Consider the following 141,215-nt stretch of genomic DNA (forward strand, 5'->3'; position numbering starts at 1 on the left):
GTTTTGCCATAAATTGTGCTAAAATATAATCATAGAGATTAACAGAGTAACCTGTTTTATTGTAGCTTATTTAAAAACACTTGTATTTCACCTAATTTAACCCACTGAAGGCCATTTCTTCTACCTTTAGTGCCATCAGAAATAGGCACAAATATAAACTTGGGAAACTGGCACTTGAATATACAGTACTCCCTAGTTCAGGGATCCCCAACCTTTTGAACCTGTGAGCAACATTCAGAGTTAAAAGGAGTTGGGAAGCAACACTAGCATAAAAAATGTTTTGGGGTGCCAAATAAATTCTGTGATTGGCTAGCATGTGAATTGTCATCCTACATTGAGGCTCTGTTTGGTAGTGCACCTAGTTTTTATACAACCAAAATGTGCCCCTAAGCCTGGAATTCAAAAATAAACTCCTGCTTTGAGGCAACTGGGAGCAACATCCAAGGAGTTGGAGAACAACATGTTGCTCACAAGCTACTGGTTTGGGATCACTGCCCTAGTTATACCCTCCCGCGCCATAGTGCCACCTTTAATTACTACCAGGTAAACTCTCGTAACAAATGTGCAAAACTACAATGTCAATTTCATCCCATGTGAGGGAGGGAGTATATATATATATATATATATATATATATATATATATATATATATATATATATATATATATATATATATATATATATTTTATATATATACAATGTGCTGTTGTACTTATTATATTTTTTAACAGGACATTGCCCTGAAAATTAGTGCAATTAAAATATCTACTTTCTGTGTTTTAGGGGGTTATTTATCAAGGTCCGAATTTATCTCAATATCGGCTGCTACAAACTCCGATCTAAGCCGCTCGGGTTTTTAATGCTTATTTATTATTAAATTTTCCCGAAAATTACCTTTGCGGGAAAACTCAGATTTTCACTATTTTTTTGTGAATTTTCACCCGAAAGCTCCGAAAACATTGTGAAATTGCCAGAAACCCCCGACACAACCAAAAATCAATGGGACTGTTCCCATTGACTTTTATGCAACCTCGACAGGTTTGAGATGCCGTGTTTTTATATTCGGGCTTTTTAGCCCTCGGGGTTTAATAAATTCCGAAAAAATTGAGATTTTTAAAAAAAATTCTAACACAAAAAATCAAAACTTTTTCAGATTTTGGGGATTTCTAGGTATTCGGAGTTTAGTAAATAACCCCCTAAGACTTACAATCTAACAAATCAAAGACTGGTGCCGGTGCATGCATACCATATTTGGTAACAGAATGAGACATACATTGCTTAAATAGTTTAAAAAAACATCTAGAAGCTGAGTATGGATTGATGGCAGAAAATTATATTTCTAATGGATATTAGTGGTAGTATATGTAGTGGTATGCACAGTAACATTGGTAATAGTTCCATTGAGATTGCAGAACTGTGAATACTATGTTCCTGTGTGCTATGTGGGTTTAAATGATTGAAAATTACAACTTTGCACAGATATAGTGAATACATCGAAGCTGCTGCTCGTGCTATCTTGACTTGACCTGTAAACAGAAGCAAAGAAAATAGTGTGGCTTTTTTTTCAGTACATCACAGTGTTACAGGAAATAGCATACAAAAAATGTCACATATAAAGCGTAGGTTTGGAATTTAGAGAGTCCTTTTAAAAGCAATAGGTCCTCTTCAATTCCGATGCAAAGCAAGCTGACTACTAGAAATCATTGGTACATATCGGAGTGTGTTGTTGTATTTGCAAACACATAAGGGGTTTACCCCATTTTGCTTAAGTTCCTGTGTGCCGATTCCTCCTTTCGTTTTGTTGTATTTGCAGCATCATTCAGCTTATGTAATGAAGATACTATTGTTAGGTAGTATTTCTGCTGGGAATTTCATAGCCATGTAAGGCCAAATGAAAAATGAAAAGAATTACAATTAAAAAAAAACATTTAAAAAGGCAGAATCGCTCTCATACTGTGCTTTGTAAGCCCACTTCTTCCGTGTTTTTGTAAAAGGGCTGTAAGCAAGGGGATGCACCATTTACAGTAGTGCTAAGTGGACTCCGGCTCTCTTCCTCCTGAGTTGTAGTTTTGTCCTTTGGTGTATGAATGCGATGAGCATCCAGCATTTCCAGCAGTAAATCATATAATGGGACAACATTCTTGCACTTCATGCTGTATAAGTGTTCCATGCCCTTATTGCTGCAAATACAAAATACAATAAAAACAGCATTATGTACAGAGGCAATGAGAAGAAGGAAACTTATTGCTAAAATGGTTATTGAAACATCCATTGGGAGGTTAACCCTAAAAAATTCTTTTAGATTTGGACAGGTTTTCTATGATTTGCTTATTTTTGTTTCTAACAATATTTGTTACTGCTGTTTGGTTTGGTAACCCAAAGCAGAAAAAAAACTGTAAATTTGTTTGGTTATGTTTTTTAAATTGTTCAGGACATTTCTTCTTTCAGACATATTCAGGCCCGGATTTGTGGAAAGGCCACCAAGGCACTGGGGATGCACAGGAGATATGATAGTTTTTTAAATTTCTGTGTGCCAACACTCATTGCTCCTGTTCCAATGACAAAAATTTGCCCGAATAAAGGGGAGGGGGCGACGAACAGCAGTGGGCCTAGGGGTGCCCGCTATGTAAATCCAGTCCTGGACATATCCCACTCACCTTTTATTTTGTCATTCAAGCTGCTGCTGGGATGCTTAAATGAATTCTTCCTGTTATGCATCACAACTTTCAAACAATTGGACATGTGTAGTCACATTTGCTATTGATTTAAGTGTGTAATCACACTTGTTTAGACTGTTCTGCGATTATTTTATGGGGGTCTTGATCATAATCAGTAATGGTTTCTTGGCAGGTAATTCAGTTGGGTTGATAATTGTATTTCCACGCAAAACAACCTTCATTATTACAAAAGAAGTAAAGACATTTTGTTCCTGTGTTTATGACCTTATCATATTTGCCATCTTGTGTATTCTGGAATACTTTTAGAACCAAAGTGTTTTAATGTAGACTATTTCATTTACACAGAAGATTTATAACATTAGGTAAAGCCAAGTAAAAGCGGATGATGCCTACAGGTCCTTGCCAAATACAACCCATTATTGACTCAATATAACCCTGATACTCTGTGAGCTGAATCTGAAGATTTGTTTAAAGGAACAGTAAAACCAAAGTGTTTTAAAGTAATGAAATTATAATGTACTATTGACCTGCATTGGTAAAAATGATCTGTTTCAGAAACACTACTATAGTTATAAACAAGCTGCTGGGTAGCAATGGCAGAAATAGTGGATAACAGATAACATTATGTTCTACAGAGCTTATCTGCTATTTGCTGTGTAATTGAGCCTTTTCTCCTTTGAATAGCTGCCCCCATTGCTACACAGCAGCTTATTTATATAAAAAATAGTAGTGTTTCTGAAGCAAACACAGCAGTTTTACTTTTATTACTTTAAAACAATTTGATTGCTTGATGCTACTGGTCCTTTAAGAATGTGTACTGTCCACAACTTTTAGGTTCAGGGCACACACTCATATTCTGGGAGATTAGTCGCCCAGCGACAAATCTCCTCTTCTTCGGGGCGACTATTTTCCCCGAACTGCCTCCTGTTGGTTTGAATGTAAATCGCTGGTGGTATGGCACTTGGAGCACTTCGTTTTCCGAAGTCACCCTTAGTTGCCTCACGAGGAAACTTCAGAAAACTAAGCAATTCGAGTGCCATCCCACCGGCGATTTACATTTTAGCTGGCGGAGGCAGTTCGGGGAGATTAGTCGCCCTGAAGAAGAGGAGATTTGTCGCTGGCCAACTAATCTCCCCGGATCTGAGTGTGTGCCCTGACCCTTAAAGACAGGTTCCTCTAGGTGTGTCCTGCTACATAGCATTCAACATATTGCATCAGGATGGGAAACAGCAGAAAGTTGGGTTTGGTGTTGAAAACTACATAACCCACAATGCATTGTACTGTGATGTTTCTTTCCTTATTGAAATCATGCAGGGAATTGTGGGGTTTGGAGGATGCAGGCTAAGGACAGCTGGCTGCTGATACAAACTAACAATAGTCAGCCAACTCAGCAAAGTAGCCAGACAGATCAGCAAGAGAGCAGGGGGCTAGGCTTAGGGAACTGTTTTATATTTTTTAATTGATGTATATTGCAAAGTTGCTTGAAATTATGTTTACTTTTCAAAAAGCTTAAGTGGAGTTGCCCTTTAATGAAACTCAGGGATTCTGCTCAGCAGGGACAAAGATAATAAATGTATCAACTAAATCTATCAATTTAGAACAGTTACATAGTCAGTGACCCCACTTCCCAAACTGCTTTAGAGAAAATTAAAGGAGAAACAAACTAATTTAAGACTGTGAAAAATGAATTTCAATATTCAGTCAGAAAATAGAAAAAATAAAGTAATTGAAAAAAAGTATTTACTGTTGGTGAACTATGTGAAAATAACCGAACTGAAAAAAAAGTATTTTAAGATAAATAACCCCTTTAAGAATAGCAGTCTATCTTCCCAAACACGTTTATATACATACAAATATTTTTTACTTTAATACCCAAACCAGTTTTTACCTGGTACAGTTTTGTGACAAAATTCACGTTTTTGCCAGCCGTGAAAATTGTAGCAAATACATGCTCAAACGTTGCCATGTTTTGTGTTTCACTGTGCACTAAACTGCAGTGAAAATGTGTAAAAAAAATTCCATGCATTTTGTTTTGCTTGGGAAAAAATTGTTTTTGTTGCACTTGAAAATTGTTGCTACCTCATTTCGAAACTTTGAAAAACCCCCCCACCTTCCTGCATCTCTCTTCACAGACATATCTTCTTGACACACACTGCTGCTTCTCCCTGCCACAGCCATTTGTACCCTTCTACCAACGACGGACTTTCTTTTTACTTCTTGTCACAGGCAGATTATCTTACCTGCTACTATTTTCCTGACTATTTCCCTTCCTGGTTGGGCCCTCTTGCCTTTTGTTAATAAACTTATAGCTTTCCCATAATAGATTAACCCTCATGCTATCCTGTCTCTGGAAAGTCTTCTCTCAGGCATGAGTTCTTTTGCCTCAATCCCTACTTTGTAATACCTCAAAGCTAAGCACAACTGTTGGAAGGGAAAACATCACTGCTGTCAGGAGCTTGTTGTCTCCTACTGTATGTAAAATGTACATAAAATCAGCCGAGACAGTAAATGGGAACCAGTTGGGGGACAGGATCCCTTACAAAATGAGCCTTGCAGACATGAGCTTTGTGACCATATGCCAGTAATTATTACTTATAATATATCTAACACTAGCCTTATAGTGATGGGCGAATTTGCGCCATTTCGCGAAACGGCGCCGGCGTCTCGTTTTTGACGCCAGCGCCCGTTTTTGACGCCGGCATCCGTTTTTTTCGGAAAAATTTTTTTGACGTCGGCGAATTTTTTCCGCGAATTTTCGCGGGCGTTTCGCGAATTTATTTGCCTGACGCGAATCGCGCAAATTCGCCGCGAATTCGCGCCTGGCGAATAAATTCGCCCATCACTATAGCCTTATATTATATTGCTTTGTTCAGTTAGCTTAACCCTCTATAAATAAATATAATTAAGGATAACCTATGCTATAGTTACTTTAGAGAACAAATATTGTTTACATTTAAATACTGCTAAATTGATAAATGATAAGTAACCATTAATACATAACTGACACCATATTGATAGACCAAGAGTATTACTATAGCTTTGGTTCTCCCTTTCCTGCTATAACAGCCTCTATTTTTCTAGAAAGGGTTTCTCCTAGATGTTGGAACATTGTTGGTGGGATTTGCATCCATTCAGTCAAAATAATATTAGAGGATTGGGCACTGAAGTTGTGGATAAGGTCTGTATTGCAGTCAGTGTTCCAATGAATCCCACATGGATTGAGGTCATGGCTTTGTGTAGGCCAGTAATGTTTTTCATCGAAATCTCAACAAATCAATTCTGTACAGTAAGAACTTTGGTTTGTGCAAGAGTGGCATTGTTGGGTAGAAACAAATTTGCCACAAACTAAGAACACAATACTGTTGTAGTGGCACTTAAGTTAGCAATGATGACTGCGGCTTAATTTGGCAATAATTAGAAGGGATATCCACATGCCTTTGGCCATATATTGTACTTCCTAAAATTAAGTAGATTTACTGTACTAAATTGACTTTCTTCTGTTAGAATTGATTCACAGTTCTGATGACAAAATATTCCAGATCATGCTTCTTACCTCATATGCCTTATGTGTGAAAGAATGAGAAGAAGCTGAGCCAGTCGTCTTTGCTGCTGCTGTAGAGAAAGCCCACTTTTAGCCATAAAGTGGACTAACGTGTCTATTATTTTATCCAAAATAATATGAATTAGGTCTGTATCTTCAAGAGATTCTAATGTGCTAGACAGAAAAGTATAAACACCTAGGATAAAACAAAATAAGAATGCAAATAATATTAAATAATAGTTTTTTTCCTCCTCAAACAATCTGTCTAGTGTTAATGACACAAGAAATTTACCCATTAAGAAAATTTGGTCATCTCTCAATTAATTGTTCTTGTCCTTGTATACATTTGCAAATAATTGAATTGTTCTGTAAGAAGAATTAATTATTGTAAAAAATTCCAGAGGGCAATTGATGTCTCCAATATTTCTACCTTACCCCAGTTTGCAACAGAGATTAAACGAGAAATACATTCAGGTAGATGCCAAGTTAAGGGCTTATATCACATAGTAAAATAGGCTGAAAAAAAAGTCAGGTGGAATCAAATCAAGTGGTAGAATCAAGTCTAGTGTCATCATTTCATTGTGTGTTGATTAATTCATTTCAGTTTTTAAAGTTTTTGAGCTTAATAGATACCACACATTCAAGTTTTTGAAAATATAATCCAAATTTGAGAGTTTTTGTGCAAAAATTTGTATTTGAACCTTGATAAATCACCCCCTTAGGGTGGGTGAGTGACCAGAAACCTAGATATGTGTATCTATTCTTAAAGCTATGGTAACACCAAAAAAGTTTGTGTTTTAAAGAAATTAATATAATATAGTGTTGCCCTGCACTGGTAAAACTGATGTGTTTGCTTTAAAAGTACTACTGTAGTTTATATAAATAAGCTGCTGTTTATCCATGAAGGCAGCCATTCAATCTGTCTGTCATGGAGAATAGGCACAGGTACATAGCTAAATACAATGGGTTTGTTTGTGATTGAGAACTGAACCCATTGCATTGTACAGAGTTTATCAGTTATCTGCTATATAACCTGTGCAATTTAGTTCCGGGTGTTCCCCTTTCACCATGTTACCCACATGGTGGAAATCCCCTGCCTGTGCAGCTACAGGGTCTTCTAGAGTCTTGGGAGGGGCTGAAGCCCTTTTCCCTGTGCAGCATGCATGGCAGATACCAGAGGTTGTCACAATGTGTGGCTGCTACACCACATTTGGATATATTTGAGAGCCATGTGCTCACAGCCACTCCTGCTTTCACTTTCACTGAGAGAGGGTGGACAGAGACTACTGCAAAGATGTAGGGGCAGGAGCCCCTGGACAGCTGGGTTGCAGCAGCCCCAAGCCTGGGAGCTAGACCAGGAGGGTCTGAAGCTCCTAAATGCAAAACCTGGAATTTGTGTGCTTACGCAATGGACATTGCTGGGAGCTATATTTCAGCTATGGAAGATAAAGCAAGTTGTGTGCTCGGCTATGAGAGCTTGGAGCCTTTGAGGATGTCATCAGACGGATGCCTGTTTCAGCTCTGTGTGAGCCTGCCAGCTCTGTGTGAGCCCCCGGGTGAGTCTGACATGTGGGAGGGTAGAGAAAAGGAATGATCCAGCATGTCTCCTGTTGTGATATAGGCTTTGTGTGTGCCTGCCATGTGGGAGCAAATACCTTGTCCAGCGGGAAAGGTGTTTGGGCAGCTAGCGCTACCTAGGAACAATTGTGCTGTTTGGGGAAAAGGGCCTGAGACTCTTTGTCCGCTAAAGGAGTAGTGCAGGACTTTGCCTGGCAGGGAGTTGCCAGGATGGGACTGTCACAGTTTCCCCAGGGTAGTGGGTCATGCTATGTGAATGCATATGATTAAACTGAATGTTTACTTTGCCTTTACATTTTTGTTATAAAGTTGATTTTGTTATACAGCACTGTGTGTGTATTACTGTTTTCCTAATGGGGCTACCTGCAGGTGTTTTCTTGGATTCCATTAGGTGGAGGCACTGCCAAGAGAGGAACTTCCCAGTACCCTTTCACCTTGCAAAGGGGACTCAGGACCTGAATTGGTAAGAAATAAGAATGTACAACCTTAGCACCAGGGTGGTGGCCAAGAGGGTGTTACATATGTTTCCCTTATATATGTACATATGGTGTTCAGTGTATTCATGATTTGAATCTAAATAAAAGTAGTTTTAAATAAAAGTATGAGGCTTTCAATATTTAATCTATAATTTTTCCACATGTGAACTGTAAATGTAATGCTAAGGGCATTTTATTATGTAATACAACATACAGTACCTGCTCTTTAGCTTTAACACTCTTGAAACTTGAATCTACCCCAAATGATAGGAAACTCAAAATAAGGTAAAATATCAATGATATGTAGTGTCAGTGGATTTTGTTTTCTATCTGCATTAACATTACAAGCAAATATTTTCAAATACTGCTTCACATACAAGAAATTGCTGGAAAACTGTTTAGAACATTGAATTACAGCCAAGCAGAAAAAGCTTAATGGGTAAACTGTTAATTACTGTTTCCAAAATATAAAGAGCTCTTTGTATAACTGAAAAGTTGGCAGAGTTTGCCACCATGTTATGCAACAATTATTTTGCCACTAAATCAAGTCAGATAGCCTTGATCTTGGTAGCTTATAAACAACTCCTAGGTGATGTATTTTATTTTACTATTACAGTGATCACTGGCACAGTATGCAACACATTTGTAACTTCTCCTATTAATAGCTATAAGAGTATTGCAAATAAGTACTAATCCAGCAAGTCACCAGCAAGTCAACAACTGATGAAATCAAACTTTATCCTTGGATTTAAAATTCAGGCCTAAGCAATTATCCAGCATCTTAAGTTTTTGCTTTCATGATGACCGTGGGCACTTTACACTTAGATATATAACATTTTTGTGCTCTACACATTAATTCCATTACATTAAAAATATGGGTATTGTATGATTTTTGACTTTTTTATGACCACAAGCTTTTCATGTGTTAAATGTGAGTTTGTAACATTCTGACATATGAAACTAACAATGTGCTGTGAAATATTTCAAAGACGGCATTGTATCAAAATATGTCTCACAATATCTATTTCAGGAAAATACGTTTTTTGGCTCTGCAGCAGCTTGGTTTTGAAAAACATATGTACATGCTTTATGAAAGTTTATATATTTGTATTTCTAAGGTATTTGTGTCCAAGAAAATGTGTCCATATATACTATAACTATTCATTTTGCCAGGTTGCCAAATGAGCATTTCTTTGGCCCATAACATTTTGCCAAATTGCCTGGTCTGGGTGCTTGCAGGGCCAGATTTCTACTAATGGTACCTGGAGCCCGGTGTCCTCTGTCACCCTGTCACTATGTGGTTAGGAATATACCAAATAAAATAATATTAATGGATGAGATAAAATGATTTAGATGTTGGAGATGTGAAATAGAAACATCAGGACCCTGTAACTCTGTGGCATGTTGTGGACATGCTCTTAATTACTGTAAGTATTCATTGATTAAAATAGGTGCTAAGCAAGAGTTTGTGTATTACAAATAGAAGACAAACGGTTGAGGACCCAAAATGAAACAGTAGGGAAAAAAAGCATTTAATGCTAAAGTTAAAAAGTAGTTTTTTCTTACAAGATACTTGTAAAAATTGAACTTGCAGATTAAACGTTTACTGCACTAAAAGGAAAAAGGGATAGAGGAGAAGCAGGCTCATTGTTTGACCTGGAAAAGTGGATGCTCTTTCTTTCCAAGAAAACTTGCAAAAAATAGATTTTCTCTGCTTGTTTTCACTCCTTAATGCATTGTCACAGTCAGCGTTTAAAATTATTCAGAATTTACATAATGAATCTACATGGTGAATTGTAAAAATAATTATACAACACTATCTATAAATTATCCGCATATACATATACAGTATATATATATATATATATATATATATATATATATATATATATATATATATATATATATATATACACACACACACATACATATATATGTCAAATAGCAGAGATCAAAGACATTGGCGTTTACAGAAGAATTACTGTAGCACCAAAGAAAATACTTACAGTAGATGGAAATACTCAACATTATATTTTAAAGAGAGGGGCCCAAGGAGTTAGTTGAATTATTAGAAGGTGGTCTTTAATGGTTATAAAAATATAGTATGATGCATTAGTTCATATTTGTTTAATTATATTTACTGTAGAATTTTTATTATTGTTGCAGAGTCACCATTATAACCCAATAATGTTACAGTACTGACACAACATGTCTTTGTGTGTCACTTTTGCAAATACACTAGCTGATGGAGTTCTTCTACTGCCCACCAATCAGGATGAGCACGAGTAGGTCTAAATGCTAAAAGTAAGCTACATCTAGGGTTTGGTTGATCATGCATTTATCCTTTGGCAAACAGATACATTTAAAGTCTACAAGAAAGAGAAGACCAGTAGCTGAAGGGTACCGCAGATTGTCACCAGGGGGTCACAGCAAAGTTTCTGGGCCACTGGTCTTTTTGTTTGGTCTAAGGACTAGGATGGAGGATGGCTGATTCCAGTTAACTCCTGACTACCTGGTTTTCCTGCCAGCCACTTCCTTGGACCCTTGTCAGGGGTGAGGTAGAGGGCGCTGTGGAGGCAGAGGAGGAAGGTGAGTCATTTAAGCAAGAACTGGCTGTGCCCAAGGAACATAGAAAGGAAAAGCAGGGATGGAGCGGGTGTAGACAGGAACAGACCGCATAGGACAGGACGGTGCAGGCATAGATCGTTAGCAGACTGGAAGGAAAAGACAGGACAGAATAGGATGGTGCAGGGGTAGATCAGGAGAGGACAGTGCAGGTGTAGATCGGGACAGGACAGTGCAGGTGTAGATTGGGAACAGGAGGACTGGATAGCTAGAGGACTGGATAGCAGGGGGACTAGCTACCAGGGCAGGGAAAGATAAGGATCAGGCTAGGCAGACAAGATTCAGACAGGAGATGGAAAGATAGGGCAAGGTGCAAGGTAAGGTCAAGGCAAGGCCAGGATTGGAGCAAGGAGCAGAGCAAGATTCAGAATAGCAAGGGGGCTATGCCAAACTATGTCAAACTAGGGGCTATGCCACAGTGCTAGTGTAGGTCAATGCTCAGGCAAGGAGGGTGAGGAGAACTGGCTTTATATAGGGCAGGGTCAGCCCTGATTGGCTGACCCCAAACCACCAATCAGGCTAATGCTGTGCTAGGGCTGCAAAGGCCAGGTAATAAATAGTGAGCAACCCTGCAGGCTGCTCACCTGGCCCAATGGTTAAAGCACAGAGCCAGAAACCCAAAGGTCCCTGGCTCAGTAGAGCCTGACAACCCTATAACAAACACTAAGACCAGTAGCCCCTGAGACTCAGCTGTGACCCCCTGGTGGCCATTTACTGTACACTTCTGCCACGGGTCCTGACAATACAAACTGGCCATAACCATTGGTATCAGCAGGCTTTAAAGGTTTAATAGTAAAAAGGAAGTACTAGTAAAGTAATACTGAAACTCCTACTATAAAGTATAACCATAATATTAAAAAATAAATATAATTAAATGCAACTGAATTAATGAAAGTGAGATAACATGAATTACATGTGACACTTGTTTATAAAATGCATGTACATTTATGAGGCAACCTAGATACTAAGCATTTCAATATAACAAAATTGGACACAGATTGCCTTAATATAATAAACATGCACTTGGCTCACCAGAATTTAGAAGAATGATAGATTTAAGACATATAAATTCTTCCCCGTGTAACCTCATCATGCGAAATCGTGTAGCTGTAGTGACCAGCATGTCGAAAATCTCCACTAACCCTTCCACACAGCGTCCCTGATTTCTGCATAACAAATAGAAAAAGTGCAGGCCTTTATAAGACTGCTAGCAGTGCAAGTTATAGTTTCTGAGGTTTGTCATTTAATATGTTTTTGTATTATAAATAGCAGTACTAAACAGCTTTTTCCCCAGCATCTGTATTTAATATTTTATTTTATGCCATAGCGATACAGAGACCCTTTCAGTGCTATTTTTTAATACATGCTGATTTCTGCACCTTAATACCAGCTGAAAATGGGGTGTTGCAGACCTGTCAACTCTTGTGTAACTCACCTACAATCAAAATTGAAATAAAGAATAAATTCAACAGAGCTCACCACACTCATGAGAATTCAGAGCTTTGAGGATGTACCAGATTGTTATGGCATGAAACACATAAGCCAATTGCACATCCATTGCCTGACTACTGTATCTCACCAATGTATGCCTGAATAGAGCTAGGATTTATAAGAAGACTGGTCACTGTGAGTTCTTGGTCTGCGCAACGTACGGAGAATAGTGTGTGGTTCGCCTACAATCACATGACTTGGGTGGTACAATGAGTAAGGTTGGGTGCATCCCCAATTTGAAGCGGGAGAACAAACAAGTATATACAGTAGGTGGGAGTCAAGCAAAACACTCAAAAAGGCACAGATCACTTTATTTTAAAATAAATCTTGACTTTTTTTCAGTGGTTACATTTACATTTGCACCAAGTAGTACATTTTTTTTTTTATATGACATTTATCCAGGAAATGTGTTGCATTTGCAAATAAATAAATAGATAAATAAATAAATAAATAAATAAATAAAAACAAACACAAGCCCTGCCAGATTCGAGATGCTTGGAGAAATACACTGATGGTTTTTCTGAAAGGGATTATGTCCTGATGTTTATAGTATAGTTTTTATTACTAAAATACACTGTGTAATTTGCATGTAAGTCATTCTTCAATTTAAAATTTTATGCTTGAACCAATTAATGTATTTTTTTTAAGTTTAATTTTGGTGTGTAGGCAGCCAGCTCCAGTAATTTTGCCTAGATTGTTAAAGGTTCTACAGTCAGTTTTATCTAATGAGTTAACTCTGCCAAACTTCCTGAAACAAAAGGAATTCCTTACCTCCTTTCTCCTTAACTCTGTGTTTTGGCAATATAATTAGGGATTTTACGTTGTTTTATTAATTAGTTTGATGCTCACCCTATTCCTTGTTCAAATAAACATACATATGGGATCCCTTTAAATCAGGCGTCCCCAACCTTTTTTTACCTGTGAGCCACATTCAAATGTGGGGAGTTGGGGAGCAACACAATCATGAAAAAGTCCCTTGGGGTCCCAAATAAGGGCTGTGATTGACGATTTGGTAGCCCCTATGAGGAATGGCAGCCTACAAGAGGCTCTACTTGGCACTATACTTAGTTTTTATGCAATTAAAACTTGCTTTCAAGCTTGGAATTCAAAAATAAGCACCTGCTTTAAGGACCCTGAGAGCAACATCCAAGGGGTTGGAGAGCAACATGTTGTTCACAAGCTACTGGTTAGACCTTAACATAAGTGTGAGGCCAATAGTAAATATATCTGTGGGTGCTTTATCCACCCACAAAACCTATCCTAAGAAGGGAAAAGTTATGATATACAGTAGCAGGCATGCTAAACAGCAATAATGCATTAACCACATGAGATTTCTATAAATTCATAGAAATTGCTGGGAAAGCTGTCTTTGCAAATTGCACTTGGCTCGGTTTGGCCTCTCCAAACAAACTTTCTTTAAGCAATAAACTTGACCATCATGGAAAATTGGCTTTACCCACAAAGCTTATAATAAGACTGTAAAAAACACAACACTCCTCTTTATTTTACTCCTTTAGAATATAGTGTTGAAAGGTGAGAAAAGTTATTTTCCCACTCTGTTAATTGTCCATTTAGAAGGAAGGTTCAGGCAGGGGGTATGTATTTTCCTTTGAGTTCATTGTTATAGTTCACCTGCTGTGACCAACCTTTCTGCTTAAAAAAAATATAAAATGTATTTTGAAATAATAGACATCAGTTATTCTAGCAGCACTGAATGTTTTTACAACACCTAAACTAGGTTGTCTTTCCTGTATAATTTGAAAGTATTTCCCAACAAGCATGTTACAAAAGCATTATAAATCTTCAGGGGAAACATTAGCTGCATTTAGGATGTCCTCACTGATGAAAAATACAGTTAATATACATGAAGTTAAAGGAGTACGTAAATTAATATGCACCAGAAAGATAGGTCCTCAATTACCAACAGAACTGTAATTTTACTCCAGTGCAGTAACCCACAGCCAATAATATGCACTTCTATTTTTTAGACGCACCAGATCAGTTACTGTGGCAATTCCACCGCTTCTTTTGCATTTTGTGAACATGTCCAGCTTGTTGTGGTAGCTTGTTAGGGCTATGCAGTGACACAGTAGTTTGCACTCCTGCTGTGTAGTGATAGGATTCAATTCCCAACTAGATCAACAGCTTCATGGAGTTTTTTTTCATAGTTCAAAAAACATACTGGTTGGTTCCTGAATAAATTGACTTTTCACGTGAAGTTTCATTGTAAGTTCCAGTGGGGAAAGGACTGCTGCAGGATAAAAATATTCTGTATGCACAGTATGTATTATGAAAACTATTAATTTTCTTTACTGTTTTTTATTTTATTGTTCTTTTGGTGTCAGAGGCACAAGGTTAAATTAGAGGCTTGGATTGCTCTACTGAAAGTTAATATTATCTAAGGTATAGTAATAAAAAAGTCTGGAACAGAGATGAATAATATGTGGTCCCCAAGCTACCGCTTAAGGCCCTCATACACATGTCGATAAAAGCTGCTGACAGACAGAGTCGCCAGTTTATTGGCCCGTGTGTGGGGCTATCCGACGGACTTCCCTGATCGATATCTGGCCGACAGATCTCGATCGGGGAGGTTAAAATATCCCGTCAGATCCTGGCCGCATCATGTGTTTATGCAGTCCCACGATCCGACTGCCCCTTTCGGATGCATTATGATCTGATCGTTGGGCCCTAGGGCCCATGATCAGATCAGCCTGATATCGCCCACTTCAATGTGGGCATATCAGGGAGAGATCCACTCATTTGGCAACATAGCCAAACAAGCAGATCTCTAGGTCTATAAGGCCATCTTTAGTGTTCAATTCAAGGTGTGACATTCTTTGGCCTGGACAAGACAATATCCTCTGACTGTTGGTTCAGTAAAACATTTATACCCTGTGTTTATCATGTATATAATCATATGGGAGGGGTATCAAACAAAACAAGCTGGGAAAAGGGAGACTTAACCACAGTCTCAGAACCAATGCGTATAAGAAAATCACAAAGGATGTCAGAAAGGAAGAAATACTCTATTTTGGAAACTAAAAGAACCATCATAAGGAAATGAATGTTTTTCTTAGTGAATGACAAAACACTCTTTTCTTTAGAAATTAAAAATTTGCTACTGTTCCATTCATGTCTACATTTAGCCTCCACGGACTTCAAGCGGACTTCAGGCTAGGTATTGGGTGATTGGGGAAATGAGGGCAGAGAATAAGAAGATTTAGGGGCACATTTACTTAGCTCGAGTGAAGGATTCAAATGAAAAAAACTTCAAATTCAAAGTATTTTTTGGGTACTTCGACTATCGAATAGGCTACTACGACCTTAGACTTTGATTTGAAAGTCGAAGTACTGTCTCTTTAAAAAATACTTTGACTACAAACTTCGGCAGTTTAAACCTACCGAGGTACAATGTTAGCCTATGGGGACCTTCCCGATCGGACGATCTAAGGATTTGTGCTAAATCCTTCGAATTCGATATTCGAATTGAAAGATTTAAATTCGAGGGTCGAATTTGAGGGCTTATTAACCCTCGATATTCAACCGTTGATAAATGTGCCCCTTAATCTTCCAAACTAGAATTAAAAAGGGGAAGTCAAAATATGAAAATATTATTTGTGATTTTTGGAGTTTGAAAGTATTATAGGTTTGGGATCCATTTTCTGGTAACCTGTACTGCCGGAAAGCAAATTATAGGAAGGATATCTCGCTTAGGGTCACATTTACTAAAGGGTGAATTGTGTTTTTTTGGTAAAAAATTGCCACAATGACAATTTGCAGCACATTCGCAAGTAAGACAATTTTGCTAGTGAAAAGTCTCAGCGCTAGAGAACTTTTGCACTTTTTCACTCAATCCGGTAATTTATCAAAGTGCAAATGTTACCCTTTTCACCAAAATGTAATTCACCAGGTTCAGGCTGGCAAACTCCCATTGTAAAAATAGAGCAGCCACTTTTAAATTGCAATCAACATCGCCCTTTCCATAGTACTTTTCCCCATGTCAAAAATTCTCTATTGAATTCCCCACTACTTTTGTATGGGAAAATATACTGGAGAATTTTCGCAGAACATTTTTACCAGGAGAAAATTCACCAAATTTCTCTTGGAAAAAAAAGAACTTACGATTTTTAGTAAATAAGGAGATGTGTTGTGACAATACACCTGGGGAAGTGAGAGAACTCTAGTGAAGTTAGGTGAAGAGAAAAGTCTCACTTTAGTAAATGTGCCCCTTAGACTCCATTTTAATCAAATAATTAAAAAATATTTAGAAATGACTTCCTTTTGCTCTTTAATAATAAAACAGTGATAACATATATTGGGTTTAATTAATCTTTAAATGATTTTTCAGTAGCCTTTCAGTATGAAAACCAAAATTGCCTTATCTGGCAAACTCCACGTCCTGAGCATTCTGAATAATAAATCCTATACCTATAGTTGAAGGAAACATTTGGAAATTGGCACCTTTGAAAAATATAAAACTGGTGCAAAGGTGACTGACTTCATAAAAAAATTCCCTATTATTTATTTTTTATTTACCATTTTCTAATATTTAACACACAAACAAATATCCATGTTCTCATGTTATTATAATAATCCCTCCCCCACCAAAAGCTAAGGTTGTGGTAGAAAGGGTTAGAACACGTGTTTCTATTTTTTCTTTGGAAACTAACACAGTTTTAGCATTCTTCTTTTCCAGAATGTTTTCCCAGTAATCATAGCTGCTTATATCAGTAAACAAAGTACTTTAAGGAGCAAGAGGTGCAGAGTTCTCCTTTAATAAAAGCACTTAAATGTATCAAGAAGAATACAGAAGTAAAAAACTAAAAGCCTAAATGAGATAGCTTTCAAAGGTGAAAAAAGAGACGCCTTGAGGTGGCTTATCAGAGAGGACATAGTGTATTAAAAGTAAAAAAAAATTAAATCTGAGACACTCAAACCAAAATGTATTGGTGAAAAAAATTCTTGTGTGAAGGAGAGACAAAGAACTCTCTGGTCTTCTGAGGCAGAAGGTTCAAAACAGAAACAGAGAAAGCTTCTGGGTCTTTCTATCTTGAAAATGTGCATTTCTCCTTTAATCGCCTTCTAACCCACAGGCCTTATTTAATAATCACTATTGCATGATCTATAGCTCATAATTTCACACATTTTCTTGACAGTTGGCATTTTGCAAGAATCAAATAATATATGTATTTCTCCTGTACCTGCATTTAATTTAATTTTGTCCAAAGATTAACTATTGATTATTATAACTCTTAAAGGAGAAGGAAAGTGTTAATAGGAGCACCGGCCCTAGGGTGTCAGGTAAGTAAATATAATCACTTGGGGGTAACTTACTTTTTCAAAATGACATTCCTCCTCCTTTAACTATAGCTAATATTGTGATCTATATCTTCATGCACAAGGAAGAATGAGTAGGGTTAAAGGGATACTGTCATGGAAAAACATGCAGTTAATAGTGCTGCTCGAGCAGAATTCTGCACTGAAATCCATTTCTCAAAAGAGCAAACAGATTTTTTTATATTCAATTTTAAAATCTGACATGGGGCTAGACATTTTGTCAGTTTCCCAGCTGCCCCCAGTCATGTGACTTGTGCCTGTACTTTAGGATGGAATTACTTTCTGGCAGGCTGTTATTTCTCCTACTTAATGTAACTGAATCAGTCCCATTGAAGCTGTTCTTAGATCTTCAAGGCAGCTGTTATCTTGTGTTAGGGAGCTGCTATCTCGTTACCTTCCCATTGTTCTGTTGTTAGGCTGCTGGGGGGGTGATATCACTCCAACTTGTAGTACAGCAGTAAAGAGTGATTGAACTTTTTCAGAGCACAAGTCACATGACTGGAGGCAGCTGGGAAATTTAGAATATCTACAATGTCTAGCCCCATGTCAGATTTCAAAATTGAATATAACAAAATCTGTTTGCTCTTTGAAAAATGGATTTGAGTGCAGAATTTTGGTGAAGCTGCACTATTAACTGATGCATTTTGACAGTATCCCTTTAAGGGCATTCAGTCAGAATTATAAATGTACTCAGCACTTCAATGCACACATATCTACCTGACAGTGACTTTGCAGCACCTGAATTCATAGGCAATATACAGTACTGTAAGTCACACTGTGACATCCCTTTATAAATCCTCAACAGGGCTTCTTGCCATAGGTACACCAAAGTCATCTTCACTACCTTGTGATGTCCACTATGGTCCTAATACCACAAGTGTAATAACCTCCCTCTTATTTTTTCATGAGACTCAAGCTTCCCTTTATTCACTGTTTTTTCTAACCATTACTGCTACCTTATTTCAGGTAGTGGAACCTACTCGGAAAGAGCCTCTTTTAGATCTAATAATTACTAATAATACTGAATTCTTCTCTAGCATTTGCATGGGTGTGCATTTAGGGAATAGTGAACCAAAGAGTCTTCTTTTTTTTTGGAAAAAAAACTCGAAAGGTTTGAGATTTATTATACCCTGAGGATGGGAAAAGTTTGAATACAAAAATCCAGCATATCAGACCTACTGAGGTGGTATATAAATCAATAGGAGATGACCCTATCTTTGGCAGTTTCTGTGGTCTGTGCTGGAATTAGCCCAAAAATCCAACTATTTTGGACTTTTCTGGAAAAATTGGGGGAAAAAAAGGTTTATCCCCACTAAATTTTGAATTTTTTTTTTATTAATAAATCAGGTCCAATCGTGGATTCGTGGCCGAACTTAAATTCGGACTTTGATAAATAAGGCCCTGAATGTTTGTAAGTACATACCCAAAAGGGGAGCTTGATCCATGTGTGCCCATCAGGTGGATCCAACTGACTTTCTACCTGAACACCTTTTAACCCTATTGTGACTGGGTTGCTCTCACTAGATTTACAACACAAAACAATATAGCCTTATGTGCGATTTCTTCTCTCTTCTCTTTTAGATATTAAACAAATATAGCTCTTTGCCAAATCTCTAATTAATTTTTAAGGATTCATTGAGGCCTGCATGGTGCCAAGAGACAAGAGGCAAATTACTTATGTGATGCCACTAAATAAAAAGCATTCCAGTTCTCAGCCTGAAAACTATAGGTCTGGTAATTTGATGGCAGTGTTAGAAAAGCTTTTGGAATGTGTAATAAAGGATTATATAATGTATTACATTGAAAACCACAATACTGCGGGTTTGTGCCAGAATGGTTTTATGCATAATAGATGTTGTCAGACTCATTTAATTGTCTTCTATGAGTAGATGAGAATGAACTTTAACTTAATATTATTATATTTGCACTTGGATAGAAAACTGGCTGAAGGGTAGATTACAAAGAGTAGTGGTAAATGGAACATTTTCTAATTGGACCAGTGTTGTTAGTGGAATAACTCAGGGGTTTGTCCTTGGCCCTTTCCTTTTTACTTGTTTATTAATGACCTTAAGGTGGGCATTGAATTGTTATCTCAATCTTTGCTGATGATAATAAAAACCTATCCATGGAGGATGCTGCCATTTTCCAGAAAGATTTGAAAGACTAGGCAGTAGGCTGGCAAATGAGGTTCAATGTTGATAAATTCAAAGTTATACACTTTGGTAGAAATAAGATAAACATAAAAACATCACATACATATCACACTACCTAACCAATTTGAAATAAAAAATGGAAATAAAAATACAGACCTGTCCAGTAACAGATTCGGTGCAAATGAAAGTTTTTCTGGATGTTCTACAGATCTCCAAATTAAACCAACCATTAGGATCTCCAGCCAAGCACATTCCAGAAGGTGTACCTGGTCATGGAGTGTTAAGTCCACAAACCCTAGAGACAAAGGACAGTGTTAAACAGTGACTCGTTTGCACGCTTATAGACAGACTTTTCATGGTGAGAAAATACTGTGATCAGCAATGTAAATTACATGATAACAGTAATGTAAATTAAATTCCATAATGGATATTATGGAAATGTATTTCAGTAATAATAGAGGCTTCATTTTTGTTAAGAGGCAGGTCATTCAATATTTAAAAAGTTTCCTTCATTTTGAGCAAGAGCAAGCAAATAACAGTTATAACTCGAGCAGAATGGGTATGGGAAAAATAACTTTCATTTATAATATTGTCAATCTATAACTGTACTTATTTGTGTATAATGCACCCAGACTTTGCCTGTGCTTAATACTTGACTGTCACAATACTTTTGAAAATTCAACATCACATGGCAAATTGGGGCAAATTCACTAAAGCGCAAAGCGCCCAACACTAGCGCAAATTCGCCAGCGTGACATACTTTCGCTACTTTGCCGATTTACTAACGGGCGCTGGTGTAAATTCGCTAGCAAAGTGGACCTACTCTATCGCTACTTCTCACCCTTATGCCAGGCGAAGTTGCGATATGGCGAAGGGACATAACTACGCTAATTTACAAACTTGCGCATTTTACTGAACGTTACCTCTTGCGCCAGACTTGCCTTCGCCACCTCAAACCAGGTGAAGTGCAATAGAGTAGATAGGGATTCAAAAAAAGTTTACATTTTTTCTAAGTCCCAAAAAACTATGGCGTTCCTTTTTAAAGGGTGATAGGTTGAAAAAGATTGTAAATTTTTTTGGGGGTACCCTCCTTCCCCTCTGCATTTCCTAACATATGGCACCTAAACTATACAGTGGGCACATGTATAGGGCAAAATAACAACTCTATTTTATTTTATGAAGCTTTCCCAGGCTTGTGTAGTGTAATGTATTTGCTGCTACATTTACGTCCATTGTACTTTAACTTGGCGACGTATGCAAATTAGGCATCTTTAGCGTAACTTCACTTTGCTTGATGAATTAACGCTACTGCAACTTCGCTACCGTTCGCCTCCCTGAGCGCAACTTCGCATTTTAGTGAATTTGCATAGTGCTGGCAAAACTATGCCTGGCGAAGTGCGGCGAAGCTGTCGCTGGCGCAAATTCGGATCTTAGTGAATTTGCCCCATTGTTTTTTCTTACAGAAAACCAAATAAGGCAGGATCAATCTTAGAATGACTTTAAAGGGAGTGACTGAAACACAAAATAGTATATAATACAGTAGCTGAATAACATTTACATTACTATTATTATCTGTGTACACGGCATGCACACTATGTTTTTGGAGTGTAGGATGAAACTAGAGTACCTGGATGAAACATAAGCACGGGAAGAACATGCAACGCCTTACACATAGGGCCCTGACAGAAATTTAACCCAGGACCACAGAGTATATCCCATGAAACTTTAAGCAGTGATCCAAAAGTTTAAAGAATTTCAAAATCAATTATTTCCCAATATAAGGCATGTATTTTTTCATGCCTCACCATGGCAGAAGTCCCCAACTCATTGGAGAAGCCTACATTTAAATCAAAGCTAAAATTGAAAAAACAACATAGTTATGTAGTTTTTCCATCAGATTTTCTAACAGACTTAGGTTTTCCTGCTCATTTCAGCTACATTAAGATGTAATACCTTTTTAAACTACCTTTATTACAGAGGTGCGTTAGGAATACTTTTGCTTCAAAACTGGAAAATGAGGTTCAATGCAGTGATGGGCGAATTTGTCCCGTTTCATTTTGCCTCAAAATTTGCAAAACGCGACTTTTGACGCACATTAAAGTCAATGGGCATCTGTTTAATTGTCACCGGCACGAGGACGCAGCAATTTCGCAAATTAATTCACCAGCGACAAAACTCGCAAATTTGCGCCTGCTGAATAAATTCGCCCATCACTAGTTCAATGTTGTTAAATGCAAGGTTATGCGCTAATTGGCAACGTGTTGGGAGTTTCCTTAATTGAGAAGGATCTAGGGGTTTTTGTAGATAACAAGTTGTCTAATTCCGGGCAGTTTCATTCTGTGGCCACTAAAGCAAATAAAGTTCTGTCTTGCATAAAAAAGGGCATTAACTCAAGGGATGAAAACATAATTATGCCAGAGGCCACCCCTTCAGACTAGAAGAAAAGAACTTTCATTTGAAGCAAGGTAGGGGGTTCTTGGGGGGCTTGGATGATTTCTTAGACAGACATAATATCAAAGGCTATTGTGATAATAAACTCTATAGTTAGTATAGATATGGGTATATATCATTTATGTGGGGAGGGGCATGTGTATGGATGCTGGGTTTTTATTTGGAGGGGTTGAACTTGATGGACTTTGTCTTTTTTCAACCCAATCTAACTACAGTATGTAACTATGGAAAATAAGACAAATGTTTAGTGACCAGATGGTGCATTCCAGAATTCAGAGTGTAATAAAAATTAAACAGAGGAGTTTTATCTACATGATGTACTGACCCTGCCCTGCAACTAAATATATATTTAAATAATGTACTTTGTTATAAGCACAAAAATTAACAAGATACAAATCACTTGGACAGATGAGCGGATGTTTCTTGAAATGTCTACTACCAGTTCAAATATCTGCTACTTTGTAAATGGAAAATGAATTTTACAGAACATTTCAGCAGTAAATGCTCTTTTAATATTTTTAATAAGTTGAGCAAATTCTCTGGTACCTCAAAGTGAACATTCCTATGCATTTCACTCAAGGGCCAGGCACAGAAGTACATTCATTTCATGTAATATGGGTTTATTTTTGAAGAAAATGTTTTTATTTATTTAAAACATGTATTTCAAGCAATTAGATTTATGGCAAAAATTCTATTCAATAATAAAGCTGTTTCTCCAGCAGCGGTAATTTCTGTATAATTCTCCTTTTTAACTCACTTGCTCAACCTACACAAACTAAACTCAATCTAACTCAGATATATAGAACATCTAAACAGCGGCTTGTTTGTTAACATACTGGGAAATTAAAGTGGACAAATTAACTTGAAGACTAACACAGCTTCATGTCTACAAATAGAAACTTTCTAGAACATAATGTGCTGTACCCAAAGACTGAGGCAGCCCAAGCAGTTCAAGGTCTGGTCATTGAATTCAGCCAGTAGAAAATAAAATGAATGTCTGACAAAGACACCTGCAAACATTTTACATGGTTAAATGGCTTTCATTTGAAAACTTATTATGACTTATTTCAGCAATACACCAAAAATAAGTTTCAGAAGATATAAATTATTTCTGTTCATTAGATGTTTTTTTCTTTTTTGATTCTTATATATATAATAAATAGTTAAGGAAACGTGTAAGATCACCAGCACAATTCTTAGGTAACTAATTAAAAAAATGAATCCTTTCCTGCCCACTTTGCTATTCATAGTGACTAGTGATGGGCGAATTCGCTGCAAATTCCCGGGGAATTCCCGCGATTCGCTGCGGGTGAATAAATTCGCAAAACCGCCATGAAAATTTGCCAGCAAAAATTCGCTGGCGTAAAAAAAAAAATGGTGACGCCGGCGTCCGTTTTTTTACCGCCAGTGTCTTGTTTTTGTGACAGCCGGTGAATGTGCGCCAGTGTCAAAAACGCGAATTTTTTGCCATTTTGTGAATTTTGCTGGAAATTCGCTAATTGTTCAGCGAAGCAAAATGCCTCAAATTCGCCCATCACTAATAAAGATGTACAATGCAAGGCAGTTGGCACTTTATTTGACAAAGCCTTGGTTTTTGTCACATCAAAGGAATAAATACACTGAAATTAATTACAGCAATTTCTTGCAGCTAGTGCAGCAGAAGAATATGTGAATTTCTGTGTGGGAGAGTTATGGTCTGGAAAGCCACTAGAAGATGTGACAGGAGTTGTCGGAACCGAAATACAACTTACAGACTGGATATGTTTCTCTCTGGCAAAGCTTAAAATCTCATTCAACATGTTTCCAATGAGACAGGCTACAATAAACTATACTGCTCCACTTCTTTTGATTCTCTATGAAATAAATACATTTTTATTAGCCAAGGGCGAATTTTTTTGCCTTGTTTTGCCAAAAAAATGACGCCCCTAGACTTGTATGGCGTTGTGTGTCAAAATAAAAAGACGCGCGTCAAAAAAATTTTTGCTGTGTGACAAAATTTTTTTGACGCTCATAGACTTCAATGGTGAATTTTTGGCGAAACGGGTCAAATTCGCCCATCCCTAATTTTTATACATGTAGATATTTTTTATACTGTATCCTAGGGGTAGCTCAAAACATCAATTCAATTTCAGATTCATCAACTCAAATTTTTGACATATTTATTATCACATTATTGCTTCTTGGTATTGCGGAGGCCTATTTTTAGTGGTTTTAGAGGTTTTTTCCAACCAAGACTAAACTCGCTTTCTCTAAAAAGCATGAATTTCACGAAATGTATTAAAAGATCTAAACATAAAAAAAGCATGAAGTTGCAGAAAAGTCGCAAAAACCTGCAGAAAAGTCGCAACATAAAAAAACATGAAGTTGCAGAAAAGTCGCAAAAACCAAAATATTTTGACTTGTCTCACAACTACGACTTTTTTATTGATGCACAAGAGTAGGGATGTAGCGAACTGTTCTGCTGCGAACTAGTTCGCGCGAACTTCGACCGTTCGCGTCCGCCGAATGTTCGCGAACGTTTGGGAACATTCGCATTTTGAGTTCGCGTTCGATTCGAATACAAGTCGTTCGACCATTCGACCATTCGAATTCCTTCGACCGCTAAAAAATGAACGATTTCCATTCGTTTGAACGATTGTAAGCATTCGATCGAATGAAAAGCATTCGATCGAATGGCTTCGATCGTTCGATTCGAATGAAAATCCTTCGATCGAAAGATTAAAATCCTTCGATCGTTCGAATCGAACGATTTTAGCGGGTGTTCGAAGTTCGCGAACTGTCCGCGAACGTTCGCATTTTTTGCCGGTGTTCGCGAACACCAAATCGGCAGTTCGCTACATCCCTACACAAGAGCCAGTGTCAAAAAAACAGAAAACCTCTAAAACCACATATCAAAGAAACATCTTCCAGTTGGAAAAGTGACATCTGCCATTGACTTCTACATGATTTCAACAGGTTTTAGCTAGAGTGTTTTTGGATTCGGAATTGTAGCAGTTGTGCTGCATAATAGATCCCAGAAAAATCGTGCTTTTTTTCTGCAACTTTTTGGGATATTTGGCGTCAAAAAGCCAGACCCAAAAAAGTCGCTGTTTAATAAATTGGCCCCTTAGATACAGAGAAGCCAATTTATCAACATTCTCATTTTAGTGGTTTTAGAAACCACGAAAATACTCTTCAAACTTCAAAATCCTCAAATTTTTTGTGTAAATACAAAATGAAAAAAACCCCCCAAAAAAGCTTGAATTAAAGAGAGATTTTACAACTGGAAAAGGACGAATGCCATTTGCTTCTACACAACTTTGATAGATTGTAGATGGCAAAATTTTGTATTGGTGTTTTTATATTTAATTATATTTAAATGTATTTATTTATATTTATGAATTTTTCATGGCTTAAAGTAATTAGTATAATTCAACTTTTAGTGCTAAAAATTTGTTTCGGGCAAACAAACGCAAATTTTTTTTTTATAGTATATCGTTTTATATTGAGCCACATTCATCATATTAGTTCATTATTCTCTTACACCAATTTAATATGGATTAAACCACAAAAAAGCGTGACAAATGCTGTAAAATAACGTAGTGAAAAGACACCCATTGACTTTAATTTTGTGAGAAAAATATGCTGTGAAAAAACACCCACTGATGAATATATTTTAAACAAAAAAACAAAATGTTGTCAATTTGTAAGTGATCAAACTTTTAACATCTGTGTTTCATCCTGTACCTGTTTAAATAAAAAGGTCATATTTAATGACTTCTGATTTCATATAGTTGATGTTATTGCAGAAAACCAGTATTCTCTCTCCACTGCTTTGTTTCTCAGTGTGACCCAGAAATAAGTTAACTTCACTCTCATGCTACAGTTACCCAGCAAATGGACTTCATTTGTCAGTAACTAAGGGGCCCATATACAAACAATTGAATTGTAATTTTTCCACGAATCACAAAAAAATGGTGGTTTTCTGATATTTTTAAAAAACTTTAAAAATGTAAGATTTATTAAGGGGCCCATTCATTAAGTTCGAGTGAAGGAATAGAAGAAAAAAAACTTCGAATTTCGAAGTGGCTTTTTGGCTACTTCGACCATCGAATGGGCTACTTCGACCTTCGACTATGACTTCGACTCGAATGATTCTAACTAAAAATCGTTCGACTATTCGACCATTCGATAGTCAAAGTACTGTCTCTTTAAGAAAAAACTTCGACCCCCTAGTTCGCCGCCTAAAAGCTACCGAGCTCAATGTTAGCCTATGGGGAAGGTCCATAGGCTTGCCTAACTTTTTTTGGTTGAAGGATAATCCTTCGATCATTGGATTAAAATCCTTCGAATCATTCAATTCGAAGGATTTAATCGTTCGATCGAAGTATTTGCTCAAAATTCTTCGACTTCGATATTCGAAGTTGAAGGATTTTCATTCCCCAGTCGAATATCGAGGGTTAATTAACCCTCGATATTCAACCTTTGATGAATTTGCCTCTAAGTGTAAAAACCACAAAGACCTCTGATGCAAAACTTTGCCAAGTAAAAGTTGTCATGGTTCTATTGAAGTCAATGGGAACTGCACTGATGTTATTGGACCTTTTTAAATCATTTTGGACTTTTAGAGGTTTTTGGATTTTTTACTCTAGGAATTGTCTGAAAAACGCAAATTTTTCGAGGTTTACAAGGTTTTCATATTTTTTAGTGCATTTTTCAGTGCTTTTTTTTCGTTTTACTTTTATATTTGGATCATTTAATAAATTCATTGACAATCGTGGTTTTAGAGTTTGTGAGTTTGGTCGTGGTTTCAAAATCCTCTTAAACAACTAGAATCTGACCTTTATTAAATAAGCCTCAACGACTATGGGGCCCATATACTTCTTTTTTCTATGAATCTCAAAACATTTGTGGTTTTCCTGTATTTCTGAAAAGCTCTAAAAATCTGAGATTCAGTTTATTAAGTGGAAAAACCAGGAATGCCTTTAATGTCAAGTAAAAGTTGTTGAGGTACTGTAAAAGTCAATTAGAGGTGCACTGATCCTATTATAAAAAGTACTAAAAAAAAAAGTTTCGCCATGAAAATTATGCCTCTAGACTCTAATGGGTGAAAGAATTTTTAGCGCGTCAAAAAATTGACGCACAATTGCTGGCAAGTCAAAAAAAATTGTTGCCCATAGTCTTCAATGCATTTCGCCAAATATTCGTGTTATGCAAATTCTTGGCAAAGTGAAACGAGTCAGATTCGCCTACTACTAGCAACTAATTCAAATGCAATTTGGTGGTGTCACCCCCTTAAATTCACCTCTAATTGCTGTAATTAGAGGTGCACTGATCCTATTATTATACTTATTTTTAAACCAATGAGAATTTTCGAGGTTTTTGGATTTTTTTTTGCTACGTTTATATTAGTAGATAAATCCTGACCAACTTTTTGTATTTTTTCTTATGTTTATCCACAGTATAATAATTTAAAGTACTATTTTTAAAGGGCTTGTTCACATTCCAACACTTTTTTCAGTTCATTTGGTTTCAAATAGTTCACCAGAAATAAAGACTTCAAATTACTATCTATTCTCTATTTGTGACAGTTTTTCTTATACTGAAGTTTAAAGTTTAAAATTTCTTCTTCTTATGCCTTTCTAAAGCAGCAGTGGGGGAGAGTGGTCACTGACTGTTCTAAATTGATACATAAGTTGATCCATTTCTTATCTTTGTCCCTGCTGAGTAGAATCCCTGAGTTTTTTTTTAAAGGCAGCTGTTAGAATTGATACAATAGTTATTAATATTCCACAGGTGCTGCTAAGAAATGGATCAACTAATGTAGCAAATTGTAACAGAATCTGCACCTGGATAACTGAGTTGCCAGACTGAAATACCAGAGACACAAACTTTAAACTTCAATTTTGAAAAATTATAAAAATAAATAAATAAATAAATAAAAGCGGGAAAGCAGTTGAAACAAGTCTTTCTGGTGAACCAGCTGAAAACAACTGAACTGAAAAAAAGTGGTTGGAAGGTGAACAACCACTTTTTAAATGCCTACTGGCTACTGTCATCAGAATAAAACACGTTTAAAAATAATGTGTTGTAAATTGTAGTTGTAATTGTAAATATCATTGCACTTTTTATGTTTGCATGGGGGAATTCATTTTTCTGGAACACCCGGTTTTATTCCTAGCAAATAACAGAAGCTCCACATCTCTGCTGGCAGATTTCAGCCGTAGGGGGCACAGTTAGTGATGGGCGAATTTATTCGCCAGGCGCGAATTCACTGCGAATTTGCGCGATTCGCCGCCAGTGAATAAATTCGCTAAACGCCCGCGAAAATTCGCGGCAAAAATTCGCCGGCGTCAAATTTTTTTTTCCCGAAAAAACTGGCGCCGGCGTCAAAAACGGGCGCCGGCGTCAAAAAACGGGCGCCGACGTCCAAAAAACGAGCGCCGGCATCAGAAACGAGACGCCAGCGCAAACTCGCCCATCACTAGGCACAGTGTCATGGGGGTACAGGACAACCTGCAGTTGGGGGTGTTAGGGGGCAGTGACAGGGAACAGGACCTTACCACCTGCCCTAGGCAGTCATAGTCTATAGCTAATGTAAAGGGAAATGCAATCTAAACTCCGTTTTTCAACTTTGTTAGGCGCAGTCTGGCTTGTTTTACTTCGTTATGAAGTCTGTTATGTCCATGTGCCTACCACAATCCATTTCAAGGAATATATAGGAATTGAGGCCCCCAATGCAAAGAGTAATCATTTTTGCAGGTTCTTTTACAAATTGGCATTCCCCCAAGGGGGACTAAAGTGAATGAGTTTAGGAGACCCAACTATTAAAATGAGTGAAATGGTTTTATAATGAAGGGGGATTATTATGTGATGGTAGCATCACTAGACCTGAAAGAGAAAGTAAGTTTTGGAATCCCAATATTACAAGTGACTACAGAGACTTTGAGCTTTACTTTAAAAAAAGCTCAACTTTCAAATTTATATATATATATATATATATATATATATATATATATATATATATATATATATATATATATATATATATATATATATATATATATATATACACATCTTATAGTTACTATGGATAATTCAACGTTTTCCTACCTGGCACCCTCTTTGCCCAGTTAATCATGTGCACTAGCTCCTTATCAGCAAGGTTTGTAAGCAGAGTCATCATGGAAGCTTCACTGAGTGGTTTGGTTGAGTCATGCTCAGAATATACTATAGGTGGCTCAGCCTCCATTAAGGCACTGATAAGCTGCTCAGCTGTAAGTGATAATACTGGGCTCAGCTTCATGCTTTTCACAGAAGGATTCACCCAAATGGATGCTGTCCTAATTTCCGATGGATTCACATCATTTTTCTGCTCTGGTTCTTCTTTCTGCTGCTTGTGTTTCAACATACGCCCTCCCCTGCGATCTTTTCGAATACCTTAATATAAAAAGGATATTGATTAATATTTTTAAAAGTGTTTTGGTTTTCAGCAAATAGAGTTTAAAGTAAATGTGTAAAAATAAAACAAAGTGGGAATGGGGGTTTGTTGGTTGGTTCTTAACACTATGATGCAGATTCATCAAATATCAAAATGGATCCAGAAGGATTTTTTTTATATAATTAACCCACTTATAAACACTTTCAGTGGGTGCATATCATGTAATTCTCCCTTCTATAATTCAAGAAAATAAAGTCCAACCAACAGAACTAACACTGTAAGAAGCAACTAATATGAATACATTTGTATATTTACCAATTAACATACTTTATCTTATAATAATCACTATCTGAATTATTTCATTTGCTTTATCTTTCAGAATTTTTCAGAAAGTATATTCTATTGAGTTTATACTGTATGTTGAATAACATTTAGGGGGTTATTTACAAACCTCCCTTCAGGCTTTTTGGGGCAAAACTCAAAAGTTTTCTTTTTTTTTTTTAAACTAGAATTTTTCGAGACTTATTAAAGCCCAAGGCAGCAAAAAGCCAGAATCACAAAATCCACCATCTCAGACCTGCCGGGGTTGTGTATTTATCAAGAGGTGTCTATCCTACTTTGCCGTTTCTGTGGTCTGTGCTGGAATTAGCCCAAAAATCTGTCTTTTACAGGCTTCACGGGCAAAAATCTGAAAAACTTTGACATTTTGGGGAAAAACTCATATGATTCTATTTTTTTCTCGATTTTATTGAGTTTTTATCCGAAAAGATTAAATTGAGCTTTTTTAATAATAAATAAGGTCAAATCATGGACTCTAGTTTGGTCTGACGTTTTTTATTAAAAAAATCTGAAAAATTTGGATTAGATTTAGATAAATGACCCCCTATCTATACTGACCCATTTCATCAATTGTAGGCTCATCATCTGATGTGGGAGCAACCATGCCAACCTGCATGGTTCACTAATCTGCGTCAGCCATAAAACACAGGGTTTAGTTCTCTTTAAATAAAAAACAAATGAAACCCTTAAGTCATGAAATTAAATAGAACATGGATGAGTTATGTTATTGTGAATTTGTTTTACAAAATCTGGATGTGTAATTGAGTATAATGTTATTTAAACATGGGAAGATTTTCTTGCTGTAAAATCAATGTAGAAAAAAATGTGTCTGTCTGTACTGTATATACTCCATTAAAGTTTTTTTGTGTTCAGCTTACTTAAAAAAAGTTGATTTCTCCATGTGATGCTCTGGCATGAGTTATATGGAACTACATACTACATATACATTTTTTAAAATACATATTTACTTATAGGTATGAATACTGAATGGCCTTCTTCCATAGATTCCCCTATAATGAAATAATCGAAATTTTTTAAAAAATGATTCCCTTTTTCTCTGTAATAAGGTATGACGATCCAAATTATGGAAAGATCCATTATCTGGAAAACCCCAGGTCCTGAGCATTCTGGATAACAGGTCCCATACCTGTAAAGTAGTGTTTTAAAGTAGAAATCACAAGGAAAATTACATATTGCTGAAGCTGTGTGGGTTTCCCTAAAATATATTCACATTCCTATTTCCCAATATCTATTTGGAACAGCTCACCCTCCCCGATAAGGCAAGTAAGGGCTTGAAAGTATTTTAGATAAACAGCAACAGGTCAGATTTATAATTTTCTGCTACTGAATCACTGGTAATACCCAAATGTCAAGGCAGAATATTGTGTTCATCCTTGCTGAACAAAAGAGCAAAGGCCAAGTTCATTAGGTAAACAAAGCTGACTGAGCATATTTATTTCTTGCAAAATGAAAATTACCTGGCAGCTCATATCTGGAGCATGACAGAAATATTAGGTGAAAAAAAGACTGTTGAAGGAAAGTCGTTCAGAAATATTTGGTGAAAAAAGACTGTGGAAGGAAAGCCGTTGGAGTTGATAGCCTGTGATTCTTTTTTATTCACACAGCTGGAAACTGACTTCTAAGACCAAGAACCTATATTTCAGCTGTGCTCTACAAAACCTTCATTTACTAGATAGTACCAAACTACAAATGGTTTATTTTTCTTTTATTTATTCATTTTTAGTGATGGGCGAATTTCTTCCGTTTCCAAAATTTTTTGACGCCGGCGAATTTCCGCTAGGGGTTTCGTGAATTTATTCGCCACTGGCGTAACACAGAAATTTTAACCAGGTGAATTTATTCGCCCATCACTATTAATTTTTCAATTACTAAAATTGGTCTGTGTCTCCCCAGTTTGGAATTTACATAACTTTCTGGCTGCCATGGGCCCAGAGGCAGAGGCTGAATGGCAGACTGTTATAACAAGAAGACAAAACAGAAAGATAAATAATAATGACTGCGAAAATCAAATGTAAGCGACATATTCATTATTCTGTGTAAAACAAAATTCGCTGAAAAAGTGGAGTAAAAATCTGTGCAAAATAAATGGTATATTTATCAAGATGTGTGCAATGTTATGCTTTGTGAATGCCAGATTTACCGGCATTATTTTATTTTGCTCCTGGTGGAGGCTTCCCCTAGAAAAAACGAGTATAAAATATGCGCAATTTGTTCATGGTAACTTACTTGTGAATTTTAAATGTATGGCATATCCTTGGGGTCAAGAATAGTGATGGGCAAATTTGTTCAGCAGGCATCGATTTGCTCCGATTTTCCGCATTTCGCCACCTATGAATTGTTTCGAGAAGCTGCTGTGAAAATTTGCCGGCAAAAAATCTGCTCTGACAAAAAAGTCACTCGTAAAAATTGTCACAAGTCAAAATAATTTTGACGCCCATTGACAATGCATTTGGACAAGAAATTGCGCATGTAAAAATTGACGCTCATGTAAAAATAGTCACGGGTCAAAATAATTTTGACGCCCATTGACTTCAATGCGCTTTGCGAACGTTTCACTGTTTTGCAAATTTTTTCGGCGTTTCGTTAATTTTCCGGGTGAAGTGAAACGGGACAGATTCACCCATCACTAGTCAAGAATTTAATACAGGTAACTTCGCCTTTTTTTACTTGTTTCCCTCTTTTAATATAGAATATACTATAGATAATATATCAATTATGTGGTGCTTTAAATGAGTACCCAAAGGAAATGCATGCTTGAACAGTGCCCTGGCCGGAATCGAACCTAGGACAGTACATTTAAAAAATGGCAGTACATGTTACATACATTTACCTTCTAATCATTTTACAGAAACGTTGTCCATTATCTACATCTTACATTTAAATATTCTTATATTTAATAATGATTTATGTAATTGTTAATTGTCGCATTTTGTCTTTAATTAATTACATATTCCACCACTTGCATTTTTGACTAAAACAAACATGTTTTTGATCTTACATATTCAAATTTCAAAATACCGTAATTACAATGTCTTTACCATTTTAGCTGCTTTTAAATGTTTCAGGCTCAGAGTTGTAAAGCATTGCCCAGTAGACATGTGCAGCATATCAAAGTGATGATAAGATTTCTTCTACATTTTCCTGCCAAGCCACGGACACATATTGTAAACGTGGCGCCTCACTTTTAAGATTATTGTAAGTAAACATAAAATATTCAATTAAAATAATTTTATGGTTTTATGATTTAAAGATATATCAGTCCTCTTTAAAGTACAGAAAGTAGACTTTTTTTCATTTTATGTTTTAAACGCACTTACTGGATATAAATGCTTCTGCACCTACACAACACCAAACTTTGTAAGCATATTTGTAAGTATATTTCAAACTACAAAAAGACAAAACATTTGCATTGGTTTTATATTTTGGATGCTTGTTTGCTTTAATGATTCAATGAAAATAGTGTTCCAAACATTTACAAATAAAAAGTAAATTTTTGTTCAATGAAAAAACACTGCAAAATAAGTTAATTGTCTCTTACTCTTACTGATGACTGTACCACTGCCATTATAAGCAGTATGTTCCCTAACTACAAAATAATCATCACATGAATCCCAATTAAAACACATCATAGAATATATGACATGTTTTATACTAATGCCTACATATTTGTCCTAGTCTTAGGATGTATGCATCATCTTTATAGTATTTCAATTTAAAAGTTTTACAAAGTAATAGGGATTCGTTTTATCTTTCCAACACAAAAGTTGCATGTCTTGAAAGGTTTCAATTTGGTTTGGCAGAACACTATATAAGGGGCTTATGTAGCTATGTTCAAATATTTATTGTTTAAAGTTTTTTTTGTGCTTTAGCAAAAGTTATAGAAACTCAAATTTTAGAGATTCATTAAAGGAGAAGGAAAGGCTCTAAATACTTGGGGGTGCCAATTGATTGTATATACTTACCTTAAACCCCAGGCCAGGGGTTATTCCAGTGAGCACCACGAAGAGATCGGCTTCCTTCTACCTCTTTCTTCGCAGGTGCGCAGTGGCGCAAAAATGCCTAAACTTTAATGAAGAAGTTGGCTATTTCGTTCTACTGCGCATGCGATTGCCCTGGGAAATTTGAAGAAAGAAGAAGAAGGAAGCTAATCGCTCCGTGGTGCTCTCTGGAAGAACCCCCAAACTGGTGCATTTTTTTCTGATAGGAGCACTGGCCGGGGTGTGAGGTAAATATATATATATAATAACTTGGGGGTGCCTAACCTTTGGCACCCCCAATTAAATAAGCCTTTCCTTCTCCTTTAAGCGCAAAAAAATCCAAAAACTCAGATGTAGAAATGTGGCTTCTAGAAGCTGGTGTGTTCCTGTAGAAGTCAATGGGATTTATCTTAAGCAAAATTTAAGCAATTTCTTCCAATTTCAAGTTTTTAATTTTTTTTTTTAACTTTTTTAAAAGTTGGTTGATTTTCATCATTGAAAATAATGAGTTGAATACAAACTCACTGCATTTGAGTTTTTCACATTTTTATAAAGTTAAAAAGTTATAGCTATATTTTTTTTTAATTTGCACACATTTGACTTTATTAGGGATGCACTGAATCCAGAATTCGGTTCGGGATTCGGCCTTTTTTAGCAGGATTTGCATTCGGCCGAGTTCTTCTGCCCGGCCGAACCGAATCCTAATTTGCATATTCAAATTAGGGGTGGGGAAGGAAATCTAATGACTTTTCGTCACAAAACAAGGAACTACATTTTTTCCCCCTCCCACCCCTAATTTGCATATGCATCGAATTTGGTTCGGTATTCGTCCGAATCTTTCACAAAGGATTCAGGGGTTCGGCCGAATCCAAAATAGTGGATTTGGTGCATCCCTAGACTTTATTCAAATTTAAGATAAAATCTAAATATGAATTCTGATAAATCGGACTGGAGAGGCCATACAAATACAATTACAGAAAACTGTAAGTTAGTTTTTGGATATACCCACATTTTCTGAAATTAATTGCTTTGACTTGCTGCCTAACTGGTTTTAAAAAACTAGTGTTCAGTTTCCCAAAAATATGTTTTAGCCAAAGCAATCCATTGCAGAATGCATGAGTTCAGGAACGTTAATAGATTGCCCAAAACATGACAGAATCTGACCCTAATGATTCGGTAGAACATTGTCAAATAGCTGAGAATCAGCTGAAAGAAGGATTTGGTGCATTCCTACAAAATTATAATAAGTAGCGGCTGAGTAAGGGCATCAGGTTAAATTAGGTAAAAAAAAAAAGGTGGAATTCTTTATTTCATTCATGACCAACTAGAAAAATCACAGAAAGGAAAAACGAGGCAAAAAATGTGAGTGATATAAAGAACACACCTAGTTTTACCCAACTCAAAGTTTCAAAACTTCATAAATCAGACCTACTGTATAAATGAATTTGTTTGGTATCTTTCTACTTTACTCTCTATTTGTATAGTAAATGTACACATTTTCAATAACACACATACACATGTCCATAGGTTTTAGCTAAGGAATAGTGATGGGCGAATTTGCGCCGTTTCGCTTCGCTGAAAAATTCGCGAATTTAGCGCGAAATTCGCGAAACGGCGAAAATTTCGCGAAACGGCTCCGGCGTCTCGTTTTTGACGCCGGCGCCCGTTTTTTCGACGCCGGCGCCCGTTTTTTGCGCCGGCGCCCGTTTTTGACGCCGGCGTCCGTTTTTCGGAAACATTTTTTTTGACGCCGGCGAATTTTTACCGCGAATTTTCGCGGGAGTTTCGCGAATTCATTAGCTCGGCGCGAATCGCGCAAATTCGCCGCGAATTCGCGCCTGGCGAATAAATTCGCCCATCACTACTAAGGAACATATCATTACTGTTAGGATGAAGAATACCATAAAAGAAAAAGGAAGAGTGGTCTATTTCCCATAATGGCATGGTTATAACAAACTCCAGGTTGAACCACTTGGAAACAAGAAAAGCATTTTTAAGTTATCTAGCATGGTTGAAATTTAAAGAATACAAAAAATTTAATTTATTGTGTGTCTCAAAAACATTGTAAATGAGAAAAATGCATGCATCTTAAGCTGTTTTTTTTCTTTGTCACATGTAATGATGATAACAGGCTATTGGAAAAATGCTAAATGTTATAAATCAAGCTTCTACACCCAGCTTTTTTTTTTATACGAGTTCAGGTTTAACATTGGATAATACGTATTAGACTTTGATTACACTGTACTTAAAAGGACACAAATTGATCTTATCTGCAGAAGCCAATTCTGAAGTTGCTCTTAAGCTCATTTGAAATTAAAGGAAAACTATACCCCCAAAATGAATACTTAAGCAACAGATAGTTTATATCAAATTGAATGACATATTAAAGAATCTTACCAAACTGAAATATATATTTACATAAATATTGCCCTTTTACATCTCTTGCCTTGAACCACCATTTCGTGACTCTATCTGTGCTGCCTCAGAGATCACCTGACCAGAAATACTACAACACTAACTGTAACAGGAAGAAGTGAGGAAGCAAAAGGCAGAACTCTGTCCGTTAATTGGCTCATGTGACCTTACATGTGGTTTGTATGTGTGCACAGTGAATCGTACGATCTCAGGGGACAGCCCTTATTTTTTAAAATGGCAATTTTCTATTTATGATTACCCAATGGCACATACTACTAAAAAAGTGTATTATTATGATAATGGTTCATTTACATGAAGCAGGGTTTTACACATGAGCTGTTTTACTCAGTATCTTTTAATAGAGACCTACATTGTTTGGGGGGTATAGTTTTCCTTTAAGTGATTTCCAACTCAAGAACACAATGTTATAACAGGTGCAATTTTGCCTTTATGGCAGTATAGACACTTTATTCTTTTTTTACCCTATGTTCCAGTGGGCTGAGCAATATGTTAGAGTTTTAAAGATACATGGTGATAATAATAATAATAATAATAATAGGACTACAGTGTCAATGGGGGGGGTTCAGGAAATGAAAGAAATCACTTTCTTCTGGTCCGTAGCCGATGAGCAATGGCTGTGTATTATACCATAGATCAGTCTCACAACTTCATGGATTATTTGTACTATATGGTATGGTTTGTTGGGTGGTCTGACTATCTCTTTTCTTAAAAAAAAATGTATGGCAGGATCTTTTTTTTAGGCTTTCAAATATATTCAAAATAAATGTGCCAATGCTTACATGATGATAATACAATTACAGTTATTTAGTTAAGTCTCAGCAATGCATAATTCCTACTTTGAGTAACACCAGCCATCTGTAAAACCTGTTGACTGGCTCTAAACTATTTTACACCAGCTTTAGCCATGTCTTATTACTTATATTGGGTAACGCTCACTGTATGTCTTTGTCCTCCAGTTTATGGAGCTGTAAATAGCTGTGAGGCAGAAAGATATCAATTAAGATGTCACGGGTCAGGTTTAGTGATGAGCAAATCTGTCCAGTGTTGACAGAAAACTTGTGGAACGGTGAGAAATTAATGAAACACATTAAAATCTATGGGCATCATTTTTGTTGCAGTAAATTTTATGGAGCAAAATACTGTATATTAGAGTCTACACGTGACTTTGTGTCTACCACTTTTGTCTACTGTGCAACAATTTTGTGGCGAATTTTTGACACCATTCCGCAAAACTTTTCGACGTCTTTGCTGGGAAATCATACATAGCAAAAAAAATTACTCATCATTAGTAAGGTTATCTGAAATGGGCAGTTCCAACCATTTACTCAAGCTGTTTTGCATGTAAAAAGTCCTTGAGGCATGATTTTCTCTGCAATTCTTAAATTAGGTCCTTCTCTGTCACATCCACAACAATGCCTTGTTCTCCCATTGGATTTGTTCCCAGTTACCAAAAGCAGCTAACAAAAAAAAATACCAACGCTCCGCTACACACAACGAGCAGCATAACTGACTGGACAGTATATCACAAGTATTTGTTCCTTTTTCTTGAGTTTAAGCAGTTTGGGATCTATGAAGTGGAACCAGTTAGCCAGAAAGATCCAAAAAATACCTGTGCCAATCCCCATAAAGTAATATTTACAAATACACATTCTTAATTTACGCTTGATACGTTTCTTCCTTAGTAATACCTGCCTAATTCAGCTTTGACGACAAAAGAACTGTATTAGGCATTTATGTGTTAAATTCTTGTTTTGTTCATGTAGTTTTAGGTATTGTGCTCAATATTATGGCAAGACCCCTTAATGCAGAAAATCCCTCCTCCTTACCATACCAAATAATAGATCCCCGAGATATGGTTCTATTCTACTCAACCCTAAATTCCACACTTTAAAACAAATATAAATTTAAACAAAACAAAAACTACCTTTAATTGCAGTTATATTTGCAAATAACATTAAAACCATAGGAAAATGTTCAATTAATATGCTTAGAAGTGTTTTTTTTCTTTCTATGTTAGGCAATGTTTTTTGGCTTTACTTGCCTTTTTTAAATGTTATTCTCATTTACCTTATTTAATCAACTATTTCTTCTACAGAATAAGGTATTTACAACTTTTGTTGTGTATGTTAAGCACCCTTTATTTTAGAGTTCCATGTGCTATGAAATAGAAAATACCAGGTATGAATAATATTTGCTAGTAACCATTTGATGTTCTTATCCATGCTGGCAAACACACATGTGAGTTTCTGCTATTAGCTTTAACAACCTTGCTCCGTACTTCAAAGGTACATGCCACAGCACAAAGCAGTTTAGGCAAATTTAGATAAGAAAATGCTAATGCCAAGTGTTAACTCCCATCTAGACTTTGGCATTTTGAACCAGTGCCACTCGAACCCTCCCTCAGTTAGGTGGTGATGTGGGATTACGTGAGCTCTATCATGCTTTATTAGATGATAAATGGAAAATTGTTAATCTCTCCATTTCAATGCTAGCAATATTTTGGTTGGCTCTGGGAAGAAACACATTTCTGGCAATGTCTAATCGGGTCCTAGCCAAGTGGATGAGCCACTGGTCTGCATTTATCAAGCTAGAAACCTGTCAGGCTCACTGGGAAGATTATCTTGAACATGACACATGAAAGCTGAAGACAGTATATTTCAGCAAAGCCCTTGTAAGATTAGGTTCATTTGCTTAATAAAAGATATTTGCACTTTCCCGACATTTTCATTATATTAGAAACTTCCTGTATGTTCCCTGGGGGAAAATATCCACAACAAAAGAGTTTATTATTGGTAAAATAAAAACTACTATAAGTGCATAACTTATGGATAATATATGTTTGTCTTTTAAAGTCTGTTTGTTTAAACTCTATGCTGGTTCTGCATGTTGTAACCTATGTTTATTATGTATATTGTAGAAATAATCCAAATAGCACATAAGCTTTCATTATATTTAAAGGAATAGTTCCATGTAAAAATTAAACTGGTTCAATAGACAGACTGTGCAAAATAAAAAAGTTTCTAATACACAGTTCTGATACCCCTCTGTCCTCCCTGTAAGTTCACTGGCTGCGATACGGACACATGCACAGCACATATTATTCACAAATAGTTGTATTACCCATGTTTTTCCCTAAAAAGTTATTGCACTGCTGTGCCGTCTTTCTGTTGTATGCAAATTTTTTGCATTTTCGCAAATGGCTCACAAATGAGTTGGTATGGAGGTATACCATCAAATGTATACTGCCATATACACACAGGGGCAGATTAATGTGAAATTAGAGCTCACCACTGAAAAATTCACTTTCTATTCATTCCTATGAGATTTTTAGAATCTTGTTTTTCAATGGGTGAAAGGTGGAAATTCCCATGAAAATTAATAGAAATACATGATCTCTAATCTCACTTTTTGATAAATCTGCCCCTTTGTGTATTTTTATTCCATATGTTTATGTCTGTATGCAGGGCCACCATCAGGGGGTCACAGGGAGTACAAGTGTACCAGGCCCGGGTCTGAAGGGGGGCTCGGCAGTGCTAAACTTTTTCAAAGAGCCGGGTCCCCCTTGACAGCGCCAAAGCCGCACCGCCTCCTTACAAGAAGTCCCAAAGAGTTGAAATGCAGAAGTGCCAAAAAAGCCGTACAGCCGAAGTCTCAAAGCAGAGAAAAGACCTGAAGCCACGAAAATAGGCGAAGCCGAAGCGGCGAAAAGACCCGAAGTCATGAAAAAAGCTGAAATTGAAGTCCTGAAGCGGCGAAAAGACCCAAAGTCGCAAAAGGAGGCGAAGTTGAAGTCCTGAAGCCACCAGCTCAATTCCTCTGAACACCAATGTGTGTTTTTTTTTTTTTAATCCCCTGGCCTCCAATGTATTATTATAATACTCTATTGACCCCTGCCACCAATGTTTTTTTTAAAAATATTCTTTGGGGCCCCAATTTTTTTTTAACTTGTAAGGGGGGCCCTGACGCCAATGTTTTCTTAAAAAAAATTCTTTGGGGCCCAATTTTTTTTTAAACTTGTAAGGGGGCCCTGGCACCAATGTTTTCTTAAAAATTATTCTTTGGGGCCCCAATTTTTTTTAAACTTGTAAGGGGGGCCCTGGCACTAATGTATTTTCAAAAAATGTTCTTTGGGGCCCCAATTTTTTTTTTCAATTTGTAAGGGGGCACCAATGCTTTTTAAAAAAAAACTTTTATTTTTTTAACTTATAGTGGGGCCCTGGTCCCCAATAGCTTTTTATAACTTATGTGTGGGGGGGGGGTTATCTTTTTTAGCACTGATGTCTGTGTGGTCTTTTAACTGTGATGTGGAGTGGGCGGGATCTGGGGTGGGGCTTGGGGGCCAGGGTGGGTGGGGCCTCCCAAAATTTTGTTGTATGGGGCCCTGTGATTTCTAACGGCAACCCTTCTGAGTGAAATCATATTGGTCAAGTTGTTATAGCTGACATAAAGCCAAAATGTATTACTCTTTAGTAATGTGCCTTATTTTTGAAACATAAATAAAATATGACCGTCTTCTGTATACAAAAATACAAATGATCTCTACATCCTTTCTCAAGTTTCATGTTTTCTATGACATAAAATGACTAAATTGCTGTGTTTACTACTTAGCTATATTCAAATGTTTCAGTTGAGTGGATTGAGTGGAGGTCATAAGGATTCATAGACAACAGAACAAACAATCATGTTCATCAGTGTTATTTTCCAATGCTTTTTGGCACATACCTCCTTTCATCATTCCAACTTCGTAGCATTTCCGCAGTCGACAGGCTTGGCAGCTCTTTCTCCTGTTCTTGTCTATAGTGCACTGATTGGTTGCGGGACACATGTAGTCATTATGTCCTGTAACAGAAATAAAAATCTGTAGTAATAACTGATCATCTGTCCATAACCTGTAATTTTGAAATGTTTAAAAACCTTTGTGGTTAGCGGTTATTATACAAGGTAAAATTGATCAAATGAATACGGTAAAGGTGTAAAGTAAAGTAAAATTAAAAAGGTTTATGTGTTGCCAATTTCTCCAAGCATGCCACTGATGACTCTATAAATTACTCTATATCTAGGTATCCTTTCTCACTGTAACTCAGGCCAGAGATTCCTCTAAATCAGACTTTGATCTCAATAGTTTCAAATGCATCAAACAGACCGCATAGGGAAATTCAAGCACAGATTCACAAAAACATTTGCTGGCAAAAAGAGATTTAAGAATGAAACAATATGGAAAGAGAGGGGAACTTTTTAATTGTACTGTTGCTATCATTACTGTGTTTATGAAAACATAAATACTCATATTGGCTAATCCACGGCAACCAATCAGCAATTTGCCATCAGATGATGCATCAACTGATTGCATGTTATTGGGTACTAGACACATTTTAAAGGTTTTGATTTTTATAACATTACCCTGTTTTGGTACTAATAAAAGTAGTGTGTGACAGGGTGTGAGAAGGAGACATTCTGTTCTTTTAACTTTAGACATTTATACAATAGATATTAATGTATTGCTTCTATAGAAATATACCCGAGTACACAAGCTAAAAAAAAACAATGATAGCCTATATCTGTACAAAGGCTCCAGTTCTTTATCCCCCTTATACAATAATACAACCCACTCTCTTATATTGTTCCATCGTATAGTCAAATTATCTGGGGCTTGAAGCTCCTCTGCTTTCTATTGCAGGTAGTGCACTGATTTCCTGGGTAAACAGAGAGACTTTGATTTCCAGAATCCATCAGTTCACATTGAAACAAGATAAGGGTGAGGTTGCATTACTTCGTTGGGAAATTGCATGTAACACTTACCCATGTATTTTTAATTTGTAGAATCAGGTATGTTTGTGCTGAAAAAAAATGTATTCATCTATTTATAGTGTTTATGCACCTAGGTCCAACTGAATGAGCTCATATAAAAAAAGGGAAGGTATATTTTTCCTTTAGCTTAAAGCTGTTTTGTTTGTGAGAAGTTATACTTTGCTCATATTTAATACAGCTTTTGTGAACCTGTGTATTTAAACAATGAAACAAACTCTAACACCAAGATTGTCATTAAATTTATTAAAATAACCCAATATAAAAAATACAAACGATAAAAGCACTGAACAAATCGCTAAAAATATGAATACCTGGGAAACCTCTAAAAATTTGAGATTTATGGATGATTCCTAGCAAAAAAAAATCCAAAAAATTTCTAAAAGTCTGAATTGATTCAAAGTGGTCCAATTAGATCAGCACAGCTCCCACTGACTTCCATAGCACTTCAGTTTTGTTTAGATGTTTTTGTGGTTTTTGCACTTAATAAATCACACATTTTTAAAGCTTTTTAGAAATATAAGAAAACCACACATTTTTCAAGATTTGTGGAAAAAATTGCAATTTGATTGTTAGTAAATGGGCCCCTAATTTTGGATCAAGTACAAGGTACTGGTATTTTTACAGAGAAAAGGTAAATCATTTTTTTTAAAAATTTGAAATATTTGGATAAAATGGAGTCCATGGGGGAAATTTAATAAAGGGCGAAGTGGCTAACACTGACGAAAATTTACGTCATTTTGGCACTTTGCCGATTTACTAACGTTCGCTGGTGTAATTTTGCCAAGGAGATAGACTCTTGTGCAACTTCGCACCCTAACGCCAGGCGAATTTTCGATCTGCCGAAAGATTATTACTAAGCAAATTCACCAAGTTTTTGATTTTGCTGACTGTTACCTCTATCGTCAGACTTGCCTTCGCCACCTCAGACCAGGCGAAGTGCAATAGAGTAGATTTTTTTTTGGGTACCCTCCTTCCCCCTACATTTGATAACATATGGCACCTAAACTATACTGTGGGCACATGTGTAGGCCAATATAACACCTATATATTAATTTTATTAAGTTTCCCTGGCCTTGTGTAGTGTAATGTATTTGCTGCAGCATATACGGCCATTGTACTTTAACTGCACACCATATGCAAATTAGGCATCGTTAGTGTATTTTCTATAGCGCAACTTTGCCAGCGTTCATTACCCTGTGCGCAACTTCGGATCTTCATGAATTAGCGTTGTCCAGGCGAAATTATGCCTGGTGAAGTTTTGCGATGAGGGCGAAGCCATAGCAGGGGAATTTTCACCAGTTAGTGAATTTGCCCCTATGGGAGGTGAACTTTCCATAATTTGGAGCTTCTGGATAAAAGGTTTCAGGATATGTTTTTATTTATGCAAATTATTTCCCCACTAAGATTTTCTCCTGTTTCAGTACAAATATAGAATTCAGTAAATTCAGTTTACTAATTCAGCAGTGTACATTTTTGGGTAAGGAGATGATAATTGAAAAATAATTTACTTCCAAACCAATCTAAGCCAAACTACTTGAGTCATCACTGAACAACTGCCTCAACTTCATCACATTTATTAAATGCCCCTTTTTCATGTTTCATGTTTTTGTAGGGTTGTTACACTACTTTACAGAACTCTCTATACAATTATGTTCTTTTTCTCCTTACAGCAAGTGTAGGGACCCATAGGGTTAAATTGCCTCTATGCATTTAATTCCCTACCCTTCCTCCTTTTCCCTAGTTGCTGTGTAAATTATATTTAGAACATAAAGCAGGATGTGGCACTCACAGGGACTCTTCCATATAGTGTTTGGAAAGGGGTCTTCCTCTTTGGCTGCTGGTGTCCTGATCGACTGGTTGTTCCCATTGAGCCTGGGTACACCAAGGCCCATTAAAGCTTTTGCCATAGAGGGACCAGTACCTCTAGTGTCTGAGTCGGGGACCAGGGAACCCCGTGAACGAGGTTAGCTAGAGACAGGGTTATATCTGTCATAGACTCTCTAGTAGAGTAAGTTGGAGAGTACAGATAGCAAGAGCAGCTTTGTGCTCCACCAAGGATCTTTAGCATGGAGTAGCTTCCCAAGGCTCCTAGATCGGCTGCACCTTTTATACTTATTCCACTAAATAATTGCAAGGTCTTTGTTATCAATACAGAAATAAACAGGGGTCTACAAGTACATTTAATACACCTCTGCACATAAATAACTCCTGTGAGTGCTTTTATTAATGCCATTAAGCCATTTGCATGATGGAACTCATTCTTTTTCTGGTATCAGCCTCTGCAAAGACAATTATGTGTAATTTGAGAAAAAAAAATAACAAAATTAAATGGATTTAAAAATATATATATATATATCCATTAACTTACTTAACCTCCAAATTATCATTATCGCTAGACAGAGTAGTATAACTGGAGATATAATGTAACATATACTGAGATTCGAATGTCCATTATAGAGTATATTACTGTCAATTATAGTTTTTAAAGTGATTGTTCTTATTTATATAGCATGTCTCCATCAGTGTTTTACAGAGTAAGGAAACATTACAGTTTACATATACAGACATAAAAAAAAATAGATGCACAGTAACAATTGCATATTATTATTATTATTATTTTTAAGAGACAATAGAGGGTTCCTGATCACAACACAGACATTCTTCAATTAATACTATTATAAAGTTCACTGTTTCTGGGATTTCCATTTCTGTGAAACCCATTCTCCTCCGGATCCAAATCTGCCATTAATAAAAAATTCAACAGCTCAGAAGCAGACAACAACAATAAAGTAGAGAAAAAGATGTATAATATAGTGTAATATTTCTCCAAGAATAAAAAAACCCACCATTTGCGGTCTATCAAATCTGTCATTTAGCTCCTGGCAGGATTGAAGACTGGGAGCAGAGTCAAATGGCACTGCTTAAGGGCTTATTGTATATCTATGTCTATGAGTACCCACCTTCACTCCAGGGTGTTTATAAAACATTTATGCCATTTTCAAGAAGCATATCCGTATTGGCCTAAAGGGATTGCACTTGGTGAAATAATTTTAGGGTCCTCTGAAAGTAATTAAAACATTGTCCTTTGAAAAAGACAAAGGGTATTTATTTATAACTGGTACAATTGCCAGACTGTCCAGATCAACTGGCATGTATGAGTGTCCTAGATGGAATTAATTGGACTGCAAATGGTTGATGGAGCAGAAGCTGGGGGTAGTCATGGATAATAAATTTACATTGTATCTTCAGCAAGCAATGCTAGTCTGCAACAGGAAGGGCCAGCATGGTTTTATATTAAAAGGGAAACACTGCAAGAGGGCCATTCTTCCTCTTTACAAATCACTGGTATTTTGGTATTCAATGTTTAAAAGATATATATATATATATATATATATATATATATATATATATATATATATATATATATATATATATATATAGTAAATGTATATGTTTAAAAGATATATATATAAATATACATGGTTACAGAATCTGTCGTCAAGAATGCTTTGAACCTTAGGTTTTCCAGATAAAGAATCTTTCTATTATTTGGCCTATGAAAGATGGTCTTCCTGTAATTATGAGCTTTCTGTATAATGTGTTAATATATCTCTACACATACACACACACACACATAAATATATATATATATATATACACACACACACACACACACACACACACAGATTTACGTTCAGATGTTGCCCACAAAAAAAACCAACAAGAAATAACAAAAAACATACACATTTCCTAATTAAAACAACAGGCAAAAAGTATGTTCAGCACAAGCTCTACTCATTAGATGTTGAAAAAGGGACGCCGGCATCAAAAACGGACGCTGGCGTCAAAAACGAGATGCCGGCACCGTTTCACAAATTCGCCCATCACTAGTGTTAGAGCCTTGTGCTGTCTAGTTCCATGATACAGAACAGAATGGTGCTCAGTGCTTAATGCAGTCAAACACATTCTCATTGACTGGAACTGTTTTAATAAATGTGTTAAAAAGATAAACATATTCCTTTGTGTCAAGAAGATCCTCCTGAGACTTCCAGAAAGTGGTACTAAATGTGTTGCTAGAAATCCTTCAGAAATCCAAAGATCAAATTTTTTATGTCTGCCCCAAGAATTGTGACAATGAAGTTAGGAACCAATTGCTAGTTTTTTTCCCAAGTAACTTCGAAATAGACAGAGTCTGTCAAAATAAATGATCTGTTTGTAGTGCACAACTCTACAGGGATTGTTTTGACTAATGTGCTGGCTACCTGCTTCCCAAATTAAAAGGAAAAACAAATAAATAAAATAAATAAAAAGTCCACCCACAGCCACATGGCTGATAGTAATCTTATTTTAAGGTTTGGCAAAGTACTGGGATATTTCTTATTTTATCTGATTCTTATAAATCCCAAATCATTTACAAGTCTGGCATATGATCAATCCCACATCTGTATGAAACAAACTCTTAGCTAACTAAGCACATAAAGATACATACTCCCAGGCAAATAGTGCACACCATTAAACTTGTTTCATCCTTGCTTGAAAATGTTATGTTAAAAAATAAATAAAGTTTAAAATGTAAACATATCAGTGCCCTAGCAGTAAACATGTCTTAACTGTTTTCTTATTCAACATCAGTTTAATGAATAGGGCTTGTGCTGAACATACTTTTGGTTAATCTACTTTTTTAGTAATTTCTTGTAGTAAAAAGAGCAAAATTGAAATTAAAAGGAAGTCCCATTGCAACATCCTGGTCAATATACATTGCGAAAGAGAAACTACCAGTTCACTATAAAAATTACAGTTTAATGAATTGTTCATTATTCAAATGCTTAACAAAGGCTACCGTTGGTGCAAGGGAAGGGTTTGTTTATACAGAGGGCTTCTCAGCAGACTGAGAATCTAATATCACAATTTGATAAAAATCTGAAACTTAAAGAACTGGACAACTGAATGCAACAAATTTTTGTTGACAGATAATGACCTTTTATTTTACTCTAATTTGGATATACAAATAATGGTTTGGTTTGGTATTCAGCTGATTCCAAAAGTTATAGGTTTATTTCATCTCTAATGAAAATAGCAGAAGCTCAACTTATATAGTTCTAAAGGCACATTTTTCATGAGTAGTGATGGGCGAATTTATTCAGCAGACACGAATTGGCGAATAAATCCGCAAAACCACAGCAAAAATTCGCTGGCGTCAAAAAAAATGGACGCTGGCACCGTTTCGCAAATCTTTTGCTGTTTCGCAAATTTTCACGCCCCAAATTCGCCCATCACTATTCATAAGCCTATTAGGTAAAACTTTGAAAAATCTGGTCAGAGAAACAATCTATAGTCTGACAACCAAATACGATAGTCTGACAACAATGAGAATCTTAGTAAATTCTCGTATATCTGTCAGATAAATATAACATAGAAAATGTACACCCATTTATATGACATAAATATATAAAGATTACGGTTTTGGGGTTATCCCCAATTATGGGCTAGATACAATTCAGTGAGAAATAGTTATCTCATGGTTTATCAAGTGAAAACTCATGGACATGATTAAATTCAAGGTGAAAAAAACTTTTCTCCTAATTCAGCTCTAGTTTTTTCCCCATAGTTTCCCAGAGTTTTAGCATGATAAACCATGAGATAACTTTCTGAATTGCCTTACAAACTGAATCTTGACAATAACTTTTCACGTGAAAAATGTTTTTCTCACTGAACTTAATCTGGCCCCTTGATCCCACAGCACTAGGGCAAGTTCCTTTAGCTTCTCAAGCTCCAGAGACACATAGGGGCCAATTCACCAAGCTCAAGTGAAGGATTCAAAGTAAAAAAACTTCGAATTTCTAAGTGTTTTTTGGGAATCGAAGGATTCGAACTAAAAATCGTTCGACTATTCGACCATTTGATAGTCGAAGTACTGTCTCTTCAAGAAAAAACTTCGACCCCCTAGTTCGCCACCTAAAAGCTACCGAACACAATGTTAGCCTATGGGGAAGGTCCCCATAGGCTTGGCTAAGTTTTTTTGGTCGAAGGATAATCCTTCGATCGTTGGATTAAAATCCTTCGAATCGAAGGATTTAATCGTTCGATCGATGGATTATTCCTTCGATTGTTCGATCGAACTTTTTGTGCAAAATCCTTCGACTTCGAAATTCGAAGTCGAAGGATTTTCATTCCCCAGTCGAATATGGAGGGTTAATTAACCCTCCATATTCGACCCTTGATGCATCGGCCCCATACTGTAGGGGGCCCATTTACTTAGCTTGAGTGAAGGAATAGAGGAGAAAAACTTCGAATTTTAAATGTTTTTTTGGCTACTTCGACCATCGAATGGGCTACTTCGACCTTCGACTTCGATTCGAACGATTCAAACTAAAAATCGTTCGACTATTCAGCCATTTGATAGTCGAAGTACTGTCTCTTTAAAAAATACTTCGACCCCCTAGTTCGCCACCTAAAACCTACTGAGGCCAATGTTAGCCTATGGGGAAGGTCCCCATAGGCTTCCTAACAATTTTCTGAATGAAGGAAAATCCTTTGATCGATGGATTAAAATCCTTCGAAACGTTTGATTCGAAGGATTTAATCGTTCGATCAAGCGATTATTCCTTCGATCGTTCGATCGTAGGAATAGCGCTAAATCCTTCTTATTTAGGTTATATATTATACAAAGTTATTATAAAATAAATTGTAACTGCTGCATTATAACAATATAAAAACACGGTGACATGTATTAAGAAGGGATTTCAATTTTTAACTGCACAATCATATTTTTCCTTCTTCAGTCTGGGTTAAGCTATTGTTGACTTTGGCAATATGCTATGACACAATCCAATTTTCCCCTTCTAGACACCTGTTAGAACAATATTTTCAATTAAACCATCGCAATAAAGCATCTGTTTTTGTAATGTTCACAGCTTGTGCTAAGAAGATTACGGTTCTGAACTGTAACTGCTTTGCAATGTCAGGCATCTACTTTTAATAGACGCTGCAGTAAAAGATTAAAACAATGGGGGAGGTCTACTTGTTTGGATTTTGGATGTAAACCTCTAACTGTTCTTTGATGCTGTTCTCCCCCAGAAAGCATTAAAGCGTTCTTACAAACGAGCTTGATAAATGATGAAAAACTCACATGTTGTGCCAACTCATTACAGCGAACAACTGGTATAAAGGTAATTGAATCACAAAGTGACAAATGTTATTTTTTTTCTACAGAATCCATTTATGTAATTATTGGTTTCACCAATATTCCCTGTGGCAGGGGGAGGGACAAAGAACACATACCTGTATGTACTATATATTCAAGCAGTATACCATTTGTGTACAATTCAATACACAAATAAAAGAATTCCATCATCAATCCCAAAATATGCACACTTCAAAAGTAATTGTTATTGAAGCAAGGCTTTAAAGTATTCACCTATATTTTCTTGATCAATTTGGACTTTTAGAGGTTTTCGGATTTTTTTTTCCACTAGAAAGTGTCCAAAAAACACATTTTCTTCGAGGTTTGAGCTATTCATATTTTTTGTGCATCATTAAGCTCTTTTTTTTTGGATGTTTTAATAAACATCACAACATGCCTAGTTTTAGAGTTTATGAGTTTAGTAGTGGTATCAAAAACTCTAATTGTGATGAAATATCCTTAAAAATAGTATCAGCAACATCGACTTCAGACCAACAGAGTTGATATTCTGTTGGCTTATTAGATGGTTTCTTTGAGACAGAAGACCTTTAACTAATCTCACAATTGCAGCATTTGATTTATCCTATCAGCCTATCTGAAACAATTCTATTCTAAACATTCTAAAAAAAAATTACACTACTTTGCCTTGAATTGGCTTTTGGCAAACATGTCAGAGAGGTGCTTATAAACACCTATTATGTTAGAAGCAATTTAGAAGCTGTGCAACTTATTTTCCTTCTTATGCTTCCTCTAATGCTGTGATGAGGTGTGGTCCATTTTAAATCATTGCCAGAGTTTTATTTATAGTCAAACATCCAGATGTTTTCATGGGAAAATAGTAGTGAATGTCCATATCCCTTTTAATTACACGATACTAAGCAATTAAATAGAAGAATCCTTGCCAAATAGATTTTTTGCTTGTTATAACAAGGATGTGCATATGTATGGTTGCACATAAAAAATTGGACACAGTCATTAAGCATGCTTCTCTCATGGTCATAATATAATTTTAGGGGGAATGTAATAAACGTTGCAAAGAGCAAAACAATTTGCACAAATAAGAATACAAATTTGCAATGTAATACTCTTCCTTCAACTGTTATTGCATTGCAAATTTTAATTGTGCATTGGCCACTTTTAAGAAGTGCTTGAAGGTGTAATTTATTGGATCAAGCATGACAACTTTTTCAGTAAGAAGTTTTATTTCATTCACAATATACAATTTGCAAACCTTCTTTCACTGTCGGAAGTGGCCGCTAAACATTTTCCGGGTTCGCGAAAGCTATATCAAATTTGCGGAAAGGAAATTTTGCTCACACAAAAGCATAATTTTTAGCATTGAAAATATTTTTCTGTTACCAATTTTTATTATATTCCCCCAGTAGTCTGCAAAAAAGGAAAGAAGGTATAGGAGTATGGATCCCGTGTAAATGATAAGGAAGTTAAGGTTCACTGAACAAAACAACAGTAAAAATAGCCAGAGAGTGAATGGATGGTGGCCAGAAGTAACAAAATGCTTTTGGAAAGCATAGGCTGCAGGAAGCCTTGTTCTTTAGTTGAGCCCAAAATAGATATACATTATCTGACAGAGCTAAAAGATATATGTAGGTAGCAGATATTATTGACCTATAAGTATGAAGTAACCCCAGCATTGTTAGTCTACATAGGCATTGGTCTAGATAGGCATATTCACATATATATATAATATATTGTGGCACAATATTCAGATACACCCTAGAGGGTAGGGTTGTATTTCCTAAAATGCTCTATATAAAATGTGGGGAATATCAGAGGCTGAATTCTCTAACCAGGATATATGTTCATAGTTACTGGACTTTTTTGCCTTAAGAGAGACTGGGGCACGATCAAAGAGCAGGTTTCCTAGGGATTCAGACTGCCAATCAACCAACCTATTCTAGAATCAGAACACACTTTTTTTGTTTGGAAACATGCCCTGTTTTGTAGAAAACTGATAGGGAATTATACATTAAAAAAGACATATACTGTATACAACAAAACTCATATGCTAAGTCTGCATATGCTACAGATGTGCATTAGATGTAGCCACCCATTAACTTTAATAACTGTTTTTCTCACTTTATTTCATATTAGAGATTTGTTATGATTGCTGTCACAGGTTTAGCGACCTCGTCTGACAGTGGAAGAAGGTTTGCAAATGTTATAGTTTGTGCCAGTGCGCAGTGAATATAATAAAAGTTATTACTGAAAAAGTTATGTTTGCTCCAAAAGATTATGAAGCCTTCAAGCACTTCTTAAAAGTGTGAAATTTAAAATTTGCATTGAAATAACAGTTTAAGAAATAATATTACATTGCAAAATGCAAATTTTTATTTTGCATTGTGCAAATTGTTTTGCTCTTTGCGACTTTCATTACATTTCCCCATATAACTCTAATATAAAGATGGCAACCATGGGACAATTAGCCTTTATGTTGTAAAACTCTGTGTAGCTTCATGTGAAACGTAGTCAATCACTTTTATTATGGTAGTGTGTACACAGGGTGGGGATAATTGGAAGGCAATGTTCCTGAAATGTTGTCTAGGCATATGTGGTATGTTTCTGAGTGTGCTATTAGTTAATCCTAAAATGACCTGCACTTTGGGAACACAGGATAAGTGTAAGAGTTTGATTGTAGGCAGAAGATGGTAGACTGAATGGGAAGGGCATCGATTATAGAGGTCCAGGCTTTTGATGTTTAAACTAGAGAGTGTTTTACAAACACAGAAGTTCTCTAAGCACCACTTGACTTTTTAGTAACATCCAGATTAACATGAACGTTAGCATCAGTCCTTATCTCTAAAGAAGACACTGCAGAACTATTTACTCTCTCTGCAATGAGCCAGGGCTCTTTTTTTCTTAACACATCACAATAAAATGGGAAAATATTACTATGTTCTGTCCCCTCCATTATGACTAAGGATATTGATATCCAATGATAACCATCCTCTAATTAAGAGAAGAAAAGAAGATGGAAAATTCCTTTCAACATTGACTTAAATTGTATTGTCTCTTTTTTTGTGAATGACCACATTATATTTCAATGCTAATTTTTCATATGCACTGAGGTTTCTTTTCTGTCAAGGTTTTTTTTGTGCTACTCTTCTGTTTCTTCTAGAACCAACCCAGAACTTCTGTGTGGTAGACCAAGTAACACAATAGGCCAACAAGTACAATAATAATAATAATACCTCTTATTCAGAAAGATTAAGCATTTGGATGAAATGAGCACTTGGATTAAAATACATTATTATATTTGGCTCAAGTATGTATGCATTTTTTGTTTAAAACAGAAGCATGCATATATAATTTAAACAGATTTCCATTTTCTAGATTATGTTGTTACCACAGCTGTTATTATATAGAATTTAGGGAACCTGCAGTAGTGCTGAGAAGCTCTGAGAAAATATTCACCCAGTGACACGCAAGCAACTCACAATTTCTGGTAATTTCCTGTTTTCAAATGTCCATGCTCTAAATTCTAAATATTCTGTACCAAGCAATTATGATTCAACAAACCTAAAGCACAATCATTTTATTTGATAAATACATCGAATTAATGGAAATGTTTGTGTGCCCAGGGTGTTAGGCCTTGTACTTATTATCATTTCAACTGTTTATCACTTTAGTTTGCTGCATCCTGCAAAAAACATTATACAGGTATAGGATCCGTTATCTGGAAACCAGTTATCCAGAAAGCTCCCAATTACGGAATGGCAGTTTCCCATAGACTACATTTTATCCAAATAATCCAAATTTTAACAAATAATTTTCTTTTTTCTCTGTAATAATAAAACAGTACATTGTACTTGATCCAAACTAAGATATAATTAATCCTTATTGGAAGCCTATTGGGTTTATTTAATGTTTACAATATTTTCTAGTAGACTTAAGGTATGAAGATCTAAATTACAGAAAAATCTGTTATCCGGAAGACCCCAGGTCCCGAGCATTCTGGATAATAGGTCCCATCCCTGTACTATGTCATTAGTAAATATATAACACTGGCTGAAGCCTTACCATATTTAGCGTATAGTATCCCAAAACCCAGAGCAAACCCCAAGGTCCTGGTCTCGGCTCACACTTTGGCTTCAGGAGGAGCAGATGCCACTTGGACTTAAGGTGAGACAACCAAGGGGGGAGCTCTGGGCAGGCAAGGGAACCATAATGTATACAGAAAGGATAGCAAACAAGAAGCATGGTCAAGGGTCAGGCCAGGTCAATACCAAACAGACGATATGGTAAATCAGGAAGCAGAAGATTAGTTGAGGTCACAGGCCAGGGTCAAACCAAACAGATTTGTGATACAGTAACGAGATCCAATAGAATAGTCGAAGAACAGGCAGAGGTCAGTACAGGCAGCAGGACAGCAAGGGTCAAGGTCAGACAGTGGTCAATTAACAGGATCAGACAAGATCACACACCCAGGAACTATGGAACATAAACCTATCTTGGGCAATGAGTCAGAGCAGAGTAGGAGTTTTATAGCCAGACTAATGGCTTACACAAATCACCTGTGGCCAGATTGGCAACAGGTGCAACAAGCCATGCTTACTAGCAATTACTAAGCATAGTAATTAACCAGAGCCTTATCCATCTCCTCACATAGAGCAGCCGTAACACAAACAGCACAGAAACACCAGGCAGGCTGTTACACCCTATCAGTTAAACGCATTAATGCTTGAGGTATTTTTGTTCTACTTATTATGCCTGCCCATAATAAAATACTGAACTAATTTACTGGTTGTTTTCTTAGACAGTTATTATCTAACTCCTATTTTAGTAATTTCCTAGATGCAATTTCAGTTAATCAATATCAAATAATAATATCAATAATTAAAAACTATGATGGTAGTTTCTTAGGTAATTATCTAACTCCTATTTTAGCAATTTCTTATATGCCGTTTTAATTGATTTCTTTATATTTTTGTCAGGAGTCAAATTTACAGTCAAGGAAATGAATGCTTTGTATAGGTCAAGTATCTGAAACATGAGGCCCAGACTGGCTGTTTGGTCGTTAAGCTGCTCCAATCAATGTGATGGGATCCAAAGCCGAATGGAAGCCAAAGCTGAATGGGAGCTGAAGCCGACTGAGTGCTAAAGCGGAATGGAAGCCGAAGTGGAAGCCACAGAACGGCTGCCGAAGCAAAAGCCACTGAAAAGAGCTGAAGCTTAAAGTAACTTTCCACCAAAAACCCATGGTCTTTTCTTTTTTTTAAATCCCTGGCCACAGTGAGTTTTTTTTTTACTTTTATAGTGGGAGAGCCTTGACCACCAATGTTTTTTTTTTTAATCTAGTAGGGGACCCTGGCCACCACTGTTTTTTTAACATGGGGTGGTGCTGGCCACCAATGTTGTTTTTTAACTTGGGGGGGATACCCACCAATGTTTCTTTTAACTTGGGGTGGGGCTGACCACCAAATTTTTCAACTTTTATGGGGGAGAACCCTGACCACCAATGTTTTTTTTTTACTTTAATGGAGGACCCTGACCACCATTTATTTTTCATTTTATTGGGGGGCACTGACCACCAATGTTGATTTTCAACTTGTGGGGGGGGCCTGGCTGTTAATCTCTCATACGTGACCTGTTTTGATTTTTGTGCCATGCTAGTGTTGAGCAAGAACACCAATTAGAGGAGCACCATGTACTGTATACATGACAAGATTCAGAACACAGTTAAGACCATTTCAAAGTCAAAATACACTTTAAACTGACAACCAAGCAAGAATTGTTCATCTAGTATTATAAAATATGACTGATGTGCTTCTATTAGAAGCACCCTTTCTAAGGATCCAATATCATATAACATATGTGTCATTACCATTGTCTTAAAGGTGGTAAGAATGCTGGAGATAACAGGAAGACAAGAAAGCCATTGAATTGGTGGACTGTAAATTTAATAAGAATAGAATGTGAGGAAATACAGAATAAGGGAGGGAGAAAAAATTGGAAGGGGTAGAAACAAAGGGAATGAGGTAGAGAAAATGTACTCAATTTTACAATTTATACCTTTAATTTTATAGATTTTTTAAATAATTGAGACTTAAGATGATCATCAAGCTACCTGAACGGAAGATACACAACATACTGCATTACTGTAGAACCAGCATCTATAAGATGTTTTCTTTGTAAGACCAATTTAAATATGCTATGTCCCTCTTATATTTACTTTACAAGACAAAACACTTCCAGCTATGGCTGACTTTATAGACTGGTTTAAATAGTCTTTTTGTTGACTGTTGAAAGCCTCTGCCTCAAGTTCAACTCATACCAAGTAATAGTAGTATCTAGACACTCTGTTTACTTCCTCCTCCAAAACATTAGATGTCTGAAGAAAAACTAGAGATGATTTATTAATATTTCCCAATAATAATATTGACCACCTATTTAAAGGTAGTGCATGCAGCTGTCTGAGGAGGATACGATCATGCATGGCCAGTACCAGATGTTTCTTGTCTATAAAGGATCCCATAATGAATTCCAGTATAGCAGATTATTTCTATATATTTTGCAAAAGTGGAGTGTTAAAAAAAGACTTTCCCCCCATATGTAGGAGCAGTCAACTGTAGCAACCAATAAGATGTTTGCTTTTAAACAGGCGAGCAGTAAATGCTACCTACTGATTGACTGCCATAGATTACTGCACCTGGGCAAACTTAGACATCATCACTGTTAAAACCACCCCCAGTGATAAATGTTAAGTTGTCTGTGTGTCCTTAAAAGACATACAGTTCCAATGCATCAGAAGGAGGATAAAGCATTTAAAAGGATCGACTACTTGCTTCAGACCCAATGTGGCTATGGCTTGCATAGTCAAGTTCCCGGACATTCAGTTAATACAGCTGGTAACAAGAGGCAAGAAGCAATATACTAGAATTTCCAATATTCAGAAAGATGAAAGAGAAGATATATAGTTTTGGGATTAAATCCCACAGCAAGTTAAGCAGTTCATTGGGCAAGGCCCTTTATAAATTCTGTGTAGCAGATTTCTTTGAGGAACTAGGATCAATTAGTCATTGGTCTCTGAAGAAATAGATTTCAGAAATACAATTTCCAGCAAGATAACCATGTCTTCTTGGATGACTTGGCAAGGGTCTTCCATAAGGACTTCAAACACTCCTAAGAGATTCCACAGTAAATTCAGTTGAGGAGTTCAACTCAAGGGGGCATCACCCCAAATCAGGTGGTCTCAATAGGATGTGCTTTTTATTGACACATGACAAGACTGTAAAGATTGATATTACAAAAATGACTAGGTTGTCTTTGAGTAATGAAGTTGTGTGAAGGTTCATCAAGGCTGCTCAGAATCACCATACAATCCAATCAACCAATCAAGTTTTTGCTTTTGTTGTTCTACATGTAGCTGACTGAAGAAAGCTAATAACTAATTGGTTGCTCTAGGTTACAGTCCGGGAGCAAATTGTCATATGTTGATAAATGATTCCCAGTGTGTCTTCAGCCCTGTATCGAATTTATCCACTTGCTGTAGTATTCAAATCTATACTATTCAAAGCCTACCTTTAACCAAAATCAGGTCATTCAAGAACAAAAAAAATCTTTTTCTTTTAAAAAATCTTGTTTTTTTTCTTATGCAGACAGGTCAATAAATCAACAAATAAAACATACCTAAAATCTATATGTGCTTTTATATAAAGCCTTTGCCTTTCTAAGTTAACGATTAATTTATTTCTACCAGTTACATAGAGAAACTGCAGAGAGAGAAATTATATTTTAATAATGTTACTTGATCAGACTTTCATGTCCCTATATTAACATGACAGGACACATTTCAGTGTCAGGGTGAGAAGGGGGGGGGGGGAGACTATCAGTTCAGAATCAATTTCAGCTGGGTACATGTCCACCATAAACCCATGCCATGACTTGATACAGGCAGACTGAAGCCGGGCACTATAAGGAAGAGGATTAGGATAGTAGATGCATTTTGAGCAATGCATTAAAGACTGGGTTGAAATCATTTCAAGTTAAATTGTAATATTTCACGTGCTGTTATGTTAAAATGTTTACTTTTTAACCCCCTTTTGTCCAAAGTCACAAAAACAGTTTTATTTTTAATGTGTGAGAGTTAAAGTGCAAATCCAATGTCTAGGCGATATTCAAGACAGGGAGCAAAGAGTCAGGACAAGCCAAGGTCAGTACCAAGATAACAGGATACAATATGAGTGATAACTGGCAAGAGCTTGTGCCCTCTGGAACCCCTGGTGATCTACTCTGAGTGTAGGAACTGACCACCAAGTTATGTGACGTGATGTCATTGCTTAGCTGGTGTAGCCATTACAAAACATCAATGATTTCAATTTCTCACGTAGTGTTTTTGTCTACTACAAATATGCACCAGTGATAATTGAAAACCAGAGTAAATTTCTACCAATATATTTTACTCGTTGTTAATGAGTGAATGCCAAGCACCCTACTGGTGAACCAGGTTGCAGTATTTGCCTATAAGCTTGTGTTTTTCTGGGTGTCTGTCTGAGCAGGTAATCTTGGATGTCAACATCTGTGGTTCCATGCACTGGACAAAGATTTTTAACATGAGGATATACGTACATTTTCATGATGATTATATGTGCTTTGTCTTGTTTTTTCCCTTCTTTTTTCTATTCTATTGTCCATTATCTATATTTCCTCTTATCAATATTAGTATCTCCCTGCTACTCTCTGTTCACTTCTGAAACATGCTATACATAACTATACAGGTAGGGACCTGTTATCCAGAATGCTCGGGACCTGGGAGTTTCCGGATAATGGATCTTTCCATAATTTAGATCTTTATACCTTAAGTCTACTAGATAATCATGTAAACATTAAATAAACCCAAAAAGCTGGTTTTGCTTCCAATAAGGATTCATTATTTCTTAGTTTGGATCTAGTACAAGGTACTGTTTTATTATTACAGAGAAAAAGGAAATCATTTTTAAAAATTGAGATTATTTGGATAAAATGGAGTCTATGTGAGACAGCCTTTCTGTAATTCAGAGCTTTCTGGATAATGGGTTTCCTGACAATAGATCCCATACCTGTACATACTTCACTTATATATTTCCCCTTTCCACTTACTGTACCTTATGTATCATCTACTTTTTGCCAGTTAAGAGCATAAACAACGTAATACAACTAAATGACATCATCATAAATGGTGGCAGGGGAAATGACACTATATTATTCATAGAGGTAGAATTACAGCATAATGCTTACCTTGTATGCTTCTCTTAAAAAAAGCTTTGCATCCTTCACACGACCAGACACCATAATGGTACCCAGATGCATAGTCACTGCAAACGGCACAAAATCGGGTTTCCTTGGTAGACTCCATGGATGGAGGGCCCTTATCATTAGCAGATGACATGCGTTCCCTTCCACTCTGCCTTCTGTTGTCTGAACTTGACCTTAAAAAAAGATCAGAAAAATGTTATAGTGTGCTTTATAAAATATTAACATTTTAGAGGATAGATGTATTTATTCCCATTCCTGTTCCAAGGCATGGCATTGTTCTTTACAGGACAGGGATTATGGCACCTCCCCAATGCTACAGACATAAATCTTCCCACCTAGTGGCTGTAATAGGTTGTATGGGAACTCTATGAGTGTTTCTGTATGTATTGTAATCCAAAATGTAGATTAACAGCAAATCAAAATACATCTGTCAAAACATTTGACAAGGTTTATGTAATTGTCTTGATTATGGATCTTGTATAAATAAAAAAAATCAAGTTGTGTTTCAATGTCAAACATTCACTCTTTCCAAACATACAATATACATTGTTTTAATATATTTAAATAGACTATTGCCTGTTTGCCCATATGCAGATTTATTTTGTGCCGAATTAAAACAGAACCTAGCTGAAGTGATCCATGATGATGACCGTTTAAGCTTTAACAGGCTACAAATGTAAGTTTATGTGCATACACTGCCAGCACATAAAATAAATGGAACTGACTCTTCCTCGTTTAATGATTCAAAAACCCATGGGATAATGGCACAGAATCAGTCCAATGTAACAAATGTCTATCAAGATTCAGTTCCAAAGTACGAGGCAAATCATGAGATCTTCCTGAATGCTCTTTGTCACTGGCAAGATGTTTTTAGCTAATATAAATATTGAATTCATGATGAATAATCTCAAGGGGGGGGTGCTCTTTAGGACTCATTCTGGAAGCTCTTGCTAGGCCTGTCTGTACCGCCTGCCTTTCAGTATTCCATCCAGGACACACTCCAAAATGCATTGCAAAAGCCTGTGGCCTTTTTTGCATTTTGCACAGTATATGGCCCACTGCAAATGAGCCTTATGGTATACTGAGTCATTTTTAGCAGATATTATCAGATATACCTTCCAACATTTAAGTTTCATGTCAAACTTAGAGATTATATAATTATATTACTCCTATATATTACATCTGTTCTAGCTTTGTCTTGGTCCATCTGATTCAATGCCATACAGGCCACTGCTCTGCAGGGTTCTAGATGCAGTTGACTGTTGCACATTTATTCTAGTCTCAGCTACTGAACTCTGTTACTTCTTCAAAGCATCTCTTTGTGGCTTCTGTTTCAAGCCTTATTTTCCACTTAGGGGGTAATGAAATAAAAGGTGAAACGTTTTCTATAGGTCTAGTCACCAAAAACACCAATTCAGCAGGCAGCATTTACTGGCCACCTGTTTTTAAAGTAAACATCGTATTGGTTATTATGGGTGATTGGACCTTTTATTATTTTAGAGTGCTGAAACCCAAACTTTTCTAGGCAGCATCTGGGTGGTTTAAAACACCAGTGTCCACTGGGGCATCCAAATATGCATATTTTTCTTTGTACCCTTACCCCTAATTATGAATTTGTATTATTTTATCTCTTTTGTCTATATTTGTACAATTGTTCTTTAGATTCTCAACCTGAACAATGATCCTTTAACTATCGGTGTTAAAGAACATTTTAAAAAATTACACCCAGTATTTTTTCTTGGAAATCACCATAAACTGATTACAGTTGCAGTTCGAAAATAAGGTGCAAACCCAATTCCTGGTTTCAACGCATTGTTAAAAGCAAAAGACAATTATTATTCTTTTCCTATATAGCACCAACATGTTCTGCAGTGCATTACAGAGATGACATCCTCAGTCCATGCCCCAGTGGAGCTTGCACTCTACTTGTTAGGCACTACCTTCCTATGATCTTAAATACTCACCAGCAAATGATTCTTGTTTATTTAGAACAGTCCAAAAAAAAAATTGGCAGTGCTTTACAAGGAATACACATTACCCATGCGCTGTATAAAAACACGGTAATGGCTGTGTGAATGCGTTCACTAATTCACATCTTTCATCGAGTAAAACATTATTTATATATTTTTAGCTCTGGTAAAACAGCTTTACGAAAAATATTTGCCAGCATGAATCTAAAAACCAAACATTTCAAAATTGCTGTCAGCCCACGCAGCTTTTCTGCTTCTATTGGTGCGATGTAAATATTGTTGTTCAAGTCGTGTTTTTATTTCCTTCAAAATCATTATGTATTTTTGACTAAACACTGATTTATATATTTATTTTTAATGTTTTTACCGTCTGCTAATTTGACTTTTTATACTCCTGTGATTCTAGTACGCATATGTGTTCACCCTAGAAACTTGTCTGGAAAAGCAAAGGGTAAAAGGTATCTTTTAATATGAATAAATGGTTTAGGATGGGCTGAACATCTTGAAATAACTAATACCCCATCTTATATGTAGAACAAAGGAGGTTCAATTTCAAGTCTATTATGACTGATGATTATGATTGGTCCCTGAAGACTACCCCATGCTTCCCCAATCAGAAGCAAGAATCCATGTGTGCATGGAATCTATCTAAGACTTGCTTTTGGAAGCGCAGAATTTTGGACACAGTTGCCTTTAAGATTCAATACACCGGTACCGTAAATTAACAATGTTTCAAGATGTACCTACCTCCCTTAAGGGACCCTGCATTAACGCTGCCATCTACAGCTTCGAAAATAAAAAGAAATGTCTGCATAAGAGATGGTTGAAAGAGGTTATTATAATGTATCCAAATACAGAAATGTAATTCTCCACCATCCAATAATATCAGTGCAGATTAAGACTTATTGTGGATTGAGACATTTTTAATATTTTACTAATATCTTCTTTCCACCACTTGGTTCAAAAGATCTGAGAGAAGGGGTCATTTACGTTGTCTGCAGGCAGATGTGCAAGAACCTACCTTAGTGCTCATGCAGAGAGCATTTCTGCCTGGTACTGTCTGTGCTGTGCACCTCATGGTTGGAAAAAAAATTCTGCATGAGATGTAGAGGGCATTGACAGTGGGCACAGTCACCTCGGCCCCCCACCCCATTGCAGCTACAGCTTCTCCAGCTTCTCCAAATGAGACAGCCCCTCCCCCCTTCATATTACGTAAATTACTTCCTTCTTACTGAGGCGATCAAAGGGGGGTAACACCAGTGCCTGAACCAGAAACTGGTACAGTTTTTTAGGCCAAAGTACTGTAAAACTAAAATTCCATTTTTATAACTAACAATATTGTGAAAATAATCTGGTGCAGACCGCAGTGATAACGAATCATGCGAAAAGTCTGTAAACATCTTTAGTGGTGGGCCAGACATTACTGATCAGTTACTTTTATGACAAGCTCACCCAGTACTCAAAATATGAAAGCAGCTTCGGGGGGATAATAAGGGTATGTAAAATTGAGGTTTCACTGTATATGTTGTTCTTGTATACAGGCCAAATAATATTATACATATTAATTCCATGTATTATACCAGAATCAATAGGCACAAAGCAGTCCACGGCACACGACCACAACCATGTATACAGACATAAAAACTATATATATGTAAATAAACTGCTCAACATCCTACTCGCTTGCTTGGTTGTTTTCTACTTTTCTTTCCTTCTGTTTACTTGTCTCCTGCTTTGCTTCACTACCTCTCTGTATTTTTTTCGCCCTGTTACAGCATTTCTTTTCTATTGTTTTGCTTTATATTCTGTTCCTACTTATTTTTTTAACTATTGTGCTACCACTTTTCTTCCTCATCCCTACTCCCAGGCTTCCCTTTGCCCTTATGTAAATCATCCATTCTCCCCTTCGCCCCTTAAATATTCTGTTGGTCTGCGCCTTTCTGGCAGTTTTTTTAAAAAAGGGAGCTCCATCTTGTGCAGAGATATGTATAGACGTCAATCACCATAGACTGACACAGCTGTCAGTTAAAAATGTCAAATACTCTCCAGCTGGGCCGCAGACTAAAATGTCTTATGTGATTGAGGGACTAACTTTGCAGTAAGAAGGAGAGCAGCGTTATCATTCTATGGTGATTTGCATCTATACATAAACGTATCTTCTTTAAAGAACAATTAAAGTAAAGCCTTTACCCTGTATGTGCACAAAAAGGAGGCGGGTCATGATGTAAAAAGAGGCGGGGCTAAGCAACACGTCGCAAAAAGGGGCGGGGCAACATCGCAGAGATGCGAAGAAGACTACAAAAAAGGTAAGTTCTGCGCAAATGGGGGCAGGCCGAGGGCTTTTTTTTTAAAGGATATTACAAATTACCGGCAACTGCATTGCCGGTAAATTTGTAATACCGGCCCCGGCCTTGGCAGGTGTTTTACCGGCAGGGTGGCAACCCTACTTCTGATACATACTGCTCTATTTAGGGAGGACAGAGCCTGTTCCTATCAATGGGAAGCTACAGGACTTTCCAAAAGCTTGTGGTGGACCAGAAATATGTCTGGACATGGTCAGGGATAATCTTGGAAGGAATGTACCTGCATGACATTAATGGAAGGGCCCAGCAATACACTCCAGCCTGGAAGGTCCATGGGGTCATATATTAGCTTGGCACTGGGTCTAGGGGAGGATTTCATGGCATGACCACCAAATTTGTTACAGAATCTTACTGTGAAAGGCAGCAGCGTTCCTCCTTGCTGCTGTCAGCTGCATTCCTTCCTCTGCCTGTTATCTGCATGCTGAGCATGTTCTGTGCAGGGGGGGTGGAGGGGGATCGGGACAAAGGCAGGAGCAAGAAGCGACGAAGAAAAAAAAACTACTTCGGCACAAAGTACTTTAATATACAAACTGGCCAATCAGGGGGCGCTTCAGGTTTTACAGCAAATTGAAAGTGCTAGGCTCCCTAATTGGTCAATTTGCACACTGAAGTTATTAATGCTGAAGGACCTGCTTAGGTGGCCATGCATATAGCCTGACAATTCTGGGGATTCAAGAGCCGTATTTTCAGGGCCCATGTTCCCTGGTGCAGTTGCACCCCCGGTAGTTACGCCACTGCCCACAAGGTCTGAGCATACCAGATTATTTCCCGGTGTCCCTCCAGCTCAGTCCGACCCGTTGCAACCTGTGTCATCCACCACTCCTTAACTTGTGCATCTAAATGATGTGTGCCCCCTCCTGGCCATCATGAATACACTGCTGCAAAATGCAGGCAGCTCTATATTCATGGGATTAGTCACAGGTCTCTGTGCTCCAAAACAAAGTGCAGAGATATTCAACAATTGATTTAGGCAGAAAGCCATGGTGCACAGTGCAAAGAAATGGTGATTTTTGCACTTTGCACCATGTTGTCTTGCTTAATAATGAATACTGTTGGAATAAGAAACCCTTCCTGGAAAGTGATGTTTGAGAATAACATGCATTTTTGGATTTGGTTGTTAAATGAGTAGATTTTCTTTTTGCATGTAGTGAGGAATTTCGTTTCAAAAGTCTGAAAAGTAGTTACTCCTAAACTTTTAAGCTATTTGGCAAGTCCAGTGTCCTTGGTAGATTACAAAGGTGCCAAATTTGAGAAAAATGAAAGCTGGAGTCTTTCAGACAAAACAGCACGTGTTCCGTTAGCTGAAAAAATAGACACAAATATTCAGAATATTGCAGGAATCCTGTGACTATAATTTGAAGCAATTACATAGCATGTTATAATTTTGCTCATTACAAACAGCACCCTCTTTGTAAACCCGATGGCTGAAGTATAATAAAAGACTTTCCAGAGAATTACACACATCTTGCATGGAACGATTTGTAGTCACAGTGCCAACCGAACTCAGCAAAGTGTTTCTCTCAGAAAGACATAGTGATCTGGTTACTTTTCAAGAGACAGCTGCTCTGGTTTTGTGGCTAATATTTCTGTTTATTTCATATAAAAATTAAATACACATGAAATCATATGTAGTATTACAATGAAAGTACATATATAGAAGATATTCCCAAACATTATAGGGATAATATACTACCTGTGTAAAGTGTAAAAAACAGGCATAATCTACCATGTTTTTTGTACTTTGCTTCCTGCCCTGCAGGTAAATCATTTGCTGCGGGTTTCGTTTAAAAACAGAGCACAGAGACCTGCACTCACCCTATGGATAGAGAGCTGCATGCATTTGTTAGAGCTGTACATGAGGTGCAGAAAGAAGGCATGCAAGGCCTCCCCTCTACTCCTACCTATTTCCTAACTTGTGCATCTTCAAGATTCAAGATTTATTTTACATCGAGGAAGGCCAAAACTGAAAATACTCCATCTCAGACCCGCCGAGGTTGTATATAAGTCAATGGGAGAGGTTCTTATCCTATCTGGAAGTTTCTGTGCTGGATTTAACCTGGAAATTCCGATTTTTCTGGAAGAAGCCCGAAAAAATCTAGCGATTTGGGGAACAAATCCCCAAAAAATTGTACGATTCGGATTTTCGCTTGATTTTATCGTTTGTCCCGCTCCGATTAAATTCTGCTTTTTTAATAATAAATATGGTCCAATCATGGATTCTAGTTTGGTCGTACTTTTTTATTTAAATAAAAAAATTCAGATTTTGATAAATAAGGCCCTAAAAGTTACTTATAGGTCATGTTGATTGTTTTTTGTTGATAGATCTGCTTTTGTAAATAATTGTTGTTTGTTCCTGAACCTGACTGGTTTGCCAACCTGACTGTCCCTTTTTACCCTGTCAGTTAGAGTTTCTAATGCTAACGGACTACTGTTGCACAAATATGGCAGCCCCCTCATATACAAACACAGGGAGTCAGACAGGTAATGTAAAAGTGTTGGACAAATATTTCTATGCCAAAATTATAAATATCATACAAACACAATGTTATGATAGATGATAAAAATGTTTTTATTTCTGGTGCTCTTATCTCTGCTACCTCTTTTGAGGAAAGCCTGAGGACACAGGAATCAGGAAATAGTATTGTTTCCCCAACCTGAGTGTGGTTTCTACTAACCTGTGGCTCCAAGTTGGGTAACAATTTTTACCCCAATAGACACCCTTAAAATTTAACCTCTGTCCTTGACCATTGTCAAAAGTGTTCCACTACAGCATCAAGTTCCTTTATTTTTTAATCTATTCCCTGATATGAGCATTGCATATGGAGCTGGGACCTCATCTCATTTTGTTTTGGTGTGTTTACATTTTTGTGAACCATATTTGCATTTGTTAAGCTTCCTATAGAAGAATGTTCTGGTAGTTTTGAAACAGTTGATTATAGGAAGTAACTGTGTTAACTCTATGTCTTTGACAAAGCCTTCACGGGCGAAATGTGCGTCAGGCGGAGTGCTCTTTGCAAAACAATTTCTTGCTGTGCCGCTTGTAAGGAGGAGGTGGAAATAGGAGAAGGGGGACTGTTTTTTGAACAATGCCGGTTTAAAATAGGACAGCATTGCTCTGTGGGATGCTAATCTTGTTTCACCAAACTTTAACCGCCATCTTTTCACTTTTTTGCATTTAATGGGCCACGATTGCCATGAGGACAAGTGATAGGGATAAGGCCAATATACATTTAGGTGCCTCTGAGAGGACAAAAGTGTTAGAGGTCATCCCTATAACATATCGGTGAAACCCAATATACTTTTTTTGACGAATGTGGTGATGTAAATTAATGAACATCGGCTGTATTGTTTATTATTTAAATTGAAATCACACCCTTCGTTCACTATTTCTACCTCCCATAGAGTGAGTTTACTCAGTAAGGGGGTTTTTGTGGTTGGATGTCATGATCTAGGTGGGATTAATTTATTCCTTATTATCACTCAATATTATCCCGCAAGACCTGGTCTATACATTAATTATTTTTAAGTGTTTTAGCTACATTAATTGTTCCATTGATTTTAACTGACTAATTATATGTTAAGTTTTAGAATATTACAACACTTAGGGGCAGGTTTATCAGGGCAGATTTATCAAGGGTCGAAGTGTAGTAAAGTGAAGTAAAAAAAACTCAAAATTCAAAGTAATTTTTTGGATACTTCGACCATCGAATAGGATACTATAGGGGCAAATTCACTAAGATTCGTAGTTGCGCCAGGCGTAACTTCGCCGCACTTCGCCGCCCTTCGCCACACTTCGCCAGGCGTAGTTTCGCCAGCACTTCGCAAATTCACTAAAATCCGATGTTGCGCTCAGGGGTAGTGTAAGGTTGCGAAGTTGCGCTAGCGTTGATTCGCTAAGCGAAGCGAAGTTACGCTAGCGATGGTTAATTTGCATACGGCGCCAAACTCAAATTTCAATGGAGGAATACGTACAATCACTACAAATGCCTGGGAAACCTTCAAAACATCAAATAAAATATTTATTTTGCCCTACACATGTGCCCACTGTATAGTTAAGTTGCCATGAGTTAGGAAATGAAGGGGGGAAGGAGGGGAGCCCCAAAAAATTTTTCGATCTTTTTCAGCCTATCACCCATAATATAGAAAAACGCCAGCGTTTTTTGGGACTTAGAATTTTTTTTAACTATCTACTCTATTGCGCTTCACCTGGTCTGAGGTGGTGAAGGAAGTCTAGCGTAAAAGGTAGCGTTCAGTACACTGTGCGCGTTAGTGAATTTGCGTAGTTACGTCCGTAGCAAAAATTCGCCAGGCGCAAGGGTGCGAAGTAACACTAGCGAATTTACGCCAGAGTTCGTTTTTGCGAAGTAACGAAAATGCCCAACGCTAGCGAATTGACTCTAGCGTTCGGCGCTTCGGCGCTTAGTGAATTTGCCCTATGACTTCGAATTTACTTTTTCGAAGTAAAATAGTTTGAATATTCGACCAGTCGATAATCGAAGTACTGTCTCTTTAAAAAAACTTTGACTTCAATACTTTGCTAAATTAAACCTGCCGAAGTGCTATGTTAGCCTATGGGGACCTTCTAGACCATTTTTCTAAGTCTAAAATTGATTGAAACTATTTAATCGTTCGATCGAACGATTTTACTTCGATCGTTCGATGGCCAAATTCGGTGAAAAAAGTTAGAATTCGATATTCGAATTCGAAGTATTTTAGTTCGATGGTCGAATTTCGAAGTATTTTTTACTTTGAAATTCGAACCTTGATGAATCTGCCCCATGAAGTTTACTCAACATGAACTATCAGAGTGAATAACACAGGGCACTTTATTTACTGGAAGCACTGTATATTTATTCACCGTTTAATGAATTCACTACAAATTTGACCATATGAATGATCCACAATGTTTGATACGAATGAATTTATTGTAAAAATGCATAATGAATTTTTCTTCTCCTTTTTATTACACTACAATTGTGGTATATGGATGGTGCAACACAACATGGCTCTTCTGGTAGTTCTGTATGAATTCAATTAATGGAGCTGTCTGCACATCAATTTTCCTCTAATTTATTCTTTTTGGACAATGAATATATGTTAGAAGGTGCAGAAAAAAGATGTAACTCTATTTTAGCAGCCTCCCTTGAGTAAAGTGCCGACTGTAATCATTCTTATATTGTCTGTGCAGTGCTATGTGTTCTACACTGTCCTAGGTCAGCAACTCATAGGGCATACTGCAAGAGTTACAAAAGTTACTATAACATTATTTGCCCTTTTAAGAGTGCTGCTTCTAATTTTTCTCTTTTTTTCATATTCTCATTTTTGTCTTTGGCCTGGACTTTATCTACTGTACTAACCTAGAACTGCAATTTTAGGGGTCATTTATAAATGCAGACACATTTCACTTTTGAAACCCAGCAATCAAGAATATTGTGGGCTCCTTTGCTAACACTGGGCAATATTGTAACCTGACCACTAACTCCTAAGAAACCAATCAGGGTTTGCTATAGCTGTGTGTCTGCCATTCTGTAGAGTTGGATGCTATTGTCAGCAGTTTTAGGCACACATTTCTTCCTCATAGGATTGCTGTAATGAAAATGGTCTATGATGCTTTACTTTATTGGTTACAGTGCTGTAAACAAAGGTTTCTGTGACAAAATGTTCTGTTCTAAAAAAAAAACAAATAAAAAAGCACTTTAATTATAGTCCATCAGCCATAAGCATTACAGGAATTATGCTTTTATCTCAGTTAAATGAAATGCTCGTTAACAGACTATATTATTTCTAAGCACGAATACAAATATTATATGTATTTATTTCACATTTAGTTTATTCTGTTCCTTTAAGCTGCTCATTTATCTGCAATGTGAAATAGCCATTGATTTCCTTTAAATAAACGTTAGAGTTCAAACACAGATATTCCAGCCCTCGAGAGTGCCACAAATAACTATTACAAACTGATAAAAGATTGCTGGAAGACAAGGCAAGATGGCATTTAGATGACACCTAGACATAATGCTGTGTGCTCCTACAATGAAGTACAAAGAGTTGCACCTCTATCTCTCTGCATGCAGCACTACAAGGTATGAGTGCCAGGGGACACAAAATACATGGGATCCAATCCAGCCCCAGTCATGTGCATTAACAATGGGTAGAGATGCAACAGTATGAGCTCTAAGACCAAGGTAGAGAAGGAACATGGAGCTGAATGTGCCTAGTCTTAGACTATACACAGTGAAAAGACTATGATTTTGCTTGCTGTCAGCTTGGCACATCTTCCTGGGCCTAAACTTCATTGGAAAATCCCAAAAGCAAACAAAAATCTCAGGCCAGGAAAGTGAGCTGATAAAATATCATTATTACTGGATAGGGTGCAAGACCACACAGTAATTACCAAGCAAAGAGCCAGGGTTTTTTTTTTTTTCTCTTCTGAAATGAGATAAAATATATGTGATTTGCAAAGAATTCAGCACTGCTACTTTCTCTTTTCCTAGCTCCTTTTCTTTGACCTGCCAAGTAAAACCTCCTAAGCAGTTCATTTTCAGTGTTAAAGAAACTATGGGGCCCATTTACTTAGCTCGAGTGAAGGAATAGAGGAAAAAAAACTTGTTTTTTTTTGGCTACTTCGACTATCGAATGGGCTACTTCGACCTTCGACTACAACTTCGAAACGAACGATTCCAACTAAAAATCGTTTGACTATTCGACCATTCGATAGTCGAAGTACTGCCTCTTTAAACAAAAACTTCGACCCCCTAGTTTGGCACTTATAACCGACTGAAGTCAATGTTAGCTTATGGGGAAGGTCCCCATAGGCTTTGCTATCTTTTTTTGATCAAAGAAAAATCGTTTGTTCGATCGATGGATTAAAATCCTTTGAATCGAATGATTCGAAGGATTTAATTGTTGTTGTTGATTTTTCGTTCAATCAAACGAATTGCGGTAAATCCTTCGACTTCGATATTCGAAGTCGAAGGATTTCAATTCGCAGTCGAATATCGAGGGTTAATTAACCCTCGATATTCAACCTTAAGTAAATTTGCCCCTATGTATTTGTAGCTTTGTATATAATCTATGTTTTTTAAAGTAATATTTGTCTAATATAGACACAACTTTTTCCGATGCAGTGGGCCTATTATTTCCTGCACCACTGAAAAGACAGAAAATGTTTCCTTTTGTTTCCTGATTGAACCCCACATGAACACCACCTCAACTTTTCCGAACCCGACTGTCAATACCTGCTCTCCTCCCACCTCTTACACCACTACTATTGAGGAGCTATACTGTATATGTTGCCTTTTTCCTGTATTTATAACAGTGGAATGAAGTATCATTTATTACTGGCCAGGTGACAAGTCTAAACAACAATAACAACTTTCAGAGGCCTGGGCCTTTGAGGATCTGAGCCTGAAGAAGATTCTAATCAAAATACATATTTTCATTTGCGCTACTGCAAAGTTCTTTCAGATCTGATTATGGGTCAGTAAATATTTCAAGGTATAAGAATAGCGTAAAATGGTTTTGCACCTTTTTTCAACAGAATTTAATTGTTTAGCAATGCACTTATACACATAATGGAATATAACAGGGACTAACAATACTAAATAAGGCATCTTGAAGTAATATTTCTGTCTCTTGTTTCAAAGGGGCAGTTTCAATGGAGGAATCCTGCTTATTTTCCTAAAATTGTGTTTGCCTTACATAATGTTTATTCTAAGATATGAAGGCCAAAATAGAAACTGCTCCAAATCTTATATGCAAAAGAATTATGGACAGCACTTATCTCTACTGGGAGGTAGGTCAAAGTATGAGACAATATTTCCTTGCAAACCTTCACAGATTTGGACAATGTCTGGATGTTCATATTGGTTTTGTTGTTAGGCAAGTGCTGAAAGAGCAACCTTGTCTGTTCAGTGAATAAATTGTGATTTCAACATGAAGGACTTTGATTCGGAACAAGATTTACAATACCATTACCAAACACTGAAAGAACTTTGCAATTGTAAATATAATAAGGAAAAAAAGCAAAGCTATACATGGATATTCAAAGAACTGGGCACTCTTTCATTACCTCAATGGGCTGAGAAAATAACATTCTCTATACTAACTATAACTAACTAACTATAACTAACTAACTAATTGAAAAAAAAATTTTTTTTATTAAAATAAACCAAAAAAGCTTTAGCTAAGCAGTGGCTGACACAGCATGCAGAGAGCTGACTTCCCCATGCATATATCTCAGGCAAACATACAATAGAAAATAGAAAGATAGAAAATCTATTGTCTGTGTTTTGTAGCTACAAATTTTTTCTACCAAAATCTCGGAACTATGGTATGAAATATTTATGAAGTTGTGTAAAATAATCAAGCACAAACCGCATTGGCATCTGCGTGCCGACGTTCATAGAGTAAAATCCAACATATTTTTCAAGTTCAACGTTGTATACCTACAAAAATCTGAAAAATGGTGAACATTTTTTGACCACACCCATTTTATGGCCACAAACCCCCAATGACCATTTTACAAAAAATTATGAAATTGCCCTTTAAGATGTTTGTGTTGGAATTGTCAAGATGAGCGTTTGTGAATTATTCGCAGTTTAGCGAATTTCGCTGTAAATTCGCAAATTTTTCGGCGAAGCGAAACAGGAGAAATTAGCCCATCACTACTGAGGTCATGTGACTAAAATTTTAATAAACACCTAGGGAGAAACTAACATGGGGATATGTTTGCAATGGCAAATCATACATTTACTTTTATATTACCAATTTTGTATTAGAAAGGTTAATAATACAATAGTATGATAATTTTAAGTATGTGTAAATGGTAAGCAAGGGTTAGTAATTGTTCGAGATCATGAAAAATTTAATAGTTTGAGGCATCATACCAACATCAGCTCAGCCAGGTTTTGGGAGTAAAGGAGGTTAATGGCATATTCATCTATAAGTTATTGAACCCTTGAGCGGTAGGGGAGGGTAGGCCTCAAATTTAAATACGTACAGTATCATACATAGCACAATGAAACAGGTAGAATCACCCCCTAATATATAGGCTCCATTTATTTATTTATTTTACTTCTGGAAATATGGAAAAGGAGATTATATTAAATGTTTTCTTATTGCTTTTTATTTGCATCCCCCCATTAGTATAAGTTAGATTATTACTTCTTGCAATAGTTTATGTTTATTTACATTACTTTCTTATATGAGCTAAATGTACTTTGGGGGGGGTGAAGCTAAGTTGCATAAATACAATTGTTTTGAATTTTATGGGCAAACAGAAGCATTAGTCAGTGCCTCAGTGTATGGATATGGAAAGCAACCAGTCAGTGGCACAGTTCATGAATATTTCAATAGCTTCACTCAGTCCAGGGGAAAGCAAAACAATAACATATCATTTCTTATCAGAGAACAGCAGTGCAAGTTTCTTTTGCACAAAAATGCAACGCATTTTCTACTTTGCAATTCTGTGTACCCAGGAAACTTACAGCTCTGTCTTAGGTCAACAGGCAACAAACCCTTCCTATATCTCTAAATACCTCTTCACAGCACTTATTACCCAGAGAAAAGCTGAGTGAAAAGCATTTTTGTCAAAGTGCTCTTGTGGATGGAACATGAAACTGACACTCATCATCAATTCCATGGCAGATTTTATGTACTGATGTCTTAAAGTACTTTTCAAGACTTCTGAAATTGCATGCAGAGGGACTTGCTTCTTTTTGGTATTTCTAAGCAATGCTTCAGCAATATGATTTTATTTACCGTAAGGGTGAACTGAACAGACTGTTTCAAATATGAGAAGACTTCTATATGACTGCTAGGAACAGAGATAGGTAAACAGGAGCATTGTGCCCACTGAAATTAACAACTTATGAAGGAAGGTACATAACACGTAGGGGCCCATTTACTAAGGGTCGAAGTGAATTTTCGAATGCAAAAACTTCAAATTTCAAAGTAATTTTTGGGTACTTAGACCATCGAATAGGCCAAAATTCGATTTGAATTGAAAAAATTCTACCATTCGAAAATCGAAGTACCGTCTCTTTAAAAAACTTCAAATTCGACACTTTGCCACCTTAAACCTGTCGAATTGCTGTTTAGCCTATGGGGGACCTCCTATAACCTTTCTGAGTGTTTGGCTAAGTTTTGAGTAGTCAAAGTATTTTTTTGTAAAATCGTTCGAATCGATCGGCCGTTTTTTAACTTCGAAATTAGACCCTTAGTAAATGAGCCCCCTACTGTACCTTGACCAGGTAGTAAGCAATTCTTTTGTGTTGCACCTAAAAGCACGCCCTGTTCCTACAGTTGTAACACTCACAGTACTGAGTCTAGAAATTGTGACAAAAAATTACAATAGTTTCTATGGTTGAAACATGTTTGGTGGGTCATTTACACCTTCAGAAGAGATTATACAGAGAAGGTACTAGTCATAAGATTGCATGTGTGCCCTCTGCCCCAATACTATAAATATACTTGGGGTCATTTAGTAAGTTAGGGCATAGGGCAGGAAGGGGGATACCTAAGTGCTTCACCCACACTTCTTCATGAATACAGTGCTGCTGAATGTAATCAGTGCTGTATTCATGGTCTTTGCGGTGCAGCTGTTGGGAGTGCAGAAACCTGTGTCAGTTTCGAATATTTGAGTTCGAGAAACAAATTTGAGATCGAAAAAAATGTAAGACCAATTTTTCTTCTCGATATTCTTGAATCATGGAAAAAATTTAATCTTTAATTTGAATATATAGACCCCTTATAGAATCATATTATTTACTAACTTTCCCGCATTCGATATTAAAAGACCAATAAATATTATAACATAATTAAAAAAAACACATCTCTTAACCTTTCACTTTTTCTTATGCAATTTTGCCAAAATCCACCACATAATTCACCTTCACCAGCTACAGCTAAGATGCTCATGTATGCTCTCATCCTATCCTGACTAGACTACTGTAACCATCTATTAACTGGCCCCCTAACTCCTATCTCTCCTCACTACAGTCTGTATTAGATACTGCTGCCAGAATTCTCGTCCTCTCATCCAAGAGGGTACAGATCCCTCCCCTGCCACAGTCCTTGACTTCCATGACCTTCAAAGCCCTTTATTCCTCTGCACCTTACTATATCTCTTCTCTTGTGTCTCCATATATTCCTGGCCGAATACTCTGCTCTTCCACCTTAATTTAACCTTGCAAATTGCATTTCACAGAATTTTTGTGCTTTCACAAGATTTTCTTCAGTTTTCTGAACTTTTAGATAAAGTGAAAAGCTGCACGTTCTCATCACTAGTTTTAACTACAGGGATTATTAGCACCATCACGGGCTGAAAACTTCCATGGGATTTGTATATGATTAATCATAACAAAAGTGGTGTAAAGGTTTGATACCTTTATTGGCTAACCAAGATGATAATCACAGCAAGCTTTCAGAACATTGCAGTTCCTTCTTCAAAGCTGATTACAATGAAGCTCTGTTGGCACTGACATATATACAGCATTTTGTTTACAAAGAAGACTGTGAGGGACAAAAGGAGAAACAACACATAAACTTAATTTGTATTACAAGCAGGGACAGATTTACAGAGAGGTGGGTTATGCAAAGTAGTCCAGGCTAGGCACAAATTAGACCTACAGTGTGAAGTAGATAACAGATTCCTGTAATAGTTTGTTGTCTCCACAGAAAAAATGAATGTGTTTGTTGCTAGTCTTGGTAATTTGCCATGAATCCATGGCCTAAATTTAGTCCTGTCTCCAGACTTATGAAGGTTTGCATAAGTTTGTATTCCCACACTTTGCGTTCATTTTCTGTTTTGAAATTGCTTTTGATGACAGAAATTTGAAAGTCTCCCAGACTGTGGTTGGGGCTATTAAAATGTTCACCTACTGGTGTGTCCAATTTTTTATTGTTTATTGTGAACCGGTGGTTTCTCCAATGTAAATGCCTCTTGTTGGGCATTTAGTGCATGTTATTGCATAAACCACATTGCTGGATGAGCAGGTGTAGTGGCCGTGTATATAGTATTCCTCTAGTATGCTAGAGGAATACTATATTGCCAGAACCCACAGATTGCCTGTCCCGGCCTGCACCATGTTGTCCCATGTCTAAATGGTTTTCAACTTTTTTTGAAGCAATCCCTATCTACTCTATTGCACTTCGCCTGGTCTGAGGTGGCGAAGGCTAGTCTGGCGCAAGAGGTAACGTTCAATAAAATGCACAAGTTCGTGAATTAGCATAGTTACGTCCCTTCACCATAGCGCAAGTAAAAAAATTACGCCATCGAATTAGCTGCTTCGTGCTTTAGTGAATTTGCCCCCATGATACTAAATGATTTGACACATGGAATGGTGGTTTTTTTTTTAGGGATGCACCAAATCCAGGATTAGGTTCAGGATTCGGCCAGGATTCAGCCTTTTTCAGCAGGATTCGGCCGAATCCTTCTACCCAGCCGAACTAATCCTAATTTGCATATGCAAATTAGGGGCAGGGAGGGAAATTGAATGACTATATATATATATATATATATATATATATATATATATATATATATATATATATATACTATAACAAACAAGGGAAAGTTATGCTCACCACTATTTTTTAAAACCATTAGGTGCAATGAGGCTGTGACCACAAAATATATATAGACAAATACAAGAGTCCTCTGCACTCAACCCATTATCAATATATATTTGAGACATTTTGTGCATACTGCTACTGAACAATGCCTTACCCTTTAAACAAAACAGGGATTGTTTGTCCATATATTGCAATATATTTAAGCTGGCCAACTACGTTACAGTCATCCCATATCTGGCCAGTCCTACGCTCAATTTTATCTAAATCAGTAAGAATTCTATTGCTTCATTATACATTTTACAAAGGGACTAGGTTTTACCTGCAACTTACTAGCTGCAACCACACAGGGTCAAATAATATACAGAAATGTTCTCATGGACCCACACCCGAATGTATAAGATGATAAGCTGTATACAATAAAAATAAATAAATTTATATATATATATATATATATACACACACAATGTCATCCCCACGGTCCTTTTCATACATTTCCATACATACAAATAAAAATATAAGAATGCAACCTACAGAGGATGCTGGGATGCTGCAGCATACAAGCTTGGCCAAATCTTTCCTGGCATGGTACCAAAACAAATTATAGATTTCAAGGGCTTGCACTTCTTGCATAGCAGAAATGCCTTGCCAACCAGCAAACAAAAAAGAAATGAACTTAGATGAAGATTTTAAGCAAGTCCTGTGAGTGCTAAGTTTGATGTGGATGTGCTTGCTGAACTATCACTTGGCACCCAGGCAGTTGGTGAATTTTTTGGGGTATGCCCTCTATTACTCTATTATTCTCTCTCTCTCTCTCTCTCTCTCTCTCTCTCTCTCTCTCTCTCTCTCTCTCTCTCTCTCTCTCTATATATATATAGTGAAAATAATAGTATATCTAGTGAATAAAGTACCCCCTCTTGTAAAATATAAGTATATTATAACTTACAGAGGAGTTTAATGACCATATAAAAACACGAGGCCGAAGGTTGAGTGTTTTTATACAGGTCATGGAACTCCGAGGTAACTTCTAATATCCTCATATTTTGCAACTGGGGGTACTTTATTTATTATAATACACAAGTTTCAGTGAGTCATGTGACAGAAATGACATCAGAACTGTTTATAACTGATGACATCAGAACTCACAGTTTATAAGGATATAATTTACAAGTCATGGCTTTTGTGTAATATATATATATATATAGAGTGCGGACCTTCTTTGTGGGATACGTATATATATATATATATATATATATATATATATATATATATATATATATATATATATATATATATATATATATATTCGTATATTCATTCATGTATATATATATATTAGAGATAAACCCAAAGATCACATTATAATCACACAGTCAAAATTGTGTTACAAGTGGCAGTGCATTGTCTTTCTGGAGTGTGGCTACTAAAATACCAGCAAATTCAGGTTTTTAAGTAGTAAGAGATAATATGATGAATATGATCATTTGTCACTGAGGAAATATGCAGCTAGCAAGGTCACCCAAAGGCGAGGCAATAAGTAAATATAAAACATTCAACAGGGTTACGCAAGGACACTGCTTTTTTGCTTAAAACACGTTCAGTGAAAGCCATTTGAATTTATTGGGGAAAAAATACAGTATTTCTTTTCTAAATGCCTGGCAATATTTTACATTAATCTGGGAATATCTGCATATGCTCAGATAATAATTGCACATTGATTTAGACATAATAATAACCTGTCCCTTATAGCTTATAATTTGCCTTTTGCTCTCAATATCTTTTTTCTTTTCACGAGGCTCAGTGAGATATTGACACAAGAGCTGACCAAGGCTTTTTAAATATCAAAGTTCAGAGAATGGAAAGGACAATCAGATGGATTTTAGTGTGCAACTATTGATGGGCAAATAAATTCGGCAGTTTCACGAATTTATTCGCTGTGATTTTCCACACTGGCGAATAAATTTGCGAAACTGCCACAAATATTTTCCGACTTCAAAAAATGTTGGATGCGTGTCAGAAAAGTAGCTTGCGACAAAACCATTGCGCGTCAACATTATTCAGACACCCATTGACATTAATGTTGGCGTCAAAATTGACGTGAGCGTCAGAATTGACGCGGGTGTCAAAATTGACGCGGGCGGCAAAATTGGTGAAACTTGAAATTCCCAAATTTGTCAGCAAAGCGAAACGGGACAAATACACCCATCACTATGTGCAACGAATCGAGGCTTTACTGCACACTTCATGCCAGCTATGAATGAATGAGATTCGCAGACCGCTTGTTTCAAATACAAAACTAAAACAATTCAATTTTGGATTTAAAATATTGTTCCTACTAGAGTAAACAACACTGAAACAGAAAAGTATGGTGGTATGGTTCACAACTATGTGATACAGCAAGAGGCTCTACACAAACATAACTGAGGGTCATTTACAAAGTTAGTCAATAAATTGCACAAGTGCAGTTACCTATAGCAACCAATTAGATATGAGCTTTCATTTTCTAAGTAGTAGACTGATCAAAACTAATTTCTGATTGGTTGCTATGAGCAACTGCACTTGTTTAAATTCTTTCTATATCAGTGCTGTGTCATTTTACCAAGACTTTTTTCAGAGGTCTGCAGCATTTACAATGAGGTACCAACAGGGTAATTCTGTGGGCAGTTCGGGAGGTGCACAGGTAGAGCCATTAAGAACAAAAGAAATGTGTGGCTCTGCATTATGTGCCTATGGCTGCAGACAATACAGGGACAATACATGAATTCAGCATGTACGACTAGCAGCCCTGTTTAAAAGGTATCCCTTTGGCTGTGGGTAATTGCTGAAGGGCTGCAGGCTGGACATACATGATGTATCTATAGAAAATACTGCATGTAAAACTTTTTATACAATATAATATTTATCAACCTGACAGGATGCCCAGGTAAATGCTCTGTCTGACCTTAAAACCAGTCATGAATATTCCATAATCAAAATGACTCTTATACTAACAGTCATCAAGGCAAAAGCTCTTTCTGTCTGACCCTAAAACTAGCCACCAATGTTATATGCCCAGCCATGAATTTTTCATCTCCAAGGGGCTCCTCTACTGATTGGGTAATTGCTTTTATTCCTGACCCTATAACCAATCATGAATGTTCCATCTCTAAGTGAATCTGATAGGGATTCGGGTAAATGCTCTTTTTGCCTGAGCTTAAACCCAACCATGAATTTTCCATACCCAAAGGGACTCCACTACTGATAAGAATGAAGGTAAATGTTCTTTATGTCTAACCCTAAAATCAGCCATGAATTTTCCATCCCCAAAGGGACTCCTCTACTGATAAGGACCAAGGTAAGAACCCTTGAACAAAACCCCATATTGCCACGTGTTGAAGTGTTGGTTAACATTTGTAGAAGTAGTTTTAGGTAAATGGATTTTTTGGACATATGAATAATTCCTAAAATAATCTGAGATAATGAAAATGCTGAAAATATACTTAATTACTTATTACCCCTCCCACACTCCTACCATCATTAAAAGGTTAACCTTCATTCGGATATGAAAAACAAGTCTCAGTTTGTCACTGTGACCTTACTATGCCATCTGTCAGGTTTGTATTACTACACAATTTAATGGAAGGTTTTGAACATTCCTAGATCAATCTCTCATTATTTCATTCAGTACATAATCTGCATTGCCAATGTATATACATTTACAGATCTAAAGTTGAACTACAGTTATATTTTAAAGTTACTTATATATGCTGATTTTTTTCATGCATATTTAATGAAATGATGGTAAAATTAATTATTTTGTTCTGAAGCTTGATTTCAAAAGATTAATATGAGGAGAATGTGATTATAAACTAGGTATGGGATCTGTTATTGAGCACTCACTATCCAGAGAGATCTGAAAACCAGCAATGCCACTCCCAACTGTTTCAATTAACTATTCTTCATTTTAATGGATTCTCCCTTTCTCAGGTCCCATACATTCTGCATAGCAGATCCTACATCTGTACATGCTTTCATTAATAATGTGTTATCTACATCTACATCTACTGATATTTATTTTATAAACAGCAATACAGTTAATTACAATTAGTTTTAATTATTAATAGTCATCCCTTGGCATTGCATGTTGCCGCTTTTACTTCCCGCCAAACAAATACCTTAACAATGTAGACGTTGCATTCAAAAACTGCATACCAGTGTGCAATGATTACACATGTCATTATCATTAGCCAAGAATGCCTAACGTTTACTTGGTAGGCAGTTTTCACAAACATATAGTTTTGAGCTACAAATCATGCAAAATAGGCAAGGCTTGGGCACAAGTTTGAGAAGCAGGATCTGCCTTAAATTATTAAGATTCTGCCCTTTGCCACTTTGTATAAAAATATTGCTTACATGGTTCAGCCGAATATAAGGTGCAAAGAGAGCCCCCTCTTTCCTTTTGTGCCACCAAGGTAAAGGCAAGTATAAATGAGTTTGAAATAACCTACTAAACAGTTTTCAGCTGTAACGTACAAGAAGAACACTGTTATGTCTAGTACAAAAATTCCCTCCTAATTTTTATATCCCAACTTTGAATTGCTTAATTGAATTATTGCATTTTTTTTTTCATTAAATAAAAAAATAGTCACTTATCTACTTGCGATTATTGGCAGTGGTGTGTCTGTAGTTAAGTATGGTTTAAGATCTGAAGACCATTGCAATAGTAAAATACAGGCATAAAAGTCCATAAACTGTATTAGAGCTGACCTAGCAGTTTAGTAGATATGGGATGGATTTGTATTTAATTCTACGTTTTATATGTTTAGGGTAGGAAATAGTATAGAATCTCTTAACTTTCTAACTTTAAAATAGAGGGACAGATCTGCAATTTAGATGCACTTTTTTCCATACATATATTTAAACAATATGCTATTTTCCCAGCACCTTCATTATAAAACAGATTTACAGAATTGTAGGAAAAAACAAGTAGAAGCAACTACTGTGCCAAAGTCCATTCAGATTTGTATTTAAAGTAGGGATCGAAGAGAACTCTGAATAAAATCTTTCTTTTAAATTTTTACTTCCAAGATAATTCTTTTCATTTCAAAAAGGCACTTCTTATACAAAACTTTGGGGGAGTAATTTAACTGAACTCTCTGGATATCTTACAGATTCTAAACTGTGAAGAAAACACGCCAGTATTTCTTTGCTTATACTTTCGTCAATATTTTGTTAACCCATTAAGAGATAAAAGCATATGCTATTTTGGTAAGGCAATTTTTGGGATTTTGGATGCAGCCATTTATAAGCAAAAAATTCAGCAGAATCTCTTAGGCATTTAAGGTTTACATTTGGTTACCTGTAAAATGTTGGGGGTGGTGCTTCCCTTACTGCAAACGTGCCCTGTTCACTTTCCAAATAGTATGGAACTTGCTGGCCATGGTGGTGGATAAACGGGGATAGCTGTGGGGTTTGAAGGAACACTACAGGACTTGGAGGCACATTGTTCAAAGTATGTAGTCCGGTCAGACTGCTAGATCCGAATGTCTCTGAGCTGGGTGCATAGCTGAGACTAGCAGAGCTGTACACCGGTGCAGCAGTAGCAGCAAAGTCATAAGTGGTGCCCTCAGGGTAGTTGAAAATGCCCGTCCTGTTATTTTCCACATACATTTCACCGAGTGGTCTTTCCAGCGGGATCTTCAGGGGTGGTCTGCTTAAGGTCTCCAGTTCTGAAGACTGAATCTGATGCAAGAGGGTAACTCCAGTGGTTTTGTTGTGTAGGGGCATGGTCATAGTTACTGGCAGTGAAAATGTGACATGGCTGTCCACTGTTCCAGCTAGTTTGTGGTGTCAGCACTTGTATAGCCACCTGAAAACAGAGCACAACCAGATGTGAGCTTAAGCAGAAAACATTTGCAGCCTTGCACTGAACAGGTAGTAAGCAAGCTCCAGAAAGGAGGAGGGTACATTTGAAAGCAGAATACACCACAATAAAAACTGTCTCTCCCACTTCCTAACTGATCCTTTTCCTCACTATGTTCAGTAATTTCTACTAGTTTTGATTGCATTACATAGGTGTTGATGGAATGCCCATTGCTATTGCACATACAATGTATTGTTTTCATGCTGTGAAACATCTGTCTGACACAGCTGATCTCTTGGTTTGATTTATTTCTCTTATTCTTTATTGTTCAGAGCAAGTGTTCGTACTTCGATGTATGCTATATCAGTTTACAAGGAAAATATTCGCTTTTTCCTTGTGATTTATTCTTGGTCACAATGGCAGTCCTCTCTTCTTTTATTATTTAACATATAAAGAAAAACACTCTGTTGTGATATTACAATGGCCCTGAATGTGTGAGATATGAAAGGGCAGACTGAGTGTGTATACATAAAGCAGTATTTAAATATAGTGGCCTTGAAAATGAGTTTGCTTATTCTTATTTGTGAAAATGTTTAACTATTTCTAGCAGACAGTGTTCAAAATATCTCTCTTCTACCACAATGGTCATTTATTGCCCTAGATTTACTACAGGTAGGGGACCTGTTATCCAGAATGCTTAGGACCTTGGGGGTTGAACATTAAATAAACAGTTCCAAAGGGGTTTGAGGGGCACACACCTGGTTGATTTCCTCAATTGCTTGGGTGCACCTCCCGCAGTGTCCTTCCACACTGAGCCACAGGAATCAGAGAAGAGATGGGCAGCACTCCAGGATAAAGTAAAAATTGCCTTTATTTACATACAGCAGGGCAGCATAGCAACGTTTCGAGCCTCGCACGGCTCTTTGTCAAGCTTGACAAAGAGCCGTGCGAGGCTCGAAACGTTGCTATGCTGCCCTGCTGTATGTAAATAAAGGCAATTTTTACTTTATCCTGGAGTGCTGCCCATCTCTTCTCTGGTTCAACATTAAATAAACCCAATAGGCTAGGTTTTGCCTCCAAACAAGATTAATTATACCTAAGTTTGAATCAAGTACACGGTACTGTTTTATTATTAAAGAGAAAAAGGAAATTGTTTTTAAAAATTTAGATTATCTGGATTAAATGGTGTCTATGGGCGAGAGCCTTCACACAACTGGGAGCTATCTGGATAACAGGTTTCCATATAAAGGATCTCATACCTGTAATTTTCTTTTGATATTATGAGACACTCAGGGGGTTGTTTACTAAACTCGGAATGCAAAAATCTCGAAAAATTTGTGATTTTTTTTTTTTTTATAAAATCAGGATTTTCGAAATTTATTAAACCCCCAGGATGGAAAAATCAGAATCTGGAAATCCGGCATCTCAGACCTGTCAAGTTTGCAGATAAGTCAATGGGAGAAGTCCCAATGATTTTTTGATGTGCGCTAGGTTTCGTGCAATACCCCAAAGCTTTTGGAGTTTTCGGGTGAAAAATCCGAAAAATTTGTGAAAATCTTGAAAATCGGATGAAAAATCCGAAAAATTCATGAAAATCTGATAAAATATCTGAAAAAATTGTGAAAATCTGATTTTTTTCCCACAAAGCAAATTTTATGTAATAATAAATAAGCGGGAAAAAAACAGAGTTTGATCAGAGTTTGTAGCAGAAAATCACCAACATTGCAAGCTGGGTCATTCATTTAACATCTACAACAGTAGGCATGTGCAACATGTCTGCTTCTCCAAAAGACTGGGTAGTCTCTCTAAATTCTGGGGCCCTGCCTCTAGTCTTGAAAGCAGGTTTAAAACTGAAAATCCAAATGGGGAGGTTGTCAGTTCTCTTCTGCAAACTATAGAAATGTGGTTTCATTCTGAAGCAAAAACATTTTCTTCAATGCCCTATTATTTGCCGTTACAAAATATAAAAAAAGAAATAATGTATAAACATAGATCAGGTTGGCAGTGCAGAACTTTTTTTACTGGATGTATTTGCAAGGTAAGAAAAATAGGCATTTGAACCTCCAGTATAGGGATAATTACTTATTCCCTGGCTCCAATCTATAGCCTGTGTCTCAGATTTACAAACAAGAGTTAATTTATTTCCTCTGCTCCGCCTGCTTTTGCCTTGAATAGCTAGCAAATTATACATTGAAGGTAAATTGACTAACTACCTGCCCTCCTCCGACAATTGCACTGAAGAACCAGGAAGCTGGAAAATGACAGTACTTTCAGTTTCACTTTTAGGGTAAGAAATGTTGTAATGTGCAACATACCAAACATAAATATTAAATATATGTGTGCAATTTTATCTAAGCAGAGGGTGCACCTCCTAGTTAATTACCCTGCATGTGGAAGTTCCTTAGATTTTATTTAATTGATGGAAGAAAGAAAAAATGAAAAAAATTCGAATTTCGAAGTATTTTTTTGGTACTTCGACCATCGAATTGGTTAAATTCGTTCGAATTCGAACGAAATCGAACGAATCGAACGAAAAATCGTTCGACTATTCGACCATTCGATAGTCGAAGTACTTTCCCTTTAAAAAAAACTTCGACCCCCTACTTCGGCAGGTAAAACCTACCGAAGTCAATGTTAGCCTATGGGGAAGGTCCCCATAGGCTTGCCTGTGATTTTTTGATCGAAGGATTTTCCTTCGATCGTTGGATTAAAATCCTTCGAATCGTTCGATTCGAAGGATTTAATCGTTCGATCGAATGAAAAATCCTTCGATTGATCGATCGCAGGATTAGCGCTAAATCCTTCGACTTCGATATTCGAAGTCGAAGGATTTCAATTCGAGGGTCGAATTTCGAAGTATTTTTAACTTCGAAATTCGACCCTTAATGAATCTGCCCCATAATGTCCGCACTCTTACTGGATTTAATAGAAGTAGGTCAAAAGCTTAATGATACATCATGATAAATGGACCTGCACTCCAAGGTTTTTCGTGAAAATTGTGATATATTTTATTCACAAATGCATATGGATATGCATTTGTGAATAAAATATATCACGATATACAATGGGTGCGGGTCCATTTATCATTATATATATATAGAAATATAGAAATATCGAAAGAAGAAGCAGCACTCGTATATTACAAACAGTGTATTAAAAAGTCAGTGCATCACTTAGCAGCAACGTTTCGGACAGCACATGTGTCCTTTGTCAAGCCAGAAAATCTCTCAACCTATCACAGCAGTATCACATTATATAGGCAACACACAGGAAATGACCTCAGAATTTGCATCCATGTCAATACAGAGCAACATCATATAATTTATAAAAACAAAAACAGGTCATAATCACGATTTAAACCCTGCGGATGTAAAGATTTGAACATATTAATCCACCACACTTCTCTTCTCTTTAATCTCAATTCTCTATCTCCCCCTCTTCTTATGGGAGGCACTACTTCTAACACCATAAATTTAAGCTGATCAGCAGTGTGACCCACATCCACAAAGTGTTTCGATACAGTTAATACAGTATTGCCTAGGTTAATATTAGAACGATGTTGCAATATACGTGATTTGACCATCTGGGTGGTCTCACCCACGTAGATGAGACCACACGGACATGTCAACACGTATACCGCAAATTTCGAGATACATGTAAAGTGACCATGTAGCTGTATGTGTTGCCCTGTCTGGGGGTGAACAAACTCCCTACCTTTGAGTACAAACGTTATGTGCCAAAAAAATTTTTTTATATACATACAAGTTGGGAATTGTTGCTCATTCAAAATTATAACCGTGTATCACATAAAGATAAAAGTAAGAGTGTACCCTTAAATGCGCCTCCCACAAATATAACCTGCACCCAGGCAGTATATTTTTTGGTTTTGTGTGCACCAGTTTTGGGTGCAGGTTATACATGAGTCAATCATAAACCAAGCGAAAAAAACGCACTCTCAGGACTTCTTATAGGTGAAAAACAATTTAGTGTTTATTTCAACGTTTCGGCTATTTACTTAAACTGTCAGGAAGTGAAGTACACACCAACCAAATCCCTCTTTAAAAGCCCTAGTGGTGCCAAAACTGCACCTGACGTCATGCACAGGTGTGTGTAGTGACTCATATTACGTATACAGTATCAGATAACAAACGTTATGTGCCAAAAAATTTTTTTATATACATACAAGTTGGGAATCATTGCTAATTCAAAATGAGTATGTATATCTATTAAAAAGGGTTTCTTTTTTGCGCTGGCACACCGTGTATAACGGTGTATCACATAAAGATAAAAGTAAGAGTGTACCCTTAAATGCGCCTCCCACAAATGAGGGTACACTCTTACATTTATCTTTATGTGATACACGGTTATACACGGTGTGCCAGCGCAAAAAAGAAACCCTTTTTAATAGATATATTGTACATACTCATTTTGGCCGTCGAAATCTAGGAGTTTGTATTCCCGGGGTCCCCTCCATATAACAGTTGGTTAGGGGAACATCCAAAGTCTCAAATCTCCATTGTTGCTGTGAGGCTGTGAGAGTCTAATTCAGGATCAGCACTTGTGCTCTAGGGTTCTACCTTACAAGGCGATCCCATAGTTATGCAGCGCTTTCCAACTTCGCTTCAGGTTAGAGCCCACGTGACGCTCCTCTCTGGTGCTGTTCCGGTAACTAAGGGTCCATGACCCTAGCGACCCAGCCGAGAGGCCCTTTCTGGGTATCAGCTTTCACTCACACCACATGGTGTCCACAGCCTTCCGCAGCCTTCTACTTCATGAGACTGTGCTGAAGTCAGCAAAAATATATGCATAACACATAATAAAAGATGAAAAAAGGTGAATAAAAATAATTGGTTTAGAATAAGTTTTCATTTATATTTGTCAATATCAGTGAGGGGGGAAAACAGACAACAATTAAATTAATTTACAGAACCAGAGAGTATCTCTATAAACATTTTTCACGAGGTGTTCCAAATCATATCTTTTAAAATCAATGTCTATACAAAACTAATAGTCTTACTGTATGTTACTTCACTCTAATGATGAGAATAATTCACATGTAGGGCAGACAGACCATTACACAGAAATAGCACAGTTTGATTACGCCCAATGTATATATCAGAATTAGTTTTAAGCAATTTACTTATGAATGAACAGCGCATAGGAGACCGTTTCATTCAGTCCCCTGGGATTTAGGGTATTCAGTTTATGAATCCAATCAATTTCTCACGCAACATGTCACAAACACAGCCCCTGCTGGTCACACTCCCACATGTATTTGCTTGTATATTAACCGTTGTTTGTTGTGTTGTGGACACTTTGAGAAAGGCTGTGTTCCAGCCGAAACGTTAGTAGTTGTTGTGCCTACATATATATATCTGTATATCTATCTATCTATATCTATCTATCTATCTATCTATCTATCTATCTATATACATATATAAGCAATGCAGAAGAACGGCACTCACAGGACCTGCTGAATCAATCTTCCAAAGGTTTATTTTGCTCAACATTTCGGTCAGGAATCAAACAGTGATTCCTGATGAAGGTCCCTGTGAGGGACCGAAACGTTATCTCTCTCTCTCTCTCTCTCTCTCTCTCTTTTGCACCCAGAAATTACTTTGCCAATCCAGACTGCCTTGTACTAGCTGTCTCTGTAAGAGAAAATTCTAACACTTTAGAGATCACGGGGGTTCTTTACAGAGATACTACTAAAGGCTAAATTACAAAATACAATCCAAAAATAAGGAGGCACAAATAAGAAAACAGCATTGATCAGGTATTGCTTTCAAATGATTCTTTAATGGTATGCCAAAGAGTAGGAAGTGCTGGAAAATACTTTTCTACAACTCTGAACCCTTTCTGTACCTTCAACACTACTGTAAATCTCAAACTACTTCAATTCCATATTCCCTGGGATTTGTATAATAACATAAGTTCAAAACATTTTGAGCTCAGAAAAGAATAATTAATAATGAACTCTGTCCAGTATAGCAGAGAATAATAGAATGTTAATGAATTCTGAGTTATGTATTTCTTGCTTTTTGATGATGCCTATTAGTTGCTCACACCGGAAAAATGTATTCCTGCACCCAATGATGATTGACTTTACTGTCAAGGGGAAGTAGAAAATCGGCTTATCGACAATAATGTCCTGTTTGAGCACTGGAGTCCAAAACTGTATGGCATATTCTAGATGGAGCCTTACCAGTGCTCTATACAGTGGAAGAATGACCCCCTCTTCCCAATGCCTCTTTTAATACAGCTCAAGACCTTATTTGCCCTTGATGCTGCTGACTGACATTGCTTGCTACAGCCAAGTTTATTACCTACAAGGATTACAGGGTGATTTTACATAATGGATTTGCCTAGTGCAGTCCCAAGGGTATAAGTAGCTTGCATATTTGTATGTACCAGGTACATGACCTTAGATTTACTGACACTGAATCTCATATGTTGCCTAGCTGCCCAGTATATATATTGTATATATTCTATATATATTGACTGCGATTGATATATATATATTTGACCCAATATTTAATAAAATGAGGGACCAATGGCCTTAGGGAAGAAGAAGGCACACTGTGTTGTCCTTATATAAATAAACAGAACTGCTATGCCTTTAATAAGTGGCTGAGTTGAGTCTGTGCCTAGTTAAGATTAAACAAAGAAATTAACTAGTAGAGAGAAAGAGAAATGGTGAAGGAGAGACTGATAAAAAAAACAGCATATAAATAAAATTGACAAAGCAATGTATTTCTCTATACTTGATATCAACAACTGCAGTATTTCCAGTTGGAGAAATGAAAAAAAATGAAAAAAAAGTTTACCACCCAAACCCTAAACTCACCCTGAAATATCAATCACAGTCAATATGGGCTGAAAACAATGTATTAGACAGTCTTTTTTCTTGAAATTAGCTCACCCTTGTTTTCTTCTTTGCAATATCATCTATTTTTTGCAGGATTGTAGGATTGTAGTATCCATGGTATGAAGGCCCAAATTTAGACACAAACAGCTCATACATAGCAATATCCTACCCCTCACTTACTCAGTGCCTCAGTGCCCCCACAAGAGACCTAATTTTCTAATACAGATCAATGTATTTTAATTGTAACTACCCATCACTTGTCTGCATGAACCAAAAGTTCTAAGTGTAACATGCATGCAGTTTAATAACAAGTACAAATATTTTGCCTGAATTGATTGTACCTAACAAACCATGGTTTGCAAGTTTGCAGCAGTTGCATGTAAAATGGAAAGGGATGGGGCTTCATTATTTCAACATTCATGTGGCATGGAGCTCATAAGATACTTATCATTTTCAGTACTAAAGAGGTTTTGCTCAAAATTGGTAGCCGCTTGTCTGATACACAAACATAAATCATGTCACTGGTTATAGTGCAATTAGCAATTTAATAGTGACAGAACAGACATTAGCCGCATGATGATTACATTGTGGAAGAAAAAGAAGAAACATGGGGGCTAATACAGGGCTACCGTGTCAATAAGGGGCAACACGGGACACAACTGGGCTCAGCTGCAGATTTTCTGTAATATGTTTAGCAGTATTTGTATAATTTCTGTCTTAAGTCATCACTAATAATAAACTGTTTTGAAGTTATAAACTATATTTTAAAAAAGTACCACACTGTTCCAGCTGCAAATAGATGTGTGGCAAAACCTGAACATGTAAGATTGTCCCAAGGTACACATATAATAAACCATATCAAGATGTTCTAGAACCTTCAAAGAAGCTAAAATATAAATTTTATTGGATCTATTAATAAAAGAATGTTGAATTTCCCTTTCTATTGATTGACTACACACAATTAGCCCATTAATCACCTAACAAAAACAAGATATTACGGTTTTACAACCACAATTGTGGTTAAATCCACAAAAATGGATGCAGTTGTTGCAGGTACTTGTGTCCAAACATTTTTCTTGGACTATTTTACAGTTTAATTTAATGTGGGTGCCTCCATCTCACCTGTTGTTCTAAATCACATGCAAATGCACTTTTTGATGCATGGGAACCATGCCTCCACATGGTCTGTTTGGCAACAATAATATGATATTATTTAGAATATTTAACGGAATGTGGTCACTGTCTAAGTGGCAGAGAACCTGGAACTGGATTTCCAATCAAACTCTAGATGCAGAACACAGCCAGAATCCAAGAATTAGAACAAGCACTAAGGGATGCACTAAAAATTGTTGTTCAAACCAAGATTGTAAATCTCTTATATTGCAGTTATCAACCTATATGCATACTTTCGTTTGATGGTATGCTTAATATCCAATTCAACTTAAAGTGTTGCACCCCATTCTGTTTGAAGCATTGCCTGTGTTCAGCTGCACTTCATTCAGAGAGGGTGGAAGGTGGGCAGCACATGGGCATCCCCAGAACTCTGGCTTGTGCAGCATTCAGATGCCTGATCCCATAAGGCTCTGAGGAGACTTGCCGATCCATGACAGGACTATCATGAGCTCCTTATTGCGAAACGCTGCTTCCTTCAAACAAATGTACATAACTTTAGATCTAACTAAAGCGAATAGCATTCATGCCCATGGAAATGATAACTGATCAATAATGTTCCTATTATCAGTCTCAGCCCCCCTAACTTTAATGGTTAGACAGTCACTAAGGAATTTTAAAATTGAATTTGTGAAGTTATTGTGGTATTATATTTTTTTAGATTTATCATAACATTTTACATTACCTTTCTTACCCCCACATTCATCTGTGAGGGGGCTGCCATATTTGTGCAGCAGGAGTCCGTTAGCATTAGAAACTCTTAACTGACCGGTTAAGGGTCAGTCAAGTTGGCAAAACAGTCAGGTTGGCAAAAAGCCAGGTTAAGGAACTTCAAGTAACAATTACTTACAAAAGCAGAACTATCAGTGAAAAAGATCAGCATGACCTATATTTAAGTTTTAATTAAGATCAGTACTTTGAAAAGAACCTTTTTAGTGTCAGTATCACTTTAAGACATTCTTGCTGGTACAACCATTTTAAAAAGAGAACTAAAGAAAAAAAAGGTGTAGTAATAGTAAAACAATTGGATCAGCCCAATATGGCCCATCTACATAGTAACATAGTAAATAAGTTGAAAAAAAGACACACGTCCATCAAGTTCAACCTTTTAACTTTTTTAAACCTGCCTAATCCAGAGGAAGGCAAAACAACCCATCTGAAGCCTCTCCAGTTTGCCTCAGAGGGGGAAAAAATTCCTTCCTGACTCAAAAATGGCAGTAGGACTAGTCCCTGGATCAATTTTACTATGAGCTATCTCACAAAGTAATCCAGTCAGCACCTTTACATTTCAAGCTGTTTCACACTGATGCAAGTCCAACAGTTTCCACTCAAAACTTGTTAGCCAAATACTTGTATAATGGACAGCACCACTCACGATTCTCTTTTTCTTTAAAAAGCCTTTATTCAGCCATGGGCTCTGACCCCAAACAATTCGGCAACGTTTCAGACCGCCATCGGTCTTTTGTCAAGACAAAAGACCGATGGCGGTCTGAAACGTTGCCGAATTGTTTGGGGTCAGAGCCCATGGCTGAATAAAGGCTTTTTAAAGAAAAAGAGAATCGTGAGTGGTGCTGTCCATTATACAAGTATTTGACTATGAGCTATCTTCCATAACACTGTATTCCCTCACTTGCTAAAAAGCCATCCAACCCCTTCTTAAAGCTATCTAATGTATCAGCCTGTACAACTGATCCAGGGAGAGAATTCCACATCTTCACAGCTCTCACTGTAAAAAAAACCCTTCTGAATATTTAGGCGGAACCTCTTTTTTTTCTAATAGGAATGGGTGACTTTGTGTCAGCTGGAAAGACCTACTGCTAAATAAAGCATTAGAGAGATTATTATATGATCCCCTTATATATTTATACATAGTTATCATATCACCCTTTAAGCACCTCTTCTCCAGTATGAACAACCCCAACTTGGCCATCTTTCTTCATAGCTAAGATTTTCCATTACCAACTTAGTTGTCCTTCTCTGATACAATAATGTCCTGTTTGAGCGCTGGAAACCAAAACTGTGCGGCATATTCTAGATGGGGCCTTACCAGTGCTCTATACAGTGGAAGAATGACCACTTCCTGCAGTGAATCAATGCCCCTTTTAATACAGCTCAAAGCCTTATTTGCCCTTGATGCTGCTGACTGGCATTGCTTGCTACAGCCAAGTTTATCATCTAGTTGTGTATAATTAGCTTAACTACACTTTAACCACTTTTCTGCTCAAATTCTGCTCACATTTCATCTCACCCTTGCTTCCTTTGCCCCCTCAGTTCCACCACCCCAGGTATCCACCTACTGATTTATCATTTGAAATCATTTATCATTACCAGTATAATAAGTTATTATATATGCTGTAATCCCTTAACACGTTTATACCAGATGAATTTACATCTAAACATTTTTTAAATGCTTTTAACTCATGATTTTTCCCTTCATATATATTTTTAAGGAGCTATTACATGTTACCTTTTAATTGGGTAATTTATTGACTAGTGGATGACTAGTGGATAGCGGACAACTAATAATTAAGCACCATTAGCACTTTAAACATGAATTTATCAATTACATTTTTCTAATTTTCCTATACAGGTATGGGACTTGTTATCCAGAATGCTCGGGACCTGGGCTTTCCAGATAATGGATCTTTCCGTAATTTGGGTCTTCATGCCTTAGGTCTACTAGAGATTCATTTAAACATTAAATAAACCCAATAGGCTGGTTTTGCTTCCAATAAGGATTAATAATATCTTAGTTGGGATCAAGTACAAGCTACTGTTTTATTATTACAAATAAAAATGAAATCATTTTTAAAAATTTGGATAAAATTGCGTCTATGGGAGACAGCCATTCCATAATTCAGAGCTTTCTGGATATCGGGTTTCCGGATAATGGATCCTATATGTACTAGATATACCATGACCTGGATGAATGAAAATCTTAATTGTCATTTTTTCTCAAACAATTTGAAAAATGACATTGGATTTTGGTTTTCACAAAATTAATCTATGTATTAATTGAAACCATAATGAATCAATTACATTAATTAGTGATTTTCAAGTTCACACTTTATTTCAGTAACATACAGTCAATCCACATTCAATTTGTTATAGATTGTGTGATGCTATTAACTCTTTTCAGCAGTTCCTTCTTTCTTGGTACTAGTCCACCTACTGAGGTATGTCGTATCTCTCTTCCTCAAATTAACATCTCAACCATCTCCTGTCCTAATTCGGCTTCACCTATTAATTATAACATGCTCACGTCTACCATTAAAAGACAAAGATACCACAAATAAGAGTCTTTACTATGTGTCAGGCAATAGTAAAAAGAGTACATACACACTCAAGCATCATCCCCAAGCAGACTTGGGTAGACTATGTATCATTTTCTCAATTACCTCTCTTTTTGTTCTTAAAGGTTTTGCCCCATCTTATTATACTCTCTGTATAGTTCCCTCCTAGGCTAGCTAAGCAATTTACATGGTTTCCAGTAGTGATGTGCAGGCTGGCCTGAAGTGGGCGGGTTCAGGCCGACTTCTTGTGCTCGGGCCTTCTACTGCCCCACTTCCATCTGTGGTAGTGTTAGTTTCCATTACCACCTCTATACTGATGATACTCTATGCTGATTGACGAGGTGCTATAGAAGTCAGTGGGAGGAGAGCTGATCTGATTAGTTTTAAACCAATCACAAAGTTAGAGGTTTTTCGGATTTTTTATTTCAGTACGAAACGTCATAAAAACTCACATTTTTAGAAGTTATCGTGGTATTCTATTTTTTTCGGATCATTCAGTGCATTTTTTCGTTCATACTTTTTTAATTTTGAACTTTTAATAAATTTAATGACACTTGTGATTTTAAAGTTTAGTCATGGTTTGCAAAACTACTAAAATCTTACACATTAAATTAAACCTTCCTAAAATGGTTCTTTTTCCTTTCCCAACACCAATAACATTCCACAAGTGTCTACTATCATTAATGACTCTACTATCACCCCCACAACCCAGGCCAATTTACTTTCAATTTTCTTTGATTGTACCCTCCCCTTAACTCCTTATATTGAGTCAATAGCTAAATTATCACTTTCTCTTAAAGGGGATCCATCACCCAAAAAATAATATTCAAAATCCTATTTTATCACATTAGTCAAGCAAAATGAACTTTAATTACACTATACAAATTATTTGAATCTTGCTTCCTTCAATCTGGGATTTCAAAATTATAGCAAGCAGGCAGGAGCCATTTTGTGGACACTGTTATGAAGACAAGCCTTATATCATCTCAGAATCTTGTTTGTGCACCAGAATGGGGGATCTAATGTCCATCCCCATGCTCTGGCTACATTAATGGTGAAGAGAACAGGGGAATATGTGCAGAGCAGTGACAACTAGGAAGTGCTGAATGGAAAATGAAAGTAATTATCTGCCCCGCCTCTATGCCCAGGGCATTTGTTTTTCCTGTTGGAAACCACTGCCATTGCTGTGATCTGTTTAGGATATAGACTAAATATTTGATTATATGTGATATTGAACCAACAAGCCAAGGAAAGTTGATTGATATTGTGCATTGTAACAGTCCATTTTTAATGGCCAAAGGTGAAACATTATATTTCTGTTACATCACAGAAAAAAAACATCATCACAGACATGTACTAAGATCATGGGGCAAATTCACTAAAGGACGAAGCACCTAACGCTAGCGTTAATTCGCTAGCGTATCGCATTTTCGTTAATTTGCCGATTCACTAACGGACACTGGCGTATATTCGCTAGTGTTACTTGCGCAACGGACGTAACTACGCAAATTCACTGACGCGCACATTTTTCTGAACGCTACCTTTTACACCAGACTTCCTTCGCCACCTCAGACCAGGCGAAGTGCAATAGAGTAGATAGGGATTGCTTCAAAAAAAAGTTAAACATTTTTCTAAGTCCCAAAAAACGCTGGCATTTTTTCTTTTTTTATGGGTGATAGACTGAAAAGGATTTTTTTTGGGGCTACCCTCCTTCCCCCCTACATTTCCTAACTCATGGCAACTTAACTATACAGTGGGCACATGTGTAGGGCAAAATTAAAATTTTATTTGCTGTTTTGAAGGTTTCCCAGGCTTGTGTAGTGATGCTACATATACTGTACCTCCATTGTAACTTCAATTTGGCGCCGTATGCAAATTAAGCATCACTAGCGTAACTTCACTTTGCTTGGCGAATTAACGCTAGTGCAACCTTACGCTTCCCCTGAGCGCAACTTCGGATTTTAGTGAATTTGCGTAGCGCTGGCTAAAATACGCCTGGAGAAGTGCGGCAAAGCGGACACTGTCGCAACTAAGAATCTTAGTGTATTTGCCCCCATGTCCTCTGCCGTGCCAAATCAAGATCATCCATAATGTCATCCATAAATGAATACCAACTGTTGAATCAACTGCCTGCTAAATGTTTGGTAAGAAAGGATCCTGTTCAACAAAGGGTTCATAAAAGTTTGCAAATGGGATGGCTGGTGCGTGCTAGTCAGAGCTGGCATCTTAGACATGTGGTGATGACTGCATCATATTAGTGACAGTTTTATACCCTTTTATGCATTCTTAAAAACATAACACATAAAGCAATGCAATAAACAATGTTATAAACTGGTACCTTCTACAGTGTTTATAGTCATGAAGTGTAGCTGTAATGCACTAAGAGGCATGGGAAACAATAACACTTGGCTTTCAAGATGCAGATTTATTGTAGCTTGGACTTAAGTTTTTAATAGTTTAGTAGTTTTTAGTAGGTAAATGATCACTGAAGAAAGAAGTATATTGGTACTGTGTTTTACCAGCAGAAAGCAGCTGTTAAAAGTCAGTATTTGAGATGTATGGGTATCTGAGGTACAGAATACAAAAAATGAAATTTGCAATTTATTTGAAACTGCTGAGAAAGCTCTCAATAACACAGGGAATTTACAAGATCAACAATTCTGCTACATATGGGTATTTAAAAAAAATATCACAAAAGCGCTTTATAAAACTGTGACCCAAAAACATTTCTAGCATAATAAATCTCTAGGAAACCAATTATGGGATGATATATCAGTACTAAATGCATAAAGATCTAAATACAAACGTCTTCCTTAGCTCAAAGCTAAATATCATATTTATAAGCTACATGGAGTTTATATTTACAGTATTTACACAATTTCAACTTCAAGTGACTGATATAGACTGTATTATAGTTGCTGTTTTGGTGCCTTGTTAGTCAAATGGTAAAATACAATAATGGTAAATTACAAACCAGATTGATTCTTTTCCAACAAATCTGTATAAACCTCAGTGAGCCCTTTGCCGAGAAACTTGGCATATTAGGATAAATGGAAATTGAAGCCAATTCACTAGTGATGAGCGAATTCCGAAGGATTTAAAAAAACAAACTGAAGTCAATGGGCGTCAACATTTTTTTACACGCAACAATTTATTCTCACTCCAAATGCATTTTTGTCTTGGCAACTTTTTTGTCCACATGAATTAAAGTCGATGGGTGTCAAAAAATAGTTTAATGACGGCAATTTTTATGCACGTGACAATTTTTTTCTCACTCCAAAAGAGTTAAAATCAATGAGCATTTTTTCTTATGGCAACTTTTTTTGTCCCTGCGACAATTTTGTCAAACTGATGTCAACATGGGAAAAAACAAGGTGAATTGCTTCTGACATTGCACTGCACTTGTGTAAGTAAATGGCCCTTTATGAATGCTAGGATTTTGGGATCAGCTAAGGTTAGAGAACCTAATTCTGTAGTAAAAAAAATTTGTTGTATTCCCAATCAGGAAAAAAGTACTAGTAATAGTAACCCCAGAATCATGTTTCTATCACAGCTGTTGCTTTCTGTGTTTCTTACGTTTTGTTTCCTTGACATTTAACAAACACAAATCCTATGAATAACATTTTTATGATCTAATGCTATCAATTCTCTTTAACCAATCCTTTCGAACAGAGCATCTGGACAAGGAACATTTGTTTTCAGAGGAACAAAAATACCTTAGGAGCCAACTGGAGTTATTGATTTATATGTCTAATGTAAAACAGTATCACAAAAATAAAGATATAGAGGCCTATTTATGAAGCCTTACATTTTTCTGGTCGAGTTTTAAGGGGGAAAATAATCCAAATTATTTTTCTAGATTTATTATACTCCAAAGATGCTAAAAATTCTTTTTGTCGCGATTTTACCTGCTTGGTCAATCGGAATTGTTAGTAAATTCACTGGGCCCAGTGGAAGCTGCTGGATGTAGTTACACCATTTGTCAAATATAAGAATGATTCTTTGCTACCTTATATAATTAGGGTCCTGTGCTTGCAAATATTGGAAGTGATAAATCAAACCGAGTTTGATTTCCTGCATAGATTTACGAAGGCTCGATGTATGTAACTGTTAGGGGGTTAAGTGTGAGAACTCACCCCGTGGTCTAGTGGGGGTGCGACGGGGGAGGCCCCTCGCACCCTCAGTGGGGATGTGTCCATCTCCGTTAGTGATCTCTTCTTGAATGCGCATTTTTCCCGGTTTGCGCCATTCGCCTATTTCTGGATTTGTCTGGAAAGTGTCGAATGTGACATCACCTGTGGCTCTTTGTGTAGTTTTCTTTGCCCAACATATAGGTCTAATTATTAGTTCCTGGGTGTAATTATTCTGTGTTTCTACTCCTGTTTGACCCTGCCTGTTCTTGACCAAGCCCTGTCTGCTGCCTGTCTTTGACCCCTGCCTGTCTTTAACCATTCTCTCTGATCCTGAAACCCTCTGGTATTTTGGATACAAATAATAATAATTCCACTGGAGAGCCGGTTACAATGCAGTGTTGTGTTTTATTGAAGATGCATAAGCACTACATGTTTCGGACCTCTAGGGTCCTTCCTCTGGTGCATCCTGAAGTTTATGTGGACCTGGCGAACCCCACCACTGTATGATTGAGCAATTGACTCTACTACACCAAGGAGATATCCAATTTGTTTTTGAACCTCTGGTATTTTGACCTGGGCCTGTGACCTGATTATGCTTCTGACTCCTGTTTTGTACTGCGATGTCCATTTGGTAAACTGACCTGGCTTGTGACTTCGATTACGATACCGTCTCCTGTTTTCACATTTAATGTGCGGTTCTCTTGCTTGCCTAGAACTGTTCCCTTGGTCCTCTCATATTAAGACCTGACGGCACCCGAGTAGAGGAGAGCTCCTCCCAAAGCCAAAGGGTGGTTTATAAAGGAGGAACAGTGAGCCGAGATCTGGACATTGGGGTTTTGTTCTAGGTTCGGGATACCAATCGTAACAATTATTTATCAAGATCCAGAATTGTTTATTTAAAAAAGTCAGACTAAACTAGAATCCACGATTTGACCTTATTTATTATTAAAAAAGCTTGATTCAATCAGATTGGGGAAAAACGCAATAAAATTGAGTGAAACCCCAAAGCATGCGATTTTTCTGAGCTTGTTCCCAAATCGTAAGTTTTCTGGCTTTTTCCCGAAAAGCTTGAATTTTTCTAAATTGTTGCCTTAAAAGCTCGAAATAGTCTGATTTTCGGGATAATTACAGCGCAGAGCACAGAAACTTCCAAATAGTACAGGGTTCTCTCCCATTGCCTTATATATAGCCTTGGCAGGTCTGAGATGGCGGATTTTTGGATTCTGACTTTTTGCAGCATTTTTTTTTAAAAAAAAAAAAGGAAAAATTTTAGTTTTGCCCCAAAAAGCTTGACCAGAGTTTAGTAAATAACCCCCTTAAAGTGTACATTGGGGTTAATGAATGTCAGTACCACAATAATGTTTAACATTTTATTGTAGTTTGGAATTATGAAGTGGGAGATTGTTACACGCCTATAAGTGTGAGGCAGAGGTGTATGGTTCAGTCAGGAGAAGTGCTCAGCTAGAACATCTTGCAGGTAACCAGCCAATGTGTCACCAAAGAGAAGGAAAAGCGAAGCTCCGCACAACAGACTGTCTGTTAAAAGAAATCTTTATTGGTCCATATTAAAACACATGCTGCCTGTCACCAAAGTCAGGTAACCAAAAGGGCTTAGGTGAACAACAGCATGTATGACATCCCATGTTTCTTTTAAGATGCCAGACACCAAAGATTGTAACGACTCTACTCTTTGAGTTTCTACACTGCACCATCTTAGCCACTCCACACACATTACTACTAGGTATAAAAATTAGAGCCATACCCTCCAAATAATCTTGCAAACTGGATACTGCCATTCTTACAGCTGCAAGATCTCTATTAGTAGAAAGCTGGAAACAACCACTAATTCCAGGAGTGCAAACATTGATAACAAAGGTGAACTTGATTAGAGCAATGGAATCATTTAAAGACAAACCTTTAGATAGAATCTATGAAAGGGAGCTGGAGTGGTTTACTTGGGCCCATCTAGAGAGCCTTCAATCTGGTACTGGCAATGCAACGTAAGATATTGCATACAAGATATAATACTGTATGTACAGAATGAACACTTAAATGGAACCTGATAACTTTCATTTCACCTTCCTTTTGTCCTTTCTCTTCTCCACCCATTCCCACCCTTCCCCTGTTCACCCCTATAAGAACACCTTTGTCAATGTATCAGGGCACAGTTGTTATACTGTGATCAGAGATGGAGCAGAATTAATGAGCTATCTGTTGTGATACCGACTTATGATAGGATACTGTACATGACTTCTGATAAATTGTTGTTATAAATATAAACCAACGTTTTTTCTTTGTTAAAACTACTATTTTTCCTCAAATACCAATTTAAAAAAATGATGTCAGACACCAGCAGAGGTTAGCATGTACCCTAGGTCCTATCATACCAATGTGATCCATGCAGAGGATATCTAGATATATTTAGACAACCTTGAAATTCAGACTCATATCTCTATCTGTCTTATAGCTATGTCTTTATGGTTGAAGCAACACCACCTATAATTGAAACAAACAATACTGATTTTCATTCCATTCAAACCTGAACCTTGTCCTTCTTTTATGACTGCTACTAATGACATGTTCAGTAATTTCTCTAGTCATATTAATATTAAAAAAACTTATTATTTTCTTCACTGCATTAAAGGGGAAAAACACTTTTTTCAAAAATTTTAATTCAGACCGGCTGAGTTCATGTTGAAGTCAATGCATATTGAATCAATCACAGATGTCCCGTTGACATTTTGAAGATATCCTGATCTGCGCTGGGTTTTGCTCAATAATCTGAAGATTTCAAGGTTTTGGGTGTCAAATCCGAAAAAGTCGCAGGTTTCGGGTGTTACATCCAAAAAAGTTGTATTTTTCGGTGACAAATCCAAAAAACGATTCAGATTTTTTCACAATTTTCACAAGAATTTCTCATGAAAACATTGATAAATAGGGGGGAAGTCCATGCTGATTTTGCCAGAGTGGTTTTCAGAAAATAGTGAGAAAATTTCAGATTTTGATTAACAGGTCCACCAGATATCATAAGGCAAAATAATCCTCAGTATGGGTAATATACCCCACCAAGGAAACATATGTCCCAACATAGGAGGGTTAACTTCACAGGCTCATCTACACTGAAAGAAAACGTGGCCCTCCTTCAAAAACAATGTGCATATTTTGGTCTCAGGCAACAAATGTAACAAAGAAGCTTTAAGGATGCCTTTTATATCTAGCTGGAATAACCACTCCTAAAAATAAAGAGGGGATGTAACACCTACATTTTATTATTTATAAAAATCCATATTTTTCTGACTATTTTAATGAAAAAATGCCCGACCAAACAAGAATCCACAATTGGACCTTATTAAAAATACACAATTTAATCAGATTGAGCGAAAACCTGAATTGTATGATTTTTTCCCAAAAAGCCTGAATTTTCCAGATTTGTTCAGAGCGGGCAACAGAAACTTTCAAATAAGATAGGGACCTCTGCCATTGACATAATACAATAACTGATACAACTGATAAACTAAAAGCCCATGGACGATGTATTGTAAAGATTTTGCTGCTAGCTGACCTGGAAATAGCACAAGTAGCAAAGTGATTGCTATTAAACCAGGTACATTGGCCAAAAGATTGAAAACACTGGGAAGGGGTCCATAAATAAATAAACTGAGTCACCACATAGTGGAAGAGGCCCAGGTGCACCCGACTGAACCTTCAGCTTGGGGAGCATTACTAACCATGTAGACGGAGAGCAGGCACTCAAAGAGCAGAGTAAATATTTATTTATATAAACACAGAGGTAGCCTGATGTTTTTTGTGTTACTAAACATAGTTAGCCTAGTGTTTATTAACACAAAAAGCATTAGTTTACCTCTAGGTGTATATAAATAAACATTTACTTGATTTTACATGACTGATTTGGAAGACTGCTCTTTAAATGCCTATTCTATATTTATATGGTTTGTTGCCCAAAGAATGTCAAATGATGGGAAATTACTGATACTCAATTGAAAAGTTTTCACGATTACAGCATGTCCAGTTGCTTTTAGAGTGAAAAACAAAATAAAATGAATTTCCTACAGAGTCATTTTGTGTCTTTTTTACCGCCCTACTGCTTTTGTTAAGATTAAATGATTCCAACATTTGCAAGAATTGGGATAATACTGTAAATTCAGCTTGCCTATGCAAAAAATGAATTGCTAATTACTAAAGTACCAGCACTCCCGCCAGTTGCCAGGAAACATAGACAGCAATATTTTCTGAAGTGGATGTTAATACAGAGCAGTATTTTATTATTAGATTAATAAACACACAGACTGCTTAATGGATGTGATTATGAATAGCAGCCTATGAATACCAATGCAATTGTTATGGTTATTAGGGAAACTATTTTGTATGCAGAGGATAAGGCAGTTGGCTTTTCTTATGCTTATTAACAGTATGATATACCCCTAACAGGATCTGTACCTGAAAATAATAATCCCTGCATATGAAATGAATTTGTATGTTTACAACAATTTCACTTAACATCTATAATTCCTATAACTCTAAGGCATGGTTCTGCTTTCTTCAATTCGTTTATGAAAAGTAGAGCTTTTAAAATCTATATAAACTATACTTAGGTCCTTCTTTGATCTTAAATCTATGGGGGTTATTTATCAAAGGTGATGTAAATTTTTTTTAACTCTAATAAATTAGAATTTATTTACAGCTCAACTCGAATGGGAGGTTATGTATAAAAAAACTTGAACGTCTAACATTCGATTGAATTGGAACGACCTGAAGTTTAATTTAATGTCAGGAAGGCTATTTACATCTTCAAATGGTTCAACGGACCTCTGCCATTGACTTCTACATGAACTCGGCAGGTTTTAAGTGGCGAAGTATCAAATTAGAACTGTTTCCAGGGTCAAGGTGTGATAAATCTCACATTGAAATTCAAATTCGTGTTGGTGGTTTTAAATTCAAAATTGTGAATTTTGACCAAAAAAAAAAATAGAAAATTTGAATTTACTGTACCATTTGAACCTTCCCCTATATGTTGATTATTTTTTATTACAAATATTGCATCCCTTGCTTCAACTTGGTCTTGTTAAATCAATTTCATCTGTACAGTTCAGTCCTCAAGAAGTTTAGCACCATGTACAATCTACAGTACAGTACTTTTGTCTTTATTTTCCCTTCCTGAGTACAGTTTGACGTTATCAATGAACATATCTAATGTCAACCTTTATGTGGAATTGACTTAACTTTCAATAAACTATAAGGTATTATCTGGCATTTGAATATACGTATCTGTTTTACGGGTCTTATTTTCCCCTATATATGTCGAACTAAAGTATTAAAGAGCAACAACAGAGGTTCAGAATACATTTATTGATGTATTTTACAAGTTCAGTGAATTTTTGTTTCTGTTGTGTCTCTTAACTCTCTCTTTCTTTCTCTCTCTACTCTCATAGACGAATATAACGAAATCTTCCCTAGACAATGTAAATTAAATGCAATTTTATGAAAAATGGTGACTGATCCTGCGCTGTCTTGTCAGAGAAGAGCGCCATGTGCATATATACAATCTTTGTCATAAAAAAATATAGGGCCTTTGAGTTTAACCAGAAGGAAAAAAGGATATGAGAACCATGCAAACACACAATAATAACTAAAACCTTTTCAGAGACACAAAAATTTTTTCCTTAACAATAAATACTTTTTATTTTATGAATTCATTTATAGTACAGAGAGTCCTTGAGTTACATACACCCGACTTACATACAACTCACACTTACAAACGAGGGCTGTTACAGTAACATTCTATGATTTGCTTGACTTTTATTAGCATTTAGCTTTAATAAACCACCTGCCCTTATTATCTATGGTATGTGTTGTCTACTGCGGAGCACAAAAAGATAAAAATAAATACTATGTTAAGACAGACATCTGTCTAAGTTGCATTTAATAAGTAAATGTACTATACCTGTTCCAACTTAAATACAAATCTAACTTAAGAACAAACCTACAGACCCTATCTCATACGTAAAACGGGGACTGCCTGTGTACATTAAAATGTCACATTTGGTTATGATATAGCATTTTAGTATTCATGTCAATATAGTTATATTCTGGAACTCTAGATGGAACTCTAGATCCTAGATGGATGTAAATGGGAAATGAACATTGATTTAAATGAAAGTACATCATAGTTTCAAAACCAACAAAACCAACACTAAAGGGGGTTATTTACAAAAATTTCTCATTATTTTATGGAAACCACTTCAACCAAATTCCCATCCACATTTTTACCTTATTTATCAAAACTCGAAAAAACCTGGTGTTGGAAAAAACTCAGTGCTCAGTGTATATAATAAAATGTAGCAATTGCAAAATGTTAACTATGCAACAAAATATTTAACAAAACTCCAGAGCACGTGTTAACGCTAACCTTTGCTTAGCAATAATATTCACCAGCGCTTAACATTTGCAAAATAATGCTAGAGCTTTATTACAGTTCCCCTTATTTCTCTAAAATCACAAATGCCATTAAAGTTATTAAAAAATCCAAATATAAAAAGTACGATAAAAAAAAAAACCCTGGACAATTAAAAAAATCATGTTTTTCGAGCAATTACTCGCAAAAAAATATCAGTGTAGCTTCCATTGACTATAGGACTGCAACAGTTTTTACATGGCAATTTTGTTTGTGTTTTTTACAATTAAAAAAAGAAATTTGAATGTTACATAGGCCCCTTAATTTGAGGATACAAACTTTTCTCCAAATTCGGTTCCAATTTTTCCCATACACTTCAATAGATATTTCACATAATAAAAAGTGAGAAGTTTTTTTCTGGAATGAAGTGCATGGCAAATTGTCTGCAACTTTTCACGACAAACCTTCTCGCTGAATTGAATCTGGTCTTAAGTTTCAAACATTATAGCATGTAATGAAAATGTTTTTATATCAAATAGAGATATATAAATGGTTGTGCACACACCCGCATCAATAAGATTATACTTAGCCAGCTGATTTCTGCCAGTGCGTGACACTGAAATTTGAATAATTTTAATAGTGAAAAAGTATCTCAAGAATCCCACTCTGTATTTTTTATCTTAATTTATTACATTTTATTTAATGAATTACATAATAAATTCAAATTTTACAAAAAATTCATAAATACCAAAAATTATCATAGAAATACCAAACAATTTGTATATACATGAATTCATAAATAGTCCAATTAAATTAGTTCATCTTAATCAAATTGAAATAAGTTAATTGTCCCTGAAATTTGATTAATCATTCTATTCGTACACTGTTAAAAGTCTTGAGGATTATAGCATGTAATACCAACATCATTCCCCAATCATAAAGAGCAGACCTACCCAAGAGGATACAAAAAGCATCATTTTACATCTCCAGTCCCCCAGATGAAAAATATATATGCCCCTTTTCCACGCCATGTGTTTTAGAGACCCCAATACACCCTACAAACATACACAGAATACATAAGATACTTCCCTGCGGGCTAAGGGCTGCTCCTACTACTGTTATGTCACTACCACAGGGAGAATAAAGTGCCACTGTACCAAAAAAATAATCTCAAATTTATGTAAGATATAGGTATTGCATAAAGGTATTTTGCATATATTAATATGTGATGGCACAGACACCAAACTTGGTTATGAAACCAATTCGTATGATTGGATCTTTGCATCTATGCCCACCTTAAGGTCTAGTTCAGTTGTGAAATCACTGCCATAAAACCTAATCAAGTGATACGTTGGAATCAGAAGGAAACAAACACATCTCACATTATTTTCGGAAATATGTTCCTCTGATCTAAGAACACATGCAAAAAGAAAAGTACTACTAAAATTTAATTTCAAAAACAATTTGTTGCCTTATTTAACCTCCGAGTAGAGGCAAAAAAAACATAAATATACACATTTAATAAGAATCTAACCTGGCCTGTCATATTGAAGATCTATATACAGAGAAGCAAGTCATCTTGCTTAAAAGAGTAGCAATTTGCTTTGTGTTTGACCACTAATATCTCTTAAAGGATTGAGGGTGATCGTCAGTGTCATAAACCCACAACCAAATAAACATAGGTACGTACTTGTCTACTGTGTACCTATAACACTGTATTCATAGCCCTGAAGATTATGAGGAGGAACTATGATGTAATCACAGCATTTAAAAAGTAACATTGTAATAACTTGCTTCCCTGGTGATCCAATGGTGCAGCGGGGGCGCCGCCTCGCCGCTCGTCTGTGTGCACCTTCTGTAGTTGTAGGCGCAGGCGCACTGGCATGTTAACGCCAGCGCGCAATGGCGTGAATTTCAAATGTATTTAAAGGGCCAATATACATTTCTTCACTGCCTTTATAGGTTTCCTCATTGTGAGTTCCTGGTGCCTCTGTGCTATCTAAGCTTCTGCATTCTGATACTCTGTTGTGACCCCTGCCTGCTACTGATGATCCTAACTTCTGTATCCTGACCCCTGCCTGATAACCGACTCCGCTGTATCTGAATCCTTTTCTGATTGATTTGTACTCTGCCTGCCCCGACCCGGCCTGATCTGACTACGCTTTCTATCTACGCTTTGTACCGTGACCATCTGCCTAAGAGACTTTGCATTACCGTCATGCCCCTTTGCTCATTCAGAACCTCTCGCTTGGCACCTCTCTTAAAGGACCAGTAACATCAAAAAATGAAATTGTTTTAAAGTAATAAAAATATAATGCAGTGTTGCCCTGCACTAGTAAAACTAGTAAAACTGCTGTGTTTGCTTCAGAAACATTACTATTGTTTATATAAATAAGCTGCTGTGTAGCCATGGGGGCAGCTGTTCAAAGGAGAAAAGGCTCAGGTTACACAGCAGATAACAGATAAGCTCTATAGAACATAATGCTATCTGTTATCCATTATTTATCCTATGCCGTTTTTCAGTTTCCGCCATTGCTAATCAGCAGCTTATTTATATAAACTATTGGAGTTTTTCTGAAGCAAACAGATCAGTTTTACCAGTGCAGGGCAACACTACATGATATTTTCATTACTTTAAAACACTTTTAGTTTTTGCTGTTACTGTTCCTTTAATAAGACCTGGCGGCATCCGATTAGCCGAGGGCTGCTCCCGAGGTGAAAGGCGGCTGTTAAAGGTTCTGCATTTAGGATGCCGACTGTGACAAACACGATCTTACCCTGAAAATTTAGGCCTTTACAGTTTGACCCATATAAGTTATTGAAGGTTTGTTCATAATGCCTTAAGGTGGCCATAGATGCACAGATAATATTGTACGAAACAAATTTTCGTACAATATTTGGTGCGTGTATGGTGGAAAAAGAGCCGACCGATATCGGCAGAAGACTTGGATATGGGTGGGCTCTTCGATCGGGCTGGACATTTTGATCTGGTGAAGGCACCTGAACATCGGCCGTTCTTAGTGCTGAATCATCAGATACAGGTAGAATTCTATTGTTTCTACCTGTATATCTGACGATTCAGCTCTACACGAGTGTATTGAAATAAACGATCTTTCTAGGAAAGATCTTTTCCAAGAAAGATTGTAATTGTTACGTCTATGGCCACTTTTAGAGCGGTGATCCCCAACCAGTGGCTTGTGAGCAACATGTTTTTCACCAACCCCTTAGATTTTGCTCTCAGTGTTAAAGCTGGTGCTTATTATTAAATTACTGGCTTGGAGGCAGGTTTTGGTTGCACAGAAACCAAGTGTACGGCCAAAAAGTACAGTTCGCATAGGGGCTACCAAATTGCCAATCACAGCCCTTATTTGGTAACCAATGAAACGTTTTGGAATCTTGTGCAGTACCCGACTCTTTATACATTTGAATGTGGCTCATGGGTCAAAAAAATAGGATCCCTGCCTTAGGGAATGTGTTATAAATAGATTATGTCAAACATAGATTATATAGCAAATAGAAAGTTGGACAGTTGTGTTTTAGTAGGAGTCTGTTTAGATTTTGTTTTTCTATACAGTGCAGCATTAACTTTTAAATTACGGTCTATTTTTATTTGTGGAGTTATCAATGCACAGGCAGATAACTAGCTAAAAGATTCATTACAGAGACTTGGGGGGCGATATATCGACATTTAAGAAAGGACGAATTTCGAATGTGTATGAATTTTATTTACTCTAATTCTAATATACTCACAATTCGAATGGAAGTTTTTTTAAGAAAAATTTTGAACGTCTAACATTCGATTGAATAATCCCGACCCGAATCAAATTTGAATCGAGTTTTCCCTCCGAAAAAAACTCGAATAGCAGGAAGGCAATTAGAATATTCATATGGTTCAATGGACCTCTGTCATTGACTTGTAAATTAAGTCGGCAGGTTTTAGGTGGCGAATATTCGAATTAGAACTGTTTCCATGGTCGAGCTGTGATAAATCTCACATTCGAATTTACATTAAAATTGGGCGATTAACACAGTGTCCTACAAAATTAAAGAGCCTGAGGAGGGAAGGGGAAATTTGAAGAGTGCAGTGACATGTAGGAATTGCTAAATGGAAAGTGAAAGTAATTGACTGCCCCGCCTTTATGCCTCAGGAATAGAGGCGGGACAGGTATTATTATTTGACAGCTCAAATATTATACACTCTTGTAACGGGTATGGATGTTTTAATGGATAAAAGAATTTGTGTTCCATCTTTCATTTGCAAAGGACTTTCATTATGCAGCTTTTTATGAGCAGTTGACAGGTCTGCTTTAAAGTATTTGTTAATAACTTGGAAGAGGGGTGATTCAAAACTAATAAATATAAGATTTTGTATCTTAAAAATAAGCAGGTTATTTATACATTTAATTGGACAAAAGTCCAAAGGGTGCACCCTGTATGCAACATTAAAACCTTAGCGCTAGTACAAAAAATACAAAGGAACAGCACTCAGGATTTAAGGAATAGCCAACCAAAAATGTAAATGCAAAAAAAAGTTCATTATTCCACGTTTTGGTCTTACACATAAACCTTCATCTGGTCATAGATAGGTGAATACCATGGAGATGGATCTAGTATTACTTGTGGATAATAGATTTACAATAGGAGAGGGTGATTTTTTCCATTTACAAAGCAATGGTAAGGTTCTAGACAAATAAAAGTGTTATAATCCCATTTGTAGTTGCAATTAAAGACCACAGCTGCTTTTCATAAACTGGAAATGTATGCACACCATCTAGCAACATTATACTTGACCATTACACACTTAAATTTGATATATCAGTTAAATGGGTGCTTGGGAATGCTGAACATGTTAGAGGTATCTTATTCATTCTGAACTTGAGCAAAAACATTAGTACTTAATACTCTTATTAGTATGCTAAATTGCAAACCTGTGTAGTCCATAATTGTCTGCATTGCTGTATCCTCTCCTACACAAATTCAGTTTAAATGAAGGGCACTTAAAGATGTCTGATTACAAACAGGTCTTTCAGTTTCCTTCAGGCTTTTGAGATGGAGAATTGTTACTTTAGGTTTCACATTGCAGAGAACATTGTTTAATGATTAAAAATCTATTTTGCCATACAAAACAGCTCTTGAAAATGTATTATAAACTGTCTAGGGAAGCAAGAATAAACACTGGCTCTGTAAAAGGAAATTGGTGAATAAATGAAAGTCAGGATACAAATAATATTTAGAAAAGTCCTAATTTTATAAATATAATAATTTATACATTTTTCAATGTTCACTAGGTTATTTTAAAAAAATGTTCATTAAATTCAAACTTGTATTTTAACATACAAGATTTTCAAAAATATATTTCACTAGAGAAAGCACTTGATTTATATAAAATCTAGATTAGTAATATTTTGTTTCACAGTCTTACATTGGGTCACACCATTTTTGTTTCATTCATGAAAGTTTAAGTTTCCATAACAAAAAAAACCACACCTATAGAATTTATTTTATTAAGTTTGTAAATAGATTACACTCCATTTTCTAAAGTACAGGTATGGGATCCGTTTTCTGGAAACCCAAGATCCAGAAAGCTCCAAATTACAGAAAGGTTGTCTCCTATAAACTCCAATTTATCCAAATAATCCAAATTTTTAAAAATGATTTCCCTTTTCCCTGTAATAATAAAACAGTACCTTGTACTTGATCCAACCAAAATATATTTAATCCTTATTGGAAGCAAAACCAGGCTCTTGGGTTTATTTAATGTTTACATGTCTTTCTAGTAGACTTAAGGTATAAAGATCCATTATCTGGAAAACCCCAGGTCCCGAGCAATCTGGAAAACAGGTCTTATACCTGTATATCTTTGCCATAAAGTATGCTGTGCTAACATAATAAACATTGCAGCATTGCATTTTATTAATGCTTATTAGTAGATTGTTTCTAGTCTTGAATGGTCCAAATAAACTTTGTTGGAATAAAACCCCTATTGAGTATACGTGAAATTAGTCAGGTGACTAAAAACATGGCAATTCTGGCATGATAAATTTGTTGTCCGTAAACCGCTATAGGTTAGACAATATTGCTTAGACAATAGCCAATAGACTTTGGCTTTAAGCAGCCAAAAAATTCATACTGTATATATTCATATGCAAATCTACATGTATTAGATAAGCATATAGTTCCAAATATTCCTTGTGTATTTATCCCAATACATAATAATTTCTCAAATTAATTGGAGTTAAGCTGTGCTGAAAGCATAAAGAATATCATGTAATGAGGCAATTTTGAATATAAGGAGATTATTTACATTTATTTTTCTCACTAGTACCACCTATGAAGCTGGCAACAGCAGAGCTGGTACCTTCTATTATATGGCAAAGCCCTGAAAGTAGAAAATACCTTCTCTTAATCGCTTATAAAAAAAACTATTTTAAACTGTGCTTGCTTTACAAAATAAGTAGTTACTCATACAACCTTTTCAATGTCTCTTGAGCAGCAGAGCAGGCTATACAAATATTTACCTTTTTATCTTTTTAGAAACAAAAGTGTGAAGTGTGCACAGAACAGCGGGGATCTGCATGCCAATGCTGAATCATGTTTGATGCTTTCTTGGGAAAAAAACTCACTGTACATCATAAGCGGTTTAATTTAATATAACTTGGTTTTAATTTCTATGCTCCTCCCTGAAGCAGGATGTAAATTAATAAGTAATGTAATTTACAACTTATAGTTGCTTTGTTTTCCCATCTGATCCCATGTCATTTATTAGGTACAAGTGGCTGTATCTGAGACAGACAGGAAGCTACTTCAATAGGAGAAGAAGGTGTTCCAGCTGCAGCAGAGGGTGTGATGACCTACAGATAGTGTTGCCTGGCCAGTAAAAATGATGGTTTATCCCAAATATGAAGACACAGCTTGCACCAATGGCGAGTACATATAATTAACAATTATGGACACTGGAAACTCTTGAATTGTATGTTACTAAAATATCATTAAGATCATCATATCTTATATCTCATAATGTCAGTTGTTGATGGAACATATGACAACAAAACAACTTTTAGCTATTCAAATAACAACAGACTACATTATAATACTGGCTCTATTATAATACAGCACACAAACAAAACATGTTGGTGTGGGCTGGATATGGCCCAAGAAATACTGATGTTCAATTACTGAATAATAAGACATTGTTCTGTATTTTTTCAGGAGTTTTTTCACCTTCTATTTTGGAGACAATGTAAAACTATACATAACAATAATGTTTGTAGACTTTGGTGGCCTTAATTGTTGTTTCATTTGTGTGGTCTTACTCAAATGAGTATTTGCTAACTATAGAAGGCCTTGATGAATGGACTGAGACCCTCTGCTCTACAGGTATATTTAAGGCCTCAATGAGACAATATAAAAGCTGTAAAATAGAAGATACAATAAGCAGGAATACGATGAGAGATAGGGGGGTTTCTTTCCAAAGAAAGCTAAATAGCACCATAAACTGTAAGAGCTAAAATATGAGTTTGCCTTAACATAGCATAATTAATACTGAAATACTGTTTTTCATTTATTTTCCTTGGCAGAAGTTTTCTACTGACCATATGTACACACATTCATGAGTGTGGGGGAGGGGGGATCAGCAATAAAAATGACTGTGGATTAATGTGTTTATTATAGACTGTCAAGATCTGACAATGAGTTTGTCTGTAACCATACACTTTTATCTGTTTGTATTATTTGTGTTTTTGGCAGGTATAACTTGCCTGCATGCCTTTTCAGTATAAATTGGTTGCACGTGAAGTGGAAATATTGACCACAAACAAAATCCATCTACAATGTACCAGTTGATTAGCTAATCTGTTGGCTTTCAGGTATTTTGGCTCAGCTTAAAATTATTTTTTGGCCCATGGTATGACATTAATGTTACCGTATGTTCCAAGACTAATCATATCACTTGGATGTTGCCACAGATAATCATTGCTTACTGATTAAATGCACAATTAGCATGTACATATGAAGACAGATAAGGGCTGACAAGTCAGTGCAATCCCTCCATTCTAGAGCTGTCAGACAAAGCGTACTTAAAATCTGTATTGATCAGGCTACCCTCATGCCTATCCCTGACATTCAAAAAATGACAGCACTTTTCCCATTTTTTAACTGTACCATGTTTCACTTGCCGTTCAGTTGTAATGTGTGCGAAGGAAAAAGTAAGTAGACATTTTTAACAAAGCTATTTTGTGTCAGAGAATGAAGGAGGTTAAACAGACTATAGCTAATGCTACCAGTGGCCAGGCAACTATTGCATTTCTCACTAAATCATAAGACACAACTAAGTCATTTTTCATAAATTAACAAGATTCATTTCAGACTAGCACGACTATCAGAGTATTAATGTATCATTTAGGTTGCAGCCATAATTAAAAACTGCTTGAGACTAAAACATTATGCCTGTTCCTGCCCTTTTCAGAAAATGAAACATCCTTACCTGGGAATTTGTTCTCTTCTTTTGCAGTTGCTTTTAGTTTTTCCTCCTTCTTCGTCTGCTTTTCCGTCTGTGTTCTAGTAGATTATCCATTGTGAAATACCATCCATTCCCACAGCAACAGGCTGATGTCACTGAGAGAAAATAAGGACTCCTCAGTTTGAGGCAGGCTATGGAGAGACAATCAGCTGAGAAGTGCATGATCAATGTTTGGTAGTTTAAGACACATAAAATAATAATTAAATTGCAGTAGAATTTATAGCACTACTAGGAAGAAAACAGAAGTGTGCATTGTCAAACACAGGGACATTAGTACAAGTCCAGGTATGGGACCTGTTATTCAGAATGCTTGGGACCTGGGGTTTTCTGGATAAAGGATCTTTCCGTTATTTTGATTTTCATACCTTAAATCTACTAGAAAATTACGTAAACATTAAATAAACCCAATAGGCTGGTTCTGCTTCCAAAAAGGATTAATTATATCTTAGTTTGGATCAAGTACAAGGTACTGTTTTATTATTGCTGCTAGCATTATTCGGCATTCCCACTTTATGGCAGGAACATATGATGTAGGTCACATTTGGGTTTCCTGTGTTTTTAATAACATTAAACATATTCATGGATTTTTTTTTAGCTGATCAACACATCACTTAAAAAAATAAAGTTTGACGCTGAGAGGGAAGTAACATGTTCATATAAATTATAATATGACATATACATCATCCTCTTCAGGTTAATATACAAAGTTGATATGGTTATAGTATACATAGTACATTTTATTAGGGTACATTCTGCCAAAGCTAAAATGCAAGCTAAATGCACCTATACCTATTACTTGTGATTAGTGATGGGCGAACTTGTCCCGTTTCCCTGAAAAATTTATGAATTACCCGCAAAATTCGCGAAACGACGCCGGAATTTTCACATATTTATTCGCCCACGCGAAACAAGGGAATTCGCCATGAATTCGTGCCTGCCGAATAAATTCGCCCATCACTACTTGTGATCCCAACATGTAAGTAATCTGATTGGTTGGTATCACTAACTAGAACTGGGCAAGGTTGCACCTTATTATTTCCCCTTAATGAGGTCATGTAAGAAAGGCACTAAGTTTTCCCAAGAGCAGTAACTCTGAGCAACCAATCAGCAAGTAGCATTTACTTCAGGTGGATAGCAATGCACTTTAAAGTTATGTTATAGAGAAATGTCAAGCCATACAATTTATCTTTTGCCTAATAAAAGAAAATATAATTCTAAGGAACTTTGCAATATACAACCATTACAAAAGTTCTATGTATTGCTATTAAAACCAGTTTTTGTCTGTCCCTTTCTACTAAACATTGTTTAAAAAGTAACAACCCTTTTTCAGCTAATTGAGTCTTATATAAGCGCGCTCCAATCCTGTGAGACTTGGAAGTAACATGTAATACTCACTTTAACCTAGCATGTGGCAGACTTTATGCTCCGATTGTGTACCTTGATGCCTTAAACTGATATGTTGTGGTCCTGCGTGACCAACTGCACTTTTTATCACCAATGCCTACATTGTCTGTTGTTAAGTGTGTTGTTTGTTTCAAAACGAAAAATAAAAACCTTTTAAAAAAAAAAAAGAGTAAAAACCAGGAATTAAGCAAATGCTGCTTTCAATAGCAATTGTTTTTTACAAATATCTTTACAAGCACTGACAATGTTCAATAAATGTAAATTGGCAACTTGCTTAGAATTACGTTTTCTTTTATTAGGCAAATTTTTATTTTGGTGTTAAATGCAAGTATTGGGGGCAGATTTATCAAGGGTCGAAATTCGAGGGTTAAAAAACCCTTGAATTCGACCCTCAAAGTAAAGTCCTTTGAATTTGAATATCGTGTTCGAAGGATTTTACCGCAAAACGTTCGATCAAACGATTCAAACGATTTTAAGCGATCGATCGAAGGATTTTTATTCGACCCAAAAAAACTTAGAAAAGAGCTGGGGAAGGTCCCCATAGGCTAACATTGGACTTCGATAGGTTTAAAGTGGCAAAGTATGAAGTCGAAGTTTTTTTTAAAGAGACAGTACTTCGATTATCGAATGGTCGAACGATTTTTACTTCGAATCGTTCGAATCATTCAATTCGATCGAATTCAATTGAATTTGACCAATTTGATGGTCGAAGTACCCAAAAAAATACTTCCATTCGAATTATTCACTCAAGATTAGTAAATCTGCCCCTAAGTGTAGCTTGGTAAATGAATGGGAACTGCCATATTGATTTCATTGCTTGACTAGAAACATAAACTACTGCTGTAGCTCTTTCGAGCACATAAACAATTAAACTAGTGTTGCCACTGTACAATCTATAGAGACTTGAGTCTGTTGATGCAACCACAATGGTAGATTTCACCCATCTCTTTTTATGCAAAAATGCAGAAAAACCTGAAATCTGTCATTGACATGTCTCAATTTAGGCACCTGTTGAAACAAGAGACAATCGCAGCAGTACCACCACCCAATGGCCACATAGACGAGCTCATCCCTTCACAACATCATAATTGAACAGTTACTTTCAAAGATGACTTTCACCCATAGATGTCGAGCCCACAGTGTGCCACAACTAATAGTGCTATCTCTTAGGATTGCGCGGCCTCTACACCCAGGTCATTGTCCCCATCATGTGAGCTGCAGTTCTACTTTATTTTACAGCTTAAATCGTAATGCTGGGGAATTTATGGTTCCAAGCTATTTATTTAATGAATTTTATGTCGTTTGGGGATTAGAGACGGCTACACATATTCGTTACTTTAGGATGGACTGCTTTCTGGCAGGCTGATGTTTCTTCTACTCAATGTGACACAGTGGGACCTGACTTTTTCTATTGAGTGTTGTTCTTAGATCTACCAGGGAGCTGTTATCTTGTGTTAGGGAGCTGCTATCTGGTTACCTTCCCATTGTTCTTTTGTTAGGCTGCTGGAGGGAAACAGATTTTTTTATATTCAATTTTGAAATCTGACATGGGGCTAGACATTTTGTCAATTTCCCAGCTGCCCCAAGTCATGTGACTTCCCTTTCCCCCCCAGCAGCCAAACAACAGAACAATGGGAAGGTAACCAGATAACCGCTCCCTAACACAAGATAACAGCTGCCTGGTAGATCTAAGAACAACACTCAATAGTAAAAACCCATGTCTCACTGAGACACATTCAGTTACATTGAGAAGGAAAAACAGCAGCCTGCCAGAAAGCATTTCTCTCCTAAAGTGCAGGCACAAGTCACATGACTGGGGGCAGCTGGGAAATTGACAAAATGTCTAGCCCCATGTCAGATTTCAAAATTGAATATAAAAAAATTTGCTCTTTTGAGAAATGGATTTCAGTGCAGAATTCTGCTGGAGCAGCACTATTAACTGATGCGTTTTGAAAAAAACATGTTTTCCCATGACAGTATCCCTTTAAATATAAAATAATCTGTTTGCTCTTTAGAGAAATGGATTTCAGTGCAGAATTTTGCTGGAGCAGCACTATTAACTGATGCATTTTGAACAAAAAACATTTTTCCCCATGACAGTATCCCTTTAAGACACCTTCTCCTTATGTCCACTCCCCTTAACCTTAGAAAACCAGGTTGGATGGCAGATCTCATTAGAAATTAATACCCTGACACGTAAGACCTAACCTTTATTCAAAATTGAGTCTTTTCAAGATAGGATTGCTGTATACCTCAAAGGTAAAAACCATTGAGGGGAAAAAACCAGACAAATAATATAGTGTAGTACTTATGAGTGATGTCCACATATACTCTAAAAGTTGTTCTAAGTGCTAAGATCAAGAGAGACGCTAACAGACTTGGATCACCAGACGGATGCGCTGTAATGTTCTTAAAGCGATTTTAAAGAAGGAATGTTTGTGAGTGTAATTTTAAAATCGGATTGTAGGCTCTTGTGGAACTACAACTAGACTCCACGGGTGCAATTTCTACTTTCAATACCCTTTGTTTATAGGGGATTGTATTACACAGAATGCATATGTATAAAGGTGGCATGCAGCAAAAAAATTGGGTGTGAACTTAGCATTTAGAACAATTTTTAGAGTATATGTGGACATTTTACTCATAAGTACTACACTATATTATTTGTCTGTTTTTTCCCCCCTCAATGGTTTTTACCTTTGAGGTCTACAGCATTCCTATCTTGAAAAGTGTCTTTTAAGGGTGGAGGAGAGCCCTCTTTGACTGCTGGACTGGGGAGACACCATTAGTTTTAGAGGATTAATTATCTGTATTTAAGTGTTCAAAATTGAGTAAAAGATACAGCAACATGGAAAACAAGTAAACAGACCCACTGCATATCAGTCTATGAAGTGCAGGACATTGTCCTTTAAAACAACACACTTAAAAACTGCATACACACTATGACTGATTCAATAAATAACCGAAATAGTTCCTGTTATTAGTAATTACGTGTGCCCTATTAGCTTGGCAGCTCCCCGCCCTTCCATTCATTCCCTTTAGGCCATTTCTACCTGTTTACGTTGGGAGCGGATGGGAGCTAGCAATACCACTGTCCACCTATGCCGCCCTATGTATTTCGCCATTACAAAGGCTTCCTCTGCTATCCCTATTACAAATTTTGCACAGCCTGGGTCATAAATGACCCCCCTAAGTAATTATTCATTACTTACCTTAGGGTAGTGCCTCAGACATTCTGCTTTAGGCTCTCCAGTACCATCCACCCTTTCAATAAAAAAAATCAAAACCAGTGTAATCGATCTTTTGTAGACTAGGGAATACCCATAACTCTTCAAGACCAATAAGGATTGTCCCTCCAACAGGGCATAACTAATAGGGGGATAGTGATGGGCGAATTTATTTAGCAGGCATGAATTTGTGGCGAATTTGCAAAACCGCCGCGGAAATAAAATGGAGGCTGGCGCATTTTCGCCAGCGAATTTGTGCCGCCGTTCAAAAATGGATGCCAGAGCCGTTTTGCGAATTTTTCGCTGGCGGCGAATCACAGGAATTTTTCGGCGAAACGCCCCAAATTCGCCCATCACTACTAGGGGATGAATTACTGTAGGGGCAGGATAAACTCCTAACCCCCAAATATTTAAAATAGATATGCTCTGACCCAATATTTTAAAAGTTCTGTGCTGTGCTAACTAACATTTGCTGCACAGGGATTTTAAATATCTTCTTTTATCTATTTCTCCTAACTATTTACTGTTGGTAACATGTAATATTACAGTGCCCCTGCTTGTTTGGATCATCTTGTCACTTTCAGAAGATTTATGTATAGGTATGGGATCAGTTATCTGGAAACCTGAATAGATACTTTTGTAACAATTTAGATAAGCAGGTCTCTTGGGGAAACTGATAAAGGCCAATTCACCTTTATTAGCAAAACAGTATTAACACATAAAAACCACAGAAATATGTTCAAACTTTCATAACCTGCCAAATTTTGTAAATTAGGGGTAATTAGGGGGTGTGTCCACAAAAATGGGTGGGTCGAAAATTTACCTCTCAGACTTTTTGTCCCTCTCTCTATTTCCAAAATGTTGGGAGGTATGTTGTTCACAAGCATCTCTTCAATCTACTCAAACATTTGTTAATGCCAGATACAGTATACTGTATTACTGGTATATTAATACATTGTCATTGTATAGCAGTTTATTTCAGCCCTATGTACCTTGAGAGGCTGATTAATCTGTTTCTTGGATATTAGTCCAAGCTGTAATGTTAAGTGGGGTAAGTACAGTGTCCCACTTTTTTCTGATGCAGATACACATTTAGAGAAAGCTTAATGCTACATGCAATGCACAATAAGTGCATCTTGGCAGTTAAAGGGATTCAAAAAACACATCAGTTAAAAGTTCTGCTCCAGCAGAATTCTGCACTAAAATCCATTCCGTTTTTTTTAGATTAAATTTCAAACTCTGACATGGGGCTAGACATGTTGTTAGTTTTCCAGGTGCTCTTGTCATTTGAAGTGCGCTTTGATAAACTTCAGTCACTCTTCACTGCTGCTGGAGTGATATCAACCCCTCCCTTTCACTCTTTCAACAGAACAATGGGAAGGAAACTAAATTACAGCTCACTGACAAAAGATAGCTCCTTGCTAGATATAAGAACAACATTCAATAGTAAAAATCCAAGTCCCACTGCAATTCGTCCAGTTACACTGAGTAGGAGAAACAATTGCTCATCTGAAAGACGTTCCATTGTGCAAGTGCTGGCATTTTAGTGAAAGCTCAGGATCAGGTACACCAAGCAATGGCTGCCTACCAGCTTACCACCAATATTACAGCTAAAAAATACACTTGTTGGTTCAGGAATACAATTTCATATGTGTAGCACATCTGTGGGTGGGCTTGAGGATAGTGTAAGATGTGTAACTTGCTGCTGATGTATGCCAAATACCCTTTGGTGGTGGAAAACTCCCTGCAACTCCCAGCAGTGTGTAGCAGCACCTTTAAGCACCTTAATCCCAGGTGGATCCTGTGTGTCTCCTGATGCATAGATCAATCAGGTTGAAAGTAACAGCAGTCTAAGGAGGTTTCTTCAACCAATTAACTTATTTGAACAAAGCAATAAATCTTGGGCACAGCTTTCAGGCAGTATAGATCTTCATGTACATTCAAAGCACAGCCTGTCTTGGTGCTTCTTCCCCAGCACTAGGGATCCCATGGGGTATCTTGCTCCTTGACACTATCCCCGCTCCTGAGCTCACCCACTGGTGTCCCTGTCTGGCGGCTTGATCACTGCAAGGGTGCTAACCCAAATTATTCTCCTTGTTGGGGCCGAAAGCTGCTCACTAAATAAACTGCCACTATATTTCTCCCCTAGAGAGACTATAACACAAACGCATATCAATAAAAAAACTGTCCCTAGACACCAGGTCAGATCCTGTACACACCTCTCTACAAGGTGGGGTCCAGGAAGAGAGCCCTGAGCACATGTGTGCACTCCCTTTTAAACTTTTTAACACTGCCACCTACTGGGGAAACCTTAAACAACATTGGACACAGGAAAAGGGACATAGCTGCCTGCTGAATCAAAGGACCACTTTAAGGAGGTTATTTATCAAGGTCTGAATATCCGAACCTCGAATAATTCGTATTTTTCTGAGGAAAAAAAACTACGAATTTTTCGAGATTTAAAGTCCGATGGTCTAAAAACTCTGAATCCAAAACCCTGGCATCTAAAAGCTCTCAAGGTCCTGTATAAGTCAATGGGGAAGGTCCCAGTGTCTGCGCTGATGTCCATACCGATATCTGATGAGTTTGTGGTTTCTGCGCAAAAAACGATCTTTTCGTAGATTTCTGAGTTTTTTTGTGCAGAAACCACAAACAATGCGGAGTTTTCGGGGAAAGCTCCGAAGTTTTCCTGACCCTTTCTTCATAAATAAGGTCCAGTTGCTCGGATTTCTAACTTTAAAATAATTCGGACCTTGATAAATAACCCCCTAAGTGTCCAAAATACAAGGGAAAATGCCTTAGTAAAATGTATAACCATCAGGGTCTTTACATATGGTAGAGTGTATTTTTTGTAATGTAAAAAGTGTAATTAAGAAATAAAAAAAGACAATAAAAATAATGACAGAATCTGCAGAATTTGCAGTGGGGTATGTGTCTGCAAATACTGTATATATCCCTATTTGAAATATGCTCATTAAGGTGGAATTTTTGAGCTTTTGAAAAACTGTCAAGTGATGGATTCTGGGACTTGTCTCTCTTGTGCTCTTCTATGGGCGGTGCACAGGTTCTATGGAAAGTAGAGGAACTTCAAGTCCCAGAATTCATCACTTCACAATGGTACCAGGTTAGATAGGGGTTGAATTGTAAGCCTAATTGCTTGGGGAACTGATCCCAAAAGCAGTAGGCAAGCACGACAACCAGAGGCAGCAATATCCCAGAGCAACAGAACACCAACTAAGAAACCAATAAATAGCTGATCCCTGCCAGACCAATATATGTTTTTTTACTTGACAAAAACAGTAATCAATGCTAAATTTGAGAAGCACATTGAAAGAATATCAACCCTTATCCACAGATAAAAACCACAATCATAGAGAACCCTGCACAAACATTACAAAGAGTCATTCTTATGCTTTCAGCTATGAACTGTGAAAAAAAGAAACTGTCTGGCAGTCATTTTTACAAGGACACTAAAGGAACATGTAAATAGTTTGAAGCTCAATCTTTGTAATGATCTAACTAAGCTACTGTCACTTTATAGAAGCGTTTTGCCCTTACCTAGCCTTAATGTTTAAGTTTAAAAGGCAATATATTTAATTTGTGGTCATCTGAAGTCGGGGAACAAACCAAAGCAAGGCTGGAACTAGGTGTAGGCAAAAGAGGCATGTGCCTAGGGAGCAAAGGTGATATTCAACCGTCGATGTTAAATCCTTCTACTCTTATTGAGTTAAGAGTTGCTCATTAGTCAGGTTGAAGCATGCCTTGTGAAACGCTAGAATTGCTACTTGGCCCACAGATGGCAGGTAAAGACTTCAGATGAAGTCAACAAAAAGGGAGGATGCATTTATGGGTCTTTCTGGTAGATTCATATGGATTAAATCAGTTTAATTAAAGAGTAAGCTCCTTGGAGCAAGATTGTCCATTCTCTGATATACTAAGTTACAGACAGAGATCCTGTTTAGCTACATGGACAAAAATGATTAGTTAAATCATTAACTCATACCTTACAAATTCTATCTTAGATTTCCAGCAGCAGGACCAAGCTGAAATGCTCTGTGTCTTTGATTCCTTTGTTTTATGCAATTCTGATGACCTTTTGTTTCACATACCTGTTTCCTTTGGCTACAATCCATTTTTGCTTTGTTTGTTCATCATTGTTAAAATGTTCTTGCGTTGAATGGTCTGTGTTAGACTTCATTCACCAATTATTGTTAAACCTTTCTTGTTTGGTTATTAATGCTCTGAATTTCATGTAATCAATCTTAGAAACAACTTTTATCATGATTTTTACTGTTCTGCGAAGTAGAAGGTATTGTACTTTATTCTTTGAGCTTTGGAAATGCCATGTGTATATTGTAGGACCTTTCTGTTCTCAATTTCTGTTTCATTTACAGTATGTGTCTTAAAAAAGATTCCTTTACTTTGCATTAAGAAAAAAACCCAGTTTTATCAGAAGAGGTGGCGCTTCCCCCCCCCCAATATCCCTCTTTTACTGTAAGTTGCAGACCCCAGGATGGCATCCTTTATGGTCATTCAAAGAGCATTTCTTACGATTGTTCATTTGTAATAGCAAAAGCATCTTTTTTACATTGCTATCTTTGGCCTGTGTTTCAAGCAGGTAGTATACCAAGGTAGCACTGTTTTTACCACCTGTGTATGGGTGTGGTAAAAGTGACATTCCTAAAGAAAAAGAATACACTAAGCTTAGTGTGCCCCTAATAGCAAAGAGCTTGAACCCTCTCTGTATACATAATTCTAGAAAGGGTTTTCTGGTAGCAGTGTTGGACTGGCCCATCGGGAAACCAAGAAAACTCCCGGTGGGCTCAAGTGTCACTGGACCTCTTGCTTCATTTCATGGTCATTCCCTATTTCTTTATGGTAACAAAGGGGCTTAATAATGGAAGAATAGAGTATAATACGTAGAGAAAAGATACTAGGAGAATACAGAGGGAGAGGAGGTATAATAGTTTGGAAAGTGGGCCCCCAGCCTAAGGTTTTTTGGTGGGCCCCTGGCATCCCAGTCCAACACTGTCTGGTAGAGTTGCTATACCAGGTGTGATAGTTGCAAACCAAAAATATGGAAACCCAAAGTGTTAAAAACAAATAAAAGTAACAAAGGTTTCATTAATAGGCTATGAGAAAGTTCCCCCAATTGGCATGAAATGAGTCAGGTCCTAATAAAATCTATTTATATTGGACCTCAAGTATTCTCTATTTCTTTCTTTTTTTTTAGTTCTTTTGAAAATTACACTCAGGGGCTGATTCACTAAATTCGAGTGAAGGATTCGAAGTAAAAAACTTTGAATTTCGAAGGTTTTTTTGGGCTACTTCGACCATCGAATGGGCTACTTCAACCTTCGACTACGACTTCGAATCGAAGGATTCGAACTAAAAATCGTTCGACTATTCGACCATTCGATAGTCGAAGTACTGTCTCTTTAAAAAAACTTCGACCCCCTAGTTCGGCAGATAAAAGCTACCGAAGTCAATGTTAGCCTATGGGGAAGGTCCCCATAGGCTTGCCTAAGTTTTTTTGATCGAAGGATATTCTTTCGATCGTTGGATTAAAATCCTTCAAATCGTTCGATTCGAAGGATTTAATCGTTCGATCGAAGGAATAATCCTTTGATCGTTCGATCGAATTTTCTGCGCTAAATCCTTTGACTTCGATATTCGAAGTCGAAGGATTTCAATTCCTAGTCGAATATCGAGGGTTAATTAACCCTTGATATTCGACCCATAGTGAATCAGCCCCTCAGTGTTTTGTCTGGTCTAGGAGGTAAGTTACATGTTGTACCAGAAGTGTCATTAAACTCCTCCGGTGATATTAAGTGGAAGTCATTTCACTCTTTTAGATCCCCCTCACAGAGTTCTGTAAATGTGTGCCCATTGCCCAGACTGCTGCATGCTATGGAAGAGTTCATTCTGAGGTACACGACAGTTAGTAAGATGCTATCTAGTTTAAGGGCTAGATTCTGTAGTGGGTACTTTAGTATCATAATATAGTGAGAGCATAAAAACAACAGAGGATGTTAGTGGGGTCAGTGCCTTAGTGACTATAACCAAGTATGAACAAGGATTAGTACAGGGTATAGTTTTGATTTTGGAAGGCATAAAGGACAAGACTTTTCTGTTTTGTGACCTAGGTAACTCGTTTCTTCTTTCAGTACATCCAGTTCATTCATTCATACCACTCCAGTCAACATTCGGATGTTCCTTTACTTTCCGTAAATTTCTTTTTAAATGGTCTAGCTTTCAAACATAGTATTAGTATTATCAGGCAATGTGGTTTAAAGGAATTTTTCAGTGTTAAAATAAAAACTGGGTAAATAGATAGGCTGTGCAAAATAAAAAAAATGTTTCTAATATAGTTAGTTAGCCAAAAATGTCATCTATGAAGGCTGGAGTGACTGGATGTCTAACATAATAGCCACAACACTACTTCCTGCTTTGCAGCGCTCTTGGTTATCAGTGATTGGTTGCCAGGCAGTAACAAATCAGTGACTTGAGGGGGGCCACATGGGCCATAACCGTTGCTTTTGAATCTGAGCTGAATGATGAGGATCAATTACAAACTCACTGAACAGTTATGTCCCATGTGGCCCCCCTTTAAGTCACTGACTAACTCCGAGTTATAGAGCTGCAAAGCAGGAAGTAGTGTTCTGGCTATTATGTTAGACATCCAGTCACTCCAGCCTTTATACATTACATATTTGCCTAACAAACTATATTAAAAAACAATTTTTTATTTTGCACAGCCTATCTAAATACCGAGTTTTTATTTTTACACTGAACGTTTCCATTAATATTCTAACTTTTATTTGGATTGCAAGTCAGATGAAACATGAAAAGCCTCTGTAGGGAGATTACTAGTGATGAGCGAATTTTTTTACCATGTATTGTTTCTGAGTTTCACAGAAAGGCGCCAAAAATGTGCTACGTGGTAACTTTCCTGTTTGACAATAAAGTCACTCAGTAGACAAAAATCTTGCAGTAGACAAAAAAGCTGCCCATAGACTCTAATGTATCTTGCTACAAAAATGTCGCCCATAGACTTTAATGAGGGTTATTTACTAAACATTAACTTTCTCTCAATGTATTGAAATTTTTTTTTTACCAAACTCCCAAACACGAATCCCATTAATTTACCAGTGATCATACTGGATAAAAATGTTGCGAGTTTCGAGTTCCCAAAAACTCAAGTTTATTGGATAATCAAATGAAAACCAGAGCAAACAGCATGAAACTATTGAGAATCCTGAGGAAAAAAACATGTGCCAGTTGTTACAGGGACCATCTGCCATTGACTTCTACATGATTTCAACAGGTTTTAGCAGGAGTATTTTCAGATTCTAATTCTTAGCAGCTTTAGACCATGATACATCTCAAAATCTCCTCTTACCGTTTTTCCCCTTTTAAAAACTCGACCAGAAAAATTTGAGGTTTAATAAATAGGTGCCTTATGCTTTTTGAGATTTTTTTGTTTTTTCGCAAATTTTTCTGTGAAACAGGACAGATTCGCTCATCAATAGAGATTACATCTATAAACACTTAATCCAGCAGGCTTTGGTTATTGAAATCTTGAGATAAAAACACTAAACAATGTATGAGAAAGCCAAAATAATGTTACTTTAAAAATTGCACTTTATTGTGCAAAAAACCGCTTAGCTTTTGCGAAATATAAAGCCATCTAATACCCATTTTGCATGGGCTTTAATACCAATCTAAATAGCTTTCTTTGTTTCTTTCACAGTGTAAATATGCAGAAGAAGCTAAACATGTACAGTACGTTAAACAGTTGCTTATAATTATTTTAAAAGCCAATTAAAAGGAAAATAGACCATAAAATATCTGCATAATTTTACAGAATGGAAGATCTAGTTCACTTAGGAAGAGCAGCAATGGAAAAATTGCAGCAAATGTTATTTTATTAATGTAAAATAATACTGATGTTTATAAATGATATCATCCAAATGTGCAGCTAATTATAAAACATCCATCTTATTAACACCTCTTCACTTACCCTTTAACATGCATAATCCCAATGCTTCTACTTTACAAGGTTTTTCGGACACTTTGTCACCCAATAAATTTGTCATTGCCCTTATTGACTTCTTCTATCAGTAAGCCAAAACACAACACAACAAAGAGTTGAGGGGAGTGGGATGTTTATAGAAAGCTCATTATCTATAGTTAAACTACTTCTACTAATTAAAGAAAATGTAGTTTGCAAAATTCTTGGCACTCCGTACCAAAAATGCATTTGCACCCACAAACGCTGTAAAAAATATAATGTATAACTTGTACGTGAGTTGCCAAGACAGGTGCTGATTTGCAATCTTCGGTGTCTTTGCTTTCTAGATGCTGTGGTAGGAGATAGATAAAACAAATGTCAAGCAATTTAAAACATAAACTGAGGTATTAGAAAAAATGTCAAGTTGCTTGTTTAGTCAGAAAGAGTGTGCTCAGTGGCTAACCACTTTCTTATGTTTGCTCAGAACACATTGTACCTATATGCTAGAAATTCTGCACAAAAGTTAAGCCTTGTCTAGACCAAAGTCCAACAAGTTCACTCCCTCCAAATGAAACCCAGCTCACATACATACACAAACTCACATTAACTCCTCCATGCACTCAAACATCACCCGGCAGTGCATTCCACAACCTCACTGACCTCACTGTAAAGGACCACCTACGTTGCTTCAAATGAAAGTTCTTTTCTTCTAGTCTGAAGGGGTGGCCTCTGGTACGGTGATCCCCTGCTATTTGCCTATAATGTCCTCTAATGTACTTGTAAAGTGTAATCATGTCCCCTCGTAATTGAAGTCTTCATTTCCTCTAACCAGTTTAGTTGCACTTAGTCTCTGCACTCTCTCCAGCTCATTTATATCCCTCTTAAGGACTGGAGTCCAAAACTGCACTGCATACTCCAGATGAGGCCTTACCAGGGACCTATAAAGAGGCATAATTATGCTTTCACCCCTTGAGTTAATGTCCTTTTTTATACAAGACAGAACTTTATTTGCTTTAGTAGCCACAGAATGACACTGCCCAGAATTAGACAACTTGTTATCTACAAAAACCCCTAGATCCTTCTCAGTTAAGGAAACTCCCAACACACTGTCATTTAGGGGCATATTTATCAACGGTCGCATTTCAAATTGGAAAAACGTCTAAATTCGAAATCAAAAAGACTAACTGAAATTCAGTCCAAGGTTTTTTTTGGCCGAATAGGTCCTTATTCAGCTAAATTCGAATCGTACTTAGATTTTTCAAAGTCCACCAATTGACTCCAAATAGGTTCTAGGAGGTCCCCCATAGGCTAAAACCGCAATTTGGCAGATTTTAGATTGCGAATGGTCCAAATCGAATTTTTAAAGAGACAGAACATGATAAATTTTAACATTAGACTTTTCGATTTTTTTTTCAAATTTGAAACCAATTTGGACTATTCCGTAGTCGAGGTACAGAAAAATAGCTCAAAATTCGAATTTTTTTAATTAGAAAATTCACCTCGACCTTTGATAAATCTGCCCCTTAGTGTATAATTGCATTTATATTATTTTTGCCAAAGTGCATAACCTTGCATTTATCAACATTGAACCTCATTTTCCAGTTTGCTGCCCAGTTTTCCAATTTAGACAAATCACTCTGCAAAGTGGCAGCATCACAATGTTCTATTTACCATCACTCTCTGTGATCTATCTTTTTATTTAGATAGTAACCACATGCAGATTACTCAACATTTCTGCTCTTGTTGCTGTGGCACATAGTAATAGATTATATGGTGTACATCTAGTGGTTTACTATGTCACTTTAATTCCCATATTTACCAGCACCCAGCCAAGTTGCTAAATATGCTTAGGGAGTGTTCCTCCATGGCTCATATAGTCAAAAAATATATATAAAATATGATTTAATACTTTTAGTAGCATAAACTCGAGCTGCTGTATGCGTTTACTCTTACACTGCAGAAGCAGCCTGCTACTACTATACACATTATATTAACTGGGAATATGTTTGTTTGCATCCAGTAAAAGTGTCTGAGTAGAGGACAGACTTAAAACTACGAATGTCCCCCTTTGTGTTCCTTGCACAACTTTAATTGAAAATACTGCTCGTTTGTCTGGCATGTACTGTTCCACACTGGCCCTTTAAAAGATGCACAATTGAGAATATTGAATTAGGGTGAGTACAGATAAAGAACAAGAGTGTTTTTTCTCTCCTTAAGTTTTTACTGAACTGCTGGACAATTTAATGATAAAGTATGGAAATCTAAAAACCAAGAGTTTCCTAAAATACAAATGTTCGGAGCTTCCAACTCTTCACAGATTCAAACTGTTTATGAAACTCATTTCACAACTAAGTCATTCACATGATATTTCATCGAGATGGACTTTGCTTCCGATTCTAAGCCCAAGAATCACCACGGCAACGAAACAAATTTATTCAAGTGATGTTTGCAAAGGTGGTATACTGTATTTCAGGAAATATTCAAGATTGCAAATCAGTAGGTCACAAATGTAAAAGGACTTCACATGCCGTCCGGTTTAAATGCCACCATACAAAAAAATTGCCCCTGCTGGGAGTTACAAAGAATGTGCACTTTTAGAAGTTAATGAAATAACCAATGTAAAAGCCTCTGAAAAAGTGATTCTTAAAGGTCGGACTGCAACATACCTGCAATTGTACTGCACACATATATTAACACATTCAAGGTTATCTTTATTTTATTGAAGACGTGATATTCATCTGCTTCTTCTACATCAGAATGTCCCCATTGCATGCTAGGAATTGTAAGAGTCACCAGTCTCTTGTGCAGTCACGGAACAATTTCTAGTCCCACAATCAGTCTGTTTATTGTTTATGTTGCCCCATGGAAAAAGCTGTAAGTAGAAAAACTTGACTGCAATGCCTATCTTCAAAATAATCTCACAATCAAAAAAAGGAATAAGCAACAATCACTTTATGCTATATAAACTTTATGTATAAGTAGCATCATTTGCTCTCTGTTATATGAAGCAAGACTTGGAAATGTCAGGAACTTCATGGTCTTGAACCAGAGCCTGAGGGTACTGGCTGCTGATCCTCCAGACTGAGCTACAGGAGGCAATGTTGTGTTTAGCCTGCCTGTTTATCTAAATGGCTGTTTCCCATATGTGTTCCCTGCTAACCATATGATCCAGCTACAGACAACAGTCCAATTAAGGGACTATTTAAACCTGTCTCTCCCATAAGTTGCTACTGTGGCCTTCCTGAGTCCCTGTCCTGTCAAGTATCTTAAGTCCTTGTTCCTGTAAGACAGTTCATGCCCTAGTTCCCCATAGTCTGTCCTGGTTTTTGACCCATGTCTTGTTATTAGATTTCTACTTGCATGCGGCCTACCCTGACCCTGTGCCTGTTTTTGGATTCTGTTTGCCTGCTGCCTTCCTAGGCCAGATGCCTGTGTTCTGACTTTTACTACTGTTTGCTCCATAGACACTTTTCTGCTGAGGTCTGTGTTTTTTCAGTATTTCTTTAATAAATCTCTTTAAAATACACAATTCTTGTCAAGCCTCAGAAAGTTTGGTAGTTGTTACATTGCACATCAGCTCCACACAACCATTTAAACTAACCATTCTAACAGGACGATAGTCTCACTAGAGAGGTTGGCCTCAAAGTTTGAGAAGACCAATGATATAGACCATAAACGTCCAAAACCTTATTCACTCTCAGTTGTCATCTACAGAAAGGTGTAACATTCTGTACTATCTCCTAAATAAAACAAACTCTATCGTATGATGCGTATGAAGAAAACTGGAAATATTCAGTAATGTAATGGATGCAGCTGGGTAATCAATCATGATCCTTTTCTGTTTTTTCACAGAAAATAATATTTCATCAGCTAAAGAAGATATTGCAGATGGAACTGAAATGTACTAAAATGTTGAATAACATATCTGTTTTATTGTGGCTGAATTAGAATATTGTATCATCATTTCTTTTATTTCTTACCAAAGTGAATTTTAATGAAGGCTCTGGTAGGCTAAGCATCTCCTCCAGCGTATAGGATTAATGTATTATTCACGAAATTGACCTGCAGTTTATTTGCATTATACATGAAACAGCCACTACAGTTATCCAGCAATGTGTTTTGGGAGGTATTATACATGAAATTTAGGAGTTATACACAGAATTGTTTCTATGATATTCGTCAGGATCTGTGTAGGAAATCCTCTATGCTTCTATGCTTTTCTCTACTTCGTATTACTTCTTTTCTCTCCAGCTGCTCTATTAAGGCTTTGGCATGATTGTGAAAATTAATATTGTTTTCCTGAATTTCCTAGTGGTCATTTGATCTATTATTACATCCTAATGTGTATTTAAGGGGAATTAAATGGGCAATCAATAATAAGAAACAAGATGAAGCTAAGCTGCACAGTTTTGTTACAATAGTTCATTAAACCATTGTCAGTGTTTGTTGCTGGAGTTACTATAATATTCAGTTGTGTGCATTGAGAAGCACCAATGGCCTCCTGACCTTTATCAGATTGGCACAACAACATCACTTTGGCAGGTCACCCATACAAATAACAGGATATTTTTGTTCACTTTCCAATCTGGGTGTTTTGACATTATTTTTGTTAGTTAGCTGAACACCTTTCTTGCTAAATAATGCACAAAACAAGTTGCGAAGGACAAACTAAATTAGTCTAGACTGCAGAAATTAGATAAAGCATAAAAGGTAACAAATGCCCTTACACCATATAGCCATTTTATTAGACAGATTAAGCAATCCTAATTCAAACAAAAACAATTATTTCCATGGTCTGATTTACTGGCGACCCCCTGATATGTGCCCCTATGGAATGCCCCCATGCAATGTCATAACCAGAGCCATTTATACTGCCAGTATAAGAGAGCAAATATTGCATCAGGGTTTATTCCTCCCTATGAGGCTCAGGAGTGCGGAACACTGACTGAGAAATCCCCTACTACTCTGAACCATGTCCTCCAAGACATTACATATATTCTGGACTGTGTAGGCCTAAAACCTAAACGCTTATAACGAAATTCTCTTTCTTTTCATCCTTTGCAATTGCTGTATTAGTTGTTCTACTATAGTTCCTTGAATTTCAAGGATATCAAATAATGTGAAAAAGTGGACATTGACCCAATTTGACCTTAACTGGCCAACAGACTGATTACCCTCAAGCACTCCCTCCAGGGGTGCAATCTTGTTATTTGAAAATTGCTATACTATAGTTTCTAAAGAATGAAATGTGCACTGTTCTCAGAAATGTTGCAGTTCCATACCCATCTCATACTGTTCTCATCCTATCATGTCTAACATCCCTAAGATTTATACCACATGTATATCTTCAGCAACACTCCCTGGCTCTATCAGCTGACCTTACATCTTGCTCCAATAGTTGACCATTCATTTCTCAACTCATATAACTGTTGCTATAAAATGTGAAATAATAGCAAATCAGTGACCAAATATAGACTGTTCAAAAATGCAATTGCAACAGCTAGTTTCTTACATTGTTCTTAAAACATATTTATCCCCAATCAGTTTCAAATATGCAGGGTTAATCCTATAGCGGAATCTGACCAAAAGTAGGGCAGGGGCCCAAGGCACAAGGATTTCCACTGCTGTGGATGATTTAATACATACAAAAGATGATAACTATGATTAGGAAGAAACAGAAGGGTCTTTGTGACCCATTTGGTTAATTGGTTAACTCCACTGCTCACGTCTATAAGGATACTTCATGGATACAGGAATGGGATCTGTTATCCAGAAAGCCGTTTCTAGAAAACTCCGAATTATGGCATGGCTCCCATGGCATGGCTCCCATAAACTCCATTTTATCCAAATAATCCAAATTTCAAAACATTATTTCCTGTTTCTGTGTAATAATAAAACAGTACCTTGTACTTGATCCCAACTAAGATATAATTAATCCTTATTGGAAGCAAAACCAGCCTATTAGGTTTATTTCATGTTTACATGATTTTCTAGTAGACTTAAGTTATGAAGATACAAATTACGGAAAGATCTGTTATCCGGAGAAACCAAGGTCCCAAGTATTCTGGATAACAGGTCCCATACCTGTATTATGTTGTTTTATTAAAAAAGGATAATGTATAAATATGCCATTGTGGGAAACTTTGACTTCAGTAGGAATTATTGTGTTTCTATTACTGAATAAAGTTCATACCATCACATTAGGAATAAAAAAAAAAAAAAAAAAGCACTGAGTATCTTGACAACGCTATATAAATAAATGATGATGATGATGATGATAATTGGGGACCAAATGATTCTTATTCTACAAATCAATAATATACTCTTTATTAAAGTAGTAAATTGTTATGCCTTATTGTAGGATAAAGTTGTCAAAACTTTAATAATTCTCCCACAATTTCTCTAGCAGTGTCAGAAGTCATTATTACTAGCCCCCCCCAAAAGGTTTTTAAAATAACATTTCCAAAGTTTATAATATTTATAGTTATAATTCATGCTTCTATACATGAATTAAAAGACAATAATTGTGATTATTCAGAAGCAAACAAGGCATTTTTTGAAAAAATAAATCAAATAAAATGTTACTGTCCTCTTTTATTCCATAAATAAAGACTATTACTATGAACTGTGTTTGATATTAAAACACAGTTTCACAGAAGGCTGGATTTATTCCATTTAATGAATGCATGGATCCAGATCAAGCAAAACCAATCCTTATTTTTAGGTGACCGGGTTCCAATGGGATTCGTTCCATGATTTGTCTCCACCCTGTAAACCTCCCTGACTCCCACTGGTATTATTTTAATCAAGTGTCCCAGGTCAATGTGACCTGTCAATCGTTTAAACAACATTAATCGGTGTCGCCAAGTGGTCTGAAAAGTTCAACTTCTACTTTGGACACACATAAATGCAAAGCGATGTTGGCAAGGATTTACCATTTTATTTTACTAAATGAGCTATAAAACCTTTATTCAATAATTCTAGTTAATGTGTTTTAAAATGAGCCACTTTCACTTTATATATAAATTATATATTGTAAATAAAAAAGAACCTACCAAAACTGCATTTAATGAACAATTCTAGTTTTAAAAGAGGTAGAAATATCGCTGCAGAATATAACAATAAACCCAGCTAGAAGCTTATTCTTCAAATACTATGTGACACAAACACCTTTCTGTGATGTCAGACTGGTGACTGCGTATTACATAAAATGCCAGTAAGGGTGTTTCTTTTCCTCCAGTGAGATTCTGCTGCAAGGGTCTCATGGGAGGCAAGATGGGGGAGGGGGGATTGCCTCTACATCATAGAAAGAGAATTCAATTAATACCCCTGATATACAACTGGAATCACTAGGCTTATGGCACATAACTATTGCCTGAAATGGTGAACCAATTGACCCTATTATGGAAAATCAATTTTCCATGTTCTATAAGGCCAGCAATTCCCATGAACCAATGGAAAAGGATCTCTTGCAGTAAACCATACAGCTCTACAAAATATGTTGGCGCTATATAAATACATTTTACTAATAATAATAATAATAATAATAATAATTACCCATAGCAAGCAATGAGAAATGTCCTTTCTGTTTACTGCACTGCAGCAAATCTGCCTCTTATCATTTTCCTATTCAAGTGTGTGTGATCTACTGCATTGCTATTTACTGTATTCTAGCACTTCGTTTGACACACAGCACAAAACAAACATTCTGGAACATTTAGCACAGAAGTGAAAGACTTGCTTTGATAAATCTTTTCCGAAGTGTTCTCATTCTGTTCTGTATAATCTGTGAAGTGGCTTTAGTAGATTTTAAAAAACAAACTTCCTAATCAGCTTTAGGGAAATGCTGAAACACAAACTATAATAAACAATTACCTCCTGACACAATTTCACAAGTTAGCCTGTTGCATGGTTAATGTATAACAGACAGTTATGTGTATACAGTATATATAATCCCAGCGAGTTTTCAGAAAACATAATGACCCAGGTGCTACCTACTAATACTTCATACAAAAATCAAAAAATGAAGGTGCACACTGGGAACCTTTAAAAAGTTTAAAATTCTATCACTTTTATTTAACACATATTAAAAGGGTCAATGTTTGATCTGTTCGTAAGACCTTTTTCAAGACCATATATAAAATCCCAAATAAAATCATATACAGTTATAGGATCCCGGAAACTCCGGAAACCCGATATCCAGAAAGCTCCAAATTACGGAATGGCTATCTCCCATAGTCTCCATTAAAAACGATTTCCTTTTTCTCTGTAATAATAAAACAGTACCTTGTACTTGATCCCAACTAAGATATAATTAATCCTTATTGGAAGCAAAACCAGCCTATTGGATTTATTTAATGTTTAAATGAATTTCAAGTAGACTTAAGGCATGAAGACCCAAATTACGGAAAGATCCGTTATCTGGAAACCCCCAGGTCCCGAGCATTCTGGATAACAGGTCCCATACCTGTATATACCTTTGTCAAAGAGAAAGAGAGAGATACTGTATATAGATAGATGATTGATAGATAGATAGAATTTTGCAAACAGATCTGGATCAAGTGAAAGAAACTAATTCCACTATGCAATAGATCTCTTTCTAAGCTAATGTGATAATATTGGCTGCCCGTATTGCTTACTTCTCCCTCTCATGGCTACTCATGGTAAAACACCTGCTTACTTCAAACCCATGAGCATTAAATCTTAAAACATTTTTTTTTTTTTTTTGCAGTGTCAGAAGTTTTTAAACACTTCTTTGGGGTGCACATGGTTTTTTTTCTTCCTTTCGCCCGATTGGGGAGCGGGTCTGGCCCACTGTTTTTTTTTCCGGTGTCCCAGCCGCCCTGGTCCGACGCTGGGCGTATGTAGGTCCAGTGCTGCCCTAGGCACCAGACCTGTAAGCCCTCCTAATGCGGTTACGAGTGATATAATCAGATGTGACATCATAAAGAAACGTGCATGTGTGTGTGATGTCACTTCCGTCATGTGCCGCTCCAGGGATCCCCTACCTCTGCCTCCAGACTTCATATGAAAGTGAAGTGGGTGTTTTTATTCCTATATAGGCATTTGCAGAGCTGTTAACGCCTCTATTTTATCGTGAGTCAGATTTTACTGTGTGACCCCTGGTCTCTCGTCACTTTCACGCATTCACCCGATTTTTTTACAATTTCACATGATTTGCAGACAAAAATCCAATGTGCGCTTGCACAGACTATTTCAGTCATCAGTGGAGCAGTTTCTGTTGCTTCAGGAGAGGTCCTTCCTATTACGCCCTTCCTATTACATCACAGACCTGGAAATTCTCGACGGCACAAGTCCCCCAATCCTAATACATAAAAAGTTGACAGATCTGCATTGGAGGACCACCCCCTTAAAGCTGCTACCCTAGGCACAAGCCCTTGAAGTGCCTATATGGTAAATATGCCCCTGTCTTGAAGTCTACAAAGAAGGTGTAGGAGAGACTATGGGGAAAATTCACTAAGATTCGTAGTTGCTCCAGCGTCCGCTTCGCCGCACTTCACCAGGCGAATTTTCACCAGCGCTTCGCAAATTCACAAAAATCTGAAGTTGCGCTCAGGGGAAACGAAAGGTTGCGAAGTTGCACTAGCGTTACTTCGCCAGGCAAAGCGAAGTTACGCTAGCGATGCTTAATTTGCATACCGCGCCAAATTTAATTTACAATGGAAGTATACTTAGCAGCACTACACAACCTGGGAAACCTTCAAAACATCAAATAAAATTTTTATTTTGCCCTACACATGTGCCCACTGTATAGTTAAGGTGCCATGAGTTAGGAAATGTAGGGGGGGAAGGAGGGTAGCCCCAAAAAAAAATTCAATCTTTTTCAGCCTATCACCCATAAAAAAAGAAAAAACTCCAGCGTTTTTTGGGACTTTTAAAACATTTCAACTTTTTTTTGAAGCAATCCCTATCTACTCTATTGTACTTGTCTGAGGTGGCGAAGGAAGTCTAGCGTAAAAGGTAGCGTTCAGAAAAATGCACGCGTCAGTGAATTTGCGTAGTTACATCCATTGCGCAAATTCGTCAGACATAAGGGTGCGAATTTACGCCAGTGTCCGTTAGTGAATCGGCGAAATAACGAAAATCAGCGTTAGGCGCTTCGTCCTTTAGTGAATTTGCCCCTATATTCTACTAGACTCCACAAGGTTCCTGACAATATTCTATAGAGAAGGGTTTTAAAGCAATGCTACTGAGTATAGACTGGTTGTTAATATATATATATATATATATATATATATATATATATATATATATATATATATATATTTCACTGGATGCTGGCAAATACAAAGTCAGATTATCACCAATTGCCAGTATGCATAATCAGTATTGGTGTCACAATATAATTCATAATATTCACACAAAGGAATAAATAAAATACTTTTATTTTCCAAATATATGCAGAAATGTATTGTTGTTCTTACAGATTCTTAAAACAAAGTACAGCTAAAGATTCTGTTGAAAAAGCTAAAATTGATAAGCAAACAGTTTAATGGGTTATTTATCGTAAATACATTTTTAGTATATTTTAGAAAATGATATTCTAGGTGGTCTTCTCTTTAAAGAGAACAACATGGGCTCATACATTTTTTCATGCCCCTAGAGCCTCTGTATAAGGACTAAAACATGCTAATCATAGCCTGTTACAGATTCACTAGTTACTGTATTTCAGGTCTGAAATTAGGATCTATTGGTAGTTTCCAAATGTATCAGCTCTGGTCCCTTTTACTACTTTGCAGTTATTTGTAGATGTACCATATACTAAGATCTGAAAGTGCACAATAAAGCACTTGAGGTGCACTATATGGCCAAAACTATGCAGACACCTGCCTTTCCAACATTTCTTTCGTAAAACAAAAAATATCTATATGAAGTTAAGGTGGCCATAGACACAAAGACCATATCGTATGAATCGTATGATTTTCGGATCGTGTGTGGTGTGCGCCGACATTTTTCGTCCGGCGAAGATCGGTCGTTTGGTCGATCGGACAGGTTTGATTTTGACCCGACCGATACCGCCGGAGCCCATTGCGCATTGTAATTGGATCGTTCGGCCATATGGCTGAATGTTCAGATTACCCCCGATATAGCCATGCTCGTTAATGGCATATCGGGGAAAGATCCGTTCATTTGTCGATGTCTCCGAAACGAGCAGATCTTTGCGTTTATGGCCACCTTAAGTCTTCCCCTTACTGCTACAACAGCCTCTACTCTTCTGGGAAGGCTGTTGAAACACTGTTGGCTGCATTTGCTTCCACACAACCCCAATATGATAGTGAGGTTGGGCACTGATGTTGGGGATCAGGTCTGACTTGAAATCTATGTTCCCATTTATCCCACAGGTTTTCACTTGGGTTGAGGTCAGGGTTCTGTGAAGGCCAGTTCCAAGTTCTTTCATTTCCATCTTAGCAAATGCATTTGCTATGGACCTCACTTTGTGCACGAGTGCATTATTACAGTTAAACAGGAGTTGGCACAAAGTGAGAAGCACAGCATTGTCATGAATCTCATTATACACCATAGCCTTAAAGTTTGCTTTTCCTGAAAATCAGACTGTTACTTCTTCAGCAAACTTTAATATTGGCATTACAAATTCAGGTAGGTAGTGTTTTCCTGAAATCTGCAAAAAAAGTCCATTGGCACAGAATTATGTACAATTATACATTTATACAACTCCATCCACAATTAGAACTCCCATTGAATATTTCTTCCACTGATGTTGTTTCTAGAGACAGTTTGGAACTCAGCAGTGAGTGTTCAAACTGAGCACCTGTCATCTTAGTTGGAATATCTGGATAGTTTTGGCTAAAAATGTGTACAGGTATTTTCGGCCATATAGTGCCAAATTTAATTATGTTTTTAGCCTCTTTTTCTTGTATGGTTTAAGGAACAAAACACTCAACCCATATGGATACACTCAGTACTGGTAAACATGGCACTCTATGAAGGCATATTCAAACATAAGGCACATGATATAAATGGTAATGGAACAAGTTATACTGATACACATCTGAGACCAGCTTTGCTTTTATGAAATGATCACTCTCCTTGCTCACAAGTTATATTTAGGCACAGGAGACAACATGATGGTGGTGTATCAGCCCTTCAAGTCGTTTGATAATTTCGTAGTCAGGAAGTGCCAAGACGTTAACATTTAAGCCTAGCATCCATGATACCACTTCCCGAAAGTCTACCAGCTGTAAGTGCAAAATAACAGTTAGTTAGCTATCAATTTATGAATAAGTTGCTCAAATATGTAAAGTATAAATATATATATATACACACACACACATACAGTTTGGTCATTTCCCTATAGAATCAAACATATGATATAAATGCTTAGCTTCTATGTCAGAATGCCATGTTTATAACTTAAAGAGACAACAGTTGCCATTGCTGCACTCTCCCTGTAGCTTTTCCTCCAATCTGTCCCCCTACAGTCTGACTTCCCCCACTTACGGCAAATTCACTTGTTCCTCCTCCTTCTCGAGGCTCCCTCCTTTCTTCCCTCTCAGTTCTCACTCTTCCACCTTCTGTCCCTCTCTGGTTTTGCTCTCTCTCTGCAATTTCCACCCTGTTTCTATCTCCAGTCTTTATCCCATGCACCTCCCACCTCCTCCCACTTGAAGTTTGTTTCAGCTTCCCCTCTCATACTCCCTCCCTCAGTGTCTTGTCTGTCGCAAAGTTTGCAGTGTGCATTTGAATAATGTCCCTGCCTAGGCAACATTCCTTCCCCCTGCCCCTCATTAATGCAGTACTGAATTTATGGGCGTAACCACAGATCTTCATGTATAGTAGAATGCAGCAGGGAAAGTGCCAGTTTGCACCTTGTCATGCTTTTAAACCCCTTTTAACTTTTGATGTTTCCTCTTTATTTCTCTTATTAGTATTACTGTTATGCACTAATCGTAAGACCAGACATTTAGCAGAACAGAAATAGCCGGCTATAAGAATATAGGAAAGACGGCCCATTACCCAACCCATTATCTAGAAAAATACAATGTATAACATTTAATTCTGCACTAACATGAACAGTGTCCCTTTAATGCTTGCAAAAGAAAAATGACAAAGAAGGAGACATAGCTGGAAAGCTGCTGGTGCTTTAACTTGTAATATGATGTACAGCACTTAATTCACTGCTGTTTTGTTTCTTGGACAAGGATTTGCATCTTCAAAAAAACCTTTAATAAGCTACAGATTTTTCAGACAAGATAACCACAGTAAATAACTGAAAATGCCTCTTTGTTAATGTGGATTTATTTGGAAAATCCTCCTACAGTAAACCAGCAATGAAACTACCCAACGCGGGGACCGGGTCCAAGCTATGCCCCCCCCCAGAAGCCGAGATCATGGTGGATTTGCAAACGCACAAACCACCGATGGGCCCCCGAAGGCACCCCTGGTAGTTCCACCACTGAGTAAAACAAAAAACACATTTTGACTGTGTCTTATGACAAACTGATTTGTCCCTAGTAATAGCTTAGGGAGGGTGAGTTCCAACAGTCATTAGAAAAAAAAATGTCCCACGAACCATAATTCTTAGAAGCAGATGTCATTTGTGTAATTAAAGCAGGCATTGAACTTGGGCTTTGATAACACGACTCAGCAATAAATGAAATCAATCAAAAAATGTATTTTCTGACTTATATTGTATAATCAAGTGCATTTTTTGATAAAAGCAAGTAACCTGGGCTGCAGATGAAGATTTCATCTTGTCATAAACGCTCAGCATCTTATCTAGACTAGACTGATCCAAATCCTTCCTGAGAGGGAACTGATTGAACTGTGTCTCTTATTGAAATTGGGTACATTCTGTCTGTTTATTCTAATGACTTTCTTTGCATCCACCATGTTCCAATGATGTTTTACCAATATAAATTGGGGCCCACACATGCTGCATCTGCTATTCACTAATGTTACCATGACAATACATCAACCTCACCCTTATGCTGACTGCCATTTGTGAGTTGTTGTGTATCTTTGAAACAACAGCAGTTTCAGCTAGGCACCATATTAAGGGCACGTAATAAAGATTGCTACAAAAAAGTTATAAAAGTTGGTGCATAATAGAAAGTTTTATATGTGTATGGCAAAGAAGAACCATGTGGAGCAAGGATAGGGCCCTTAACCAGTGCATAAATAACTGTGCACATAGTTACATAGTTAAATCGGGTTGAAAAAAGCAAGCACCTTTTTTCCAGAGAAAACAACCCCAACCATGACAGTCTACCCTCATAATTTAAGTCTTCCATCCCTCTAACCAATTTAGTTGCACGTCTCTGCACTCTCTCCAGCTCATTTATATCCCTCTTAAGGACTGGAGTCCAAAACTGCCCTGCATACTCCAGATGAGGCCTTACCAGGGACCTATAAAGAGGCATAATTATGTTTTCATCCCTTGAGTTAATGCCCTTTTTATGCAAGACAGAACTTTATTTGCTTTAGTAGCCACAGAATGACACTGCCCAGAATTTGACAACTTGTTATCTACAAAAACCCCTGGATCCTTCTCATTTAAGGAAACTCCCAACACACTGCCATTTAGTGTATAACTTGCATTTATATTATTTTTGCCAAAGTGCATAACCTTGCATTTATCAACATTGAACCTCATTTTCCAGTTTGCTGCCCAGTTTTCCAACTTAGACAAATCACTCTACAAAGTGGCAGCATCCTGCATGGAACCTATAGTTCTGCACAATTTAGTATCATCTGCAAAAATAGAAACAGTACTTTCAATGCCCACCTCCAGGTCATTAATAAACAAGTTGAAAAGCAAGGGACCTAGTACAGAGCCCTGCGGTACTCCACTAACAGCACTGGTCCAATTAGAAAATTAGAATATGGCATCATATCTGAACAGAACTAAGGACATTTTGCAGATTGGATGCAGATTGGCATATTTGTCCATTTGACCCAGGGGCTGGGTTGTTTGGGGCCCATACACAGGCAGCTAGATTGTCGTCTTAGTAAAGGCACTGTGATATGAAAATCACTCTAAGGACCTGAATTCAAATGAAGTCAAATGATCAATCAAAAGCCATTAGGTCCCTTTGTTCTGTGACATCTGTACAAGTACCAAACAATCATTAATTAACTGCATTTATCACCCTGTTTGACTGGAATGTGCTTGATTCCAAGCAGATTCTGGGTTGAATATTTAAATATGTTGAGCCAACTGTCAACATTTGCCAACACAAAGCATAACCTTTATCTTTGCTGCAATTTTCCTAAAAATCACATAACCCAAAAACCACAGCCACAGTTTGCATGGACATGCTTTTATGGCTCCTTTTTCTGCGCAACTGTGTTAGATGTAGGATTTTAATATTGGTTGCGTATCCTCCTCTATACTCCTGGCATTTTAATGGGTGTGTCACCCAGGCAATGCTCATGTTTAATATATACAAACAACAATGGGTGGAGGGCACTCCAATTAAGAAACTTAAGTGTGAAAAAATTTTTTGAGAGAGAGGTGCAGCAAAAGCCCCAAACCACTCCCACAAAGTGGCCACAGATACTCTATTTCAGATTAACAGGGCGTGCAGACTCAAAAAATAATCATAAACATCTTCACACAGTGGTATTCTTAAAAATGTTTTTTATGTAATATAAATGCGTACACAAAAATATAGCATGTTAAAGAAAAATTTTTTTTTGCATTTACATACCATCAATTACCAGACTGAACAAGTGAGCAGACACCCTTGTCAGAAAAAGAGAATTAACCTAAAGTCGAATTATGGTGGTATGCAAATTCAAAAAAAATGTTTTTCTTTAACATGCTATATTCCTGATTTATACTTATTGTACAAAGTATTTTTGTGGATGCTTTTATATTACATAAGGGCTCTTACAGACTAGCATTTTTAGCTGCACTCCTCTACGTTCCGGTTTCATGCGCTCAGCCGCAGGGCAGCGCAGGAGTAGACGCACTGAATTCTTTTCAATGGGGCTGTGCTCACACAGACGCATGTAAGCGCTGAACGCAGGAAAAATGCAACATGCTGCGTCCCAACCTGCGTTCAGCACTTACATGCGTCTATGTGAGTACAGTCCCATTGAAAAGAATTCAGTGCGTCTACTCCTGCGCTCCTCTGCAGCTGAACGCATGAAACCAGAACGCAGGGGAGCGCAGCTAAAAACGCTCATCTTTAAGAGCCCTTAAAAACATTTAATACCACTGTGTGAAGATGTTTATGATTATTTTTTGAGTGTGCACTCCCTATATATTTGAAATAATGCTCATGTTTAATCACAGTTTTTCTTTGCAGTTCATCAATGACCTCTGCTATAATTCTTCTGTCATTTACCCTTACATAACAATCCAAAGCCATCATCAAAGCCCTTAGGGGTATAGTTACCAGTTCTGACCAGCCACACTACAGATGCTACTTAAACTGGTACTTTAAAAGGTCCAATGACTAATCATTACATGATATTTCCTTTCTAAATTAACTAGATATACTTTAACTGTTTAACAATCAATTGTTGTATTTTGCAGTGTTGTTTATTGTACATTCAGCTCATCTAAAGGCATTATTTTCACATGGACCATAAGCAATATTATTACTAACTCCATTAGATGGCTAAAATGGCTAATGGGATTTACAAATTGAAGATATCAATACCTCTCCTTTGC

At 36.8% G+C, this 141,215-nt stretch overlaps 1 protein-coding gene across 2 annotated transcripts; it reads right to left on the reverse strand.

The window, feature by feature from the left end:
* Window positions 1-921: 921 nt before the first annotated feature.
* On the reverse strand, window positions 922-112,009 carry esr1.S (estrogen receptor 1 S homeolog). 2 transcript variants are annotated; one of them, NM_001089615.2, is given in 9 exon segments: window positions 922-2,179; window positions 6,231-6,414; window positions 11,930-12,063; window positions 20,035-20,173; window positions 29,422-29,748; window positions 41,245-41,361; window positions 58,748-58,938; window positions 81,010-81,519; window positions 111,872-112,009. In NM_001089615.2, coding segments are annotated over 8 exon segments (1,758 nt in total). In that variant the 5' UTR covers window positions 81,444-81,519; window positions 111,872-112,009; the 3' UTR covers window positions 922-1,947.
* Window positions 112,010-141,215: the final 29,206 nt, after the last annotated feature.

Source organism: Xenopus laevis, chromosome 5S (genome assembly GCF_017654675.1).
Source record: "Xenopus laevis strain J_2021 chromosome 5S, Xenopus_laevis_v10.1, whole genome shotgun sequence".
Lineage (NCBI taxonomy): Eukaryota > Metazoa > Chordata > Amphibia > Anura > Pipidae > Xenopus > Xenopus laevis.

Excerpts from the sequence above, each read along its gene's own strand:
- esr1.S (XM_018264270.2), bottom strand. The coding sequence starts at position 63,527 with ATGCTCAGCATGCAGATAACAGGCAGAGGAAGGAATGCAGCTGACAGC. Across the intron at positions 41,362-58,747 it reads TTTTAAGAGAAGCATACAAG|GACATAATGACTACATGTGT; the intron begins GTAAGCATTATG and ends TTTCTGTTACAG. Across the intron at positions 2,180-6,230 it reads TCACACATAAGGCATATGAG|CAATAAGGGCATGGAACACT; the intron begins GTAAGAAGCATG and ends TTGTATTTGCAG.